Source organism: Pogoniulus pusillus, chromosome 17, assembly GCF_015220805.1.
Source record: "Pogoniulus pusillus isolate bPogPus1 chromosome 17, bPogPus1.pri, whole genome shotgun sequence".
NCBI lineage: Eukaryota > Metazoa > Chordata > Aves > Piciformes > Lybiidae > Pogoniulus > Pogoniulus pusillus.
Genome location: NC_087280.1, coordinates 3,655,774 through 3,790,387, shown reverse-complemented (window position 1 = coordinate 3,790,387; position 134,614 = coordinate 3,655,774). Strand labels below are relative to the sequence as shown.

Genomic DNA, 134,614 nt, shown 5'->3' with positions numbered 1-134,614 from the left:
AGGCTCTGATCCCTGGCAGGAGGCAGAGGAGGACTGCAGCCACACTATGACTTTCCCAGCTCTGCCAGCAGCTGCTGAGAGGGATTAAGAGCTGCTGCCCCAGGGCCAGCTTTGCCGTTTCCACCGAGCCTTGGATTTAATGCTGGAGGAGGCTCAGGGAGCTGTAATCCCCTTTTCTTAGGCTGCTACCCTTCTGCAGACCCAGCCTGGCTGCTGTCTGCACACAGGGTCTGGAAAACAGGCCTTGTGAGGCACAGCTGAGGGAACTGGGGGGGTTCAGCCTGGAGAAAATGAGGCTCAGAGGAGGTCTTCTGGCTCTCTACAACTCCTTGAAAGGAGTGAGATGGGGGCTGATCTCTTCTCCCTAGTAACAAGTGATAGGACAAGAGGAAAGAGCCTCGATCTGCACCAGGGAAGGTTAAGATTGGATAGTAAGAAAACTTTCTTTGCTGCAAGAGTGGTCAGAGATTGGAACAGGATGCCCAGGGAGGTGGTGGAGTCACCATCCCTGAAGGTGTTCAAGAAACCTGTGGCCATGGCATTTCAGGACACAGTTTCATGGCCACAGTGGTGTTAGGTCAGTGGCAGGAGTCAAGGCTCTTAGAGGGCTTTTCCAACCCAAACAGCTCTGTGATCTGGAGCAGATCTCACCCTCCTGCTCCAAGCAAAGCTTTGCTGCCACTTTCCTGCCACACAGAGCCAGGCTTTTGCAGAGCATGACAAAGAGCTTGTTTCTGACTTAACTTTGCCCACCCTGTTGTGCCTGGCCCAATTCTTGGAGGATACTGAGCAAGCTCAGCCCTTCCTCTGAGCCTTGATTCCCCTACTTGCTGGACAGAAACATCCTGACAGAGAGGCACCATGGTGGCTACCATGCCATGGCCGCTGCTGATCCCTGTTTTTCACCTAGTTAGAGCTTGGTTCCTGAAGCTAAGAGCCTTGGATGCACACATTAGCTCTGGCACAGCCTTGCCAGGGTTTTCCCCTGTGCCACAGTGCCCATCACACCAGAGATGAGACAGACCCACCCATCTCCCACGTGGCATCATCCACTTGGGAGCATTTGTCTTTAAGAGAGCTCACTGAGCCTTCTTTACTGTTTTCAGGTGGACAGTGGTTTGATTTTCTACCAGCACAAGATGCCAGAGAAACCCTTCTGGCTCGCCCAAGATGCCATCCGCTTCCGTGTGGTCGCTCCCACAACCATCTCAGATTCCTTCATCCTCCTTGTGCTGATCTCCTTCGAGGCCAAGTGTCCCCAGCGCTCCACTCAGCTATGGAGAAACGGAGGTAAAGGGAGGGAGAAGCGAGGGACAAATAAGCTCCCCTGAAGTCTGCACGATCACCCTGAGTGGGGGAATTGTGCAAACTCCAGGAGAACATTTTGATCCAAAGAAGACACCACAAGGCAATTTCCCACAGCTCTTTCCATTCCCATGCACCCTCCAGAACCAAACTGCCACTGGGGAGGTTTAGACTGGACATTAGGAAACCATTTTTTTACCAGCAAGAGTGGTCAGGCATTGGAATAAGCTTCCCAGGGAGGTAGGTGGTGGAGCCACCAGCCCTGGATGTGTTTAAAAGTCATTTGGAAGTGGTGTTTGGGGATGAACTTTGCAGAGTAGGGATATTGGTTGGACCTGGTGATCCTGAGGGGCTTTTCCAACCTGAGTGTTTCTGTGATTTTGTGACCTTTGGGGTTTCCCTTTTCTCTTCCCAGTTCTCCAACTTGGAAGGGCTCAACGGGCTGAGATTGACACCATGGTGCTGGATGCCTCCAACCTCCTAAGCCAAATCCCAGCCCCTGAGAGGGCTGCACATGATGTTATCTTCCTGCTGACCGAGCTGCCAGCTCGTGGGCAGCTCTTGGTGGCTGATGTGCCCCTGGATCAGTCACGGCCATTCTTCCTGCAGTCAGACCTGTCCACAGGACGCCTGGCTTATGCCCATGGTGGGGCCAGTGTCTCTGAAGACCAATTCAGATTTAAGGCTTGGCTCCAGCCCCGGGCACAGCAGTCCATCCACCCTCCACAGGAAGGAGTGGTCATCTCTGAAGCTTTCAATATCATAGTGACCAGCAGCAGCACCAGCAGCAGCAGCAACAACCCACCACAGGTGGTGAGGCGGCGAGAAGTGCTGCGGGTCCCAGCAGGCTCCGTGGTGACCTTGTCCCAGGAATACCTGGATGTAGCAGACCCATCAGGTGATTCCCTAGAGGAGATGGTGTACAGTGTCCTCCAGAGACCTCTTGCTGGCCACCTGGCCAACGCCCACAACCCACAGGAGCCCATCAACCGCTTCACCCAAGCAGATGTCAACAAAGGCCATGTGGTGTTTGTTGCCACCGGGAGCCGTGCCAAAGGGTCCTTAGCCCTGAGCCTCTCCAATGGCCAACACCCACCCACCCTGACCTCACTGGAGGTTGAGGTGCTGCCTGCAGCCAGCACTGCTGCCAGCCCGGTGCTGCTAGAGGTGCCCCAAGACCTGAACAGGGCCTCCATGTCCCCCCATCACCTCCTGGGGGCCGCACAGCTGAGGGGTGCAGGCAATGCACAGTACAGGATCATCAGGGAGCCAAGGTTCGGCCAAGTGCAGGTCAACCGCAGGCCAGCGCGGGGCTTCTCGCAGAAGCAGCTGGACCGTGGGGAGGTGACCTTCATCTTCACTGACCTCACCTCTCCTCAGGATGACTTCCAGTTCCTTGTTACGTCACGGGCAGCAAACAGGACTGGGGTGGTGAACGTGACCGTCCGTGCCTTGGTGAAGGCCCAGCCGGGCAGCGTGTGGCCCAGGGGTACCACAGCCCTCCTGGACACCAGCATCCTCGATGCCAGTGAGCTGGCCAACTGCACCAAGAGCGTTCCGGTCTTCAGGATACGCAGGGCGCCCCGCAGCAGCCGCCTCGTGAGGGTCTCCAGGGACCCAGGGCAACCCACAACCCCAATTGAGACCTTCAGCCAGAGGGAGCTGGAACAAGGGCTGGTCGGACTGGAGGTGCTGGACTCTGGGGAGACCAACCAGCACCTGCAGAGTGACAGCTTCGTCTTCGAGCTGGCAGCTGCTGGTGTGCCACCAGCGCTGGCATCCCTGGGCTACAGCACCGAGCCCTACAATGCCTCAAAAGCCTACAGTGTCACACTCCTCACAGCCCCCGTGGCACCCTCGCCCCTTGTGCCCCAGCCTCGTGGCACAGCACAGAGCAGCTCCAATGCCAGCGAGCTGGGCACATCCCCCACTGCTTGGCCAGGCCACGGTGCCACCACCAGCCCCAGCCCTGTGGAGGGAGGCACTTTCCTCAGCTTCATTGAGGCCAACATGTTCAGCATCATCATCCCCATCTGCCTCATCTTCCTCCTGCTAGCCCTCATCCTGCCCCTGCTCTTCTACCTGCACAAGCGCAACAAGACAGGGAAGCACCACGTTCAGGGCACCTCCTCCTCCAAGGTCAAGAACGGAGCTGTGCCAGACCAGGAGACCTTCCGGAGGATGGACTCCAACCAGGGCATCCCCCTAAAGACTGTCAACACCCTGGAGGGCAAGAGCCCAGGTGCCCCACCCCAGGGCAAGGGTTCTGGGGCACCGCCAGACCCTGAGCTCCTCCAGTACTGCCGGACTTCCAACCCCCCCTTGAAGAACAACCAGTACTGGGTGTGAAGTGCTCAGGCACAGGGGCACAAGACCACCTGGTGGTCCGGACCCTCCCAGAGCACTGCCAGCCGCCCCCTCCCGGCTCTCCTCCTCCTCCTGGGAGCTGGCATCCCACAGATGCAGGAGGGCCATGGCAATATGGGGGCTGCTGGGTGCCCCAAATCTCTGTGTGGCTTTGGGCAGGGGAGGGGGGCACTGCAAAAGTAAGCAGAGGCAGGCAAAATGCCTGAGCATCCTGGGGGAATGCTGACTTCAGGTGCTCATTTGGGCCACTCAACGGTGGCCACAGTGCTGGAGGGGACCTGATGGCACCAGGGCCCACCGAGCCACCCCGGCAGGTCTGGTGGTGTGGTTCCTTCATGACCAGCACTGACTACTACGGGGAATAGGGGGATGAGGAGCAGCTTGTGCTGAGTCAGGCTGAGGATGAAGCTGTCCAAATCCCCCAGGGCTAGGCAGGCTGAGACACTGGAGCAGAGGCTCGGAAAAAAACTCTGTGGCCAATGCCAGGGGAATTTAAGGAGTTCCCACCCACTTGGGGGAGAAAAAGAAATCCAAACCGACACAGCCTCCTCCCCCTGGCTCTTTCTCTGCGTGCTTGCTGCCTGGTTCATCAAGCAGGTCGTTTGGAGCCCCGCGGGAGGTGGGTTGCACAACAGGTAGGATGCCCTCTTGGCTGGGAGGGATGGCAGGAGCTCAGCTGGGCAGCGTGAAACCGGAGAGGAGAGCGGAGAAGCCGAGCCAGCCAGGTTTTCCACTCTATACTCCCGTGGGGCAGAAGTCAAGAGAATAAAGAGCCTTCTCCGAGGTGCATCATGGTGTTTGGCAGCCCTCTCCTTTGCCAGGCCTGCTTTAAGCCCAGCCAGCTGCCGACTGACATTTGGAGGTGGTGGGGCCAAATTCTAGGCGTTTTGTGCTCAGTTTTTCCCCGGTCTGGAGTCCTAAAAACCGAAATAGAAACAGTCTGAGGAAGAGCAGGGGAAAAACTGAGCGCTGAGCTCAGGATGGGACCCAACAATAACAGCCTGCACTGCTGCAGCTGGGAAGCTTGTCACAGGGCACAGCCTGCTCTCACAGCACCCACGGAAGCCAAAATGAGCCCTCAGGGCCCACGGGGGATGTTTGACATTTAGAATCATAGAGTCAGCCAGGTTGGAAGAGACCTCCAAGATCATCCAGTCCAACTTAGCACCCAACCCTATCCAGTCATCTAGACCATGGCACCATTTGCACCCCCCACCTCATCACCCAGGGTATAATCCATCCTATGACCCCTTCAAACCAGCACCTCGCCTGGGCTGGGGCAGAGCTGTTTGCTGGGACCATGCCAGCCGCTTTCCTGCCCGCATTTAAAGTGCCAGACGCTTGCTGAGCAGTAAATCGCACCTGCCCTGCTCCAGCTGGCAAGTGCCAGCATGTCCTGCCAGGCACTCACAGCCATCAGGGAGGAGAGAGCCACCCCCACACCCCAGACTCAACCTGCCCCATGGCACGGGTGAGACAGGGCACGATGGAGGCAGCCCTGACCACCTCCAAGCTTTCTTGGCCCAAGTCAGCCCATGCCGATAGGTGCCAAGCAGGCACAGTGCCTCCTTCCCTGATGCAACCTCTCCATCTCCAGAGCCTACTCTGGAGGGGGAAAGAATGAGGCTTCATTTTGCTCAGAGGCAAATCACACCCTCTGACCTCTGTGAAACGGGGACAGTCCAAGCAGGCTGCCCACGTCATGGCTCACAGCTTGCCAGGGCGGAGCTGCTCCCAAAAGGTTGAGCCATCTCCTTCCTTCTCCTTCCAGATCACAGCTCTGTGCCTTCACCACCACTTTCAAAACAGCTCATTTTTCCTTTTTTCTTAAGTAGATCACCCCAGGGAGGGAGGGAGGTTTGCAGGGAAGCTGGTGACACCCCCCCAAAGGTCCCCTTGGAAGCAGCCGCCGTGTTTTCCTGCCGACTGCTTTTCGCCTCGCACCCAGGGACTAAATGGAAGGAACGTGGCCTATTTTGCAAGGAGCACTGAAAGAGAAGCAGGTTATTTTTAAGGCTTGTGGTTGTATTCCTGCTGCTGGGAAACATCCACTTCCCAAGGTCAGGGGAGGACAAACAGTAACCTGGAAAATGCCAGCACAGATTGTGATTCTCTGGGGCCAAGCTCTGCTGGCAGGGTTTAAAGCCCAAGCAAAGCTGGTGGCTGTGCTGTGGCTATTTGGGATTTGCAACGGGATGGGCTTGAGCAAGACTGGATCCAGCCTCAGTGCTGCCCACGCCACTCATCCAGGCAAGGGCTGAGGGTCCAAGCAGGCTCCAGTCTGGCCATGAAACAGATAAACCACAGCTCCAAATGTGGCCAGCCAAGCCCTTGGGCTTCCAGCAGTGCATCCCTACCTGCCCCAGAGCCCTTTGCCTTCCAGCAGAGCATCCCTACCTGCCCCAGAGCCCTTTGGCTTCCAGCAGACCATCCCTACCTGCCCCAGAGCCCTTTGGCTTCCAGCTGAGAATCCCTACCTGCCCCAGAGCCCTTTGCCTTCCAGCTGAGCATCCCTACCTGCCCCAGAGCCCTTTGACTTCCACCAGAGCATCCCTACCTGCCCCAGAGCCCCTCCTCCTCACCATAGTTTGCCCCAGAACCACTCTGATCTGAGAGATCTGGGAGGTGACAGGAGCTGGGCTGTGTCTTTCCAAGGTTGTAAAGCTTGCAGAGGTTTAGGGAAGATGCTTACAGCTGCTCTGCCAGATGTGCTGTTCCCTCCCAAGGCAGGCCAGATGTGCACAGCTGGCTGACAGGAGACAGCCATGCCCGTGAAGAAGCACCACTCTGCCCAGCCTGTGAGAGCAGAGAAATGCAGGGTTGGGGTGGAGTGGGATCATCAGGCATGAGAACATCAGGAAGAGCTGAAAGGGGCTGGGAGAAGGTGCTCGATAAACAGAGCAAGACCTCCACACATCAGCATGCAGCTCTTGAGGACACTTGGGTCAGGGAATAAAAAGAAGGAGAAGAGGAAAACCAGCTCACAGCAAAGACTCAAGTCACTAAGGGGAACGTGGTGGGATAGAAAGCAGGGCAGGAACACCCAGGTACAAAGGGCAATGAGCAAGTTCCAGTGACTCAGAGCTGTGAAAGGCTGGCGATGACAAACCATACCTGCCACCAGCCCCTAAATAGCAGGGAGAAGCATGTCAAAAGCAAGGATATCACCAAGTAAAGCCAGCTAGGAGGTGTGGGGAAGACCCAGTGCCTTGTCCTTGTCCTCTGTACCACCTCCAGACACCCTGAGGTGATTACCAGAGTACTCAAGCAGTGACACAGGGGCTCACAAGTGGGAAAATGCCAGTGAGTCCATTTCTGGTTTGTTCTTAAGTTACCCTTGCAGGGTTTCTCCTTCTGCACTGGGAACCCCCTACAGCTGGATCCTAGGGCAGGATACAGCCTGGGCTGGATCCTTTGGGAAGTCCCTTCAGCTTTTCAGCCCAGCTCTGGGGTTAATGCCCTGAACTGAGCTCCAACCAGCTCAGGCAGGAGGAATAGCCCTATTGCATGGCTCAGGGAGAAGGCAGCCCCTTCTGGTTCACCATTTCCTTGGCAGTCATACAGCAGCTTTAAAGCAGCCAGGAAAACTCCTCTTGAACTACTCAATGTCTCCCAGTAGCAGGGTCCTGTCCTGTACTGGGCATGGGTCCAAGCACCATGGCAAGGCAAAGCTTCCCCAGACCACACAACTGCCTTGGGGAGAGAGATGGAGAACATAATCCCACAGTCAACTCCCAGGCTTTGCATCTGTGACAGGCTGGATCTGACACCTCTCCTGGATTAATAATGACACCAGCATCATGGTAGCTGCACTTGGAAGGAACTGGAGACATCAGGTCTCAGAGGTGGGAATGGACACAGAGCAGGAGGGGAGTCTGCCACAGCTCTGGTGACACCAACCCGTTTCCATGCAACTATTCAAATGCAAACAAGCCATAGGCCAAACCGGTTTCTTTGGGCATCCACCCAGGGCAGATAGGATTATTTGGCTTCCCAACCCTCGCCATGCAAATGCAGGAGTTCGATAAATGAAGGACTTTATCCTCAGCCAGGCTCGAGGCCAGCACAGCCAAGACCTGCACACAGGGCTGGGACCCAGCCTCCAAGCTCCTCCACTGCTGTGGACCCCCACATGCTGCAGGGTCTTGTGACAGCGACCTCCTCCTTTCTGCTGGGAGCAGAGGCACAAGCAAGAGCACGAACCCCACTGACCTAACACAGCCAGCCCCTCTCTGTTTCAGGGAGGCCAAGCATGGTGCCAGAGCTCTTGCCTCCCTGTCCCCATCCCCAAACCTCCCCAGCAACTCTCCTTAGCTCCAGGAGATGCTCTGGATTTTACTGGGAGCCAGGAAGACCACGCTGGGGGCTCTGCAGTGGACACAGGTCTTGCTCTCAGATGACAGGCAATGACAAAGCCAGGAGGATGGCAGGAGGACATCCCTACTTCCAAGGCAGGTGAAGGACCTGGCCAGATCCTTCTGGGAGCTGCCTTATGGGGGAAACTTGAGGCCGGACCTCAGGCTGGCTGCTGCATGGTGTGAGGAGGCTCAGCACCTCTGCTGAGGTACAAGCCAAGCCCAGCATCCTGGGATGTGGGACTCTCCCTCCCTGTACATGCCTGCCTGCAGCAGCAGCCCATGGCTACAACCTGCAGAACAGGCTTAGCTGGCAGCCAACCCAGCAGGATGGGACAGAGTCTGGGGGGAAGAGCAGGCTGCAGGAACCTCACCCTGGCAGCACCTCACAAGAAGCTCCTGTGGGGACACCGCTGTCCCTAGGGGTCAGGCAACGTCTCCTCCACTTGGCCTATCTGAGCAAAAACACACGAATTTAATCTGCAGGGCCAGAGGACCTCCCCAGACCCTGGCAAGATGAGGAAAGGATGAAGAGGTGAGGAGATGGACATCCGACAGCGTCCCCCAGGCAGCTGCTGCCTGCCATGGCTCTCCACCCCTGCTGCCCGTTTAAATGTCAGACAGGCTGAGCCCAACCTCCCTTTCCACACCCAGCAACGACGGAGGAAAGGCCACATCCCAGAGCCTGAGCTCTCCACCCCTCCTGCAACAACAGCACACCCAAAGTCACAGCTCCCTGAGTGTGCAGCACCTACCTCTCCAGGCTCAGCACCCACCTCCCCAGCCTCAGCACCTTCCCAGGGACTGGAAAAAGGTTATCCATCCCATCCCAGCTTGGAGGGGACACAGGCTGCCTCAAACATCACACCAGCTCTGGCTGGAGTAGAACAGCCCCTTGCAGAGCTCCAGGGATGCTCCTACCCTGGTCTGGGGCAGCAGAGAGCATTTTCAGGCGCAGCCAAGGAAACCAAGTGGTGCTCCTTGCCTTGCCTGGAGGAGCCAAGTCACGATCATGCTTTGGAGCTGTTTGAGAGGGGCAGTGATGAAAAGACTTGAGCTGGCAGTCTGAGCTCTCTCCCTCTGCCTCTAGTTTGCTGCCACCCAGCACTGGTGCCCTCCCATCTGCACCTGCCTGGTCTTGCTCCTCCACACATGCACACACTCACCCAGCTCCCACCGTGCCAGGGCTGGGACCATCCCCGTTGGCAGCTGTGCCTCTCCAACACGTTGCTAACTGTGCTGGCAGCATGACGTGCCCGGCAGGCCTGATCCTGCCCGGCCACCCCGCCGGGACCTGCACCCTGCACTCTTTGCCATGGGGAGGAACTGGGCTGGGTTACTGGGCTGCCTTGGTGTCTGCTCCCGAGTTATGGAGCATAAGTCACATCTGTGGGGGTGACAAGCACGTCCCACATGCTGGGATAGGAAGCACCCAGCACATCCCCAGCCTCCAGAGTAGCTGGTTCCCACAGGTCTCTGGATGCTTCTGCACCCAGGAGGGAGTCCTAGACGGGGACCCCCAGGATGGGTTTGGAGGACACACTGCAAGAAGTCACCTTCATGGGGGAGCAGGGTTTTGGTTTAGCTGTGGAGGTGTCTTGTCCCACCAAGCTGAGCCTTGCTGAGGATACATGGCCATGGGCTGGGTATAGGCCTGCTGGCCTGCACATAGATCCCAGTCTCCCAGAGGTCAAACTGAGGATGCTGAATGAACTTTCCACGATGAGAAGAGGTCCAAAGGAAAGAGGCAAGACAGGAGCTCCTGGAAAGCAGCAATAAGCTCTGGTGCCAGCTGTGCTGCTCCCAGGGGAGGGTGTGCTGGCCACCACCACCACTGCCACCTCCCCACACCACTGTTGAGCCGACAGGGATCATGCTGGTGCCTCAGCTCTGGCTTTCCCATGCAAAAGCAGCCTTGGGAAGCAGGAGGAGGAAAAGGACCTGCCCCGTGTTCCCGGCGTTTCCTCTCGGCCCTTCTTGCCATGACCCTGAGCAGGGAACAGCGTGTCCCAGATAAGGGCAGCAACTGAAACCACCGGGGCACGGGAAGCACGGTGTGCACCCCCTGACCTGCCTCCCCCACCATCACCCTGCACACTGGCATGCCCACGAAGCACCAGGGCAGCTGCAGGGATGCTCAGAGCTGGTTCCAATCTCCCAAACCTCATTGCTTTTACAGGACACCACTGGAGGTGTGTGGGGCAGCAGGAGGATGCTTGAACCCCCCACCCAGCCAACACAGACCCCAAAACGCCCACCAGTGTGTGAGGAGAGTCTCAGCCATGCACTGCCAGGCAGCAGGAGAAGAGGCAGGAATGTTAATGGGAAGCAGGTTCTCCTGGCTGAGGAGTCTGCCACGCAGAGCCAGCCCTGGGAACACGGTGCAGACATGTGGGTACCCGGCAAGGTGGCTGGTGTGGCTGAGGGACATTTGTGGGTGCTGAAAGACAGCAGAGACCACAGGTCCATCCTTGGGGAAGCTAAAGCGTGCAGTCCACATGGACCCTGTCCTGCTCCTGTCACCACGCCAGGACTCGGGAGCAGAGGAGGAGCTCCTGAGCTGCTGGGACATTTCCCTGCTCCAGTCTGCGAGAGGCAGCTTTTTGCAGCCCTCAGCCTTCACCGAGGGTGTGACCAGCCTGGGTTTGGGGCCCAAATCTGCAAGTGTTTATCAGGGTGGCTCCGAGGAGGATTAACTCCTTCACCCAGGTTGCACACACCCTCCCAACACTGCTACAGGCTCCCCTACCCTCCCAGGTCCTTATCCTCCACCCCACACCCAGATTCGTCAAAATAAGTCTCTGGGACATCTCAGGGACACCGAGAAGGGAATTCTCTTGGTCAAGTCAGGTCCGAGAGAGCTGGGATGTCACAGTTGGGTGCTGGCACAGCTCTGGAAGCTGCTTGCAGTGCTGGATGCTGGCTGCCCAGCCGTGGACAGCGGTGGCAGGCTCAAACCCAATGCCCATTGTGCTGCAGAGGGAGAGCAGGCAGCATCGGGCTAGGGGTGGGGGACAACCCACTCCACATCTGGCCTCAACATGGGGCCAAGGCAACTGCAGCCACCAGGGCTGGGACAAGGTGTTAACCCCTGCGGGGTTAGCATGAGTTAGCCACCCTGTTCACTTGGTGTCTGATGCTGCAAGAGCTGGAGTGGGATGGGGCCAGGGTGGGATGGAGGCAAGGCAGGATAGGATTGGGATGGATCTACAGAGAGATGGGGCTGGGCTGGGCTGGTGCCAGGTGGAATGGGCCTCGGGTAGGATGGGGCTGGGCTAGGATGGGGTTGGTGTAGGATGGGGCTGGGGTAGGATGGGAGAGAGGTGAGATGAGGCTAGTGTAGGATAGGGGCAGAGTGGGAAGGAGCCAGGATAGGACAGGGCCAGAGTGGCATAGGATCAAGGTAGATAGGACTGGGGTGGGGCCAAGGCTAGGATAGAGCTGGGGTAAAATGGGGTTGGGGTGGGGCAAGGGTGGGATGGGATCAGGGTAGGATAGGAATGGAAAGCGATGATGCTGCAGAAGGATATGGCCAGCATAGGATGGAGCTGAGGTTAAGATGGAGATAAGATAGGACGGGAATGAAGCAGGATGGGGTTGAGATGAGGCCGTGGTGAAGGAGACTGCCCTGACTGTGGGATGCAGGAGGAAACCAGTCCTGCCTGGAAGGAGGCTGCGCGATGCCTCCGGCTGTATTTGGCTGTGCCAGGGAGGGCTCCGGGAGGCTGGAGCAGCGCCGCCGCCTTCCCAGCGCCGCTGTTATTTTAACAATACCCCGCTGGCCCGCATGCCGGGGCTAATTTTAACCCTGGAGCCACGCCAAGCCGGCCCTAACTTTCCTCGCTGTGATTTATCCCAGCCATTTCCCTTCAAAAACAAGGCACCCGTGCCAGCCCAGCCGTCTCCCCAGCCTGTGGCACACTGCCCTGGGTCTGGCCTCGCTGGGCAGGATGAAGCAGCGCAGGATTTGCCTCTGGAGGGGTCGTTTCAGAAAGCAGGAGGGTGGCCAGTGTGGGACCCCTCCCACACCCCCCCTTCTCCAGAGCTCAGCCTCCCTCCACCCAAGGCAGGGGGAGGGTTTTAGAAGCTGGCTAGGAGCCAAGGGATGCTCCGAGTCTTCCCCAGGATCCTGGAGCAGCTCTGTTTTCCACAGACATCTCTGGGAAGGAGGTGGGTGTTGGGGTTTGTTTTTTTTTTCTACCAACATTATTTATTGAAATGCTGTGGGGCTTATCCCCCCTTTTTTTCCCCTCCTTTTTCTTTTTTAATATTTTCTTTTCCTTTTCCTTTCCTCTTTCCTCTTTCCTCTTTCCCCTTTCCTTTCCTTTCCTTTCCTTTCCTTTCCTTTCCTTTCCTTTCCTTTCCTTTCCTTTCCTTTCCTTTCCTTTCCTTTCCTTTCCTTTCCTTTCCTTTCCTTTCCTTTCCTTTCCTTTCCTTTCCTTTCCTTTCCTTTCCTTTCCTTTCCCTTCCTCTTTTCTTCTTTCTTCTTTCCTTTTCCTTTCCTTTCCTCTTTTCTTTTTCTTTCTCCTTTCCTTTTAATTTCCTTTTCTTTTTCTTTTTCTTTTTCTTTCCTTTTCTCTTCCTTTCCTTTCCTTTCCTTTCCTTTCCTTTCCTTTCCTTTCCTTTCCTTTCCTTTCCTTTCCTTTCCTTTCCTTTCCTTTCCTTTCCTTTCCTTTCCTTTCCTTTCCTTTCCTTTCCTTTCCTTTCCTTTCCTTTCCTTTCCTTTCCTTTCCTTTCCTTTCCTTTCCTTTCCTTTCCTTTCCTTTCCTTTCCTCTTTCCTGTTTTTCTTTTCTTTTCTTTTCTTTTCTTTTCTTTTCTTTTCTTTTCTTTTCTTTTCTTTTCTTTTCTTTTCTTTTCTTTTCTTTTCTTTTCTTTTCTTTTCTTTTCTTTTCTTTTCTCTTTTCCTTTTCTTTTCTTTTCTTTTCTTTTCTTTTCTCTTTTCTTTTCTTTTCTTTTCTTTTCTTTTCTTTTCTTTTCTTTTCTTTTCTTTTCTTTTCTTTTCTTTTCTTTTCTTTTCTTTTCTTTTCTTTTCTTTTCTTTTCTTTTCTTTTTTCTTTTCTTTTCTTTTCTTTTCTTTTCCTTTCCTTTTCCTTTCCTTTTCCTTTCCTTTCCTTTCCTCTCTTTCCCTGAGCCAACAGCCACACTCAAGAAAGAGGATTTCCCTTTGCCCCTCTGCGTCTGTTTTTAAAAAATGATCAGTAAAAATGCTGCAGAAAAACATCTGCCAAAAAAAAGGAAGTATTGAAAATATCTTGAGATGAGGAAGGGAAAACAAAAATCATTATCTTCCAAATAAAGATCTTTTGCTTTTCTCTCTTCCCCACTCCCACCCCAAGTCAGAAAAAGCTTGTAGTGTGCAAAATGTTGACTGCTTGGATTTCTTCTCCCAGCGGGCTGGGATGCACCCACCCTCTCTGCTCCAGGAGGATGGGTTTTCAGAAAGCTTAAAAACCACTGCGCAGAGAGACCAGCACCGCCACCTCCATGCCCGTCCTCCCATCAGCCTGCCCTGTGCCCCTGCCAGACCCGCGGCAGGGTGGGAGGTCACCAGGGAAAGAGGTGTCATGGGCAGCCCATGGACAAGCCCTTCCCCGCAGGACCGCAGCCTGCCCGCCTGGTGGGAAGGGGGAAGAAAGCCCGAAGGTGTTTATTTGGTCACTAGCGTCACGAGTTCATGCTTGCTCTCAAGCCCACGGCAAACGGAGAGGGTCTGCGAGGCTGGAGCGGAGCAGCGCCTGGCTGCGGCGGGGCAGCAAGCGGAGGAGGCCTCAGAGGTTGTCGTACATGCGTAAGGTCTTCTCCAGCTGCTGGCTGACACGCTGGTAGAACATGATCTGCTGCTTCAAGTAGGACTGCATCATCCTCTTGAAGTCGGCCACGCGCCGCTCGTGGAAGTGGTTCATCTCGGCCTGCAGGGCGAAGCCCACCACGCGGCAGCGCTTGCGGATGCCGTCGGCCTCCTCCTGGTCCATCCTGCCCTCGTCGCTCATCCGCTGGCTCTCCTTCACCTTCGCGAAGGCGCCTGGCGAGGCAGGAGCGAGGGTGAGAGACTGATGGATGCGTGCAACTCTCTGTCCCCCTTTCCCTGGCACAAGCACGCCCAGCTGGCATCGATGGTTCCCATCCCGCAACCGGAGTCACAGAGCTTGCCCATAAGTTGTCTCACTTTTCCCTGCACCCACTCATCCTCAACCCTCTCCTCCAGGTGGGAAAGACCAAGAATCTTTGCCCTCTGAACTCTGATCTCCTCAACACATTTTCCACTCCATCCTAGGCTCTCAGCCTCCTATTTAGCAAGAGGTTTAGGGGGGCTGGGCTGCTAAAGGGATGCAACTCAAACCTCAGGGTGTCAGGCTAACATGAGGCAATGTTATCACAGCCAAGCACCCTGGTCGAGCCTGTCCTGTAAGTGTTCTGTGTCACTCCATGGAACGGGGTCAGGAGCAGCCCTGGGAGATCTCAGACCAGGAGGTCTGGCAGATTTGGCATTCAGGAAGGGCTGGAGCTGAGCTGGGAGACCCCCGCCAAGGAGGAGATGAATTGGGGTGTCGGAAGGGCAAGAGGAAATGGCTTGAAGTTGCATCAGGGAAGGTTTAGGTTGCACACCACAATTTCTTCCCTAAAAAGGTTGTTGAGCCCTGGAACAGGCTGCCCAGGGCAGTGGTGGAGATTGGATCCCTGGAGGGGTTTCAAAGCCGTGTAGATGTGGTGCTGAGGGTGATGGTTCAGTGGCGAGCAGGCAGTGGCTGCGTTAACAGCTGGACTCAGTGATCCGAAAGGTCTCTTCCGATCTAAACGACTCTGTGATTCTAAGGGCCAGAGCCGGGCTGTGAAAGCATCTCCCTCTCCCAGCAGCAGCTGATGCTCTGCCACCAGCTTTTCCCCTTCTTTCCATTTATTTTTACAGCTTGGTTTCGAAAGAATCCTGCCTGGCTCCAGCCCTGCATTCCTCCCCCTCATTAGCACAGAGGCTGTTTGCCTCAAAACAGGATCTGGCCTGCAGCTCCGCAGGCTCTTTTTCCTTCTCCTGCCCTTTGCTGGGAGCATCAGCCCCGAGGTTACGGTGCTCCCATCGCTCCAGCCCTGTTCCCAGGAGGAGGAGGAGGAGGAGGAGGAAGCAAAGGTTAGAGGTCAAATCCTGCCTTCCGCTCTGCCCACGCAGCTTTGCTTCCGGGCGGGATCCAGCCCCTCTTTGCTGCGGGTGTAAACAGCGAGGGCAGGAATGGCGAGGAAGTGGCCAGGCCCAGATCCCATCATCCCCTTCCCGCTTCACCATTCCCGCTGCCCTCGGGGATGCGAAGCACAGACACCTCTGGACGATGAGACACAAACGTTCCGGGCTTCATCCTGGGAAAGCCTCCCCCCTTCCCAAAATCCCGGGATACCAGCACGGAACGCCAGGCTGGGAGGAGCGTGTGGGCTTCAGCCCCGCTCCCACACCCAGTCCCTGCCTGCATCACACACGCCGTCTGGCTGCGATGTGGCACCGAGCCCTGCCTGCCCACCTCTCACCCCCTCTCCTCCCTGACCCACTCAATGCCCAGGGGACTGGCAAGCACAAGGGGACTAAAGGGACACGAGGAACCCCTGGACTCACAGGAGCAAGGATGTACTCTTGAAGAGCTTGACCCTGATTGCCCCCAGAAGGCCCAGAATATGTCCACTGGCCACAAGAGCGCAGTTAGGCTGGTGGGAAGAAGGGACATGTCCACATTCCCCCAGCTCTGCACACCCTCCAGCCCCTCCAGCCAAACCAAGGCCAGGTCCCACTGTGTCCCTGATGGCCACCCAACTGCTGCCTTGGCTGAGGCAGGAGGATGAGGAGGGACCAGCAGTGGTGGGTGGGGGATGCTCAGAGGTTGCTGGGCAGGCGATCCTGGAGCCAACAGCAATGGTGCCAGCGTGGTGGGAGCAATCCTGTGCTGACAGCATTTTGGGCAGCAGTCATGGAGCCCACAGTGTCACTTGAGGCAAAAGCTGATCCTGGGCCCAACAGCCTCATCAGTCTCTCCTAGGCTAGGGCAACCAGGAAGCCATGCCAGCAAGGACCATGATGCTCCCCTGGGAGCCATAGGCAATGGTGTCCATCCTCATCCCTATTGCCATCCTCATCCCCGTCACTGCACAGCACAGAATTTCCTCATCACATCCCCATCCTCCTCCTCACGTTGCTCCCACCTATGAAATGCCATCATGCAAGCAAGGTCATCACCAAGGGAGAAGAAGCCACTCTTACCTTTCTGGAGGTGGATGATGTCTGGGAAGTTGGAGAGGAGCCCTTGGTACAAAGAGAGAGTGTCCAGCATGAGGAATAGGTCATTCTTGGGCTGCTCGGCGAACATCTCCCCCACGGTCTCATACGTCTTGCCAGTGTGGGAGATGGCATTGTTGAGGGCATCCAAGCTGTATGGAGGGTCCATGTGGAAGGAGTGGCTGATGGCTTGGAAGGCATTGCCCAGCTTCTGGAACTCCTTCCGAAAGCCTCCCACGTGCTTGCGCACCAGCTCCGAAGCCACATTGGTCAGCTGCAGGACGCTGTCGTCCATCTTCTTGCTGAAGGCCTTGAAGGCATCCACGCGGTCCTCCACGTCCTGCAGGTCCTGGTGCTCTGTGGGGATCTGGATGGTGAGGAGGAAGCTGGCACCCACCATCTCATCCTTCTCCGCCCGGCGTTTGCCCAGCTTCCACTGCTTCTCGTCGCGGCAGCAGAGGAAGTGCTGGAAGCCTTCGTACTGGGAGAGGACAGGGTGGCTGGTCATATGGTCCATCCAGAGGATGAGCCGCCGCTTGCGCTTCTCGATGAAGTCCTCCTCGAAGCGCCCCGTGGCCTGCTTCTCGGGCAGGTGGGGCACCGAGATGACGTTGAACTTGTGCAGCAGGCGGTTGTAGAGCCAGTCAAAGTGCTTGTACCGCCGGTAGACAGGAGAGTTGATGCTGCTGGGGGTCAGCTTGTAGGAGATGTAGCTTTTGATGCCCTTGAACTTCGTTTGCTTGGTCGGGTCCTCCACAGAGCAGATGAAGGGGTGGGGGTTTGGCTTCCACTGGGGACCTTTGGAGCCCATCTCAATGCAGTAGGTCTCGGCAATCTTGGACATCAGGGGTACATCGCCCAGGATGAAGGCTTCCACCCCTGAACGGACAAAGCAGGAGAAGCGGTTAAGGTTCCTCCCCACCACGCTGCCCCTCTTGGAGGAGCTCATGCTGTCCTGCCTCTCCAGTGCCGGCTTGGGACGGTAACCAGCATGCTGGTGGTGGTCATAGGCTGCTGGGTACTGAAGGCTGGGTGAAGGGTGCCCATTGGTGCCCGGCGCACTCCGAGGTTCCTCCACCACTGTGCAAGCATCATCCCAGTCATCCCAATCATCATCATCATCATCCTCGAAACTACCCTGGTAGGAGATGCTGGGGTTGGCGGGCGCTGTGTAGAAGTCGTGCCCGGGGGAGCCAGCCGGGCTGCTGGAATAGTCCGTGTAGCTGGAGCCTGACCGGGAGCGGAGGATTTCGACGTAGGAAGCAGGGAAGAGGCCGGTCTCCCCGCGGCTGTTTTGGCCCTGTAACCACCCATCCAGGGAGTTCTCGCTGAAGATGACCAGCTCTTCGTTCTCCTGGATGCTGATCTCCTCTTTGTTTTCACTCTGGAAGCTGTAAAGCGCTCTGGCTTTCAACGCCATGGCCGATCCCGAGGCTGGCTGGGGGACCACGGCGTACAGCAATCCCGGAACAAATCCCCCGGGAGCGAGCTCAGCAGCGGGGCCACCACGCAGGGCAGGTGGGCAAGGGGCAGGACTCCCGGGGCAAGAAAAAGCGGTGCAGAAGAAATCCCTTAAGAGCCGACGCCAAGGTCCCTATGGCCAAGTGACCCCCCCCAATCCCAGTGCCCTGCTTATAAACAACATTCCCCAGTTAAAAACAACATTCCCCACTTTAAAAACAACATTTCCCGGTCAAGCCAGCGGCATTTCCCTCGTTCCTACGGGATCGAAGCCCCAGCTGGAGCCAGAGCTGGGCTCTGCCATGTCCACGCAGGTTTCTCTCTGGCTGGGACGCTGATCCCTCCGTCCCACTTCCCGGGAGGAAAAGAACTGGTTGCCAGCAAGGAAATAAATCCAAAGTCACTTCTCTCGGGGTCCCTATGGCCAAAATAGCCCAGCCTCCTCCCCGCCAGTCGGTAGGCGCCGGGAAGGCACTGGGAAGCGACCCCAAACCAGCTCAACCTCCCGTGATCCCGGCCCGGGGATTTTGCAATTCCTTTCCGGGCCGCCTTTCCCGGGATTCGGTGCCTTGTTTTTGTTGTTCTTCGCGGGTTTTCCGGCTGGAAAGCAGCAAATCTCACGCAGGACGGAGAAGAATGGCCCTGCTGGCGGGACAGCACAGGCACCGGTACCGAGAGCTGCCTCCGCCGCAACTCCCCGGTCTGGGGGCGAGCTGGCGGCTGCTGGTGCAGGCGGCGGCGCAGGGTGGGGGCAGCCTGGCCTGCCGCGCCGCTGCCGTTACCAGGGCCGGAGAACCGAGCGCCTCCCGTCGCCCCGCGGAGCCGCCGGGCCGCTCCTCACCGCATGGCCGGGCCGGGGGCCGTTAGGGGGTCGTCACTCGCTGCTGATGCCTGCCCGCGCTCGTGTGCCCGGGGCTGCTGTCGGTGCCGCCGTCCGGTTCCGGTGTCGACGCCCGCTGCTTCTCCCCAGTGTCGGTGCCGGTACCCGGTGCCGCTGGCGGTGGCGATGCCGGTGGCGGGGCTGGCCGCCAGCCTCCCGTGACGCACGGTTCGCAGCCCGGGAGCGGCGGCGAGCGGCGCGGCAGGTCACACGCTGCCCTCTGCAGGCAGCCGGCCCCTGGGGCACGGAGTCCGCCCACGGCCACGGAGCGGAACGGCCCGCGGGGGCACGGCTCCGCGCTGGCTGTTCGCGTGCCTCTAACCGGGAATGGTCCCGAGCACCCTTGCCCGGGGTGCCCCCTCCATCCTTGCCCAAAGTGGTCCACTCCGTCCCTGCCATGTCCTCTCTGTCCTTACCCGCGGTGTTCCCTCGGTCCCTATCCGCGATGTCTCTTCCATCACACTGCCCGAGATGTCCCCTCCATCTCTGTCCTAGTTATCCCCTCTATCTTTGCCCTAGATGTTCCCGCTCTCCCTTCCCCGAATGTCCCCTCCATCTCTACCTAAAGTGGTCCCTTACCTCCCTGCTCAGGTTGTCCTCCCCATCCCTGCCCAAAGTGGTCCCTTCCATTCCTGCCCTCCACTCCTCTCTGTCCCTAACCTCAGTGTTTCCTCCATCCCCGCCCGGGATGTTCCCTCTATCACTGGCTTGAGCTGTCCCTTCCATTCTTGCCCTTGATGTCTTCTCTGTCCTTTACCAGGATCACTGAATCACAGAAGGTTAGGGGCTGGGAGACCTCTAAAGCTCACCCAGTCCAACACCCCTGACAGAGCAGGATCACCCATACCGGATCCCACAGGAAGGCATCCAGGCGGGTCTTGAATATCTCCACAGGCGATGTCCCCTCCATCCCTGCCCAGGTTGTCCCTATCATCCCCACCCGCCGTGTTCCCTATACCCCCGCTCGGGATGGTCCTCTCTGTCCCCGGCCACGATGTCCCCTCTGTCCCTGCTCGCAGTGTCTCTTCCACCCCTGCTCGGGGTGTCCCCTCTATCCCTGCCCAAAGCGGTCCTCCCCATGCCTGCCTGGGTTGCCCCCTCCACCCTTGCTCTGGGTGTCCCCACACTCGTGCCCGGTCCCCTTCTCATTCCCGGCGGGAGGAAAACTGAGCCAAGACGAGGGGGAGGCGGCTGCTGGGCAGGGGGACGGAGCAAGGAGCCTCCGCGCCGCCAGGGGGTGCTGCCGACCCACCCGCGGCCGCCGGCCGGAAGTGCGTCATGACGCGCGGCCGTCGGGCGGGCGTTGCCATGGAGGAGCTGAGCGCGGCGCTGGCAGCCGGCGTGGCCTTGTCGGGGCCGAACAGCCCCGCGGCTCCGCACCCTCGCCTCGCCGCTTACAAGGCCCGCGGCGGCCCGGGGCAGGCCGAGCGCCGTCAGCGCCTCCTCTGCCTACAGAAAGAGTGAGTAAGCGAGTTCCGCTCGGGAGCCGGGAAAGGGGAGGCCTGGGCAGGGGGCGCCTCTGGTGGCGGGCAGGCCCGGGCTGTGGAGACGCGGCCTTGGGAGCGGGGAGCAGAGGGGGTGTGCTGCCTCCCACAGAAGGCAAGCTGGGCTGTGTTCTTCAACCCAGGAGGCGGCTGGACTACGTGAACCATGCGAGGAGGCTGGCAGAGGACGACTGGGCAGGGATGGAAAGCGAGGGCGAGGAGAAGGAGGGGGAGGATGAGGAGATGGACGTGGAGACTGGCAAGAAGTTGCCCAAGCGCTACGCTAATCAGGTAAGGAGCTGCTTGTCTCTGCCTGTCTCCTAGCGATGAATTGCAGGTGTGAAATCAGGGTGGGACAGGGTGAGGGATGGGGGGTGATGAGAATGGGCTGAGTGTGGGAAGCTGGGTGTAGTGAGCAGCCATGGCAGGGCTAAAAATACCCTGTCCTGCCTGGCTTGGTGCCCAGAGAGGAACTATGCCTTGCTTCAGTCTCTGAATCGGGCAATGTTTTTAGGGGGGACAGGTGGAGGTGGGTTGCCTTTGTGCTTTGGGAGATTTCAGCTCAGTTAGCAGCATTTGTATCCCATTGTGGAGCACTTGGAGATTTCTTTCTCTCCTCCAGCCTGGGACACTGGGAAGGAAGGGAAATCTCAGCCGATGGGTTTTGTCAGCCTTGGTGCTATGCTGGTCTTAAAAGACGCAGAGCCTCCTTGGTGATCAGAGCCAGGCAATCTCAGAACAGGTCAGTTTGCCCTGCCTCTTTACTCCAGATGTGTGGGAATTTTAAGTCCTGCTGTGTATTTAAAAACAGACACAAAAAATAAATCGGAATTGCTGGACTAAGGCACAGAAGTGCCCAAGTGAGGACTGTGAGCCCTGCGCTTCTGTCTGAACCTTAGCACCCAAGAAGCAAGGGAAAGACCTGGGGGAGAGTCTGGTTATGACAGTAGGGAGGGAGGAGCCCTTTTGGAGCTGTAATGCAGGGTCACAAGCAATACTAGCTGCCTCTGAAGCACCCCAGTGTAAGCCAGTTGAAGCCAAGCCTTGCTTTGTCTCTGAGCTGTGAGTTTTTCATAGCCTCAGGAAAGTTCTGCTAACATGATTTTTTTTTTTCTGGGTTTCCCTGTAGCTGATGCTGTCAGAGTGGCTGGTTGATGTCCCCCTGGACCTGGAGAAGGAGTGGGTTGTAGTGGTGTGTCCCGTTGGGAAAAGGGCACTGGTTGTGGCCTCCAGGGTAAGCAGCAGCAGCAATGTCTTATCGTGTGGTAAAGGACCTGCACCTGCTCCCCAGCCAGCAGAAGACCAGGAGCAGTGTCTGGCTTGACTTTCTTGTTAATCTCTTGTTTCCTCACAGGGCACCACAGCAGCTTACACCAAGAGTGGCTTCTGTGTCAACAAGTTCCCATCCCTGCTGCCAGGGGGGAACCGGCACAGTTCAGCGAACGAGAAAGGTAACAGTGTGAGGAGTCTGGAGTGGAGCGAGGAGAGCTCACTGCTGCCCCCTAGGAGGCTATATGCTGCCAGACTTGCTGCTGCTCCTCCAGCTTCCCTGGGCTGCTTTCTGTTGCTGGGGGTGGTTAGCTTCAGGCCCGTTCCTGTATCACTGGGGTAATTAGATGTGAATGCTATCAGACATCTTTATGCTAGATAAGAGGATCTTTTAATTAGCTACCTGGTTAACTGATGCTCTTAAGCCTCTTCTGACAGAGAACAGTGTACTGAGTGGTCTTTCTTAATACTTTCTGTAGTTGCTTTCTTGCCCTGAGGAGGAGGGGCTGCTGTTTGGTAAATGCCATCTTCTGGCATGTGCCTCTGGTTGCTACTTCTGTATGTTGCTTGCATTCCAAGCCAAAGGCTTTGTGTGGTCGCTCCTTCTGCTAGCAGATAGGATCCTGCAGCACCTCACAGCCTCACATCTGGGCAGGCTTAAGGCAGGGAAGGTTTGCCCTGACAGCTGCCTGCTGGGTTAGCATGTCAACCTCCCTGTGTTTTTGCGTGCAGTGTACTGCATCTTGGACTGCATCTACAGTGAGGCCAAGCAGACCTACTACATCCTGGATGTGATGTGCTGGAGAGGACACCCCGTTTATGACTGCCAGGTACCCAGTCCTCCCCCCTCCGCTGTGCTGCTGGGTGATGGGCACAGAGCCTAGCTCTGCAGCACCAGCATCTTTACACTTTATGGGCTGCAGGAGTAAAGAAGGACATCTTTTGGGGGTATCTGGGGGAGCAGCAGAGTCGAGGGTGCTGGCTGGATCTGCGGGTGAAGCTGAGGTTGTGATCTCTCCCAGGGAAGCACAGAGGAAGGCAGCCCCTCAGCAGGTGCTGATCAGTGATGTGTGCTGGAGCATTGTCAAGTCTCTGCTTCCTTTCACAGACTGACTTCAGATTCTTCTGGCTTTTCTCAAAGATCCAAGAGGAGGAAGGGCTGGGAGAGAAAAGCAGGATTAATCCAGTAAGTTCTTTTGTACTGAGAGGAGGAGGATGGGGATGGGGGTGGGGGTGGTAAGCTCTCCTGTTTAGCAGCCTTCAGCACTTTGTTTCACCAGCAGAAGCTTTTCTCTTTTTTTTTTTTTTTTCCTTCCTCATAGATCAGGCTTGAGAGTGCCCTGACAAAGTGGGATGCCTTGCTCAGGATGTAAATAGAACCACTGAGTATTGTCAGTGAGGGTGGGTTGTTTTTTTTCCTATCCAGCCAAAGAGCTGAGGGAGATCAGCCTGCAGGGTATCAGCTAACTTCCAGGCCATTTTTAGCTTTCCCTGGAAACAGAATGGAAAACCAGTGTGGTGTCTGCAGGGCCAGTGTGGGTCAACAGCCTGGTTACAATGGGATTTAGGTTTGTGTAGTCTGAACGGTTCACAATTTGAGGGTGAAGTTTCTTAAAGCTTCAGCCTTAAACTAATGATGGAAGTTGTTGAGATGGATCCTGGCTGCACAAGGATAAAAAGTCCTCTTTTGAGGACTTACACACAGAGATCAGACCTAGAACCCACAGCAGCTTGGAAAATGATTTTTTGGGGGGACAGACAGAAGAGATTTGGCAGCCTGTCTTATGGAGCATAGTTGGCACAGCGGGAGCAGATTGCAGTACAGCCTCTATGCGTGCTTCGACACAATGAAATGCAGCAGCTCCTGTGGACTGAGCTGATCAGTCCTGATGGGGGTTGACCACGCCTGTGCCAGCACTGAAGAGATCTGTATTTGGAGAACATCCTGTTCTGACTCCAGTGGGAATATCCAGGAGACAAGTACCTAATGAAAGGGGGGTGGGGTGGTGTTTCAGCTTTCATTTCCTGGGTGGAAAGATGTGTTTGAATGAGCCAGCAGCCTGGAGCAGACATCTGTCTGCTCTGCATCCTGCCCAGAGGTCATCATTTTCTATTTTGGTTAGAAGAGTATTGCAGGGGCACCTCTCCTGAAAAGTCCTTCCTGCAGTCTTGGATGCTTGGCAAAAAAGTATCAGGAGCTGTGTGCTGACTCTCTGCCATCATCAGCATCTTTCCTTAAATGCCAGAGAGGGAATCATTTGGAACTGGGATGGTAAAACACCTGAGATAGATCATTCTGGGCACTCTAGATTTCATGCTGTCTGGGCATCATGGTGGCAAACCATGGATCATCTTTTGAAAGTCACCTTCTGCCTATGGAATGAGATTTGTGAAGTTGCCTTAGCCAGGGCTGCTGGAGAGATGTGGAGGGTGTTCTCCACTTGCCTGATGGCTGGGGTGGGGGTTGTAGTTTTTCATGCAAGCACTCCCAGTTAGTCTAGAAGGATATGAATGGCATTGCTGGACAGCTTGGTCCTGTTGGTTTGTCCCTAGATCTGGGATTTGCTTATGAATTGTTGTTGTGAATCACATCAGAGGTCCCAATAACCCACAGTGATTGCAGGGGTAGTGGGAAGAGTAAGAAATTGCAGAGACCTTTTGTGTTCCCTCTGACTTTCATCAGCCAGTAGTTCTGCCTAGATTATGGAGTAAGTGGCCACTGAGGGATCTGCCTTTCAGGAGCTGATCTGACCCTTCAACCTGTTGCTTCAGGAAAGCCAACAGTTTTAAGGACATGGTCCCTGCTTGAGTTGTCCTCTCCTAATTACTTGATCTGACACCTGTCCCTCACCCTTTCAGGCTGGATTTTGCACTGGAGGAAGTCCTTCCTTAGCTGCCTCCACATCAGTGCTCAGTTCAGTGACTTGTTCAGCTTGAGGCTGTGCAATTGGTCTTTTCTAACTCTCTTTTACTCTTTCAGTTCAAATTTGTGGGCCTGCAGAACTTCCCCTGCTCCTCAGACAGCCTATGTAAGGTGCTGGCTATGGACTTCCCTTTTGAGGTGAGAACCCACAGGTGGGGGCCTGCAGCTCAGCTTGGAAGACAGCCTTGCTGCACTTCTGCCAGTGCTTGGCGAGAGCTGCATCCCCTTTGTTCAGGAGCTGTGCTCTCCTGAGGCCTGCAGGTCGCTTGCTGAGCTGTGCTGCTGTTTCACTGTGTGGGGGTGGATGCCTTTTGTGCATGTGGATGAGCTGCTACCCTGTCAACAGGGACCTTCAGCAGGGCCAGGGCTGCTGCCTGCTGCCCCTGGGTGGGCTTGCATGGGTACAGACATGAGAATCTCTCTGAGGTGGTGGTGGTCTGGGTAAGGTGGTTCTTTTCTCTGACCTCTGTCACAGGCTGTGCTTTCTTAGTCTAGCTACATCCATAGAATCACAGGATACTTTTCGTTGGAAGAGACCTTTCAAGATCAAGTCCAACCATTAACCGAGCACTGCCAGGTCACCTCTAAATCATGTCCCTCAGCACCACATCTACACAACTCTTAAATCCCTCCAGTGTTGGGGATTCCACCACTGCCCTGCACAGCCTGTTCCAGAGACTGATAATCCTTTTGAGGAAGAAACTGTTCCTTGTGTCCAACCTAAACCTCCACTGGTGCAATTTGAGGACATTTCTTCTCATTCTGTCACTCGTTATCAAGGAGAAGAGACCAACACACACTGGTCTCCATCCTGCATTGAGGGAACTGTAGAGAGCCAGAAGCTCTCCTCTCAGCCTCTTTTTCTCCAGGCTAAACAACCTCAGCTCCCTCAGTTGCTCCTCACAGGAGACTTGTTCTCCAGACCTTCACCAGCTTCATTGCCCTTCTTTGGACTCAATGATTTCTGAGGGGTTTGGGTGTTAGAAGTGGGTGTCTGAGACACGCTGGAGCTGGGGTCAGATGGCTGTTGACAGAAGTGACTGGGAAGGGCTCAAAGGAGCCTGTACTACTGTATACCACTGCTAAATTTTGTGGAGGGGATAATGCAAGTTCAGCTTCTTGCTTTGGTGTAGAATTGGCAGCTTCCCATCTTCATCTTCTGCTACTTTTGGCTTTCTCTGAGGTGGCCATTACCCCAGAAAGGGTGGCCAAGCAGGACACCTGCACTTGCTTCGTCAGCTTTAGAAGCAGCTGTTGTGCTGCTCAGGCATTTCTGCTGACTTGTGGGAAAAGGGCAAGACAGGCAAGTGAACCTGCCACTCTGTTCAGCTCTGCATGGCTGGGAGCAGCACGTTGGAGACCCTTCTGAAAACAGCTCAGGCTCTTTTGGCTGCCCTGGCTGTGGTGGGAGAGGACGGAGGAAGCTATGGTATCCGGCAGTGTCAGTCACAAACATCTGGGAGCCAGAAGTTCCTCTGGTGGCTGAAGCAGTCCATGTGGAGTGCCCAGTCTCAGGCCTAGATCAGAAACAGCCTCTGCAGAGGTCACTTATCCTGCTAATCCAAAAGCCACATTGATTTGAGTGTGTCTCTTCTGCTCTCCTAGCCCAAGTTAGCTATTAACATAAGCACAGGGACACTTACTTGGCTGAAGGATGACTTTGTCTTCTGCTCTTCAAAGCCAGGACAATGGTTTGAGTTGGAAAGTCCCAATGCCTTGCTGGTCTTGACAGACCACGCCTTTAACCCAGACTGAGAAGCTGAGAAGGTATCCCAGGGTTTCTGCAGCTCAATTACAAATGCTTTGAGTGCCTCTGTAGGAGCAGGCATTCCCCTCTTTACTGAAACAAGCTTCATTCCTTCCTGAGGCATCTGCTTCCAAGAGGAAAGGTCGAGGGGTGTTGGTGTGGTCAGAGCAGAAGACCTGGGGCCTGCGAAAGGAGATGGTTGCGAAACGGCAGGGGGAGGGAGGTGGAGTGGCTCAGCCTGTCCCTTGTAATCCAGCTGTGATTTGCCCCCCGAGCTTCTCTAATCAGACCCCAATGAGTGAAGCACGGTGCAGTTTGGTTGCAAGCAAGCCCAGGGAAACCGTGGTGCCACCTGGAGGAGTGGAGGGCCGGTGGGTAGGTCTGCGGGGGATGTGCCACAAGAGGGAGCCCAGGAAACCCCCACGAAAGTTTCCTGCCAGCTGCACCTGACCAAATTAAAGCTTGGCTTTGCTGCCGATAGTGCTCTGTAATAGAGGGCTTCTGGTGCCTGGGCACAGACCCTCGTGATCCTCACCAAGGTCTGGTGCGTGTGGTAGCAGCAGAGGTGGTCAGTTCCTTCAGATCTGGGCCTTCAGAGTTAATCTGTAACCTGAGAGTTAGGACCTGCTCCAATATATTCAGCAGAAATGAGCTCTACTGAATTCAGTGGACTTTGGATCAGTTGGCTGGCACTGAATTGGAAGTGGGTTTTGGAATGGATTCTGAGAGCTACTGTCCTCCTCCCAGATCCAAGTGAAACAAGGTTCATGTTTCCATAAAGGCAGGGTGGGGACCAGCACCAGGTTTCTGAGAAACTCTGATGTGAAGGAGTGGGACTACTCTTAAGTACCTAAAATCTGAAAAGCATGAAACGTGAGATCCTGCCAGACCAGTTTCTCGTAGGGTTCAAGTCGTTCAGGGACAATGTCATCCCCTAAGTCTGATGTAGCTGGTGTCAGGGTGGTGACTCAGGGTGGAAACCTGGCCAACAGATGAAATAAACTGGAAGGAATATGGGAGTAACAGAAGAGAAATCAGAAGGAATAACATGACCTAACTCTCCACCAGGCTGAACTCCTTTGAATTCTCCAGCCTGGGGAAGATCTTTTGGAGTTATCTGGAAGGCAGAAACTTTTCCAGGTTTTGATTTGTACCAAAATATCCCTGTAAGTGCCAAAGAATCACTGCTGCTTATCAAATGTCATGTACCCACAGAAATAGGCTGGATGTGCAGGCATGGTGCTTGGGGTTGGGGGGGCTGCAGGATCTGGCTCTTCCCAGGAGGCAAAAGCTTTCCTACTTTCAGCTATCCAGAGGGTTGCACAAGCTCTTTGTGATGTTTACTGTTCTGGTCTTACATTGTCCTAGCACAGGAATCCCCCTTTTTCTGGCATTGTTTTGCAAAGTCTTAACAGTGACTGAAAACTTGGGACAGGGTAGTGCTAAGGAGCTCTGCTGGAGGTTGGCATCTGTGGTGCAGAGGAGGACTCTTGTTGGTCTTTGTTCAGCCTGGGCCTTAGTCCAGAAATCCCCTTGGTCTGCTTCATTCAGTGATACCTCAGCTCACTGCTGATGCACATTCGGTTCTGTGTATATTTAAGGGGCCGTAGGCTCAGGGAGGGGCCTGAGCTGAGTTCTTTCTCTCATCTCCTCTGCCCATTCAGCTGCTCTCGCAGCCAAATGGCCTTTTAGGAGCTCAGGAGACAGTGCTGAGAGAGGAACAGCACCTCCAGCGTTAGCCAGCCTGGCAGCAGGATCTAACCTGGCAGAGTGCTCCCCTGGGTAGTGCAGGAAGAGGGGGAGGGGTTGAAGATCCCCAAGCATGGTGAATAAGCAGGGAAAACATCATCTGGCTGCAGCATTGCCGTGTGGAGATAGCAGTGCAAGAGTTAGGGCCTAAACCTTCAAAGTCCTGAGTACCCTTAACTGTCATTGATTGCTGGAGAAGCTCTCTCCTGGGAAGCATGAGGGGATTTATTTTGCACAAGGCAGCCGAAAGAGCTGTGCAGCTCGGGGCTCCTTGGCGTCATCTGCTTCCACTAATTACTCTCCAAATGTATTATTCAAAATAACCTTAATCCGGTAGAGTGGCCTCCTCCTGCAACCTGATGGCTTTTCTGCAGAGCAGGGAGACGGCAGCCAGAGGAGCAGCGCTGCTCTGCGCCCACACCGGGCTGCAGTTGTTTGCCACTGACGATTCCAAGCTGTCTGGCAGTCGCTGGGCTGCTTGTGGTCTTCCAGAGCAGGAGCTCTGCAGGTTTCTCTCTTCCCTTCATAGCATCACAGAATGTCAGGGGCTGGGAGGCACTTTGAAAGATCATCTGGTCCCCCCCGCCTGCCAGAGCAGGATCTCCTAGAGCTGATCACACTGGAATGCATGCAGAAGGTTCTTGAGTATCTCCAGAGAGGGAGACTCCACAACCTCCCTGGGCAGCCTGTTCCAGTGCTCTGTCACCCTCACAGTGAAAAAATTCTTCCTCAGGTTCACATGGAACCTCCTATGCCTCAACTTCCGCCCATTGCCCCTTGTCCTGTCACTGGGCATCACCAAGAAGAGGCTGGCTCCATCCTTCTGGCACTTGCTCCTTACATATTTATAAACATTAGTGAGGTCACCCCTCTAAGCTAAACAGCCCCAGCTCCCTCAGGCTCTCCTCAACTTCAGGAAGGCTGGAGAGGAACTCTTTACAAGGTCTTGTAATGACAGGACAAGGGGTAATGGGTTTAAACTTGAAGATGGGAGATTTAAACTAGATGTTAGGAAGAAGTTCTTTACAGTGAGGGTGGTGAAACACCAGAATAGGTTGCCCAGGGAGGTTGTGGATGCTCCCTCCCTGGAGGTATTCGAGGCCAGTTTGGATGAGGCCTTGAGCAACCTGTCCTAGTGGGAGGTGTCCCTGCCATAGGCATAGGTTTGGAACTGGATGATCCTTGAGGTCCCTTCCAACCTAAACCATTCTATAATTCTATCCCTGGAGGTGTTTAAGAAGAGGCTGCATGAGGCACTTAGTTAATTAGAAGGTGATAGGTTGGACTCAATGATCCTAGAGGTCTTTTCCAACTTGGTTGATTCTGTGATTCCTTAATCATTTTTGTGGCTCTGGGCTCATTTTGTATTTCGTGGGCTGCTGGAGGAAAAATGACCCAGCTGGCAGCTTTGGCCTGTCGATGGAGAGCAGTGCTGTCATGTGGCACTGTCACCTGCCTCCAAGACCTCCAGCTCTACTCTTTCATTCTCTGTCTGTCTCCTCCTCACAGGTTGATGGGCTTCTCTTCTACCACAAGCAAACCCACTATACCCCTGGCAGCACCCCGCTGGTGGGCTGGCTCCGGCCTTACATGGTACCTGACATCCTGGGGCTGGCCGTGCCCGCCACTGCGCTCACTGCCAAACCGGACTATGCTGGGCGCCAGCTCCAGCAGATCATTGAGAGCAAGAGGAGTAAAAAGCTGGCAGCAGAGGAGGGTGACTCGGGCAGCACGGTGGCTGCGATCAATGGACACTACGAGCTGGAACACTTGTCCACCCCTCAGCCAGCAAACTCTCAGGAGGGCCAGGGTGAAGCAGTGAGCCAGATGGAGAATTAGGCTGCTGCGACAGACTGGTTGGGTGAGGAGCAAGCGAGAGGTTCCCAGCTTCTTGCTGTCAGTCGTGCTCCCTCAGAGGGGGGCAAAGGTAATAATAGGATGATCCCACTGAAAGGGCAGGAAAGTGGAATATCTTGCTTCAAGTGCTGCTGAATTCTTGCCTTTTTTTGGGGGGGTTGTTTTGTTTTGTTTTGTTTTGTTTTGCCAAGGCTTCTGTGAGGCCTTAACAGGATCATCTAGTCCTTTGCTAAGCCAGTCGCGCGTTGGGAAATGAAACGAGCTGTCCCCACACCGCAGGGTTCCCGGTTCAGCTCCTTGACCCTGCTTCTGTGAAAGCCCCTGGCAAAGCTCCAGCATAGGAACAGTGCTCAGACCTCCAAGGTGCAGCAGCTGCTCGGAAGCCCAGCAGCAGCCCCACCTCCCCAGCCCTGGAAACTGGGCTGTTTCACCCTTCTTTGATCCAGCTGTTTACCGTAGCCTTCCCACTAAAAGGGTGGGTTGTTTTTTTTTTTGTTGTTGTTGTTTTGCTCCCCCCCCTTTTTTTTTTCCTGTGGTCAGTCCACTTCTAGTAAAACAAAGTTTGCAACAGGCTGCTGTAAATCCAGAGGCTGGGCTCCCCACACCCACATGTCGCTGAGAAAACCCAAATTCCCTTGCATGGCACAGCAGGCCTTGCCTGCGAGCGCAGCTTTGTCCAGCAAGCAGCCTGTTACTCAAGGCTTTTCTCAGTAGGGGGAGGAAGGAATGGTTTCACTCTGGGAAAAAAAAAAAAAACAGCATTGATTGTGCCAAATAAAAGGTTTCTCAGAAAGACAAATTCTTGAGCGTCTTCCTGCTACCTAAGGCTGGATGCGTGCTGTGCCTCCCAAACAGGGGCTGAAAAATGGCTCGCGGCGCTCACTGGAGTGGAGGAAATGCTGCTGCGGGTTGGATTCTCCTCCCTGCTGCTCTCCTCCTCATCCCAGGCTTTCTGAGCACCCGCTGCTGCCTTTCTCTGGTCTCGGTGTAGGAGTGAAACCATCATACTCACCGACACCAGGTTGCTTTGCAGAGGGAAGTTAAAAGGCTGGGGTGGGACCTCTGGCCAGGCATGAAATTCAGGCTAACCCTGCCGCTGGGGAGTCTCCTCCCGGCCGTCTGTGAACTGCCCCCAGTGAGGGCCTCTCTGCAGAAGGGGGTGGCTGCCTGCAGATAGCGGGGGCACTTGTATCCTGCCCTCACATCCCCCATTTTTCCCAGAAAAGCCCTTGTGTCTGTGCCAGCCCTGCGGGCTGCTTGTGCTCAGCTGACTGCAGCCGCTATTGATTAGACCAGCGGGCAGCCCGAACTGCCCTAACTGCTGCTTGTGGGAGGGGGCCGGCCTCAGCTCCCCCTTCCCAGGAGGCCAGGGAGCAGAATCTCTGCTCTGCAACATTCACATTCTTCAAACGGCTGTTTAATTGATGTTGATGGTTATTATTGGAGGGTTTTTTAGTATGCAAAGTAACTGGGATGGGGGAAAGGACCAAACACTTGGACTGCATTGTCATCCCTGTCCCTTGAATGTTCTGGGCGCCTCTGTCTCTGGGCCCCCCTGTGCTTTGGCCTCACTGGATTGCAGAGGACACAGGAAGAGCCCTAGTTGGGAGACCTCATCCAGCCTCTATCGGTGTAGCTTTTCCTTCCTCAGGCAATTAAAACCCAGAGGTGGATGCAAGATTTGTGCGTCCCTCGGGGGTGGGGCTCGGGTTGCTCTCTCTCTGCTGCCCTTCAACAACCCCTCAGGGTCCTCCAGCCGAGGTGAGAGAGTGGGCAGGAGAGGAAAATGCAGCCCGAGAGTGGCTCCCTTCAGCTGCTGGCTCTGATGGATGGAGGAGAGCAATAGGGAAGCAACTGGAGCTTCCAGCCGGCTGCAGATGATGTCACATAGTTTCCCCTTTAAAAGCATGAGCTGGACTGGAGAAATAAATATTTGTGTTACAATTCCTGTTGGAAACCAAAGGCTGTGTTTGGAGAGAGGGTGTCAAACGGAAGCCACCCGGGCCAGCGCAGTTTGTTGCTGTGACTGTTTCGTTTGCTGGGTGCGATCCCGTTCCCAGCTGTTCTCTGCCCTGCTCCCAGCTGGAACAGGCAGCAGCTTCAGCAGACACTGAGGAGGGGTCACCTCCTCTCAGAGGCTTAGTCTGGGGCAGGAGAGCTGGGCAGCTCAACCTCTAGACATAACCTGGGGCTCTGGAGGACGGTCAGCCCTCAAGCCTGCATCCAGCTTGGGGCTCAGTCCCTTCCCCCTGCCCTTTCTTCCATTTTCTCCCAGTTAGGTGCAAAGGCTCTGGCTGCAGGCACGTTGCCAACGCAGTCCTCCTCGGCTGAACAAAATGTCCCCCTTGTCCCGAGGCCGGGCTGCCTGCTCTGCCCCTGCTCCCCAGAGTCCCAGCTCCCTGCCGGAGGGGTGTCTCCATATCCAGCCAAGGCATGCGATTTAGGGGCTGTAGAGGGAGGAGAGTGAGGAAGGGGCTGGAAATGACGGAAGCCTGTTTGCTCATCCCGCAAGACAAGGCTGCGGGGCAGAAGCAGGGGAGGACGAGGGCTGGAGCTGGAGCTCGGGGCAGGCTGAGTGCTCGCTCTCGGCCCGCGGCTGCAGCTCAGGCAAGTTGGAGGCGCAGCACAGCCAGAACAAAACACGAAGGCGCTGCCCACGGGCCGCGGGGGAGCGTTGCTCGGCGATGGGATCACACAAAAATAGCACGAAGCGGGGGGATCCTCGAAGGGTCCTCTAAGCCCGGGTGCGAAGATGGCCGAGGCTGGAAGGCAGGCAGACCTCCAGAGATCTTTGGGTACCGTTCCCCAGCGCTCACCCATTAGCGGTGCCGGGCAGGGCCGTTCGCCACCATCTTAGCGGCGGCAGCGGTGCCACCGCCTGTCACCGAAGCTTGGTGTCGGGGGGGAGGTATGCTGGGGCACGCAGAGCCGGGGCGGGCAGAGGCAGGGCTCCGCCAGCTCCTCCATTCCCACCCCGTCCACTGCCGCCCCTCCGCCGTGGAGAGCTTCCCGTCCCCCGCCTTCCCCTGGCCGCCGGCCCGCCCGCCCGCTCCCTCCCGCCGGGGCCGAAGCCGAGAGCCAAGGGGAGGGGGCTGCGGGCGCTTCCTGCCGCCGCCCCCGCCGGGGCAGAGCGGAGCGGAGCGGAGCGGGGCGGGGAGGGCAGCACGGCCCGGCCCGGCCCAGCCGAGCGGCGCTTCCTGGCCCGAGCCAAACTTACCGGCAGGCTGCCAAAAAGACATTGTACGGTTTATTATTTTTAAATTTTTAAAAATTTGCACATTTTAATCTTTTTTTTCGGCACTTTCGGCGGAGACCTCGGGGCGGAGCCGCCCTCACCGATTCTGCTGCGGTCGGGAAGAGCCGGTACCGGTACCCGCAGCGCTGCCGGTCCCCGGGAATGGGCTCCGGCGGAGTGCCTGCCGCTTAGTTCGGCTCGGTACAGCCTGGCCCGGCCCGGCCCGCCGGGAGCACCGGGGCCGCGCCGCACAGCATGGCCGCGGAGCTCAGCGCCGAGGAGGAGCAGGTAGGTCTCTGCCGGGCATCTCTGACCCGGGCTGGGCTGGGCAGCTCCCTTCCTCAGCCCCCTCTGTTTCCCCCCCCCCCCCCCCGCCCCGCTCTATCTTTTAGACCACCCTGATTTGCACCATTTCTCCCAAGCGTGGTGGTGTTCCCCAAGGAGGAGAGCCCCATCTGCAAAGCTCCCCTTCTCCAATCTGGGCAGCCCCCCCCATCAGCCTTGCCTCCCATCAGCCCAGCCCCACCATCAGCGCAGCCCCCCACCCTCTTGCACTGCCCACCCAGTGGCAACGCCCCAAAGACCTTTGCAGGGTCTGAGCGCTTGGGTGCTAGGGCAGGGAGGGGTGCTGCAGTCTGGGGTTGGAGTCGCCCCCCCAAAGCGGCGTGGTGTCCCCCCTCCTGGCAAGCCTCCCCCGCAGGCAGGCTGCCGTGGGGATGCGTGTGCATGCTCTTCCCCACGCCCCAGGCCTCCCCGTGACGTCCCGGCTTCCCTCCGCCGGCCTTGCGTCACCGCGGGAGGATGTTGCTGGGCTCAGGGAACAGGGATGATAATCCAGCCAGGCACGTTGGATGGTGAGAGCAGCATCAGGCTCTCACCTTCCTCATGCCCAGGGGTGCTCACCCATCTCTGTATGTGCCCCCTGAGACGCATCCCACAGAGGCTGCCTCGAAGCAGGGGCTCCCAGGCACCCCGTAGTGGTGTGATAATTGGGCTGGCCAAGGGCTCGGTACTGCATTGGCACCGAGGGTTGGTATGGAGACCTTGAGTTCTCCAAACCCCCATGACCTTCAGGGATGGGCTTGCTCAGAGCTGGAGGAATCCATCCTGCACCCTGTGCTGGAAATGCAGCACTTTCAGGCTTTATACTTCCACCACACCTTCCTCTTATCAGTGCTGCCGCTGGAGCGGTGCTGCTATTTTCAGGGGTCTCAGATCTCAAGGATTGGGGCTGTATGTGCCCTGTGTCCCTGCAGGTGGACAGCGCTTTGTGTTTCCCCTGTGTTTTGAGGGAGCCAAAACTTCCATGAAACAGGTTTGGGGAAGACCCTGCTCTGGCAAGGAGGTTTTATTTGCAGCCAGAGCCGTGTCTGGGTTCCCTCAGTTGGCGTCTAAGGATCCAAAGGGATCCAAGAGGGATCCAAGATGTTTGGTTTGTCTGGGAATATTGGATGGAGAAGATGAAGGGCTACTTGCAATAACAGCTCAACATTTGGAATGTCAGGCTGGCGAAGTGGAAGGCTGCCTTCTGTGCTGCCCTTGGAAGCCAAATAATGGAAGTTTCTCTCTTTTCATGGCTGGTGGGGGCTGGGGCATCCCCTTCCTGCTACCTCTTCATCATCCTCAGGACCACATCAGGATTTCCTCTGTTCGCTCTGCTCTCCCTCATTACTGACAGCAAGCCAGGGTTGAGGGAATTGACCCTCTCCTCTCCTTGCCAAGCCTGAGACATCTCCTGCTCCCAGGGTTGGGGGAATTCACCTTCTCCTCTCCCTGCCAGGCCTGAGACATCTTCTGCTCCATAGGATCTCTGCATCTATCCAAGAGGAGCCAAACCAATTTTCCTTAGAGGCTTTCATCCCAGCTGCGATTTCCACAGGCCTTCTGCCACCTGAAGGAGGAGTGTGGGTTTGCCGCCTGCACAGTCCAGAGGTGGAGGGCTTGAAGAGCCCCCGTGTTCCCATGGCGGTGTCTTTGTCACCACCCTGCCCTGGCGCAGCGGAGCGGGGCAGTGGATGACGCCAGCGCTCCAAAGCCTGGCATTGTTCGGAGTGCCCGGACGCAGACAATTTCACTCTGATCGCTGCCGTGGCTGGTGGAAACAGGGCTACTTCTGCAGTTCTGGGTCAGGGGCTTCACCTTCGGTGTGTGGAGTGATCCTGCTTGATGCTGGGATAAATCCATGTAGGATCCAGGCAAGAAAATGGTGACCAGACCCCATGGAGCGTGCCCAGCAGGCAGAGCTGCGGTCAGCAGTGGCACTCAGCTCAGTAACTCCTGGCTCAGTTGAATGATGGCATTGGTAAGTTTGGGATCTTGTTTTGCTGATGGAGAAAGCAAAAAGCTGAGCCACCCTGCAAAGTCATCTCTTGTTCTGCTGGGTCTTCCCCCTTGGGAAAACACACAGCATCCCTCCTGGTGGATGCTGGAAATGAGGCTGTGTGAGGTGTGATGGGTTAGATGTTGTGGAAGGAGACCTGAGCCATGCATTACTGTGCCACTCAGGGCATCCTTTCCATCACTTTGGAGCATCCTTCCCATGATCTCAGACCATCTTTCCCATCCCAAGCTACCTTGCTGGCTCTAGTCTCTCTCTGAGAGCAGTGGAACTGTGCCTGTTGCTCTCCCCCATCCCTGTGCCATCCTGCTGGGAAAGGAACATTTTGAGCTTGTGTGTCCAGGCCAACCCTATCTTTTGGGCTGCCAGGGCTCAGAGGGCTCCCTGGAGAAGCTGGTGATGTTGATGGCCACTGGGTTCCTCTCTCTTAGTTTATGGTTCTGTGAGTGTGCTCTCTGTGTACTGCCATTTATTTTCTTACTGCTCTTCAGTAGAGGAGAAACGGTTGCAAATTAGGCTACAAAAGGCTTGCTTTGGGAGGCAGCTGGAGATTCCGTTGGGATGGAGGTGTCTACTAAGTACAGCTCCCAGCAAAAGCTCCCTCTGGCTGCGGGCTGGGAAGTGAGAATGCAAGGCAGGGGCGGGGGTGTATGCCACCTTGGCGCCTTTGCCTGCTGCCCTACAGCTCCGTGCCCCCAGCAGTCGCGCAGATGAGGCGACCGACCGATCAGGCTGCCGAGCCACGCCAGCTGAGCATGGCACAGTGCTGTGCCAGGAGGGCTCATGATGCTTAAAGGGGATTTTTGCAAGGGATTGGTGCTGGGCTATCGAAATCCACTTTCTGAGTCCTCCCGGTGCTGCTGATAGCAGATCCAGCCCTCTTCCATGAGTTCTCTCCCGGCCGCTCTGACAGACTCCACTACTGCGTTAGGGAGCTTCTGGCTGCCTTGTGCTGGGATCTGGGCTGGCCCTTACCATCTGCCAGCAGCTGGATAAGCCAGTATCTCTTCCCAAAAAGCCTGCAGGGATGCCAGGCGGCCTGTGGAGATCCCCCTAGGACAAGCTAGGCTCCTGCTCTATGCCACAAGCAAAGCTGGTTGCCCCCGCCAAGCCCCGCGCCGCCGATAAACCCCGGCCCTTGGCTTCCTCCCGTCGGAAGTCATTCACGCCGACGAGCTGCTCTGGCTGAATGACTCCCAGCCGCTCGGTGACATCCAACACCGCCGCCTGCCTGCGCTCCCTGCTCCAGGAGCCGGCCTTCAGCACTCAGCATCCCTCCTCCTCCTCCTTGCGACGTCATCGCCATCCTCCGCTCTTGTGAGGGCGGAAACGTCTCCGTTTGGGGTTTTTCCCAGAGTGGTAACGGGGAGTTCAAGGGACCCCCTCTATCCTTTGAGTGATACGTGGAGGAAGGCTGGGCCGTGCTGTCCCCTCTCCCTTGGGGCTTGCAGTATGGGACAGCAGGTTGCCCAGGGAGGTTGTGGATGTCCCCTTCCCTGGAGGTATTCAGGCCAGGTTGGACAAGGCCTTGGTGTCCCTGCCCATTGGCAGCAGGGTTGGAACCAGATGACCTTTAAGGCTCCTTCCAACCCAATGCAGCAAACAGCAAAACATCTCCATCAGTGCTGGCATTCAGAAACCCTGAGCCTACCTGGCAAACACAGCCTGTAAAAACAATACATTTGGGGGTTATTCTGCTTGCCCTCAGGGCTTTAGGCCCCCTGGCAGGCTGCAGATAGGATCTTGCCACTCTGCTGTGCCAGCACTAGGGTTGAAAAAGTTTCTTTGCTTTGAGTGCGTGTGGTACTGGTGCTTTGGGAGGGGAGCATGCTCGTATGGGATGACCTCAGTGTCTTATGGGTGAGGGGACCCTCCTGGACTGAGCCCTTCTTGTTGGGTTGTCTGTGGCTGTATGAAAGTGGCCCTGTTGGGTGAGCTGGTCCATGTCCTGTAACACATCAAAGCACCAGCCCTCGATGCTGGTCACACTTGTTACCTGTGCTCACACATCTGGGTTCTCTGCTCCACGGCAGAGCTGCAGCACCAGGGGGCTGCTGCCATCTGATGGGTTCCTGCTGCGCTGGGGCTGCTGTGTCTGAATTAGAGTTTGCCACCTGTAAAATCTTCCTGTTACTCCTCCTGTCCCTCCCATGAGTCTTCCCAGCCATCTTTCCCTTCCTCATGCTGGTGTTGTCTCCATTTCTATCCTCACCCCCAATGCCCTTAATCTCCTTTCCTGGTAGCTTCACCCCCGCAGCCGCTGGATTTGCCGAGCTGTGCTGAGCCACTGCTCACACACCAAGGACCTTGTAGCTCCCACCGTGGTCAGGGATGCTACTTAGGCCCTCTTACTCCTCCTCCTCCTCCCACCACATCTCTCTGCACACTCCTCATCTCTCTTGCAGGCGACCAAGCAGTTCCTGGAGGAGATCAACAAGTGGACAGGGCAGTACAATGTGTCCCCGCTCTCCTGGAACGTGGCTGTCAAGTTCCTCATGGCCCGCAAGTTCGACGTCCTGCGGGCCATCGAGCTCTTTCACTCCTACCGGGTGAGTGAGTGGGGCTGGGAGCCTCCAGCCAGGGCCTTCCTGCTCTGAGAGTTCTCTGGTCCCAAGGATGACCCTCCCCTTGCTTTATTCCTTTTCCTCACTCCTTCTGAGTTTTATCCAACTGGAAAATCCTTTTCCAGCCAAGGCGAGTCACCATGGAGATCCCCCCGACTCCAGTCCCCTCCCTGTCGCTGAGAGCTGTAGCAGTTTTGCTTGCAAGGTGCCCTCTCGGCTGGCCCAGAGGCATCTCCTCTATACATAAAGGATCTATCTGCATAGAGTTCCCATCCTGGCTTTGTGGAGCTGCTCCTCACCATGCTGGGAGCTGTGCTGCTGCAGCCAGTTGCAGTTCCCTGCTGGAAAATGGGGCCGTGGAGCAGAGGTTTCCCTGCTGTGGTTTCCCTTGGAGGGGTGGGTACCCTTCAGGGACAAGCTGGTGGCTGGAGGGCTGAGGTGCCCATGCCAGTGGTCACACCAGCTCGGTGCCTGCAGGAGACGCGGCTGAAGGAGGGCATCGTGAAGCTGAAGCCGCACGAGGAGCCGCTGCGCTCGGAGCTGCTCAGTGGCAAGTTCACCATTCTGGTAGGTGGAGCTGAACCTTCCTGACCTGCCCCAAATGGCTGGCTTATCCTGGCTCCACACAGGTGCCTGAGGGAGCATGACCCTTTTCCTTCACCAGAGTGTGCGGGACCCCTCAGGAGCCTCCATCGCCCTCTTCACAGCCAAGCTGCACCACCCCAGCAAGAGCGTGCAGCATGTGGTGCTCCAGGCACTCTTCTACCTGCTGGACCGAGCAGTAGAGAGGTGAGTCTGCTTCCAGGGACCCACCCTGGCTTGCAGCCGCTAGGGAGCCCCTTCCCATCCCAGGGGCTGCTGCTGCCTGAGGTTTTGATGAAATGCCTGCAGAGGACTATGTGGGGTAAAGCTGTGCCACCTCTGCTCCGAGTGTGAATTCCTGAAGGTGATCACAGCTCCCCGAGGCCTGAGATTCTCTGCCTTCCCCTGGTCTGAACTCAAGCTGCTCAGCCCCCATGGAGGAATAATATTCCTCCAAGCCCCGGAGCAGGCTCTCCACAGCCTTTCTGTGTCTGCATCCATGTCTCAGTTTAGCAGAGCCCCTGATTCCTGCAGGCTTTGGCCAGGGAGGAAGCAGCTCTGCTACTGGAGGGGCGAAATATGACCCCTGCCAAAAATACACAGAGCCTGGGTGTTGCATTTGTCCTGCTGGGCTTTTTCTGGAGTTGAACTTGCCCATCATGGGCAGCGTGGCTGAGATGGGTTTAAAACACAAACCAGGCTTTAATAAGAGGTTTTGGAAATGGTACTGGAGCAGCTGGGGAATGCAGAGGGGAGCATTGGGTCCTTCTGGGAGCAGAAGGGGACTTTCTGGGGTCAGCAAGCTGGAGGTGAGGTTAGTGTGGCACAGAACTGCTCATGCAAGAGCTGACGAGTTGGGCATTCTGGGATCGATGTTGCTCTTTCCTTCCCCCAGCTTTGAAACACAAAGGAATGGGCTGGTGTTCATCTATGACATGGCAGGCTCGCAGTACACCAACTTCGAGCTGGACCTCAGCAAGAAGATCCTCAACCTGCTGAAGGTAACGGACAAGGGTGACCTGGTGTCTGGGGACAGCAGGTAGGGCCACTCGCTCACCAGGTACATGAAGCACCACGGGTTTGGACCATGCCGAGCACATCTCGGCTCCAGCCCCACAGGATCCTGGGAAGAGGCTGGGAGCCTGCCAGGCTGGACCCGTCTGAGGCTGTGGTGTCCTGTGGGTGGGAGGGGATCAGCTGTCCCCGTGCTGGATTCCTCTGGCAGCTGCTGGCAGCACTTTTGGGAAAACAGATGCAAATTACTTTTTAATCACGCTGGCATTTGCTGCCTCCTCCCTTCTCCGGAAAGAAGAAGTAACAGTAAATATTGGCCGGGCTGTCGTCTCCGCCCCAGTCCTGACTCCCAGGCTTCACCTCTCCCCTGCCCAGCCGAGCCCTCTGCCTACCTAATTCCAAGGAAACCATTTGTTTCCATGTTGGAGCATGAAAGTAAGCGTGGCCGTGGGCTGCCAGCTGCGCGCGAGGCACGCTTCTCATGTGGCATCACCAACCCGAGCTCCCTCCTTTCCTGGTTGTCTCCTCTTGCTGGGACATGCCCCCTTTGCTCCGGCAGAGCGTGGAGAGGGGCTGGCAGCCTGGATCTGACCCCACTCCTGCCTGCAGGGTGCCTTTCCAGCTCGGTTGAAGAAGGTTTTCATCGTGGGAGCGCCCATGTGGTTCCGTGTGCCCTACTCCATCATCAGCCTGCTGCTGAAGGAGAAGCTGCGGGAGCGGGTGAGCGCTGGGGGGGCATCCCCCTGGCATGGGACCCTCAGTGGGGATCGCTGGGGCTGGTTTCCCTCTGGCACAGGCAGCTCGTGCCCCATAGCCCTGTCGGCTAGAAGCTGCTGAGCACAGGTCTGTGAGAGAGGGAGGCTTTCTCTGCCCATGTTGTGAGGTCAGCCTGCTCTGGTATTGTCAGCAGATATCTTCAACCCCTTTTGAAATTGCCCTTGAGGTTTTTTTTTCCCCTCTGTGATGAGGCTGCCAGAAGCAGCAAGTGGAGGCAGTGGTCAGTGATTAAAGGGAGAGGAAATTTTTGCTGAGCACACAGGAAAAGAGAGAAGCTTAAATACCTGCACTCAGGCTCTGTCTGGTGTTGCCTAAAATACCTAAACCAGCATCTTTGGCATCAGTGGTGCTGCTGATGGAGCCTTTTTCCAGCCTGATGTCTCCCTGGACTGGGCTTTGCCTCTCAGCTTTCCGTACATCTGTGGAAAGCTTGCAGATTTGGAGCTGGGTGTCAATGTGAACTCCCATAATGGATAACGTGGGGTGGTCAGCCCTTGTCCCACTAGCAGTGTTCCCTTGGGTGCCCTGCTGGGGTGGGAAAGGAAAGCAGAAGACCCAAATGATGTCAGGTGAAGTCTTGGGGCTCCATAAGGACCACATGAGACTATTGCCATCCCTGCCTCCAGCAAACCTTTGTATCCTTCAAGGAGTAACCCCTGCCCCTCCTTTATGTCCAACAGGTGCAGATGGTGAAGATGTCAGAGCTGAAGGAGCACCTGCCCCGGGAGTGCCTCCCTGAGTACCTTGGGGGTTCTCTCAAACTCGACCCTCTGAGCTGGAACTGCCGGTTCCTGCCCCAGCAGAACGGGCACCCTGACCCCCTGGATGAGCTCATCCTGGTGCCGCTGGTGGCCCCCAAAGATAATGGCTCCATCCATGTCCCCGGGCCCAAGTCTGTCACCCTCCAGGAGCTGCTGGACCACGTCAGCCACAAGCAGAAACGGGGCATCTACGAAGAGTACGAAGACATTCGGCGCAGGAGCCCAGCTGGCACCTTCGTCTGCTCCTTGTGAGTTGGGGAGGAGCTGGGTGCAGGGCAGGCACAGAGATTCCCCTCCCTTGCTCCTAAAACGTCTGGGTCTGTCCCTCCCCATGCTACTTCTGCTTCGTGATGACCTTTCTGGGGTGCGGTGCTTTGGCTTAGCAGCGGAGACCCCCAGCCAGGTGACGCTGCAAGCTCCCTCTGCAGCTCCCCGGAGCTAAGCAGGGGACCGCAGGGACCAGGACCTGGCTGGGACTCCGCTTGTCGAGGCTTTGGCCAGGTGATGGCAGCAGAGCCCAGGCTATGGGCGCCGGAGGCTTGTGCAGAGACGCTGCTGCCTTTTGCTTCCCTGCCTGGAAAACATCTCTGCTTCCCTCTCGCCCTCACCCCTTCCTCCCAGGGCACCCTACAACCAGGAGAAGAACCGGTACGGGGACGTGCCCTGCCTGGACCAAACCCGCGTCAAGCTGGCGAAGCCATACAGCCGGCCAGAGGTGAGGCAGCCTGGGATGGAAGCTCCTGCCACAGCTGTCCCAGGTGTGGGGCTCTGGAGGACTCATGCTGTGCCTGTTTTTCTCCTCCCCAGCTGACCGACTACATCAATGCAAGCTTCATGGATGGCTACAAGCAGAGGAACGCTTACATTGGCACTCAGGGTATGGCCTGAGACACCTTATTTTGCTCCTGGTGCATGTGTGGGGTCACCTCTCTGCCTAGTGTCAACCTCCAGTCATAGTAGGGGACATCCCAGGAGCATGTCTCCCTCCTCTGTTGGACTAGTTACTCCTCTCTGTGGGTATTCACTCCATTTCGGTCCCCAGCCCAGAGACAGCAGAATTTGTCCTGGGAGAGAGCTCCCTGGGGTCCATCCTCCTTCAGGCAGCAATTTCTGCCCCTAACCCAGCCCCTGGCTTTGCCCACTCTGCCCGGGCATGAAGCAGCAGGGAACAGAAAGAGGGGGTCTCTGCTGAGCCGGAGGGAGTTGGTGCTGGAGGGAGCAGTGGGTGGCAGCTGCATCTGCTGCTGGTAGATTCACTTTGGGTCTAGGCCCTATCAGAAGGGGCTGTGGTCCCCCGAGGAGAACAGCGAGGAACTGGCAGAGGCTTCTGGGTGAAGATTGTTGCCCAAATCCACCAGCTGTTGGGTTGACATGCAGGTTGTGCCCACAGGGCCTCTGGAAAATACCTATGGTGACTTCTGGCGCATGGTGTGGGAGCAGAATGTGCTTGTGATCGTGATGACAACCCGGTGAGTGCTCCTGGAGGAGTCCCAGGGCAGCACCCAGCCCTGTTTCCCTTTGCCAAATGAGTGTTTTTACTGTTGGATGCTTGGCTCTGTGCCCCCTGCAATCACCCTGCAGCCACTGTGCCAGCTAGAGCCCAGCAAGGTGGGGGCATCACATCACAGATGGACTGTTTGGTCCCTGTGGGATCCCCAAGGGACCAAAGCTGGGTGGCATGACACATGACCCTGTTAGAAGGAGGACATCACCAGCTCATCTTTCTCCTGCTTCCAGGCTGGAGGAGGGAGGCAGGAGAAAGTGTGGCCAGTACTGGCCTCTGGAGAAGGACTTCCAGGTGTGCTATGGGGCCTTGACCATCACCAACTTAGGCGTGGAGAACCTCAACCATTACAAGAAAACCATCCTGGAGATCCACAGCTCAGAGGTGTGTGGCCACAGCTGCCTAGCTGGGGACAGCATAGCGATGCTGGGTGCCCTCCGTGTCCAGGGGCAGAGGAAGGGACAGGGTCTGACCCCTCTGTTTTCCCTCAGACCAAGGAGCGTCGGCTGGTGTCCCATTTCCAGTACCTGAGCTGGCCGGACTACGGTGTCCCCTCCTCTGCAGCCACCCTCATCGACTTCTTAGGGGCTGTGAAGCAGCAGCAGAGGGTGGCAGTCAGTGCCCTGGGACCTCGCTTCAAAGGCCACCCTGGGGGACCCCCAATTGTGGTGCACTGCAGCGCCGGCATCGGCAGGACAGGTACTGGGGTGAGCCTGCTGCTGGGGTGGGGGCCTTGGCTGGGGGAGGGCAGTCCAGCTCCTCCAGCCCAGGGTGTGTTTGGGAGCTGGGTGACCTGGGACATGTCCCCAGGACTCTCTGCAGCCATCAGACCTGGGGAAAGCTCTCTGCCCTGTTTTGCTAAGGTCCTTTGCTAAAGTCTCACGTAGGAGGCTAGTGACAGTACAAGAGGGCATAGTCTGAAGCTGCACCAGGGGTGGTTTAGGCTGGATATTAGGAAGCACTTTCTGATGGAAAGGCGATTAGGCACTGGAATGAACTGCCCAGGGAGGCGGTGAAGTCACCATCCTTGGAGGTCTTTGAGAAAAGATTGGTTGTGGCACTTGGTGGCATGGGTTAAGTGGTGTCCTGATGTTAGCTCATAGGCTGGCCTCGATGACCTCAGAGGTCTTTCCCAGCATCAGGGATTCTGGGATTCTGTGGTGGGGGCAGCTGAGGACCACCACTGCCCTGCTCGTGGCTCTGGCTGTCGGTGGCTCACAGCACCCTCGTCGTGGCTGTCCCCAGGTACCTTCTGCGCGCTGGACATCTGCCTGTCGCAGCTGCAGGACGTGGGCACGCTGAACATCTACCAGACGGTGCTGCGCATGCGGAGCCAGCGAGCCTTCAGCATCCAGACCCCCGAGCAGTATCACTTCTGCTACGCCGCCGTCCTGGAGCACGCCCAGCGCCAGGGCCTCCTGCTCGCCGACCGCGGTGCCCACCGGCCCACCCACGACCAGAGCTCACCGGGACACTGAGAGCCGCCGCCGCCTCCCCGCAGAGCCCTCCTTCCCGTCCTCCGCGGGGCTGTCTCTGCCACCTCTGCACCCACCCGAGGTTCAGCGGCGCCCGATGCTGGGGCAGGGTGGGGAACGGCTGCCCGCCTGCACCTGCTGGCAGTGCTGTCGAACTGTGCCTTATTCAAACCCAGCGCAGGAGGGCAGCGTGGGGTGAGGCTCCCACTCCTCCCCGACGTGTTTCTGCTGGGGGAGGTGGTTTTTAGTTTCAGTTGGTTTTGGTTTGGTTTGGTATTTTTGTTTTGGTTTGGTTTTGTTGGGACCAGCTTAAAAGAAAACCTGTACCTAGAGAAGGGGCAAGCCCTGGGAAATGTATTTCCAGCCCTGCCCTGGCCTGGGGCATAGGAAGAGGTGCCCACAGTCAGCCTTACCTGCCACTCAGCCTGTGTATCTGTACCTATGTGTGTCTCTGATAGCCCCTGCTGTGTCCTGACCCTGCTGTTCTGTAGATACATAGAGATGAGCACCCACTGTAGCAGTCCCTGCGGGCGCCTGCCCTCCTGCTGTCTCACTGCTGTCATCCCCAGAGCGGTGAGTTTGGTCCTGCCTCTGTCTTGTCTTTTTTCCCCCCAGCTCCCCTCCTTTTTTTCCTCTTTGTTCCTCCTCACGGGCAGTGCTGGGACCCGGTACCCACACCCATGCCTATCCCATGGGATGCATGAGGATGCCCGTTGGTGTCTTCCTCATCCGTAGCTGCTGGGACATGGTCGCTTTGTCCCTGGGAGGCAGAGCTGAAGGACTTTGGCCATGGCAGGCAGGTTGGCAGGGATTGAGGATCCCAACAGCGTCCTCTGCCCTTTGGGATGCAGCCACGGGCATCACTAGGTACGAGGTGACAGGGACAGATGGAGACCAACCGGCTCTCCAAGTTGCCCAGCTTTCCCAAGCCGGCAGTGGGAACCCACGGACCCATCCCTGCGGTGAGTCACAGGGCTGGAAAAGTGCTGAGCTAAAGGGGCCCAAACCCTGGAGAGAGGCAGGGAGCTGACCTCTGGGGCAGCAGCACCTGAGAGACAGCCAGCCCTGACGCCCTGGCCACCACCCTGTCCCCCTGCCCCTCCCAGAGCCAGGCGTGGCAGTGCCTGGACCTCAGTAACTTTATACTGTAATAAGCTCTCTGAATGTGTATATTCTTATTTTTTTATAATCTTGGCCAGGACTTTTTGTTGTTGTTGTTTGGTTGTTTTTTGTGGTATTATTTTTGTTTGGTTTTTTTTTAAATTCCTTTTGTTTTTTTTTTAATTTAACATTGACTTGATCCAAGCCAGAGCCAGAAGTATTTGTAAATGTTCCTATTTTGCTCTTGTTCAGAGAAACGTTTTTGTTGTTGTTACTTTCTTTTTTCGGGGGGGAGGGGTGAGGGGTGGGGGTCGTTTTGATTTTATTTGTATTGACATAAAAATACATGATTGGTGCCCAGCTCCTCATAGCTCTCGTGGTGGAGTTGCTCAGGGGGCAGGAGAGGGAGGGAGCTTAGGCCTTTCACACCCCACAGTCCCCAGAAGCAAGCTGGCTCTGTCCCTGGGGACACACAGACCTGCTGCAGCCCTCCCACTCTGCCCCAGCACTTTGTGGGGCACCAGGCTGTATTTGAGGCTGTGCTGGGGAGCATGGGGTAGGACTTGCTCAGGGCAGCAGCCCAAAGAGCTGACCAGCCTAGCTTGCTCCTGTCCTGGGTGGTTATCTCTGTCCCACCAGAGATAACCAGGCTGCAGGCAGCATTCCCTGGGGTAGCAGGATAATGGCAGGAGAGAAGGCAGTGAGATTAGCGGGGAGCAGGTCTGAGCTTCTGCCTCGCTGAGCCACAGAGCATCAATCTCCCATCCTGCTTCAAGCAGTGGACTCTTCAGGGCCTCTTCTTTGCCCGGTCCCTGGTGTCTGAAGGTGTGTCCCCTGTCTTTTCGCATTTGGGAGCTCTGGGAAAAGGCATCTGGCTGCTGGATTTGAGGGTGAGGGCGTTGCTATGGTACTGCCAGACCTGCTCAGAGTGGGCATGTGGGGCACAAAATCATGCGGGCATGGCTGGGGCGGAAGGTGGCCTGGTTGTCTTCTGGCTCCCAGGCTGGCAGTCAGCCCCAGCGCCTTCAGCTGCAAGTAATGCCTGTCCCAGAGAGGCAGCCACAGGCCAAGGCTGCAGGGTGAAGGAGGAAATGTGATGGAGCCAGTCGTGCCCCAGACAGGGAATGCTGTGGGTGGGAAGAGCAGCACCTGTGTTTGCTCAGCTGGAGTCAGAAACCTGAGAAGGCTGCCTCTGTCTAGGACTGGCAGAGGGAGAACCTTCCCCTGCACTCAAGGCGTGGGCAGGCTTGGCCATGCCAAACCAGGACCCAGCACACGGGCTGGATCCAGCACTGTGAGAGGTAGGTTGGGAGCATCCTTGGAGATATGCATGTTCTGCCTGTGGAGTGTTTTTGTTCCAGATGGAGCATCCTTCAAGGTAGCATTTTCTGTCCTGCTATGCTCCTCAACTCCTCAGCCTGGCCTTGAGTTTCTCTGCCAGTGTCCATTGAAGGGTGACTCCAGCATCCAAAGGAGCTCCAAAGGAGCTCTGGGACCCCTGGAGCATTCTCTCCTTGCTGCCACACATGTTCTTCACACCAGCTGGGCTCTCTTGTTGGCAGATATGCACAAGGGAGGTATTTGCAGCTTGTCTTCAAGCTCATGCCCGTGACAGTGCCTCTCAAACTTGAGGTTTGGGGCTTTTTAACCAGTTTGGTGACCTTTGACAGACAAATGATAGCAGAAGCCAGGGCAGAGGATTTCTTTGGCTGCTGCCACCCGCTCAGCTCACCCCAGGGAAGAGTTAACCTGGAGAAAACTGCTTAGGTGGAGAGAGATCACTAATGAAGTCTCTAAACAGGAGCTGTTGGAATACATTGCTGTCACAGACCTTGGCAACTCCTTTCAAGGAGGGATAAGTATCCCACCTGTGCCCGAGGCAGAGGAAAGGGTTTTAAGTCTTTTCCACAGGAAAACAACCCAAACACTCCCTGACTATTTCCAGGACTGCATTTCTGATCAAAAGCAGTGTTTCCAGTCCTCTCACCCTACACAAGGTTTTGTTCCATCCACTCTTCCCTGCCCTGTGCCAGCTGGTTCTGCTGGACAGCAGAAAGAGGGATTTCTGTGGATATGGTCACTTCACACCAAGCCAAGTGTCACTGAAAAGTGAAACTCTGCATTGTTTTGAGAGCAGTGGAAGAAATGAACTATTGAGTGTAGGCAGCATGTTTGCCTTGCCCTGCCTGCAGTATCTTCCCTTCTCCAGAGCACCCCAGGGATGGGGATCAATCCCCAGGGACAAAAATCACAGCAGACACATCCTGGGCCAAAGCAAGCCTAAGAATGGAATCCAAAGTGCTGTCTGAGGCTGGAAACAGGATTTAAAGCCACTGCAGGGAAACCCTGAAGTGTCAGTGCCATTCCCGTGCCCACCTGTCTTGTGATGTGGCTTTCTGGATTGCTTGGCTGCATGCACACCACCTTGCTAATTATGACTGCTTTAGTGCTTGTGATTTGCCTGGCATGTACTGAGCCCTGGGAGTTTGGAAACAGCCTGGCTCCAGAGCCAGCACTCCTGTGCCACCAGCTTCCTAGGCTTATGTTGGATCCCCAGCAGCACGGCAGGTTCAAGCACCCCAGAGAGAGACCTTTGGGGAGCTAAAGCAAGCTCCCAGACAAAGGGGTGAGAGAGATCCTCTGCTGTCTCTGCAGGTCCTTGCCTCCTGGCAGCACCCCGGGGGACCTCCTGTTAGAACTGAGTCAAACAGCTGGACAGAAATAAAGAACAAACACAAGCGGTTTAGACCTTGTTTGAGCGAAGATGCTCAAATATGTATTTTAATAGAAGTTTACAGCAAGTGAGTGTTCCTTTTTCACCCTCCCGAGGGCACTATGACCAGATGAGCAGCTCACCCTGAGGCCAGGCCTGGTTCCTCCAGCCTTGAGGGGTCCTGCCAGGCTTTAAGGCAGGCACAGGGCCGGTGACTGCAGCAGAGGATAAGCCAACAACTCCACAACTTCCCAAAGCCAGTGAGAGCGAAAAAAACACCATAATAATAGATGTTCAGCACCCGCAGCCGATGCCTGATCCTGACACCATCCGAGTGGCCCGGGGAGAACTGCCCCCCCCCCCACGCCGCCAACCTTAACAGCAGAAGTACTCAATCCCCTCCTGCCTTCCCAGGGAGGCCTCTCCCTCAGCAACCCACCAGGACACACACACGCACACACCCGCACGCCCCTCTCCGGTGGGCGGTACGGCCATGACGATGGGTAGCCGCGGGGCCAATCCGCCCCGGGGGGAGTTCCCCCTCCATTCAGGGCTCCTCGCCTGCGCGCTGAGGGTATGTAACAGCTGCTTCCCCCCCCCCTTATCTTCTCCCCTCACAACACAGCAGGGTTTGCGCTTCCCTCCCTGTCGGTCTGGGTGTGTTGCGGGGTGGGGGGTGCGGAGGGAGAGCCTTAGCTCCAGGCGGGAAAGGAGCGCGGCGGGACGCGCGCGGCGGCGGCGCCGCGAGGGGCGGGAAAACGGAGCCGGGAGGTGGGGGGGGGGAGAAGGAGACAGAGTTAATGGGGGGGGGGGGGAAGTAGAGTGGCCCGCGCACTGAGGGGGCGTGGCTACCCTCACCTTCAGCCAATAGCGATGAGGGGCGGGCCCGACGCGGCCACCGCATCTCTGCCTTTCGCCTCCCCCCCCCGGCCCCTTAGTGCGTGCGTGCGCGCGTGTGTGTCCCCCCCGCACGTGTAACCGACCCGCTGCCATCCCGGAAGTGCAGCGGCTAGGGACAAAAGGCAGCGTCGACCCCTTTGCCACACTCCCGGGCCCCGGCGCCAGCTCCCTCGGCCGCCGGTGGGCGGCAGGGTTGTTGCTGTTGGTAGAGTGAACGGCGGGGCCCGGAGGAAGGGGTGCGGGCTGGGGGGCACACGGCAGCGGCGCCGTGAGCGCGCAATCGGGCGCGCCCCCATGTAAACATGCCACAAAAGGGCTCCCCAGAGAGGGGGCGTGGCTTTGGTGCTGGAGGGGGCGGGGCTAATCCCCTGCCGCCTGGGCGGGGCTCTCCCCCCTGCTGCGTGACGGTGGAGCCTGAAGCGGCCCGCTGGTTGGTTGGTGGATTTGGGGCGCAACCAATAGCGTAACGGAGGAGGCGGGAAGGGGGCGGGGCGCGTTGCTTATACGGACATTTTTCTTCGGCGGTCGCTTGCTCGCTGCCCCCCCTCCTTCTACCTCCTCCCTTCCTCTCCACATCCCCTTCCTGGGGGCCGCGGCCAATAAGGGAGGGTGAGGTGGGCGGGACCAATGTGGTAACTGGCTTTTCGGTTGATAGGCGTCCGGTACGCCCAATGAGCGGTTGGGACTCCCCCCCTGCGCGGGGAGGGGCGGGATTTCCCGGGGAACAGAGAAGCGGGCAGCGCTCCGCCGCGGCGGCCGAGAGACGGTTACTCCATTTTACCCCCCTCCCCCGCCGAGCCTTCCCCCCCCCCCCCTTCCTCAGCCCGCGGTACCGGCGCCGCCCCCGCCTGCCCCCCCCTCCGGGAGGAGGGGCGCGGGGACACCCCCCCCTCCCCGCCACACACACAGAGACCTCACCGGGGACAGCTCGTCGCCCGCCCGGGAGGGGCCCGCCGCGGCTCCGCCGCTCCCCGACCCTGGGAGAGACTCGGCCGCTGCTAGGGCCTGCTTCGAGGTACGGGACCGCGGAGGTGGAGGTGGGGGGGGGTCGCGAAGAGGGGTCGCCAGGCCCGGTACTGGCCCCCTCCGGCGATCCGTAGGGGGCGGGGCCTGGCGCCGGTGCCGCGCGCTCTGGCGGGGGGGATGGGGGCGGGAGGAGAATGGAGACGGCGGAGGGATTAGAGGGGAGAGGCGGGGGTCGCTCCCTGGGGAGTCCCGGCCCGCACAGGCGGTCGTGCGTCCTCCTGTCCCGCCCCGCCCCGCCGGGGGGTGTCCCGGCCCCGGCATGGCGGGAGCTGCGGGCGGAGCGTGTGGCGGCCGCTGGGCGCGCTGCGGGGCGGGCGCCTCCCGCCCTCCTTCCCTCCTTTCCTCGCTCCTCCTCCCACTCTCCGCCCGGTGCCGCTCCCGGGCTGCGGCGGGACCGCCCCCCGCCAGCGCTCGCTCTCTCCCGCATTGCACGCCCCCGGTACCGGCCGCAGTGCGCGCTGGGTCCTCCGCCGGGGCTTCCTACTGGAGCTCCTCCTCCCCACGCTGCCCGGCCACAGGGTGGGGGGGTGTAGGGCTCTCCCGGCCCGGCTGCCCGCCCCAACTTCCCGGTGAAGTTGCCATTAAAAGCATTTTACCGTGCCACAGCGGCCGCCGGGATCTGCTCCGCCGCGGATCGCGGGCAGCCGCTGCCGAGGATTCCCTGGGAGAATCCCTCTGGCTCGCTTCCGCAGCCATCCGTAGGGACCTGTTGGAGCGGCGTATGGATCTATGGAAACCCGAGAGCTCCTCCTGCACGCAGGAATTTCTGAAGCGTGCGTAGCCTCCGGCCCGCATCCTTTTGTAGGGGTCCCCTTGGCGCGGCGTTGTGCCTTCAGCTTCGCTGTTTCAGCCCTGGCTTTTCAGTCTTCAAAAACAGAATCCGTCTGCAAAAACTACTTCTCATCCCCCCCCCCCCCCCCTTTTTTTTTTTTTTTTCCCACTGGGATCGCAGGAGCCTGGCTCTGGGATTCTGATTAAAACGCTTGATGCCTGCTTAACCAGATAGTCATTATTTGTGCAAATAACGCTGGGAAGGGGCATCCCAGAAGGCGCAGGCATTTATTTGGACCACTAAAACGGTAGAAACAGAAAATAGCTTCTTCCAGAGATGTTTTAAGCACGTTATCAGGAGCCTCTTGGGCTGCACATGAGTTGTAGATTCTCCAGAGGCATCAAAGCCAGGTTTGGGTGCTAAAGCCTAGCTTAAGGGTGACCTGAGACCTTACTTTTCTTCTCTGACTTGTTGCTTTTGTGTTCCTCAGCTGTGCTAAAAGGTGGGGGCGGGTCGGTAAACGAGTGGGAAATGCTCAGCTTGTTTCAGTACGGCTCCGTCTGCCTTCAGTCTTCGGGTCCTAACTTCTACGTTATTGTAATGCAGAGTTTCACAGAGATCGGCGTTGTCCTAAAGCTATTTGCTGTTGGTGCTGGCTGATAAAATGGCTCCTTGTGCTCGCACGGTAATGTTAAAGCACCTGCAAAATGCCTTCAGCACATAAAGGCACTTCAGCAGCCTAGTGTTAGCCAGGGATGGATCTCCAGGCTCAGAAGGACCCTTTTTAGGGTCCTTTCTTCCCTGCTTGGGCGGAGTTAGAAGGTTTTCACGCTCTTTGCAAAAGGAAGCTGCACTTTCTCACCCCGAAGTAGCTCATCTCTTCCACCCACTGCTGCTGGTCTCGGTGTGAAGTTGCTTGAAAAGCTTAAACGTGGTGGTTCGCCCAGGAAAATAGCAGTGGTCTGGGAGGGAAACTGGGTGATTTTGCAAGCAGTTGGGGAAAGGGAGACTCTGTTCCCCCTAGTCAGATTGCCAGAGGCGCCCTCCCCTCCACGCAGCCTCCTGGCACGTGTGGGGCTTGGAGCTGGGAGCACCGCTATGGAATTGGCAGGCGGATCGTTTGCGTTTCCAGGACTTGTGAACCGGTTTGTGTCCAGATTGCTGCTCTGCTCCTCTCCAGCACTGCGAAACTTTTATGGCTGCTAAAGCTGGAACAGAAAAGAGAGTCCTCTAATAGCTGTTGTTTCAGTCTGGTAGGCGGGGGGTGAGCTTTTTGGGGACGGGCTGCTTTTATTTCAGCTCCCGCGGGCTCTTCTCTCTTTAACAAAAAAAAGTACTCTCCGAGAGGGGGATTGGACTAAAGAGACTGGGCAAAATGCTGCTGACCTCTGTGTTGAGTGTAAAGCCCAGTCTGGATCATCAGTTTGGGCCGGGGTTAAGCACCTTGGCTCTTTGCTGCCTTGGTGAAGCACGGATCAGTGCCCTAGCCAACTTGTTACCTGTCTGGATGGAGACAACCAGGCTTCGTTTGTGTCCTGTCAAGCCTCGTAGTGGGTGCTGGCACATAATCCACAGGCTAGTGCCATGTCACACTGCTGAAAACTCTCCTAAGTGCTCCAAAAGCTTTGCCTAGTGCTTTTGCAGCCCCTGTTTCTTTGGGATATGTCTCTTCTCATTTTGGAATGACTCTCAGGTCACAAGTGTGCCTCTCTGCACGGCACACCTCTGTAATGAGTCCGGGGCTTATTCCCAGGGGAGAGATCCAGGCTGTGTGGCACTAGACAAAAAGCTCCACCAGCAATTGCTGAACAATCTGGGTCATGTTCTGGAAGTTGTGTGGCTGGGTTAGCATGCGGACCGCAGTGCTGCCCAAAGCAAAGTCTGGGGAGGGGGGATTTGACCCACAGGACATCAGCAGTGGGGCTGGAGCAGCCTTTCCAAGGTCCAGAGCTGTAGCTGTTGCTCCTGAGGTTTGAGTCCTTTCTCCCACAAAAGGAGGCCCCCACATGCATTAAGCACGTCCTCTGAAGCTCTGTGATTTTCATGTCCTTGCTCTGCAAGGACCAAAATGCTTTCTAGTGGCACTTCCATAACTTGTCCTTGAAGCCAGGTTTTACCAACAGCCATAGTGTGGTCCCAACAGGTGCCAAGGCAGCAGACCACCCCAGTTTGCTTTCTTGCTTTTCTCCGTTTGCCCTTTTGGTTTTAACACCTATTTAGAATCATAGAATGGTTTAGGTTGGAAGGGACCTCAAAGCTTATCCAGTTCCAACCCTCCACCCCCCACCACAGGCAGGGACACCTCCTGCTAGAACAGGTCGCTAAAGGCTTCATTCAGCCTGGCCTTGAACACCTCCAGGGAGGGAGCAGCCACAGCCTCCCTGGGCAACCTGTGCCAGTGTCTCACCACCCTCACTGTAAAGAATTTCTTCCTAACATCTAGTTTGAATCTCCCCTCTGCCGGTTCAAACCCATTCCTCCTTGCCCCGTCATTACAAGACCTTGTCAGGAGTCCCTCCTCCGCCTTCCTGTAGCCCCCTTCAGATACTGGAAGGCCACTATAAGATCTTCTCGAAGCCTTTTCTTCTCCAGGCTGCACAGCCCCAACTCTCTCAGCCTGTCCTCATAGCAGAGCTGCTGCAGTCCTCTGAACATCTTGATGGCCTCTTCTGGACAGGCTCCAACAGTTCCATGTGCTTCTTGTGCTGGAGTCTCCAGAACTGCACCCAGGACTGCAGGTGGGGTCTGAGGAGAGCACAGCCAAGGGGCAGAATCCCCTCCCTTGCCCTGCTGCCCACACTGCTCTTGCAGCAGCCCAGCACAGGGTTGCTGTCTGGGTTGCACTCACACTGCAGGCTCATGTTCAGCTTTTCATCACCCCAGGGCCTTTTCCTCAGGGCTGCTCTCAGCAGTTCCCCACGCAGCCTGGAGCTGTGCTTGCGATTGCACCGACCCAGGTGCAGGACCTTACACTTGGCCTTGTTGAATGTCATGAGGTTAGCCTGGGCTCGCCTCTTCAGCCTGTACAGATCCCTCTGGATGGTTCCTTGCCCTCCAGCAAGTCACCTGTGCCACACAGTTTGGTGCCATCTGCAAAGTTGCTGAGGGTGCACTCGTTTTTAGAGCTGATCTCTAAAACCAGCAGACCTTGCTTGTGTGATTAGAAAACCTGAGATAAAATATCAATATCTGTTTCTAGCAATGCAGATTTTATGTGGTGAGAAGCTGAAGAGTGGAGCTGCCATTGGAGAGACAGTTCTGTGAGGTAAGAAGACAGCACCAGGGCTCCTGTGCCTCTGTTAACTCCTGAGGAGGAGGGAGCAGGAGAGGCAGCTAGCTTCACGTGTGAGGCAGATAGGTGGAGAAATCCTCAACTGAAGTTAGTCAGGTAGAATTTCATAATTCTGGTGGTGTTCCTGAGATGCAACCTACCTTTTATCCATTGTTTTCTTGCTTTACCATCTGTATGTTTATGGCAGGTCTGTCTGATGAACCTTGCCTGTAGCACTGGGCAGAGCTAGTGAGCTGGGAGGGGGTGGGGGAGTCAGATATGTTCCTACCTAGTGTCCTGTCTCCAAGAAGGGGAGCACCAAAAAAAAACCCTCATAAAAGCAGAAATCAAGACTGTTTTCATCCTCCTGTAGGCAGAATGTAGTGTAACTGTAGTGGAAAGATAGTGTGGGTAGGGCAAATGCTGGAGAAGGGGAATGTGATGCTCCCTGGATTGCGCAGAGCAGGACTTGGTCTGCTCGGTCATTGCCAAGCTCTCCGTGCCTTGGGTTAGTGCTTTTAACAAAGGAAAACATCTGAAATCTGTGACTGACTTCCTGTTTTGTACCATCCTTGATGTAGTTTGGGGGCTTTTCACCCCCAAAATGAAGGATACAGGTGATGGGGCTTTCCAGATCAAAGTATAGAAGGGGGTGTCAGAGGTGTGTGCTATGTTCCTGAGGGGACAACCTGAAATAAGTGTGGTGCTGCTTGTGGTGTTGCTGCAGTGGAGGGCAAATAGCTGCTAAAAGTCTTTGACACCACTGATTGTGATTGTAGATCTGTCCTCAAAAGACCTTTCCACCTCAGCAGGGCTTTGCCATCAGCAAATCAGAAACCCCACGTCTCCCAAATGCTCTTTGGGACCGTTCAGAATCTGTTTCTGCTGTGGTGTTTGATCCTTGGTGCTTTTCCCCTCTCAGTAGAGTTTTGGTGGTGGAGAATGCACAGAATTAGCGCTGCTACTCTTTGTTTAGGCACAGCAGAGCCTCAAGATCACCTCTGCTAGGATTAGAAAAGCCTGTGAATTAGTAATCTTTGCCAAGTGGTGGTTTGCTGCGAGCCACTCGTGCACAACAGATGCAGACCCCGAGTAGGAGTTCAGCAAGGTGAAGACTGACTGTCGCCTGTGGTGTTGACTCTGTACCTTTATCTGGACTTCTAAAGTTGAAGCAAGTCCAGTGTTTGAATAAAAGCAGAGTCCAAATGAAGGCAAAGGGAATTCAGAGGGAGAAAACACCTCCAGGAGCTTTAATTCTCACCGAACAGAAGCTTTCATGATGCTCGTACAGCAAACCAGGTGTCCGGATGGCAGCTTGCTTGGTTTGCAAGAATCAGGAGCTTCCAAAACAGATGCTTCAGCTGCTAGGCTGGGAAATGTATCTTTGGTGCTACCGCGGTTCCCACAGCCTCACGGGGCCGTGATGTTGGGTGGCTCCACAGGGAAAGGCTTTTCAGTCAGCCTAAGGTGGCATTTTAATCCTGGTAAGGACACGTGAGCCTTCCAGCCATCTTCTGTCCTCAAACAGCCTCTGCTTTAAAGGTTGGGTAGTCCACACAGAGCGACGAGTGCGGAGCCTTGCTTTGGGAAGTGAGCCACCAGGCTGGGACACTTCACAGCCACCACGCCACATGCACACCACGTATGCATTATATTTATCTGTACACACCCCGCTCACTGCAGGCAGGCTGCTAAGCCTGCTCACGCTGTTTTGCCTCTACATGGCAAATCAAAGCTTGGAGAACCTTCCTGCTTGGTGGATATTGTGTGTATGTGTCTGCAGACCGGCTGCTCTTGGAGGGAAGGGAAGCTGATGGCACCCAGGGTGAGGGGACAGCCAGCCTGGGAGATTCAGAAGGAAGTGGAAGGACCTGTTGGGATAGCAGCGTTTGGAGCAGAAGGGTGTCCAAGTGGGTGAGTGGGTTATAAATAGATGCCACCAAAGCTTTGCCCAGGCTTTTACTCCTGCGGTCAGCCATTGTTGTGCAGAGTCCTGTCTAGCTGTGTGTAGGGGTGGTGGTGCTGGGTCAGATCTGCCAGCACTGCTCCCTTTAGTCCCACCCCTACAAGCGTCAAACTCCAGCTTCACAAAGCTGAACACAGGCTGCACTTGAGGGGAGCAGCTCCCTGCTAACCAGCCCGACTCTTTATTTGTCAGCAGAGAGCAGCTCTGAATGAAAAGACAACCAGTGCAGGCACATTAGCAAAATGAGCTCTTGGAGTGTGCTCCTCTGCTTTCAGAGGGTGTGCTGGAGGTCAGACCTGCTGAGGATTTGTAACTTGTAAATGAGATGCAGTTAAAGAAGCTTTCTTCTTTCCTTGGGTTGAGGAATCCTCCTCTGCCAGCTGTCCTCTACCTGCTGAGTACTTTGCAGACCTGATAAAGGACTGTTCTGAGAGGTTAAACTTGAAGAGCAACTCCAGAAAGAAAGGATCTTCCTTTCTTGTCCTACCCCACTCCAAGTGGAAGGAGAGGCTAGTAAGGAGGGGCAGGGAGAGGAGAACACTTTTTTGTTGCACAAAGCCTGTGTTTTCAAGCCCACACTGATCCTACTGAACCTTTGTGCTGCTGGTCTCTGTTTATGTATTTGATGTGTGCTGAGATATTGGGAAGTGATCTTTGGGTTCTGTGGTTAATGATGGATTTGGACTGTGAAGAGCTGTCGTGACTCAGTAGGTGAGAGCTGGCTTGGTTGACTGTTGTACCATTATTCTGGGGGAACTTTGTTCCCCTTTGTTTGTCCATCTGTCCACCTTAGCAGTGAATGTGTTTAACTGCTCTGGAACAGGAAAGGACTGGCTTTGGAGAGGTCCTGATGAGTTGGAGGGTGAATTTCACTCCAGACTCTGTCCACTGAACACCTTAACAGGCTGCATATGCTCTTGAGCACCCAGTGGTTTGAACAGCAGAGACCATCTCAAGGCTGTCAATAGCTACCAGTGCATAGGAAACAGCACTGGAATTTCCTTGCAGGAGTGAGCAGAGGTGAGTGCTTCAGCCTGAGTGAAGAATTCATGGCTCATTTAGAGGTGGGACAGTGCTAAAATGACCTGTCAGATTTGAAGTGACAATGAAGACAACTTGGAGTAGTGCAGGATTGTGTCTGCATGTCGGAGAAGCAGCGGGAAGTAAGTGGGAGAGCTGCTGGTCCATGCTTGCTGACATCCCTGGCAGGCTCTCAGAGGAGGCTTAGGCTGGACATTAGGGGAAAAAAAATTCACAGCAAGAGTGGTCAGATCTTGGAAGAGGCTGATCAGAGAGGTGGTGGAGTCACCAACTCTGGATGTGTTTAAAGGTCATTTGGATGTGGTGCTGGGGGATATGGTCTAGGGGCAAACTTGCAAAGCAGGGTTAATTGTTGCCCTTGACGATCTCAAGGGTCTCTTCCAATCCGAATGATTCTGTGATACTCCCATTTGCATTTGTTAGCTTGTGCTGGTGAGTGGGGCCAGGATGCTGGGAGGGCCGTGACTGTGTGGTACATGGTATCCAAAACACAGCGTCCTATTTCCTGCAGCCAACTGCTGGCCCTTGGTTCCACTTTGCTGTTTGGGGCTATCGATAAACCTGTGTGAATGGAGAGAAACTTGCCCTACCTGCTGCTGGCTGAGCAATGGTGCCAGCAGGGGGCAAGGAGACCTTATCGTGACCTTCCTGTATATGAAAGGGCCTGCAAGAAAACTGGGGAGGGACTTTTTAGGGTGTCAGGTATTGATAGGACTGGGGGGAATGGATCCAAGCTAGAGAAGGGGAGATTTACATTAGATGTTAGGAAGAAGTGCTTCACCATAAGAGCAGTGAGACATTGGCACAGGTTGCCCAGGGGAGGTGGTAGAAGCCTCATCCCTGGATGCTTTTAAGGCCAGGCTGGATGTGTCTCTGGGCAACCTGATGTAGCGTGAGGCGTCTCTGCCCATGGCAGGGGGATTGGAACTGGCTGACCCTTGAGGAACCTGCCAGTGCCGGTGGCGTGTGTTAAGGTGTGTGCTTCGGTGCGCAGGTGTCGTGGTGCTTGCCGAGCATGAGCGCAGAATGAAGCGGCGGCTGGACGAGCAGGAGTCACCTGTGTACGCGTCGCAGCAGAGGCGGATCACCGGCAGCACCGAAGCCTTCCAGCACCAGCACCGCGTGCTCGCCCCGGCGCCGCCGGTCTATGAGGCCGTTTCAGACACCATGCAGTCTGCCACAGGGATTCAGTACTCAGTAACTCCCAGCTACCAGGTGAGTGTCCTCAACCAGGTCTCAGCCTAGGCAGGGTTCTCTGTTTGAGGCCAGGCTTTTGCTTTAGCAGCCAGGGTTGCCTATGGAAAAGCCGTGGCCGGACAGCCTGCTCACCTCATTTTGCACGCTTGCTCTTGGACTCCGGGCTTCAGGAGTGGTCAGGGCCACCTCACAACACAGAGTGCAATCTGTCTTTCCTAATGGCTCTCTGAATCCTTGAGGCATGCTTCTGGAAAGGCTTTTTCCTCCGTTGTTTTGCCTTTATTCCCCAGGAAAAGGTTCGTTCTTACGGTTGCTCTGCCACCCACAGGCATTATGAAATCTTAGGTGATCTTAAGCTTAACAGCCTGGCTTAGATCAGCATTTAGATTGAAGGCTTTCAGGAAAATTGAGATGTTGCAGAAAACATGACCCCAGAGTCATTAGGTGGCACTCTTGCCTCGCTTGCCTCCTTTGCAAGGAGCTCTCATCTGGGGAGGGGGGGGGGGAAGAAGAAATAAGTGCTTTAAGAGTGCACTGGAGATGCTTCCCAGTGAAAGACCAGGAAAAGGCTGTTCCTGTGTTACTTTTCTCTGCTGTGTGTTGCATCTTCCACGCTTGTGTTGCTGGTGAGCTGCTGTCCTTGTCTGGTGCCTAGTTTTGCTTTCTTCTTGCTGCAGAAGGGATGTTCATGCTGATAGTAGCAGCCTCAGCAGGCAAGGGCCTGGGAGAGAAGAGTGTGTCTAGGCTGGCAGTGCTGCCTGAGAAGAACTGAGTTGGACCAACAAGCAAATCATTTGTTGTTCATGAAAAGGATTCCAAAGAGTAGTGTCTGAACCTAGAGGTTTGAATGGAAAACTGGGAAATGAAAAGGAAATGACTTCTCAAACACTATTTTAAAGGCTCTTTTCGTGGATCTTTCCAGTCTGAAACTTCTCTGGGTTTATGCATGAAGGGATCCCCAAAAGTGCAACCTTCTTTTCCTTTCCCCTGCTTTTCTAGAGGAGAAAAAAAAAGCTGAGTTTTCTCTTGAGCCTGCCTGTTGCCAGAGAGCCACAATCTGATTTCCATCACCCGAAGCGGACAAGCTCATAAAGATTCATTCATTCAGATCATTGCTTGTGACACCGAAGTGTCAAGAGAGAACCTTGAGTCTGTCAGGCTGAAAAACTCCCTTTTTGTGAGTCTTTTTGTTGGTGTCTAGAGAGGCAGTGAGGCTGCAGGCTGGAGAGAACCTGCAGTTGTAATGTGTAGGATGAGAGTTGGCTTGTTGTGTTTTCAGGCCTCTCTGGGCCGTTGCTGGAGAAAACAGAAGATATTTTTGGAGTAAGATGGTTAGCAGCCACGATTAAAGGTCAAACTGACTGCCTTCTGCTTCCTTCAAGTCATCCTTGTGTTCCTGGGGCTGGGAATGCCGGGGGTGCCCTCTGCCTGTGCCGCGGGTGACATCCTCTTTGCCTTGGCAGGTGTCGGCCGTGCCGCAGAGCTCGGGCAGCCACGGGCCAGCCATCGCAGCCGTCCACAGCGGCCACCACCACCCCGCGCCGGTGCAGCCTCACGGGAGCCAGGTGGTGCAGAGCCACACGCACCCCACCCCGCCAGCCGTGCCTGTGCAGGGCCAGCAGCAGTTCCAAAGGCTCAAGGTAACGCTGGGCATCGCTGCCTGAAGTAACCCAACCCTAGCCTGAACCCTCGAGTGACCTTTTTCTGTTGGGTGTGTGGGGAAGGCCTCACTGAGAAAGCCACCTGGTGGCCTCCTGAAAGCTTTCTTGACAAGGCTTAGAATCATAGAATCAGTCAGGGTTGGAGGGGACCACAAAAGGTGGCTTTGGTGGGAGGAGAGGTGCAGGGAAGCGCTGTCACAAGTGAATCACAAAGGTTAATCAGTAGCAGGGCACTCCCAGTATTTTTAATACACTGTTGCATCCTTTCCTGCAGCTGGGTGCTTCAAACGGCCATCAGTTGGAGCATCTTATTTTGCCAACTAGCTGGCAAAATCACCCAAATATGTCTGCCTTTTTTTAACCCCCCAGCCCCCAGTCACTCACCCAGTTAATCACAGAATCAGTCAGGATTGGAAGGAGCCGTAAGAATCATCCAGTTCCAACCCCTCTGCCAAGGGCAGGGACACCCTACCCTAGATCAGGCTGCCCACAGCCTCATCCAGCCTGGCCTTAAACACCCCCAGGGATGGGGCCTCAACCACCTCTCTGGGCAACCTGTTCCAGTCTCTCACCTGTTTCATGGTGAAGAACTTTCTCCTCACATCCAGACTGAAGACCAGTCTCCTGCCTGGAAGACTGGTGAATACTGGCCTGAATCAGGAATAGTGTGGCCAGCAGGACCAGGGAAGTCATTCTTCCCCTGTACTCAGCACTGGTTAGCACCTTGAGTGCTGTATCCAGTTCTGGGCTCCTCCATTCAAGAGAGATGCTGAGGTGCTGGAAGGTGTCCAGAGAAGGGCAGCAAGGCTGGGGAGAGGCCTGGAGCACAGCCCTGTGAGGAGAGGTTGAAGGAGCTGGGGGTGTGCAGCCTGCAGCAGAGGAGGCTCAGGGCAGAGCTCATTGCTGTCTGCAGCTGCCTGCAGGGAGGCTGTAGCCAGCTGGGGTTGGGCTCTGCTGCCAGGCAGGCAGCAACAGAAGAAGGGGACACAGGCGCAAGTTGTTCCAGAGGAGGTCTAGGCTGGATGTTGTTAGGAAGTTGTTGTCAGAGAGAGTGATTGACATTGGAATGGGCTGTCCAGGGAGGTGGTGGAGTCACCATCTCTGAAGATGTTTAGAAGATGACTGAATGAGGCACTTGGTGCCATGGGTTAGTTCATTAGAAGGTGTTAGGTGATAGGTTGGACTCGATGGTCTTGAAAGTCTTTTCCAACCTGCTTAAATCTGTGATCCTGTGAATGCAGGAGGAGACTTCTCTGTCTGCTGGATTTCAAATGCCATTGTGAAAAATCGATGTGCTAGGAAAAGATCAGTGGCAGGAAGAAAAAGGGAGAAATGTCAGTCAGGGGACTCAGACAATTACTCTGTCTGGAAAACATCATCTAGTCCAACTATCACCCCGAGACCACCGTGGCCATTAAACCATATCCCAGGGTGCCATGTCCACGTGTTTCTTGACCACCCTCAGGGATGGTGACTCCACCTCCCTGGGTGAAAACTATTCCAGTTCCTTTGGATGGCTTAAACTGCCAAAACATTTGATGCTTCTCTGAACACATGGCTTCTGTGGGTGGTTGTGTGGGAGTAATTTGGGAGTAAGGAAGGCTCTATTCTTGGACTGTGTGCTGTAAAATCCTGGGGAAAAAGAGAAAACTCCACCAAAAATAACCCATTTCAGTAGCTACATTTGGTTCTGCTCTAGCAAGAAGGCCACGTGTCTATGAGTTGATGCCTCTTTCTTTGTCTCTTCAAAATACCCTGCAGGTCTCTATCAATTTTGGTAGAAGCAAAACTTTGGAAGTATTCAAAGCCAGGCTGGATGAGGCCTTGACCAGCCTGGGGTAGCAGGAGGTGTCCATGCCCATGGCAAGGGAATTGGAACTGAAGTCAGTCTTTAAGGTCCCTTCCAACCCAAACCATCCTGTGATTCTGTGAACCCATTGTGTTGCTGGGTGAGAGGCCCTTTCCTTTGGCCAGGTGAAGGCCATTTCATTTTCTGAAACCTCTGAAAATGGTTTCATGGACCATGGTTCTTTCTCCCAGGGAAATCAACCACAGGTCCTCTACTCCTGCAAGATTTGGACAGTATGCAATAATCTTTCTTCCTTTGCCATCATTTAATTTCAGAGAGGGAGGTCCTGCGTGAGTGTGCAGCCTGGTGGCAGGGACCAAGAGCTCTTTGCTTCATAGATTGATTGATTAACAGAATGGTCTGGGCCAAAAGGGACCATGAAGCTCACCTAGTCCCACTCCCCCTGGGGTTAGCAGGGACACCTCCCACTAGCCCAGGTTGCTCAAGGCTGCATTCAACCCGACCTTGAACACCTCCAGGGAGGGGGCATCCATGACTTCCCTGGGCAACCTGTTCCTTTGTCTCCCCACCCTCACTGCCAAGAATTTCCTCTTAATCACAGAATGATTTGCCATTGGAATGGGCTGCCCAGGGAGGTGGTTGAGTCGCCGTCCCTGGAGGTGTTCAAGTAAAGACTGGATGAGGCACTTAGTTCCATGATCTAGGTGACTGGATAGGACTGGGTGATAGGTTGGACTGGATGATCTTGGAGGTCTCTTCCAGCCTGGTTGATTCTTTGATTCTATGAATTAACCAGGTTGGAAAAGACCTCTAGGATCATCAAGTTCAACCTGTCACCTGACCCTTCTGATTAACTAAGTGCCTCATCCAGCCTCCTTTTAAACATCTCCGGGGATGGTGAGTCCACCGCCTTCTCAGGCAGCCCATTCCAATGGGCAATCACTCTTGCAGTGAAGAATTTCTTCCTAATGTCCAGGCTGAAACTGCCCTGGTAGAGTTTGAGGCTGTGTCCTCTTATCCTGTCACTGGGTGCCTGGGAGAAGAGACCAACCCCTGCCTGACTACAACCTTTCAGGTAGTTGTAGACAGCGATGAGGTCCCCCCTGAGCCTCCTATTCTCCAGGCTAAAGAACCCCTCAGCTGCTCCTTGTAGGGCTGTGCTCCAGCCTCCTCGCCAGCCTTGTTGCCAGGCCCCTCACCAGCCCTTGCTGCCTTCTCCAGTCTCAATCTCCCCTGTGCTTTCAGTACATCTGCAGACCAGATGTCGATACATGACTAACCTTGCGTGTTGTCGGAGGTGTAAAACAATTTGCCTCCCACAGCTGCCACTTTCGGAGCCCTGGCACGTGGAACTGAAATGCCTGGCTTCTAGAAGAGCAGTGCAAGCATGTACCTGGCAGCCATCTACTATCCTGGAGATGTCATTTCCATTTTTTGCTTATTCTTAGACTTCCATAATAATTTCCACATATGAATGCAGGAAAAATGCTCAGCCTAGTTCTGTTGATCCTAGCAGTGTCTTCACTGATGGTAAATTCAGAGTATGTTTGGTTGCTGGGTTGTGGGTTTTTTTTTCCTCCCCTCTGCTGATCTGTCTTGCCTTTTTTCTTTTTCTTTCCTCCTTTTTGTTTCTTTTTGGTACAGTTTTCTCTTGTGAGCCAGAAGTGGGGAGTGAGTATCTCTCATTCAGGCAGTGCTGGTGATGCACTAACCAGGCTCATGATAGTTTTGCTCTTTAATTCCCTGCCCAGGCTCAAGGCTAACAGCTGTGTTTTCAAATAATGTGTGTTTTGCAGAAGAATAGAGCTGGAAGAAAAATCTTCTCTGTTAATATCACCCTGTCTGTTCTGTCTCCAGGTGGAGGATGCATTGTCTTACCTCGACCAGGTGAAGCTGCAGTTTGGTAGCCAGCCACAGGTCTACAATGACTTCTTGGATATTATGAAGGAATTTAAATCTCAAAGGTAATGAGATGTGTTTTGCTTCTTCCTTCCAGGTGAGGGCATGGGATCTGAATTCTGTCTTTCCATCCGCAGAGTAGCACAGCAATAAGCCAAGGAGCAACAGATACAAACTGAAACAGAGAAGGTTTCACCTCCACCTGAGGGGAAACTTCTTTACAGGGTGACAGAGCCCTGGATCAGGCTGTCCAGAGAGGTTGTGGAATCTTCCTTTTCCAGACATTTTCAAAACCCACCTGGATGCTTTCCTGTGTGAAGTACCCTAAGGAATCCTTCTTTGACAGGGGGGTTGATCTCTGGAGGTCCCTTCCAACTTCTAAGATTGTGTGTTTCTGTAAGTAACACCTCTAGTAGGAGAGTAAAAGCAACTCACAGAATCATGAAATGTTAGGGGTTGGGTGAGACCTCCACAGATCATCCAGTCCAGTTCCACTGCCAAAAGCAGGATCACCCAAGGCAGGTCACACAGGAATGTATCCAGGCAGGTTTTGAAAGTCTTCATAGATGGAGACTCCACAACCTCTCTGAGCAGCCTCCTCCAGGGCTCCAGCACCCTCACCATGAAGAAGCTTCTCCTTGGGTTAAGGTGGAACCTGCTGTGTTCCAGCTTGTTCCTTGTCCTATCACTGGGCACCACCGAAAAGAGCCTGGCACCTTCATCCTGACACCCACCTCTCAGATGTTTATAGACATTGATCAGATCCCCTCTCAGCCTTCTCTTCTCAAGACTAAACAGTCTCAGGTCTCTCAGTCTTTCCTCAGGGGAGGGATGTTCCAGTCCCCCAATCATCCTTGCAGTTCTAGCCAGGCAGTGGTGTGCTTTCTCTTCCCAGAAGTGAAATGCATCACTTGATTGCTAGTAAATCTCTACTTAGAGTGGCAGTTCAGAAGTTCATCCTTGGTAGCTGATTCATCTGGTTGTGTGCCCATTAATAATGGTCAGACTGAGATCTCACAGGTACAGACCCCTGCCTGGGCTGATGGGATCATTCTAGCACCATTCTCTAGCAACGTGTGAATCAGTTCTGCTTTGTTTCAGACGTTAGAGGTGATGAGAGGAAAACTTCTGCTGGCAAATTGTTGTGGGGGAGAGCTCAGCATGCCACTGAAAGGGCCTTAGAAGATGGTGGCACCTTGCTTCTTGTCTTAGAGGCCGTTTCCAACCGAAACCATTCACTGCTCCTGCGCTCTTTGTTCCTCCTTCAGCATCGACACTCCAGGAGTGATCAGCCGCGTGTCACAGCTCTTCAAGGGCCACCCAGACTTGATCATGGGCTTCAACACCTTCTTGCCGCCTGGCTACAAGATCGAGGTGCAGACCAATGACATGGTGAACGTGACGACGCCGGGGCAGGTGCACCAGATCCCCACGCACGGCTTGCAGCCGCAGCCACAGCCGCAGCACCAATCGCAGCCTTCAGCTCAGTCAACCCCGACCCCAGCACAGCCGGCGCCGCAGCCTCCGCCTGCCAAAATCAGCAAGGTGAGAGCTCGCTAGCGCAGGGGTCCTGAGCACAGGATGTTAAGGGTTGGGAGGGACCTCTGGAGCATCCAGTCCAACCTTCCTGCCAGAGCAGGACCATAGAATCTAGCTCAGGCCTCTGTAACGGGCTCCATTCTTCATGTTCCTGGAGCTTTGCATGTGATAAGAGGAGTTGGACAGAGGCAGTGTTTCAGACTAATGAATTCTTCAGGAGACTTTTCTCTCTGAGCAGGTGAACTTGGATGTTGCAGGCAAAGGCTTCCTCCTAATGTAGTCTGGGGAGGCAGCACTGAAGTGAGTGCTCAGCACTCAAACCTTTTGCTGTGTAGCTGCAGAATCACTTTTCACTTTCTCCTTGCTGCTTTTCGACAGGAGAAGTCCATTTGAAGGTTAAGAACGTTGGCAAACAATTAAAAATCTGGCCTGAGTTCAGAAATGGGCTTGGTTTGGAAGAGCCAAGTGTGACCCTGCCACAAGTGCAGCCATAGACTCATAGAATTGTTGGCGTTGTTCTAAGAGCATCAAGTCCAAACATCAACCCAATGCCACAATGATCTTTAAACCGTGTCCCAAAGTGCCATGGCCACACATTTCTTGATCACCTCCTGGGGTGGTGACTCCACCACCTCCCTGGGCAACCTTTTCAAGGATCACAGGATGTCAGGGGTTGGAATAGACCTCTATAGAGGTGGGGTGCTGATGGATGAGAAGCTGGGCATAAGCAGACAGTGTGAGCTTGCAGCACAGAAGGCCAATGGCAGCCTGGGCTGCATCCAAAGCAGTATTGCCAGCAGATCCAGAGAGGGAATTCTGCCACTCTGCTCTGTGAGGCCTCACCTGGAGAATTGTGTCCATCTCTGGCGTCCTCTGTGCAGGAAGGACGTGGGCCTGATGGAGCAGGTCCAGAGGAGGGCCACAAAAATGGTCAGAGGGTTGGAACACCTTTGCTGTGAGGACAGGCTGAGTGAGCTGGGGGTGTTCAGCTTGGAGAAGAGGAGGCTCTGGGGACACCTAATGGTAGCCTGCCGGTACCTAAAGGGGGCTGCAAGAAGGCTGGAGAGACACTGTTTGCAAAGGCCTGCAGAGACAGGACGAGAGCAATGGCTTCAGACTAGAGAAGAGCAGATGTAGATTGGATGTGAGGAACAAGTTCTGCACCACCAGGGTGGTGGAACACTGCAGCAGGTTGCCCAGGGAGGTGGTTGAGGCCAAATCCCTGAAGATATTCAAGGTGAAGCTTGACAGGGCTCTGGGCAACCTGATCTAGTTGAGGATGTCCCTGCTGACTGCAGAGGAGCTTGGACTAGATGACCTTTAGAGGTCTCTTCCAACCCAGACCACTCTGTGATTCCATGATCTTAGAGGTCTTTTCCATCCAAGATGGTTCTATGATGTGCCAATATTCCAAAGGGCTTGGGAAACCCTTGTTGCTTCCAGTGGGGAGCTGAAAGATGCTCAGAGCAGCTGGTAAAATGACCATGCTTTGTTCAGGGAGTAATCCAGCAGCCCTAGGAGACAGCTTTATGGAAGCTTTGACTTTGCAAGAAAGGCTTCTTTGGTTAGGCACTGGGCACATGTTGAACTGCCTGATTTTTGTGTCTGTTGTTTTCTGAATCACTGGAGTCCCAAAAAACTCCCCAGAAAACAAACTCTGCTAAAGATGTTCTTGGTGTGAAGGGTGTGTGTGTGCATTCAAAGAGCAGGGGCAATCCAGCCTCTAGAAGGTCTTGGTTAGGTAGATTCTGCATTGCTTGAAGTCTTTCAGACTGGACACTTCATGGAAGAGCTTAGCTCAGCTGCCAGCTGGAATGGTGCAGGAGTTACTGTCAGAATGTGAAGTGCAGGAATTCAGGCAGGATCACCATGATGTTGCCTTTAGGTGTTGGGTTTGTGTGCTTGACACTGAGCCCTTTTGACAACAAAGGGAATCTTTTTCTTGTTTTAGATGTGATCCAGATGCTGCTGGCCCACAGATGTGTGTTAGGTGATTGGAAACACAAAAGGATAACAGACGTGAGGGGAGCTCACTCTGGAGAAAATAGGATGTATCTTAGCCTCAAAAAGTGGAAAGACTTGAGAGGCTTAGGGAGGGAAAGAATTCCCAAAGTTTCAAGGGTTAATGTTTTCCACTGTGCAGTTAGCTAGTTGGGGCTGGAAAAGGGAGGTGTTAGAGCCAGGATTTAAAATGTGGCCAGTAGATGCCTGCTAGGCAAGCACTGGTGGGATTTGCAACCTCCTGTTTAGCAATGGCAAACAAACACGCTGGGAGATGAGCAAAGCTGAGAACTGCCAAGCTAAGACGTTCCAGAATTGACTTACCTGGGCCAGATTTCAAGCAAGGGGTTCTGCAGGAGCTGTGCATGCTCTTGGGGAAGAGGTTTCAGTCTCTTCACCGTGGCCTAAGTGGTTTTCACTCCACTGACCTGCCAAAAGTTGAACTGCTTTTGTTGACACTGTAAAGTGAACCTGAGGGCCCAGCTGGGGAATGGGGTGAGATTTCCTTACCAGGCAGGTAGAGCTGGATGTAAACAAGGTGGGATCTTCTGACCCCCTCCCCCCCAATCCCAAGGCAGTTATCTACATTGAAATAGCAGGTTTGAAGTTTGGGAGGTGAGAGGAATGGCTGCTTCCATTTCATTTTGCCACCTCAAAACTGCTGCTGAATGAATCTTCCCTTGGCCCTTGGGTGTCTGTCAAGAGCATTCAGAATAATTCCTCTGACAACTTTATCTGCCTGCTGTGTCTCAATCTGGAAAGAAAACTCCATTTTTTCCCTTGCTGGTGCCTTTAGGCATCCCAGAATTCTTCAGTAGGGAAAAAATGACTTGCAGAGTTGGAGCAAGCCATAGCTCTGCATTTTGACCTCTGTGTTGAGACAGGATGTGTCTCCTGTCAGATTGTCCCCTGTGCTCATCCCTGGTGAGACCATGCCTTGAGTCTTGGGGTCAGTTTTGGGCCCTTCACTCCAAGAAGGACATTGAGGGGCTGGAGCAGGTTCAGAGAAGGACAGCACAACTGGCAGAGGGTCTGGAGAACAGGGCTGGTGAGGAATAGCTGAAGGATATGGGATTGTTTAGCCTGGACAAAAGGAGGCTGAGAGTAGACCTCATTGCTTTCTACAACTCCCTGAGAGGAGGTTGGAGTGAGGTAGGGGTTGGTCTCCTCTCCCGAGTAACAGGATAAGAGGAAACGGTCTCAAGTTGTACCAGAGGAGGTTTAGGTTGGACATTAGATGAAAATGGAACAGGCTGCCCAGGGAGGCAGTGGAATCCCTATCCCTGGAGGTGTTTAAAATACCATGGAGATGTGGTGCTGAGGGCCCATGCTTTAGCACCAGAGTTCGCAGAGTCAGAGAATGATTGGACTGGATGATCTTAATGGTCTTTTCCAGCCCAAGCAATTCTGGATTCAGCCAAAAGCAGTTAGCAGGGAAGAACAACTGTCAGTAACAGCAGCCTGACTGGCCTGGCTCTTTTGTCTTCCTGATGAAGTGTAGCTTCTGCTGACCTCCTAAATATTTCTCTCTTTATTTGCTTTGGAGAATGGTTCTCTCCTGCTTGATCTACCTGTATCTGTGCTTCTGTTAGTCTTTCAAACCCAATGCTGACTGTGAAGTTGTGCTTCTCAGTGCTGACCCTTAACAGCAGTTTGTGCTGGGAAATGTTCAGTTTAAGGCCAAACTGTTGTTAAAATCCTTTCAACCTGCAAAGACAATAACTGTTTAGTAGCAGTTTAAAAATTCCTTTCTGCTAAGGAGTTACAGAATGGGTTGGGTTGAAAGGGACATTAAAGATCATCTGGTTCCAAGCCACTGCCAATGGCAGGAACACCTTCCACTAGATCAAGTTGCTCATAGCCTCATCCACCCTGGTCTTAACCACTTTACAGGGATGAGGTGTCCACAGCTTTTCTGTTTCAGTGTCTCACCACCTTCATGGTGAAGAACTTCTTCCTAATGTCCAATCTCAATGCCCTCTGCTGTAGTTTCAAACCACTGCCCCTTGTCCTTTCATCACCACACCCTTTATAAAGTGTCCCTCTCCAGCTTTCCTGTAGGCTCCCTCAGGTACTGGAGTGCAGCAAAAGTCATGCAGGGCCAGTGTGTGGAGTGAGGTTGGTTAGCTCTGTGTGGTAGCAGGAAATTTCATCTTCTTGATGTATTCCAGCCCAGAGGTGTCTGTGTTGAATCCCTGTTATCACAGAATTCATCTGGTTGGAAGAGACCTCAAAGCTGATTCAGTCCAACCCTAGACCCAGCACTGAAGGGTCAACACTCAACCATGTTCCTAAGCGCCAGGTATACACACTGCTTAAACGCCTTCAGGGATAACAACTCCACCACTGCCCTGGGCAGACCTTTCCAACATTTGATAACCCTCTCTGTGAAGAAATATTTCCTAACATCCAGCCCAAACCTCCCCTGGCCCAGCTTGAAGCCATTTCCTCTGATCCTGTCGCTTGTTTTCCGTAAGATAAAGTTCACTGCTGGGTATTTTCCTCTGGAGGTGGTCCAGAAACAGAGTAAAAGTGCCTTGAATCCAAACCTAAAAGAACCTGCTCCTTTCTAACACAGCTTCTTCCCTTCCTAGCCATCCCAGTTGCAGGCTCATACTCCTGCCAGCCAGCAAACCCCCCCGATTCCACCATACGCATCGCCGCGCTCGCCGCCGGTCCAGCCCCACACGCCTGTGACAATCTCCCTGGGAACCACACCATCCCTGCAGAACAATCAGCCTGTTGAGTTCAATCATGCCATCAACTATGTCAACAAGATCAAGAATCGCTTCCAGGGACAGCCAGACATCTACAAAGCCTTCTTGGAGATCCTCCATACCTATCAGGTGAGTGTCCGCAGGGCATCTGTTGAGTATATGGAGTTGGAGAGCTTGGAAAGGGCTTCCAAGATTGAGTCCAAGCATCAATGCATCACTGCCAAGTCCACCTCTAAGCCATGTCCCTCAGTGCTACATCTGCATAGGTTTTTTTTGACACTTCCAGGGATGGGAACTCCATCACTTCCCCGGGCAGTCTGTTTCAGGGCTTAACCACTCCTTCAGTGAAGAAATAGTTGCTAATGTCCAGCCTTAAACCTCCTCTGATGCAGCTTGAGGCCATTTCATCTCATTCTGTTCTTTGTTAGCTGGGAGATTGAGCCCCACCTCACTCCAGCCTCCTTTTCAGTCAGCTGGGGAGAGAGAGAAGGTCTCCTCTCAGCCTCCTTTTCTCCAAGCTGCAAAATCTCAGTTCCCTCAGCTGACTTGAGCTCTAGACCCTCCACCAGCTTTGTTCGTCTTCTGGATCTGCTCCAGAACCTCAGTGCTCCTCTTGAAGTGAGGGCCTCAAACCTGAACCCTGTACTGAAGGTAAAGCTACCTGTGTGGTTATTGCTTTCTGTGCCACAAGAAGCAAACTCTGTCTCTCCAAGGCTTGCATTTAGGTCTTCTGCTGGAACAGGTTTGGCCAGCAAGCTAAGCAGAAGTCTGCAGTACATATAGCTTCTGTAAGTGTTTGGTATATGCAGCATCATAATAGAGTATTGCCAAGGCTCAGGACTGGGCTGACCACTAGATGAGTGACAAAAGCTCTCTGTGAACCCTCCCTCGCCATCGACTTCCCAATGGGAAGACAGAAGAGAGACTGATGGGACTGGGAGAGAAACCAAACCAGCTGGGCTGGAAATGAGAGCAATTCAATGAAAGAGATACAAACCAGTAAGGAACCCAGCCCCTGACAGCAGTGTTGCCACCATTGTCACCACTGATGCTGGGGGCAGGCAATGAGGAGGTCACACGTTGGAGTCTACAGTAAATGGGAGCTGAACTCTGGAACTGGATTCAGTAACACACAGATAGAGAAGAAAAGAAGCAGCAAAAGAGTCCTTAGACACTGGGCAGTGAGGAAGCAGCTTGACCCTGCTGGTCCCTTAGCTTTCTCCTAAGGATGCTGTTCATGAGTTGCAATTTGTTGGTCAGTTTAGGGTCACTTGTCCTGTCTGCAGGTGCCAGCTCTGACTCCCTGCTCTCCAGGCCTTGGCAGTAACTCTCCTTATCGGTGTTATCACTGCCAGGAGCAGCCCCTGGCTGTGCAAAGCTGCCCTCAACTTCAGAAAGTGCCATGACTGAGCAGAGCCTGAGCACTGGGCAGAATCACTTCTGCTCTAATTCAAACCAGGACAAGTATGTTCCACTGTATAATCATAGAATCACAGAGTGGTTGGAAGTGACCTCAGTTCCATCTCCCTGCCATAGGCAGGACACCTCCCACTAGAACAGGTCGCTCAAGGCCTCCTCCAAGCTGGCCTTGAACACCTCCAGGGAGGTTATGGAGCACAGAATCACAGAATGTGATCAAGGTGTCTCACCACCCTCAATGTCAAGAACATCTTCCTAGCATCCAGTTTCTGTCTCCCCTCTGCCAGTTCAATCCCATTCCTCCTCGTCCTGTCACTGATCTTGTCAATAGTCCCTCCCCAGCCTTCTTGCAGCCCCCTTCAGATACTGGAAGGCCACTCCAAGGTCTTCTTGCAGCCTTCTCCAGGCTACAGAGCCCCAACTCTGTCTGCTTGTCCTCACAGCAGCCTTCCTGCAGCCCCCTTCAGATACTGGATAGCTACTACAGGGTCTTCTTGAAGCCTTTTCCTCTCCAAGCTGGGAACTTTGCTGGCTTACTCCTTGTATCACTGAAGGGGTTTTCATTTGTGGTGGTGGTGTTGTTCTCTGTCCCTTAAATGTGTGTCCCTCTGCTGACTGTGCTCCCCTTTGCTATGGCAGAAGGAGCAGCGGAATGCCAAGGAGGCAGGAGGGAACTACACGCCGGCCCTGACGGAGCAGGAGGTGTACGCGCAGGTGGCTCGCCTCTTCAAGAACCAGGAGGATCTGCTCTCAGAGTTTGGGCAGTTCCTGCCTGATGCCAACAGTTCGGTGGTGAGTCCTCTTGGAGACAGACTGGAAGTGAAATAACCTAGCAGAAAGCTGCTCTCTGTGTAGCCAGAGATCAGGAAGATGTGCTTTTGCTGTTCGCTGCTTTGTGGTTTAGCTTGAGCAGCCTTTTCCTGAGCGTGGGAATGGGATTAAGGTACCTGGGGGTGCTGGTAGATAGTAGCTGAAGATGAGGCAGCAGTGTACCCAGGTGGGCAGCAGAGCCAGTGACATCCTGTCCTGGCTCAGGAGCAGTGTGGCCAGCAGGACAAGGGAGGTTCTTCTGCCCCTGTGCTCAACACTGCTCAGGCCACCCCTGCAGTGCTGTGTCCAGCTCTGGGCTCCTCCATTGCAGAGAGATGTTGAGGTGCTGGAAGGTGTTAGGAGAAGGGCAGCAAGGCTGGGGAGGGGCCTGGAGCACAGCCCTGTGAGGAGAGGCTGAGGGAGCTGGGAGTGTGCAGCCTGCAGAAGAGGAGGCTCAGGGCAGAGCTCATTGCTGCCTGCAGCTTCCTGAAGGGAGGCTGTGGCCAGGTGGGGTTGGGCTCTGCTGCCAGGCAAGCAGCAACAGAAGGGGACACAGCCTCAAGCTGTGCCAGGGCAGGTCTAGGCTGGATGTTAGGAGGAAGTTGTTGTCAGAGAGAGTGATTGGCATTGGAATGGGCTGCCCAGGGAGGTGGTGGAGTGGCTGTGCCTGGAGGTGTTGAAGCCAAGCCTGGCTGGGGCACTTAGTGCCATGGTCTGGTTGGTTGGGCAGGGCTGGGTGCTAGGTTGGACTGGATGAGCTTGGAGGTCTCTTCCAACCTGCTTGATTCTGTGATAGGTTGGGTTTCTGACCATGACTTACCTCTTTCAAATACACTTCCCATTGGCTAAAAAAGGTTGCTCTAAGGCTGCAGTCACTGCAGCAAAATACATCTGTAGAATGCAAAGTTGGAAGGGACCTCCAAGGATCATCTGGTCCAACCTTTCTAGGTTCATTGTTAAATGAGCTGTCCCAGCAAGCTGAGTCTTAAAACTGTCCAGTGTGGGAGAATCCACTGCTGCCCTCTGGAGATGATTCCCATCTCTAACTCTTCTCATAGTGGAAAAATTGCCTTTTGGAGTCCATTAGGAATGTCCCCAGCAGTAACTTGTCCTTGTCACCCCTTGTCTTTTCCATGGAGCTCCTTGTAAAAAGGGAGTCTCCATCCTCCTGGTAGCCACCCTTTATCTACTGGTATGTGGTGGTGAGGCCTCCCCTAAGCTTTCTCCTCTCAAGACTGAGCAAAGCTAGGAGGAGCAGGAGGGGTTTACTTCTTTGCCTGGATGTGTGGAACTCATTTCTGATGGTCTTGTGGGTTTGTCTCTAAGCTGTTAAGTAAGACAACTGCAGAGAAAGTGGAGTCAGTGAGAAATGATCATGGTGGCACAGTGAAGAAGCCACAGCTCAACAACAAGCAGCAGAGACCCAACCAGAATGGCTGCCAGATCCGACGGCACTCGGGAGCTGGAGCAACCCCTCCGGTGAAGGTAAGAGCCTCTGCTGCTGGCTCAGCGGCCCTGATGCCCCCAAGAGGCTGTGACTGAGCAGGATGCTGCTCTTGAGCCTGTGGTACAGGTTTGCAGCCTGAGGACACGGGTTCACACAAGTACAGAAAGGGTTGGGTTGGAAGGGACCGTAAAGATTATCTAGCTACAACCCCCACAACCCTGGGCAGGGACACCTCCCAATAGACCATGCTGCTGAAAGCCTCATCCAGCCTGGCCTGAAACCTTGCAGAGAGTGTACATCCACAGTTCCCCTGCTCAGTGTGTTCCAGTGTCTCACCACCCTCACTGTGAAGAATTTCTTCCTAATCTCCAGTCTAAATCTGCCCCTTTCCAGAGTCAATCCATTCCCCTTCGTCCTGTCTCTACAAGCCCTGGTGAAATGTTCCTTCCCAACTCTCCTATAGCCCCTTTCAGGTACTGGAAGGCTGCTCTAAGGTATCTCTTCTCCAGGCTGAACAGCCCCAACTCTCTCAACCTGTCCCCATGAGAGAGGTGCCTCAGCCCTTTGAACGCCTTTATGGCCTTCTCTTGACCTGCTCCATGCCCTCCTTGTCTTGCAGGCCCTAGAACTGGAGGCAGTGCTGCAGGTGTGGTCTCAGCAGAGCAGAGGGGCAGAATCCCCTCCCTGTGCTGCTGCTCTCCCTGCTGTGGCTGCAGCCAGCACAGAGCTGCCTGCTAGGCTGCCAGCGACCAGTGCTGGCTCCTGGGGAGTTTGGCACCAACTGGCACCCCTGAGTCCTTCTCCAGGCTGCTCTCAAGCACCTCCTCACCCAGCCTGGATTTGTGCTTGGGGCCACACGCAGTGCAGTCCTGTTTGCTCACCTTCCCTGTGATAAACCTTCTAGCTCAGTGCTGAAAGATTATTCTCCTAGCAGAGTTTGCACGTTTTGAGACAGGGAGGCTTTGTGGAGCAGTAAAAAACAATCTCATGACCAGGAGCCTTAATGTTTGTGCAGCAGGGACAAGCTCAGCCTGCTTTGTTTGAAGGTGGCCTGTCTTGCTTTGTGATGAAAAGCACTAGCAGACCAATTGGTATCATTTACATCCAGTGATTTGCTTCCCCTTCTGCTCTTTCTCCTCCTCTTCTTCATATAAAGGACAGCAAATCACCTTTCAGAGACAGCTTGCAGCCTTTCTGAGCATGCAGAGCGCAGTGCTGATAGGGGCAAAAGCAAGGCTCTTGCTGTGGGATTCAAGAGAGAGATAGAAATGACCTAATTTTAGGGGGGTGTAAGAATTCAGTTCTGGAGCCCCTATGACAAGAGAGTTGTGCAGATGCTGGAACGTGTCCAGAGCAGGGCCAGGAGGATGCTCAGAGGGCTGCAGCAGCTCTGCTATGAGCACAGCCTGAAAGAGTTGGGGCTGTGCAGGCTGGAGCAGAGGAGGCTCCCAGGTGACCTTCCTGTGGCCTTCCAGGATCTGAAGGGGGCTCCCAAAAAAGCTGGGGAGAGACTTTTTAGGCTCTCAGGTAGTGACAGGATTAGGGGGAATGGAGCAAAGCTGGAGGTGGGGAAGAAGTGGTTGAGCATGAGAGGGGTGAGAGGCTGGAATGGGTTGCCCAGGGAGGGGGTTGAGGCCCCATGGCTGGAGGTGTTTGAGGCCAGGCTGGCTGAGGCTGTGGTCAGGCTGCTCTAGGGTCGGGTGTCCCTGGGCATGGCAGGGGGGTTGGAACTGCCTCATCCTTGTGGTCCCTTCCAACCCTGACTGATTCTGTCATTGACTGGGTGAGTGACTGGGGGCTGGGGGGATTAAAAAAAGGCAGACATCTTTGGGCTATTTTGCCAGCTAGCTGGCAGGATGAGATATGCTCCAACCACCGATCGTTTGAAGCACCCAGCTGCAGGAAAGGGTGCAACAGTGTATTAAAAATACTGGGAGTGCCCTGCTACTGATTAACCTTTGATAGATTCACTTGTGACAGCGCTTCCCTGCACCTCTCCTCCCACCAAAACCACCTTTTGCTTTCTTGGAAAGCCCAGCAGTAGGGTCAGGAAGCTGAAACCTTTCTTTTTGTGATAGGCAATCAAAATCTGGCAACTTCCTCTGCTGAACAGACTTTTTTGTTGTGTTTTTGTTTGTTTGTTTTCCCTTCCTCGCCTTTGTTGTTAACAGAAGAAACCGAAGCTGCTTGGTTTGAAAGACCAGTCCTTGGCAGAAGCCAGCAAGCATGGTGTGGGGACAGAATCTCTCTTCTTTGAGAAGGTGAGAAGCCATTTGGGACAGCCCAGCTTCAGCGTTTGTGCTCTTTGTGTGTGTGGGCATGCAGGTGTTTACCACAGCAACGTCTGTGGTGTGTAGGCCACCCGGAGGAACGTTCCTCAGCCTGACCTCAGATGGATTGTGTGAGCTTTGAGGCAGATCCATTGGAATGCCTTAAAAGACAGGGGGTGGCACATTGGCCACTTGTGACTTTTTTTTCCCTCAGAGGTCCTTCTGCAGCTTTTCACCTGCAGTTTGTGCGTAGGAAGGGGAATTTTCATAGAATTTCCATAGGAATTTTTTCACAGGGAATTTCAGACAATTGTTTTGGTTGGAAATGACCTCTCTAGATTGAGTCCAGCTGCCAAACCAACACCACCATGGCCATTAAACCCACCTCCCAAAGTGCCATGTCCATAGGTTTCTTGAATGCCTCCAGAGACGATGACTCCACCACCATCCTGGGCAGTCTGTTCCAATCCCTGAACATTCTTTCAGTGAAGGATTTTTTCCTAATATCCAACCAAACCTCCCCTGGTGCAGCTTAAGGCCATTAACCTCTTGTTCTGTCACTCATTACTAGGCAGAAGAGACCAACCTGGCTTCAGCCTCCTTTTTGGGAGCTGTAGACAGTTATGAGGTCTCCCTTCAGCCTTCTTTTCTCCAGGCTGAACACCCCCAGTTCTCTCAGCTGCTCCTCCTCAGCCCTGTTCTCCAGGCCCTTCCCCAGCTTTGAGAGGCTGGATCTGGCCCAGAGAAGGGCAACAATGTCCTTCTTGGAGTGCAGTCCCCAAAACTGAACTCAGTCTTTGAGATGTGTCCTCGCCAGTGCTCAGTACAGGGAAATAATCATTTCCCTGCTCCTGCTGGCCACCTTCTTCCTGAGCCAGGCCACCAGGATGCTCTTGGCCTTCTTGGCCACCTGGGCACACTGCTGGCTCATCTTCAGCCAGCTGTCAAACAGCACCCCTGGGTCCTTTTCTGCCAGGCAGCTTTCCAGCCACCCTGCCCCACACCTGGAGCATTCATGGGGTTGTTGTGACCCAAGTGCAGGACCCTAATTTTCTCCTGTAGTATCCACTCTGCATTTTGTCACCTGGGTGAAGTCCCCACGATGACATGTGCCACATCTTGCTGTGCCCATCCCCAGCCAGCTGCCTGCAGCATTGCAGCTCAGGTTGCTCATTTGTGCTGATGCTGAGGTTCATCCTCTCCCCTCAAGAGACGAATCCAGTTAATTGCAGAGTCGTTACCTGTTGCTGGTTTGCCACACACACCAAATGAAGGAGGTGTGGGATGTTTCCAAGTGGTACCTTGGTGTCTTCCCTGAGATGTCCACACATTTCCTTATGGCTCCAAGGAGAGCATATGGTGAACATAAACAAGCCTTTGAAGTAATATTCCTGTGTGGATGGAGGTGTTGGTTGCTCCCTGGTGGTGTGGTGCATCTTTGCAGCATGCTCTAGACCGGCTGAGTGGTGCCTGGGAACCAGTCTGTTGTGCAGAGGTTGTGTAGGTGTTGCCACGAGTGAAGCTGGAAATCCCTGCTGTAGGATCATCACCCTAACAGTGACTATCTTAATGATGACAGATCTCTCTCTGATACCTTGATGCTAATAGTCCTTGTGGGAAAGGCAATGGTGTTGGGGTGAAGAGTTTAGTTCCCTGCTGTGAAGAGAAGGGTTGCAGGAGCTGGCATCTCGGTGATTACTCGCGCTGGAAGGCAGGCAGAGGCTGGAGCAGTGCTACCCAGGACACAGGTCTCTTACCCCTGCTCCCTACTCCCAGTATTCCCTGGTGTTTAAGGGCAGCCTGGGTGGCTTTGTGACAACTGACGTTATCCATGATTCCAGCATTTTGTAATCCAGCTGTTAGGGGCCTCTTTGAGGGATGTAATTCCTCGTTTGCATGCCCAGCACAGGGATGTCTGTTTGTCTGGCCCTGTCTACAGGGGCGAGTCAGCCTCTCCTCGAGATGTGTATCCTCATTCCAAGTGTCAGCAGTGGGAAGCAGAGTGTTGAAGCTGGGTCTGGTGGAGAGCAGTAGCATGCAGAGCTTGACCTCACCCTGACAGCCTCTGTTGTCCCCTTTGCTTCTCTCCGGAAGGTGCGCAAAGCCCTGCGGAGCACAGAGGCCTACGAGAACTTCCTCCGCTGCCTGGTGATCTTCAACCAGGAGGTGATCTCCCGGGCCGAGCTCGTGCAGCTCGTTTCTCCCTTCCTGGGGTAAGTGGAGCTCCTTTCCTTACGGGAGGTGAGGAGGTTGTCATCAGCTGTGAAGCCAGGAAAGAGAGCCTAACCTTTGCGGTGGGCTCAGGGGAATGCACCTCGTGAGAGAGGAGAAGGAACGCCGCTTTGGGAGCTGAGTGGTGGTTTCTTGGGCTACAGAGGTGAAGTCTCCCTGCCTTGCCCACTTGCTCCACTCCCCTTTTATGTGGACAGCCTGCCACTGCTTAAGTGCCCATTAAATGACTTCATGAGTTGCTTCCTTAGCAGCATAGTCTCCTCTTCCCTCCAGCTCAGCCTGAGCATCGCAGATGTACATGGTAAGGTGCCAAGTGCTGCTGGGTGGGCAGGAAGACAAGGCTGATGGATTCTGGAAGCCCTACAGTGGCTTGTACTCTGCAGGTGCCCCATGGTTGAGGCTTTCAGGCTTTTCTTTCACTAGAGCAGGGCAATGAGGGCTCTGCTTCATTTGAATTTCCTGCTTCATGCTCTTCTGCACTGCTCTTTTCCATTCCTTGTCCAAGAGGAGGTGGGAGAGGGGCTCTTAACTATGTCCTGGCAGCAGGCAGCATTCAAGAGCAGTGCTGGTCCTGCTTGCTGAGTTTCTTCCTTTGCCAGAAGAGCAAACAGAATAATTTAACAGCCTTTTACTGCAGTCTCTTGCTCTGGAATCATGGAATAGTTTTAGAGCAGTCAGGCTGTCAAATGATACAGGAACTGTCCCCTAAAAAAAATAAGTGCTGATATCATCTCAATAGAATTTCCTAAAAGCAGCTGAATTCTGTCATGAAGCCAAAACTGATACAGAATACTACAGGAATTATGACTTCCATAAGTATACAGAACAACTCTGTACGAATCAGCTACAACCAACCAATATCCTCTCCTCAATTTCAAGCAACAAGATTAATGCCTCTGGTTCCAAGGGAGAAGGCAATAGCAACATAAATTGGGTTCAGGACCCCATTACCCTGGCTACTGTGCAAAGAAACTGCCCCAAGGAGCATCCATTCTTTCCACTGAAATTAGGCAGCAGCAGGATGCTACCTTTAGGTGGGAAAAGTGAACTACTCAATAGAAGATTCTGAATTTCTGCCATCTCCTGTCTGTGCTCCCAGCTGCAAGAGTGAATATCTGTACTGGAAAAGGTATAATGGAGTTTTCTGACTCTCGAGTTGGAGGTTATCTTCTGTCGTGTAATGAAAAAGCAATGAATGAGCAGTAATTGAATTAGCTTCTGTAACAGGCTCCATTCCTCATGTTCCTGGAGCTTTGCATGTGATAAGAGGAGTTGGACAGAGGCAGTGTTTCAGACTAATGAATTCTTCAGGAGACTTTTCTCTCTGAGCAGGTGAACTTGGATGTTGCAGGCAAAGGCTTCCTCCTAATGTAGTCTGGGGAGGCAGCACTGAAGTGAGTGCTCAGCACTCAAACCTTTTGCTGTGTAGCTGCAGAATCACTTTTCACTTTCTCCTTGCTGCATTTGGACAGGAGAAGTCCATTTGAAGGTTAAGAACATTGGCAAACAACTAAGAATCTGGCCTGAGTTCAGAAATGGGCTTGGTTTGCAAGAGCCAAGTGTGACCCTGCCACAAGTGCAGCCATAGACTCATAGAATTGTTGGCATTGGAGAAGGCCTCTAAGAGAATCAAGTCCAAACATCAACCCAGTGCCACTATGGTCTTTAAACCATGTCCCAGAGTGAGTTCCATGGCCACACATTTCTTGATCACCTCCTGGGGTGGTGACTCCACCACCTCCCTGGGTAGCCTTTTCACAGGAGTCCAGCCCCCCTGCCAGAGCAGGACCATAGAATCTAGCTCAGGTTGCACAGGAACACACCCAGACAGAGCTGGAAAGTCTCCAGAGAAAGAGACTCCCCCTCTGGGCAACCTGTTGCAGTGCTCTGTGACCCTTCACAGTGAAGAAATTCATCCTCGTGTTGAGATGGAACTTCCTGTGCTGTAGTTTTATACCCATTGCCCCTCGTCCTATCACAGGGCACATATGAGCAGAGTTTATCCCCTCCCTCTTGACCCCCAGCCCTCAGATATTTGTAAGCACTGATTAAATCCCTTCCTAAGTCTTCTCTGCTTCACCAAACCAAACAGCCCCAGCCTCTCCTCACAGGGCAGGTGATCCAGATTCCTGACCACTCTTGCAGCAAAGAAATTTTCCCTAGTTTCCAACTTAAATCTCCTCTAACACAGTTTCAGGCCACTTCATTCTATGACCTGATATTAAGAAGAGACCAACCTTCAGACTCCTTTCAGAGAGAGCAGTGAGGTCTCCCCTAAGCCTCCTTTTCTCTAGGCTGAACCACCCCAGTTCCCTCAACTGCTTCTCTCCCGACCCTTGCCCAGCTTGGTTGCCTTTCTCTGGACATGCTCCAGCTCCTCAATGTCCTCTTTGTAGTGAGAGGTTTATAGAATCATTCAGGGTTGGAAGGGACCACAAGGATCATCCAGTTCCAACCACATTGCCATGGGCAGGGACACCCTACCCTACATCAGGCTGCCCACAGCCTCATTCTTAAACATCTCCAGCCATGGGGCCTCAACCACCTCCCTGGTCAGCCCATTCCAGCCTCTCACCACTCTCATGCTGAACAACTTCCTCCTCACCACCATGCTGAACCTACCCATCTCCAGCTTTGCTCCATTCACCCCAATCCTTCCACTACCTGAAAGCTTCAAGCTAAACACAGTATTAGAGGTGCTTGAGATGCAGTGAAAACTTGGGCTGCTCTTCCCTGGTGTGGCCTGTATCCAGAGGGATGTATCAGTGTGTCAGAAAGTGTCTCTGGCAGTGTGAGGGGTTAATCCTAAAGCACCTTTGTTGGACCAAGCCCACCACCTGATCACAAACAGGTACTCACTTCCACTTCCATCAGGCTCTATGGAAGTGAGACTGAGCAGAGAGGGTCCCCCCTCAGCAGCCTGACAGTTCAGAGGATCTTGGAGGCAGTGTGCCTGTGGCAGTGAGTTGCAGCCTCATCAGCACAGCTCAGTGCTGTTTGGTGTCTGCCTTGGCTGGCTCTTCACCTCCTGACTTTTGTTTTGTAGGAAATTCCCAGAGTTGTTCACTTGGTTTAAAAACTTTCTGGGATATAAAGAGTCAGTCCACATGGAGACCTACCCGAAGGAGCGGGCTACTGAGGGGATAGCCATGGAGATAGACTATGCCTCCTGTAAAAGACTGGGCTCCAGCTACCGAGCCTTGCCCAAGAGCTACCAGCAGCCCAAGTGCACGGGGCGGACTCCGCTGTGTAAAGAGGTAAGGTCACAGAATCACAGTGGTTCGGGTTGGAAGGGCCTTCAAAAGTCATCTAATCCAATCCCCCTGCACTGAGCAGGGACATCCTCAACTAGATCAGGATGCCCTGTTGAGCCTCACCTTGGCCCCTCCAAGGATGGGGTCTCAAACTATACCTGCCTGGGCAACCTGTTCCAGTGTTCCACCACCTGCATGGTGCAGAACTTCCTCCTGACATCCAATCTAAATCTACTCTTTTCTAACTTCAAACCCTTGCCCCTTGTCCTATCACTCCAGGCCTTTGGAAATAGTCCCTCTGCAGCATTCTCATAGACCCCCTTCATGCACTGGAAGGCCACTTTTAGGTGTCCTCAGAGCCTTCTCTTCTCCAGGCTGAACAGCCCCGTCCTGTCCTCATAGTAGAGGTGACATAACATAGAACAACCTCAGTTCCCTCAGCCTGTCCTCATAGCAGAGGTCCTCCAACCCCCTGATCGGTTTTGTGGCCCTATTCTGGACCTGATCCATCAGGTCTGTCTTTCCTGTGTTGAGGGCAGTAGAGCTGGATGTGACCTCACTCCAAGTGAGGTCACAGCAGAGCAGAGTAAAATGGCAGAATCCCCTCTCTCCATCTGCTGGAAAATCTCTTGGATGGGAATTGGCTGACACAGGAAGGTTCTTCCCAGCCTTCCTGAAGGGATGGAGCAAGGGCAAACAGAGCAGAAGAGGATGAGAAATTTATTTTGTACCCCTCTGCTATGCTGAGGAGGTCCCTAGGGATATTGGAGCATGTCTGGTCCTGTGGAGAACAGCTGTGCTGCTGTCTGCACATGAAAACTGATGCTGGGCATGAAACTGGGGCCCAGCAGCACTGATCCAGCCCAGAGCTGCACTCTTCCTGCAGCCAGGCGTGTGTGGGCACACCATCCTGGCTTGGGATCATCACAGTGCACGTGGCAGCCCAAGGGATTGCTAGTGGTGAGTGAGCACTTGGCACTGCTGCAGACACCTGGACCGTGTCCAGGAGCTATTGCACAGGGCGAGTCTAGGAGTAGGTTGTGCTGGAAGCTGGCTGGGAGATAGGATGCCCACGTGGCTTTGATGGTTGGCATCAGCCCTTCTCCAGTGGTGCTTATGAAAGAACTGCATGAAGTGGTGGTGGGGACTAGCTGGAGGGAAAGCCCAGCTAGTTCTGATGTTTGAAGTAAAAGGTAGGCTGACTGGATACCTGTGGTTTATGTAGGAGAAGGTGAGAAGTGAGGATGGAGATTGCAAACTTAAACACTCTTGAGTAGGAAATGCAGGAATCATTTTCTGCGTGGCCTTAAAGTGATCCCAGGTGTGGCTTACAGGACAGTACCTATCTCAAGGTCGTTTCTGCCTTCTTACCCCAATTCCCCCTGAGCTGTCTCTAGTCCAGCCTGCAAAGAGAAAATCCTGGGGGGTTTTGAGAGATTCTCCCACATATCCCTCCCATGCTGCTTCTTTTCTACCTGAAATGCCAAGAAGAGTCTTGAGCAATGGAGCTCTGCTTTGGGGAATTGGCTCTCTAGAGGGAACCAGCCTGAGCCAAGAGTCAAAGCTGGTCTCACAACATTGTCTTCCAGGATTAGTCCTCCCTAAGCCCTTTAACGTGTTGTAATGACTTTTTGATTGAAGTGGGAATGGTACTGGCAGATCCTGTTCTTCCCCTGGTGTTAAAGGTGGTGTTTTGGAGGTGAGTGAGCAAGGTGCTTGCTGAAGGCCAGTTGCTAAACCTGCCCCACTAGAGCAGGAGAGGACAGCTCCCGAAATCATAGAATCAAGCAGGTTGGAAGAGAGCTCCAAGCTCACCCAGCCCTGGCCAACCAACCAGACCATGGCACTAAGTGCCCCAGCCAGGCTTGGCTTCAACACCTCCAGCCACAGCCACTCCACCACCTCCCTGGGCAGCCCATTCCAATGCCAATCACTCTCTCTGTGAAGAACTTCTTCCTAACATCCAGCCTGGACCTCCCCTGGCACAACCTGAGGCTGTGTCCCCTTGTTTTGTTGCTGCTTGCCTGGCAGCAGAGCCCAACCCCACCTGGCTACAATCTCCCTTCAGGTAGTTGTAGACAGCAATGAGGTCTGCCCTGAGCCTCTTCCAGGCTGCACACCCCCAGCTCCCTCAGCCTTTCCTCACAGGGCTGTGCTCCAGGCCCCTCACCAGCTTCTCTGGACACGTTCCAGTATCTTAGCATCTCTCTTGAATTGAGGAGCCCAGAGAAATCCCGTCCCTGGGTGACTGCTGTGGCATCTTCACTAAACAGAGAAGTTGCTGTTTGGGAGCATCGCAGTATTTGTGTTCTTTACACTCCTTGAGAGGTGAGGAGGATGAATGTGGGTGGCCAAGTCACACAGCTAGCCAAGGTGCTTGGCTGAAGCAGTAGCCAGGATAGTGAAAGGAACCTGGGAGAAAGAGAATTGCAAGGTCCTGACCTGTCTCTCAAAAGTCTCTTGTGTGATGCATTTACAGACTTCTCTTCCTGTGAGAATCTGATGACTCAGTTGTTCAGGCTTTGGGTTTCTGAAAGCTGGGCCTGACTTTTCAAGGCCCCCTGCCAAAATCCTTCTTCCCTTGCCTTTGGCCTCTCTGAAGGTGTCTTTTTTCTATTCCTGTGTTGGAGGTGGTGGAAGCCGCAGGTGCTTGGCTGCTTTGTCAGGAAAGGTGTCGCTGGGGTCTGGATTTCTGTGCCAAATCAGCCTTATTGTGGAGGTGGGAGCCATGGACAGTCCCAGGATTGCTGTCTGCTGCAGTGACCACCCAGTGTTGTCTGTGGTGAACCACACACACAATGAAACAGCTGCTTGCAGCTGACTAACCCAGAGTAACAGAAAAGCTTCTCTCACCTTTCTTTGTCTCTTCACTTGAGTGTTTCCTCTCACAGCTCCAGCTGATGACTTTTTCAGGCTGCCTGGGTGTTTCAGCTCTGGCTGTTGGGGGTTGTCTGGTGGATGCTGGCTTTGGAAGGGACACACATTTTTTTCAGCTAGGGAATCAGATCCTCCCATTGCATTATGACCACCCTGAAGACTGACTATGACTCCTCTGTTTCCCTCCAAGGTTTTGAATGACACCTGGGTCTCCTTTCCATCCTGGTCTGAGGACTCCACGTTTGTGAGCTCCAAGAAGACACAGTATGAAGAGCACATCTACAGGTGTGAGGATGAGCGTTTCGAGGTAAAGGCTTTTCCTTCATTCATGCTTCTGAAAGCCTGGGGCTGTGTGAACGCTTCATGATCTTGCTATAATTACCCCTTTAATGCTGCTGCTTAGAATGTGTTTTCATTATGTGCCTGTCAGCTGGTGTTTGCATCAGAGCTTTGTGTTCTCTTAATGCAAGAAGCAGCGGCTGCAGAACTGTGTCTTGCTTCAAGCTGCCATCTCTACCCTCCTCAGTTTCCGTGCAGAACTCTCTTGGTTCACGCCACTCCAGCTGGAATGGTTCAGTGGCCAGCATGGAATTGGAGCCCTTTTTGATGTTTTCCCTACCCAGGCAGCGCAGGAGAAGGTGAATTCCCCTGTAATAAGCCGAGAAGGGAACCCTTCAGGATGCTCAAATGATTGACGCCTTGACTGGCAGCGGAAGTTAGCTTGGCAATTACCTGAATCCACTCCGATTCAGCACATCCTTTTGTAGAGTTAACTGTCAATTGTGTTCCCTTCCCAGGTGGAAAATGTAATTTCCCAGCAGTTTCGTTCTGGTATCCTTTAAATTCTGAGGCAGTTTTGTGGGAGGTAGCAGATGAATGTAATTGGCTTTATTTGAGAGCAGCCAGAGGTGGAAAGCACCGCTGGAGAGCGCCTCGTTAGACACGCTTAGGCGCTAGGGCCGCGGTCGAGTGTCGCCTCGGGGCTGCTCGGCCGTGCCTAATGCACCCTTCCCTTCAGCTGGACGTTGTCTTGGAGACCAACCTGGCGACGATCCGCGTCCTCGAGGCCATCCAGAAGAAGCTCTCCCGCTTGTCCGCTGAGGAGCAGGCCAAGTTCCGGCTGGACAACACTCTGGGCGGCACTTCGGAGGTGATCCACCGCAAGGCTCTCCAGAGGATATATGCCGACAAGGCGGCTGACATCATCGATGGCCTTCGCAAGAACCCATCCGTGGCTGTTCCCATTGTCCTCAAAAGGTACTGACTGCTCTGGCACCCTGCCCCAGACTGGAGCCAGGTTGATGGGAAAGACGATTCCAGTCCCTAAAAAGGGGGTGGCCTCCCCAGGGCTGTAAATGGAGAAGCCTGCTTTGTGTCCTTAGTTGCTGTGTTTCCTACCCACCCCTTAGAATCACAGAATCTTAGAGATCGTCCAGTCCAACCCCTCCTCCCAAAACAGGATCACCCAGGGGAGTTCACACAGGAATGCATCCAGGTGGGTTTGGAAAGTCTCCAGAGAAGGAGACTCCACAGCCTCTCTGGGCAGCCTGCTCCAGGGATCTGGCACCTTCACTGTGTTTCTCCTCCTGTTGAGGTGAAACCTCCTCTGTTCCAGTTTGCATCCATTGCACCTTGGCTTATTGCTGAGGACCAGCCAAAAGAGCTTGGACCCATCCACTTGACACCCACCCCTCAGATATTTGTATACACTGATCAGAGCTCCTCTCGGTCTTCTCCAGGCTAAACAACCCCAGGGCTCTGTCTCTCTCCATAGGGGAGATGCTCAAGTCCCTCAGCCATCCTTGTGGTTCCCTGCTGGACTCTTTCCAGCAGGTCCCAGTCTCTCAACTGAGGAGCCCAAAATCAGACAAAGAAAGGGGAATTACCCTTCAGAAACAAATCTTGCAGCTCAGAAGGAGGGATGTAAGTAGAGTTCTTGCTGTCTCCTCTTAAACCTGGTTTGTTCCCTGGTGTCAGCACCGTGTCTAAGACGATGAAACAAGTGAGAGAGACCTAATCACCACCTTCCAGTACCTGAAGGGGGCCTGCAAGAAGGCTGCAGAGGGACTGTTTACAAAGGCTTGCAGTGATAGGACAAAGGGCAATGGCTTGCAACTAGAAAAGAGCAGATTTAGATCAGGTGTCAGGAGCAAGTTCTGCACCATGAAGGTGGTTGAGTACTGAAACAGGTTGCCCAGAGAAGTTGTGGAGTCGCCTTCTCTGGAGACATTCAGAGCCCTCCTGGATGTGTTCCTGTGTGACCTACTCTAGGTGATTCTGCTCTGGCAGGGGGGTTGATGATCTGTTGAGGTCCCTTCCAACCTCTCATGTTCTGTGATTCTTTGATATGGATTCTGTGGTATGAAAGAAGGCTAAAGGTATTTGTTCAGAGGAGCACATGCAGTGTACCCCTCCTGTAAGGCATAGGTGGGACAGCTTTCATTAATCCCTGTTTGATAAGCAGTTCATATCTTCTCCACACTGGCCGAGAACCGTGGGCCTGAGTTTTTCCTTCTGTGCTTGGAGCTGACCTTTTAGCTCCCCCTTGTTTTCTTGCTTCAAGGTTAAAGATGAAAGAGGAAGAGTGGCGAGAAGCTCAGAGAGGCTTTAATAAGGTCTGGCGAGAGCAGAACGAGAAGTATTACCTGAAATCCTTGGACCACCAGGGCATCAACTTCAAGCAGAATGATACCAAGGTCTTGAGGTCAAAGAGCCTCCTCAACGAGATCGAAAGCATCTATGATGAGGTAAGGGGGTCACCAGAGTTTCCTTCCCTCGAGCTTAGGTGCAGTTTCAGTTCCTATCCTTCACCGCTCGGTGACAGAGGAAGTCTGCCACTGACAGAGCCTTCTGAAGGGCTTTGGGGTGGAGGCAGATGTCTGGGACTGATTCCTGTGCTGTGCTTCTCATTTGCAGAGGCAAGAGCAGGCTTCAGAGGACAACGCTGGAGTCCCCACAGGCCCTCACCTATCGCTGGCCTACGAGGACAAGCAGATCCTGGAGGACGCCGCCTCTCTCATCATCCATCACGTGAAGAGGCAGACGGGGATCCAGAAGGAGGACAAGTACAAGATCAAGCAGATCATGTACCACTTCATCCCGGACCTGCTCTTTGCCCAGCGCGGCGAGCTCTCGGATGTGGAAGAGGAGGAAGAGGAGGAGATGGACGTGGACGAAGCTACCGGGGCAGCGAAAAAGCACAACGGCGTCGGGGGAAGTCCTCCCAAAACCAAGCTGATGTTCAACAACACAACAGCCCAGAAGCTACGGGGCATGGACGAGGTCTACAACCTCTTCTACGTCAACAGCAACTGGTACATCTTCATGCGGCTGCACCAGATCCTGTGCCTGCGGCTGCTGCGGATCTGCACCCAGGCCGAGCGGCAGATCGAAGAGGAGACGCGGGAGCGGGAGTGGGAGAGGGAAGTGCTGGGCATCAAGAGAGACAAGAGCGACAGCCCTGCTATCCAGCTGCGGCTGAAGGAGCCCAGTGAGTCACCTCTGCGGGAGAGGCTGGGGGGGCAGAGCTGCATCTGCTCGTCAGGGTGGCTTCAGGCATGTCACAGCGGTGACCTCTAAGGTGTGGGGGGATCTTCTGCTGTCCCTGAGCAGCACTGGATTCAGGCTGGGGATGGGAAGGTGTCATCAGGTGTGTCACAGTGGTGACCTGTAAGGTGCATGGGGATCTTCTGTTGTCCCTGGGCAGCACTGGATTGAGGGTCAGGATAGGAAGGTGTCTTCAGGCATGTCACAGCAGTGACCTGTAAGGTGTGAGTGGATCTTCTGTTTTCCCTGGGCAGCACTGGATTGAGGGTGGAGAAGGGAAGGTGTGTGGAGTACGTGGGACTCAGATAGAAGAGTCCTGTACAGCAGTTATGTCCTAAGAGCTTCCACAGGATGAGGGGAAATGGGTTTGAGCTGAAAGAGGAGGGATTTAGTTTGGAGATTAGGAAGAAATCCTTTACAGCAAGAGAGGTGAGAACAAGTTGCCCAGGGAAGTTCTGGTTATCTCCTCCTGGAGGTGTTCAAGGTCAGGTTGGACAGGGCCTTGAGCAATCTGTTCTAGTGGAAGGTATCCAGGGGAGTTGGAACTGGATGATCTTTAAGGTCTCTTCCAACCCAAACCAGTCTGCGATTTCATACTTGTGTATCTTAAGTATCCTGGAGTTCCTAGGAGCTTTTTAAATAGCCTTTCAGAAATAAAAACCTCATGGAGGAGGCTGGAACCAGAAAGCAAGAGTTGATGACAGTACCCGTGGCCTTAAAGGACTCGGCAAATGCCTACACAAGCCAAATTTAAGCATATTCCAGCAACTTTCCTCTTGATTGGGAAGTCTGAGGAGCAAAATTCAGGATCACAGGGTGTTAGAGGTTGAGATCTTCCAAGTCCAGTCCCCGTGTCAGAGCAGGATCACCCAGGGCAGGGCAAACATCCAGACAGGGCTTGAAAGTCTCTCCAGAGAAGGAGACTCCACAACTTGTCTGGGCAGCCTGTTCCAGTGCTCTGTAATCCTTACATTAAAGAAGTTCTTCCTCATGTTGAGGTGGAACTTCCTGTGCTGTAGTTTCCATCCCTTGCCCCTTGTCCTGTCACAGGGCCCAAGTGAGCAGAGGCTGTCCCTGTCCCTTCCTTCCTGAGCAATAGACATTGCTCAGATCCCCTCTCAGCCATCTCTTCTCTAGATGTAACCAACCCCAGGGCTGTCAGCCTTTCCTCATCAGGCAGTGCAGGGGCTGACCTCATTGCTGTCTACAACTACCTGAAGGGACATTGTAGCCAGGTGGGGGGTGGCCTCTTCTCCCAGGCAACCAGCAATAGAACAAGGGCACACAGTCTCAAGTTGTGCTGGGGTAGGTCTAGGCTGGATGTTAGGAGGAAGTTCTTCACAGAGAGAGTGATTGGCATTGGAATGGGCTGCCCAGGGAAGTGGAGTCACCGTCCCTGGAGGTGTTCAAGAGAAGACTGGATGAGGCATTTGGTGCCATGGTCTAGTTGACTGGATAGGGCTGGGTGCTAGGTTGGACTGGATGATCTTGGAGGTCTCTTCCAACCTGGTTGATTCTATGATCCTTGCAGCCCTCTATTGGACTCTTTCCAGTAGATCCCTGTCCCTCTTAAACCGGGGAGCAATATTCCAGGTGTGGCCTCACTAGGGCAGAATAGAGGAGGAGGAGGAGAGCCTTCCTTGATCTGCTGGCCACACTCTTCTTTAATGCACCCCAAGATCCCTTAGACCTTCGTGGCCAGACAGGCACGTAGCTGTCCCATGTAGAACTCGTTGTCCCCCAGCACTCCCAGGTCCTTCTCCACGGGGTTGCTCTCCAGCAGATCACCTCCTGATGTGTACTGGTGCAGAGCTAACCTCGCCGGAGCGCTGCGTTGAGCTCTGCCACCCTCTCTGGTTGCAGTGGACATCGACGTGGAGGATTACTACCCAGCCTTCCTGGACATGGTGCGCAACCTGCTGGACGGGAACATGGACTCGTCGCAGTACGAGGACTCCCTGCGCGAGATGTTCACCATCCACGCCTACATCGCCTTCACCATGGACAAGCTGATCCAGAGCATCGTGCGGCAGGTGACAGCCAGCACCACCCGCGGGGGCTGGGCCGTTTGCTGCAGCCGGAGCACAGACCCATGCTGGAGGGAGGGGTTGGTATGGCAGGGCTCTTGTGCTGGATTAGGAACTGGCCCTGTCCGCTGTTTGAAAGTTCCCAGGCTAACTCAGGGGGTTTGGAAGTAAGATGAAGCTGGTGAGATGTCAGTGCGGTAAGATGAAGCTGGTGAGATGTCAGTGCGGTAAGATGAAGCTGGTGAGATGTCAGTGCGGTAAGATGAAGCTGGTGAGATGTCAGTGCGGTAAGATGAAGCTGGTGAGATGTCAGTGCGGTAAGATGAAGCTGGTGAGATGTCAGTGCGGTAAGATGAAGCTGGTGAGATGTCAGTGCGGTAAGATGAGGCTGGTGAGATGTCAGTGCGGTAAGATGAGGCTTGGTGTAGATGTCAGTGCGGTAAGATGAGGCTTGGTGTAGATGTCAGTGCGGTAAGATGAGGCTTGGTGTAGATGTCAGTGCGGTAAGATGAGGCTTGGTGTAGATGTCAGTGCGGTAAGATGAGGCTTGGTGTAGATGTCAGTGCGGTAAGATGAGGCTTGGTGTAGATGTCAGTGCGGTAAGATGAGGCTTGGTGTAGATGTCAGTGCGGTAAGATGAGGCTTGGTGTAGATGTCAGTGCGGTAAGATGAGGCTTGGTGTAGATGTCAGTGCGGTAAGATGAGGCTTGGTGTAGATGTCAGTGCGGTAAGATGAGGCTTGGTGTAGATGTCAGTGCGGTAAGATGAGGCTTGGTGTAGATGTCAGTGCGGTAAGATGAGGCTTGGTGTAGATGTCAGTGCGGTAAGATGAGGCTTGGTGTAGATGTCAGTGCGGTAAGATGAGGCTTGGTGTAGATGTCAGTGCAGTGACATGAAGCTGGTGAGATGTCACTGCAGTAAGATGAAGCTGGTGAGATGTCAGTGCAGTGACATGAAGCTGGTGAGATGTCACTGCAGTAAGATGAGGCTTGGTGTAGATGCCAGTGTAGTGAGATGAAGCTGGTGAGATGCCAGTGCAGTAAGATCAAGCTGGTGAGATGTCACGGCAGTGAGATGAGGCTTGGTGTAGATGTCACTGCATCCACTAGACCATGTCATTACCAGCTCCCTTCCAGCCCAGACCATTCTATGATTCCTTACAGTTGGGGTAGTGAGGCAGTGGAACAGGTTGCCCAAGGAGGTTGTGGATGCTCCCTCCCTGGAGGTATTCAAGCCCTTGAGCAGCCTGGTCTAGTGGGAGATGTCTTTGCCCACGGTTGAGAGAGGACGGAACTAGATGATCTTTAAGGTCCCTTTCCAGTCCAAACCCGTTCTATGAATGTGATTTCTAAATAGGGAGCTTGAGGCCTAAGCAAGTAAATTCTGCCTGCTTCTAACCCAGCTCCAACACTGATGTAAAGAGACCTATCTTGGTAAAAGGTAATTTGTGATGTATTTCATTCTTGAGAGCATCCTCTCTGAGCAGAGTTCTCCCTTTGTGTCCCACAAGTTGTAGGATATTCAAAGCATCTCCAGAGCTAATCTTGTCCTGACTTTGAAAAAGAAAGCAATGGCATTTCAATTCTTCCTTTCCTTTTCAGCAGTGCTGCAGCAGCACTCTGTGCCTTTTCTAAACAGCTTTGTCTCTTTTCTCTGCCTGTTTGAGCAGCTCGTTTTGGCTGTTGAACTCTTGCCCTTTCACTGGGCTGGCAGGAGGAAGTGTGTGAACCAAGGGAAAAATTCTTCCTGTGCCTTTTTGTAGCGTGAAGAACAAAACCCAGACACAAGGGGCTGGGAGTGGAATGGCTTGAAAAGCTTTTCCTCTTTCAGAAGGGTAGAGCTGCTTTTCAGAAGGCCTTTGCTTCAGTTCAGAGATTAACTGATTTCAAAAGGCAGTTGGGTGATTCTTGGTTTTGGAACTTGGACAAAATAAGGATTTGATCCTAAATCTCCCACCCATCTCCTCAGACACAGCAGCAGCCCTTTGCTGAGGAGGAGTTAGACTGTGTCATGGTGCTTAAGCCCTTGTTTCTCTGCAGCAGGTCAGCCTGTAGTTTTCCTCTGAGCAGCTGTATGTGGTCACCTGCTAATCTGTGTAAAGGTACTGTGGTATTTTACAGAGCAGCAGAGGTCACCTTTGTCCTAGTTGAGCCCTAACCCATGGCAATCTGCATCTGGAAAGTTGCTAAAAACATAGCTTGAAATTCTTGGTTTTTTTTTTTCACAGATTCATAGGGGTTGGAAGGGACTTCTGGAGATGAAGTCCAACCTCTCTGCCAGAGGAGGTCCACCTAGAGCAGGCTGCCCAGGCAGACTTGGAGTGACTCCAGAGATGGAGATTCCATCACCTCTCTGGGCAGCCTGTTCCAGTGCTCTACCATCCTCCAAGTAAAGAAGTTCCTTCTCATGTTTAGATGGATCTTCCTATGCTTTTTTTGGGGCATAAACCCATGGTTTGTTTCTCTGTGGGCACGTAGTTGAGTCCCTGAGGAACACCTTCTCTGTGCCCTTCCTTTTTGCAGCTCCAGCACATAGTGAGTGACGAGATCTGTGTGCAGGTAACAGACCTCTACCTGTCTGAGAACAACAACGGAGCAACAGGAGGGCTCCTGGCGTCCCAATCCTCTCGTACTCTCCTGGAGGCCGCCTACCAGCGCAAAGCTGAGCAGCTGATGTCAGAGGAGAACTGTTTCAAGGTAAAGCTGGGCTGTGAATCAACGTGGAGAGGCAGCAAGCAGCAAAAGAGAATGCCTTTTGAACAGAGGGAGACACCAGTCCCTGAAAAGAGGCACCCAAGAGCCCTGAGGACTCCTGGCACCTCTGAAAATGGGAAGTTTTGGTGGCATGGCCCCAGCTGTTGGCCCCTAGGTTATGTAAGGGCCCCTCAGAAAGAAGGTTTCAAGGAGAATTGCATTTCCTGGGACAGCAGTGAATGTCCCTCGTGCTTCTCAGCATGACAGCCATTTCTTTGCTGTCAGCAATTCTAATTTGCTAGCTCAAAGCCTCTCATTTCTCTTCTGTCTCAATCCTTGTGGGGAGATCTGTTACTGGCTGGGCATTAAATGACTGCTGGCTAAACCTGCTGCATGATGCTAATCAAACCCATCCTTCCTTCTGAAGACACAGGAAGTGGGCAGGCCCTTTCTAGTCAGTAAACTGCTTTGGATAACAGCCCCTGTGTAGAATTTCTCTTCTCTTGCTCTCAAACTTATTTGGGAGGCTCAAGAAGGATCCACAGCACTCTACAAAGCACCCATAACAAAATTTCCTCCCTCCCCCAAATAAACCTAAAAGCTTTGGAGTTTTCCTGTCCCTCAAAGCCTGAGCAGTTTGGTGGCTTCCCTCTGTGTCAGGCAAAAGGTTTGTTGTTTTGTTTTCCCTTGAAACCTTGCCAACTTGCTTCACTCTCCCTTTGCCCCAGTGACAGGTGGAGGTTTTCTACCTCTTTGAAGCCTCTTAGCAAAGTCCCTTCTGCCTTTTCCTTACAGCTGATGTTCATTCAGAGCAGAGGTCAAGTTCAGCTAACTATTGAACTGCTGGACACAGAAGAGGAGAACTCTGATGACCCTGTAGAAGCAGAGGTAAGAGCAGCTTGTCCAAGAGATCTGACTGATGGTCAAGGGTACACTGGATGAGGGTGTCCCGTTGGTGGTTGTTGTGGTCCATTAGCACAGCATCAAGGACACACTCTTAAAGCTTTCAGTGATGTGGGTGGACAAATCCTCAACGTCCTTGGAGTGAGGGACCCAAAACTGAACCCAGAATGGGGTTAGGTACATAAATATGATGCATCTCCACATTTGATATATCATGGGACACCAGGGAGTCACAGGCTTTACTGAGCTTCTCCAGTGGCCTCATTGTGTCCCTGCCAAAGGTCCTGTCCAGGCTGTAGGTTCAGAGCTGCCTGTTGACATGACACAAGGCCAGCCTGTTGATTCACAGATTATAGATTGACAGATTGCATCAGGTTGGAAAAAGCCCCCAAAGGTCTTACCCAACTCATCTGCAGTCAGCAGGGACACCTCCAACTAGACCAGACTGCTTATGGCCATAGCAAGTTTGACCTTGAATGTCTCCAGAGATGGGGCCTCAACAAATGCTTTGCTCTCTATTGGAAAACCCTCAAAAACGATGCAGGAAAAGGTTGAGGCTGCCTCTTGGGGGCTGAGAGATGCAAAGAAGTGCAGCTTCCAGCTCAGCCTCCCTAGGCATGCCTTGGTGTGTGTGTGTGGTGGGGAGGCAGAGGCTGACCTGTGCTCTGTGCTCCTTCGCAGCGCTGGTCAGACTACGTGGAGCGCTACGTCAACTCCGACTCCACCTCCCCGGAGCTCCGTGAGCACCTGGCCCAGAAGCCTGTCTTCCTGCCAAGGTTAGTGGCCAGGCTGTGCCACCAGCACTGCCCCAGGGCTGTTAGATACAGTCTGAGCTGTGTTACAATGCCACCACAACCCTGGCACTAAACTCTGACAGCTACCATGCTGCTCTTCTTCCTAAAAGCCTGTGGGTTCACCCCAGGCTCCTGCTCCCAGTGACTTGAGGGACGGTGTGATAGGGGAGAGGGTGAGGGCTGGTGACTCAGTCAAGATTGGCTTTGTGGGGGCCCTGACTTGGCTAACAAGTAACCAAGGTTCAAACAGCAGGCGCCATACCAGGGCTTTTCATGAGCAAAGAGTTCATTGCACAGTAGCTGTAATTAGGATAAACCCAGTGGGGTGATTTGTGGTAGGGGTCTGAGCCTGAGTGATTGCAGCAGGCAGTTGAGCTCCAAACTGTTTGCTTGAAGCCAGCAGAGATCCACCAGCTACCCCCAGCCTAATCCAGCAAGAGGGTGATCACTGATTCCAGAAGGGCTTCTCTGGTTTGCAGGAATCTGAGGCGGATCCGTAAGTGCCAGCGCGGTCGGGAGCAGCAGGAGAAGGAAGGGAAGGAGGGGAACAGCAAGAAGTCCATGGAGAATGTGGAGAGCTTGGACAAACTGGAGTGTAAATTCAAACTGAACTCCTACAAGATGGTGTATGTGATCAAGTCGGAGGATTACATGTACAGGAGGACTGCTCTGCTGCGAGCCCAGCAGGTAGGAGTGAGTAGAAGGCCTGGGGTGGGCTGCTGGGGCTTGCTGGGACCCCTGTCCCCAGAGGTCAGGTGAAACCTTGCTGGGGATCCCCATGGGTAACAGTTAGTGGTGTCGGTGCTGCCAGGAGAGAGTGGTGCACTGGTTTGTCCTCCCAAGGCACTGAAGGTCTTCTGAATGTTCCTAAGGTGTCATCTTTTCCACCTGTAAATCTAATCCTCTCACCTCTCCTCCCTTCTCTCCAGAGAACACTTCTCAGGTAGGACAGTAAGCCTTCAAATTTCTTCCAGTGTGTATTTCCTGTGGGTGATGTTGCCCTTAACTTAGGGAAGATTTATCTTGTGCATGTTCCATAGTGACATGTGGGAGTGCCTCTTCTTCCAGGGATTCCCCGAAGTGGAAGCAGAGCATCAAATGCCTTTTGTCCCTATGGAACCTTTGGGTACCATCTCCTCTCCCCAGAGTCATGGAGAACAGGAGTCCTCAGGTTGCTCCTGCACAGCAGAGCATGGTCAACACGTGGCAGCAGCTCTAGAAACACTGAGTTTGTGGCAAGGATGGGAGCAGCAAGGCCACCCCAACAGAAAAATCCCTGTGGGTGCTTTCCCAGGGTTTGGAAGTCCTGGATCCAAGAGTCTGTGGTATCTCACATCTAGCATTGAGTGCTTGTGATTGCTGATTTGAATTGGAATTCAGCTTTTTGAAGTTGCTCAAGTTTGCTTTAAGCATTCTGTGCCAAAAGTAACTGTGCTGGGGCAAGGATAGGAATGTGTGTGGGATAAGTGGAGATGCAGATGAGTTGGGTGAAGGTTGGGGCGTTGCTTTTGTTCAAGCTGAGGAGTTTGTGACTCCACATTGGTTGAATTCAGGAGGATTTGGCTGGAGAAAGCTCATTTGATCTTCTGAATGCTTTTGGCAGTGAATTTTCTCATCCCAGTGAAACCAGACAGATTCAGGCCAAAGTTACTGGCCTAAGCAGCTAACAGCAGAAGTACCTGAGAGGCTCTGCCAGCAGCAGCTGCAGAGACCATTTGCAGTTTGGTTTTCTGAGCAAACTCCTGACCAGGGAGAAAATTCACTAAGAGGCAAAGGAGTGGGTGAGGTGCTCGCTGCTTCCTGCCTGGTAAATCATCCCTCACAGCTCCCAGATGGACATGTAGTTAGACTTACAAACCAGCTACTTCAGCAGCTGCAAACAGTCTGCTTCTTCCTGATGAAAGGCAAACAGTACTTCTATTTCATCAAGTGTGAATGCAGGTTAGAAAAACATTCAACAGTGACTCTTTAAAAAGGCCCATCCTGAGGAATGGGATTGAATTCCATCTATCCCATTCAGCTGGCACAACCATAAGCAGGGCAGTGTGTGCCAGCATGTCCCAGAGGGCCTGAACACAAGACACAGTATGTAGCAGAGCCACTCGGTTACTGAAGTACACACTGAGCTACAAAGCTGCTGGGTTTAGCACTTAACCCCAAGAAGCCTTTTTGGAGGAGAACAAAACAAAGAGTAGAATGCCTAAATTTTAATCTGGGGGCTTAGTTAGATTTGCTGGTTTCAGACATGGCTGTAAACCATCTGCCCTGGATTTGATTACTCCCAGATGCCTGCAGGCTTTCCTCTCCTGATGTTTCTCCTAAGCCAGCAATTCTCACACCTTTTAGACCTGATGCAGTTCTTTCCTGTACCATTTGGCTCCCTCAATATTTGTAACTTGCCCTCTGCTGGGACTGTGACCTTCCATGGCATGGGGGCTAAAGGCAGACCCTGAGGGCTGGGGAAGAGTAGGGCTTGCCCAGGTCAGGGTCTGCATTAGCTTTTGGCTGCTTGAGGAGGCAGCAGCACACTTTGGGCAATCAGGAGGGACACGATGCTGAGTGTGCAGCTCTTGGGCTCCCACAGGGTGTCTCCAGCCTGGGAGCTGCTGTATTTAACAAAGACAAAAAAAACTCTTGGTTGCCCAGGGAGGGGAGGCTGTGGCTGCTCCCTCCCTGGAGGTGTTCAAGGCCGGCTTGGGTGAGGCCTTGAGTGACCTGTTCTAGTGGGAGGGGTCCTGCCTATGGCAGGGGGGGTTGGAACTGGATGATCTTTGAGGTCCCTTCCAACCTAAACCATTCTATGACCCCTGAGCTCCTTTAGGCCACTGTGCCCACCTCGGAATGGAGAACTGGGGTCCCTTCCAACCTAAACCATTCTGTGATCCCTGAGCTCCTTTAGGCCACTGTGCCCACCTCGGAATGGAGAACTGGGGTCCCTTCCAACCTAAACCATTCTGTGACCCCTGAGCTCCTTTAGGCCACTGTGCCCACCTCGGAATGGAGAACTGGGGTCCCTTCCAACCTAAACCATTCTGTGACCCCTGAGCTCCTTTAGGCCACTGTGCCCACCTCGGAATGGAGAACTGGGGTCCTTTGTTGGAGCTTTTCCTCTGTCACTGGCGGTGTCTTGCCTCGCAAACTCCCTCTGGCTGCTGATGTCCTTGGCCCTGTCAGCCAGCAGCCAGGACTTTGTTCCACACTGCAGCCTCGGGGCCAGAGCTGCCTTTTGCCTCTAACACCTCCTCCCTCTTTCTGCAGTCCCACGAACGGGTGAGCAAGCGACTGCACCAGCGCTTCCAGGCCTGGGTGGACAAATGGACCAAGGAGCACGTGCCCCGCGAAATGGCAGCCGAGACGAGCAAGTGGCTCATGGGCGAAGGGCTGGAGGGCTTGGTGCCCTGCACCACCACCTGTGACACAGAGACCCTGCACTTTGTCAGCATCAACAAGTACCGCGTCAAATACGGCTCCATGTTCAAGGCACCCTAAGGCTCCCGCGGGGCGAGGCCAGCGCCCAGGAGACGTCTGTGTGTGTGTGTGCGTGCATCAAGGACAGGAGGAAGAAGCCTTTCTCCTCCCCTCACTGTGTGTCTCCGTAACATGGCCACTTGACTAGTGCGTGGCTGGGTACAACCTGTCACCAGCGGGACCCCCTCACCCCCACGGCCCCGGAGGGACGCGGCTCTCCGCCAGCAGCCCCTCGACCGGAGGCCAGGAGGGCAGGAAGGGCCCTTCTCTGAACTGAGCCATCCCAGAGAAACACACCGAGCTCGTACACACCAGCAGTGGTGAGGCTTTGACTTGCCCTCAGGCCCCGGGGCAGCGAGGGAAGAGAACCGGAGGCTCTCCACCAGCCGGACCGCTTGGATGTGTCCCCAGATTCCCCCAGGTGCCTGCGGCAGACCAGACGGAGTCTCCTCCTCTCCTCCCTCCCCAGGCTGGACTCACCCCGTGCAGATCGGTCTGTCCTTTCTAGTGCCAGTGGAACTGTTTTGGGTTTATTTTAGTTTTGGGTTTTTTTCTCTCTTTTTAATTATTTTATTTTCTGGGTTTGGTTTGTTTGGTTTGGGTTGGTTGGTTTTGTTTTTGGGTACCTGCTTGTTTACTAGTCTCTCCTAGTGCCATGCACCAGCTTTTCACACACGTGGATGTACTACACACACACAGGGCAAAGAACAACACAATTTTAACATCTTTTCCCCCCCTTCCCCCTCCTCCTCTCTTTTTGTTTTGTTTTTTCTCTCTCCTTTTTTTTTTTTTTTTTTGTAAATAAATGTACAAATTGTCCATTTATTTTTTTTTCTCCTCTTTCTTTTTTGTTTTGTTTGGTTTTCTTTTGGGTTTTGTTTGTTTTTATTAAAGGAAGTATGCTTGATGTGCTAGCATAACTGTACTAGCTTCTTGTGTACCATAGTACCAGGTGGCTTCAGAGTTAGTCCTGACCAGACAGACCGATGGAGACATTTATTACACTTTTTACCAAAGGGAGTTATCATTGTAGTGCTTTTTGTGTGGAAACTTTTTTTCCTTCTTCTTTTTTTTGTAAATAAAAATAATGTCTTTGTTCTTAACTGGAGGAGGAAGACGCTTGGCTCACCACCACCCCCTGGGCTGAGAAGCAGCCTGCGGCAGGCAGTACTTTGGGAGTGGGGAAGGGGTGGGAAGCAAGGTGGAGGGGAGCCCCACGTGGACTATCTGATGGGATTGACCTCACCATCTCAGAGGAAAAAGCAGAGGGAGCAGTGTGTGTGGTTGGTGGTGCGCTCGCCTGAGGTGGTTTTAGGATGTCAGGTCTAGGGGGAGTGGAGCAAAGCTGGAGGTGGGGAGAGTCAGCCCAGAGGTGAGGAGGAAGTTGTTGAGTATGAGAGTGGTGAGAGGCTGGAATAGGTTGCCCAGGGAGGTGGTTGGGGCTCCATGGCTGGAGGTGTTTTAAGGCCAGGCTGAATGAGGCTGTGGCCAGCCTGATGTAGGGTAGGGTGTCCCTGCCCATGGCAGAGGAGTTGGAACTGGCTGATCTTTGTGGTCTCTTCCAACCCTGACTGATTCTGTGGTTGACTTCACAATCTGAGAGGAAAAAGGAGAGGCAGTAGTGTGTGTGGTTGGTGCACTCGTCCAAGGTGATTTAGGCTATCAGGTAGTGACAGGACTAGGGGGAATGGAGCAAAGCTGGAGGGGTGGGTAGGTTCAGCATGGACCTGAAGAGGAAGCTGTTGAGCAGGAGTGGTGAGAGGCTGGAATGGGTTGCCCAGGGAGGTGGTTGAGGCCCCATGGCTGGAGGTGTTTGAGGCCAGGCTGGCTGAGGCTGTGGTCAGGCTGCTCTAGGGTAGGGTGTCCCTGGGCATGGCAGGGGAGTTGGAACTGCCTGATCCTTGTGGTCCCTTCCAACCCTGCCTGATTCTGTGCTTCTATGAGGTGTATATAAATAATCTGTCGTTTACATTTCCTAAATATTCCTGCTGGATATTTTTTTTTCCCAGCTCCAAAGGACCTTCACTTTGAGGGAAGTGGTGTGAGCTTAGCTGGAGCTGACTCTGCTGAGGTGCAGGGTTTCCATTGAAGTCCCAGAGCTCATGGCTGTGGACAGACACCTCCTTCCTCAGCCGCCTGCAGCGAGGTTTTGGGAGGCTTCTGAGGGACAGGGAGGGCAAGAAGGGAGCAGCCTTGCTGTGTCTGAGGGACAGAGATGAGACTCGGGCCTCTGTTCGTGTTCTGGCAGGAGCTGCCTCCAGCAGGCAGCATTTTGCGGCGCCGAAGGCAATAATCGGTCCTTCTCCTCCTGAAGCTGCGAGGCAGGTAACGGGAGGAAGGAGCGAACGGGGACGTTCCTCGGGGCTCGGGCAAGGCACCCGGGGAACGCTCGGTCTCTGCCCCCGGTCAGAGCCGGTGCCCGCCTAGCAGCTGAGCGCTGGAGGCAGCACCGCAGCCAGGACCCGGAGCTCGGCCGGGACCGGAGCAGCGCCGCTCCCGCCCTGCGCATGCCCGGTCCGGGCGGGCCTGGCCGCGCCTGCGCCGCCCTCATGGCCGCCCTCAAGCACCGGCGCACGGCGCTGGAGCGGGTCGAGAAGTTCCTTTCCGACACTTACTTCACCGACTGCAACCTGCGGGGCAGGTAGGCGACGGGGCTGGACTTCCCTTGCCTCCCCCGGTGCCCCCCGGCGCGGTGCCGGCAGCAGGCGGGGCTGGGGCCGGCGGCTCCCGGGCCCGTTCAGCCTGGGTCCGGTTCCGCCGCCGACCCCGCGAGGGGAAGCCGCTCCCCGCGGGTCGCTGCCGGGCTCGGGGGGGAGGTTCGCTGAGCAAAGCACACATCCCTTCGGCCAGCCTGGATCTGCGCCGAGCGGTGCTGCTGGCACGGCTGCCCCCAGCCCTCCTTGGTGGGGATGCTGCTGGCGCCCCCAGCAGAGCCCTGGAGCGGGGCAAGTAAGGGATTGATGTGCAGTGAATGCTGGCGGCGGGGGGGAGCCCTACACCCGGCCCTGGTCCTATCCGCACCCCTCAGGCCGGTCCCCACGGTTCTCGCCTTATTAATCATCTCCTGGGCATCTCCACCCCACCCACAGGCTTTTCGGGGACCGCTGTCCACTGGCGTCACTCTCCTGCTTCCAGACCCCACGGCGCATCCCGTACGATGAAGCTGTCCGGCAGGAATTCCGACCTGCCCAAGTGGGAGACTCCTTCGGGCCCACGTGAGTACCAGGCTCCCGTGGTGCCCTTTGGGATATGGTCTGGGGTGACCCTTATCGGGTAGGGTTCTCCACTGGACTTGGTGATCCTGAGGGTCTTTATCCACCCTGAATGTTTCTGTGATTGTGTGACCTCGGTGGGCATGGAGCTTGTGTCTCAAGAGCTAACCTGTGCGTGTAAATCCTCACCAGCTTTTGGTGGTGAAGAGCTGTGGTCATCGCCCTCTTCCCTGCCCTGTGCTTTAGGTAGGTGTCTGCCCAGGAGCTCTTAGGGATGTTTGGCAAGGAAACAGGCCAAGATGTGTCTGTTGCCAAGGAGAGCTCTGTTTCAAGCCTGGTTTATCCATCTCAGCACTCGTGAGACCACACCTTGAATACTGTGTCCAGTTTTGGTCACCACAGTACAGGAGGGACACTGAGGTGCTGGAGTGGGCGACGAGGCTGGGGAGAGGTCTGGCAAACATGGCCTATAAGGAGCAGCTGAGGGAGCTGGGGTTGTTTAGTCTGTAGAAGGGAAGGCTGAGAGGGGACCTTATTGCCCTCTGCAACTACCTGAAAGGAGGTTGTGGTGAGGCTGGAGCTGGTCTCTTCTGCTGGATTGCTAATGATAGGACGAGAGGAAATGGCCTCAAGTTGCATCAGGGGAGGTTTAGGTTGGATGTTGGGAGGAAGTTCTTTCCTGAGCAGGTGGTCAGGCACTGGAACAGGCTGCCCAAGGAGGTGGTGGAGTCATCATCCCTGGAGGCGTTTAAAAGGAGAGTGGATGTGGCACTTGTGGCTATGGTCTAGTGATGAAGGATGCTGGGATGAAGGTTGGACTGGATGATCCTGGTGGTCCTTTCCTTTCCAACCATAGTGATTCACAGTGATGGGATGTTGTGCTGAGGGATTTGGTTTAGTCAAGGACTTGTCAGTGTGAAACTAATGCTTGGACTCGAGGGGCTTGAAGGGCTTTTCCAATCTAAGAAAGTCTGTGATCCTGCGATCCTTTCTGCAGGGAGCTCCTCATTGTAGTTGTGCTCATGACCCTGATGCTTACTTCTGCTTTGTCAGGCCTGGGAGAAGAATGTTTTGGGTTGGTGGTTGTTGATCTGTTTTTTTAAGCATCGGTGCTCAGGGCCATGGTGCTGCTGGCTGTGTCTGTGGGCTCATAGGAGAGGCTTGGCTGAGGAGGTTTGTGTGCTGCCTTCTGGGCATCTGCTCCCACTGAGGCTGACGTGCCTCCTGCAGCCTGCCTGAGGTGTAAGAGACATGCTAAGAAGGGTCACAGCTCCAGGCATATTGATAAATTGCCCTGTCCTAGGCATCAGTCAGTTCCTAGTACCTCCTGGACTCACTGCCTTCTGGGTTGCTGTAGAGGGTGGAGGAGCAGTTTCCCAGTCCTTGTAAGAGTTTGTCATCCCACTCAGCTTGGCTGTGAGCTGGCTGTCTCATCTCTCACCCTCACCAGGGACTGTGGGTGCTGCAAGTTGGAAGTTTCTCTCAGTCTAAGAGTGACCAGGCAGGACAGCAGCTAAAGGAAAGCCCAGAGTGTTTAAATGGCACAGTCTCAAATTGTGCTGGGGAAAGTATAGGCTGGATGTTAGGAGGTAGCTGTTGGCAGAGAGAGTGATTGGCATTGGAATGGGCTGCCCAGGGAGGTGGTGGAGTCACTGTCTCTGGAGGTGTTCAAGAAAAGCCTGTATGAGGCACTTAGTGCCATGGTCTAGTTGACTGGCAAGAGCTGGGGGATAGGTTGGACTGGATGATCTTGGAGGTCTCTTCCAACCTGCTTGATTCTATGAAAAGGGCATGTCACAGCCAGCCATGCTGGAGGCCGCCTCCAGGTGCCACCATGTCTGGGGGCAGAGATGAAGGCAGGTTTGTGTGGACAGGCAGCGTCACTACATCTAAACCCCATCTACCTCTTGTTGTACCCTCACTCTGCTTTTTCCGTGGAGGCTTGGAGGAAGTGTGGCTTTCCGTGGGAGAAGATTTCGGGGTGGGCTGAGGTTGCTGTCTGCTCTCTTCTAGGTGGCAGACTTGCTGGTTTAAAGTGGAGCTGAGCATCCCCCCGGAGTGGGCAGGGCGGGAAGTGCACTTCGTCTGGGAGAGCGATGGGGAGGGCATGGTGTGGCGAGATGCCCAGCCTATCCAGGTAAGGGAGGAGATGTGTCAGCTGCTCTGCTGCCTCCCTCTGCAGTGGGGCAGCAGAGGAACCCCATGCCTTCCTCTTCACAGGAATGCCTACGCGTGTTGGGGCATGTAGAATAACGTGGGGACCAGCAGGAGAGAACCAAGAACATTTGGAGTTGTAGACATGAAGGTCATGAAGGAAAAGAGCAAACTATGAGAGAATCGTGTCCTGTGTTGTATGATTCTGTGACAGTCTCCTGCTTTCCTTCCTGTCCACACCTCCAAATGTTCTTGGTTCTCTCCTGTTGGTCCCAAGAGCTGGTAGAGTTCTGTAGCCTCAAGTGCTACTCTCTGAGGCAACAGCAGACTTGTCTTTAAACACAGGAGAAACTGCTTGTGTGGAGAAGGGCAGAGTGTGGTGTGTGGAGTGGGAGAGAAGGAACTGTTCTTGTGCTTTCTGTGTTGTGCTGTCAGACCACCAAGGGCCTGGGGACAGAGTTAAAATTCTGGTCTGCAAACCTGTAGCTACTACAGATCCCTGCCTTAGGCATTAGCAGATCTGCCTTGGAAGGAAGGATAAGGAAGTGCTGGGTCTGAGATGTGCATCTCCACTGCTGTCAAGAACTGTGGGACAGGTTCTTGTCACACCTGCCAGTTTCAGTCCTGTTTTGGGGTGATGGAATGGCCCAGGTGACTTTTTGCAGCCCTGTTCCTGCTTTATAGTGGTGTCTGCAGAGTTTGCTGGTTGTTCCTGCAAGATGTGGGACCAGGCCCCCTCATCCAGTGGGATGTGCTTTGTCCTGCCCATCCAGCCCTTTGTCACAGACGACTGAAGACACACACACTAAACATGCTGTCTTCTCCTGCAGGGTTTGACCAAGGAAGGAGAGAAAAACAGTTATATCCTGACAAGGACCCTGAAAAAGTCAGAGCCCCACAGGTGGGTGGTCAGCTTGGTTGGATCCTCCCACCACTGAGAGAGAGCTTGGTGAAGTTTGAAGCCAAGAGGCTGAGCTGAAACATCCTTGTATGTGTCCTGGTGTTCAGGGGCCCTGTTGTTAGGTCAGGCTGGTCACACCACAGGCTGGGGAATAGACTGCCCTACCTCGTTGATGGTTTCTCTTTGCTCTCCAGTCTGACCCTGTACGTGGAGCTGGCCTGCAATGGTCTCTTTGGGGCTGGCAAGGGCAGTATGATCGCTCCTCCAGACCCTGACAGGAGGTTCACCCTGAGCAAGGCTGAGCTGGTGGTCTTCAACAGAGATGTCTACGAACTGCTGGTGGATCTGGAAGTACTGCTGGACATGGCCCGGGTCTGTGAGCAGTTTTACTTCTCTTTGCCCTTTGCACCTCCTTCCGCAACTCCATTTTCTCTTCTCCTCCTGCTGTCCCATGACCTGTCTCCTCCCACCAGCAGGCCCTGGAGGAGCAAAGGTTTGCTCCTGCTGCTTTAGTTCAACTGACATTGTCTAGAATAGGAGAAAGCTGTGCAGGGAGAAGCCACAGGTGGTTTCTTCATCTGCTTTCTGCTCCAAGGCAGGATCTGTTAGACCAGAGCCTCCTGGGGTGGGTGCTTTAGGAAGCACGTGAGCAAAGCCATAAGGCTGTGCCTGTGAAGCAGGGACACTGCTTACCTATAGAGTCAGGTGTTGGAAGGAGGTAGCAGCTTCTCCCAGAGGCAGAGGCCATCCTGCTGGGTACAGAGAGCCGCTCTGTGCCAGATGATGTGCTGAGCTCCAAGTCAAGCTGTTACCGCTCCCACCCCCAGCTCCTCGGGGAGGAAAGCCAGAGGAGTTTCCAGGCACTGTACACTGCCAACCAGATGGTCAACGTGTGTGACGTGGCAGACCCCAGCACCTTCCCTGCTGCCCGCGGCCTGGCTGCCGCCGTCTTCGGCCAGAGGAACGGCGAGAGCCAGCACACCGTCCATGCCCTGGGGCACTGCCACATCGACTCTGGTGAGAGCAGCACAGCCCTCCCTCTCTGCTGGCCTGCAGGCCTGCCTGTGCTCCTGAGGGCAAAGCTGGCTGCCATTGGGCTCTGTGCCCCCAGGGAAGGGAAAGAGACACAGAGGTGCTGCCACTCAGCTGGTTTATCACTGAGGCAGGGATACAGTCTGCCTGGCTGTGCCTTTTGGTACACTGATGGGGCTGGTGCTGAGGGGTGAATGAGAGACTGCTGCCTTGGTCTTCACTCCTCGATTTCCAGTCCTTGGAGGAGTTTCAGTCTCCTCAGAGGCTATAGTGAGAAGTGGAGGCCCCAGGCTGTATCATTGTCACACACTTGTCCAGAGGACAGCATTTTACATGAGTGTTGTCCCTGGAGGATCCCTGAAGGGCAGCACAGACCCATTCCCAAAGGAGTTTGTGCCAGGTGGTAAGCAGGGTGGGGTCACCTGTCTGTCCCTGCAGCCTGGCTGTGGCCATATGAGGAGACCATCCGAAAGTGTGCACGGAGCTGGGCCACGGTGCTGGGCCTGATGGAGTGCAACCCAGAGCTCATCTTTGCCTGCTCCCAGGTGAGTGATCTCCTTCTGCAGAGCTCTTCTACCTGCAGCACGTTGCTTCTCCAGGAATGAGGCAGGGTGACCATAGAAGCATAGGACTGTTCCAGTTGGAAAAGTCCTCTGAGATCTCACCAAGTCTAACTGTTGACCTAACGCCATTAAACCATGTCCCAGAATGCCATGTCCACATGATTTTTGAACATCTCCAGAGGTGGTAGCTCCACCACCTGCCTGGGCAACCTGTTCAAATGTTTGAGAACTCTTTCATAGAATCATAGAATCAAGCAGGTTGGAAGAGACCTCCAAGCTCAGCCAGTCCAACCTACACCCAGCCCTTGCCAGTCAGCCAGACCATGGCACTAAGTGCCACACCCAGCCTTTTCTTGAACACCTCCAGGGATGGTGACTCCACCACCTCCCTGGGCAGCCCATTCCAATGGCAAATCACTCTCCCTGTGAAGAACTTCCTCCTAACATCCAGCCTAGACCTCCCCCAGAAAAGGTTTCTTCTAATCTCTAACTTGAACCTCCTCTGGCACAATTTCAGGCTGTTTCCTCTTGTTCTATCACCTGATACTAGGGAGAAGAGACCAACTCCTATTTGACTGGCTAGGGCTGGGTGCTAGGTTGGCCTGGATGATCTTGGAGGTCTCTTCCAACCTGGTTGATTCTATGATTCTACCTGCCTCCAGTCTCCTTCAAGTGAGCTGTAGAGAGCAATGAGGTCTCCCTTCAGCCTTCTTTTTCCTAGGCTGACCAACCCCAGTTGCCTCAACCACTCCTCACCAGCCCTGTTCCTCAGACCCTTCACCAGCTTGGTTGCCCTTTAGTGCAGCGGCAGAGGGGAGGGACGTGGGTGTGGGAGGATGTGGCTGGGAGCTGAGGCTGCTCTCCTGCAGGCACAGCAGCTGGAGTGGGTGCGCAGCTGGTACCCCGGGCTCTACGCGCGGATTCAGGACTTCGTGGCCAAGGGGCAGTTCGTTCCTGTTGGAGGCACCTGGGTGGAAATGGTGAGGAGCCTTGGTACAAGTTATGCAAAATCAATCATCTGTACTCATTTTGATATCCAGGTGAAGACTGTTAATAAATACAAACAGTTTAGAATCATAGAATCAACCAGGTTGGGAGGGACCTTCAGGCTTATCCAGTCCAACCTAGCACCCAGCCCTGTCCAGTCAACTACACCATGGCACTAAGTGCCTGATCCAGGCTTTGCTTCAACGCCTCCAGGGATGGCAACTCCATCACCTCCCTGGGCAGCCCATTCCAATGCCAATCATTCTGCTAACAACTTCCTCCTAACATCCAGCCTAGACCTCCGCTGGCACAACTTGAAACTGTGTCCTCTTGTTTAGTAACATTAAATCTCGGCAGAAAACTTAGCCACAAGGTTTGAAATGCGGGGTTTGGATGTTTAGCACACACCATTGTTTCCTTTTCACTGCCTATAATCTAATTCTCACTAAAATATCCCAGCTAGGCTCAAACTAGCACACAGCAGAAGCCTTGCAGAGGGGCAGTCAGGCTGCAATGCCATGTGCAGTCTTGGCACAATGTCAGGCTGGCTCTGCAGGCATTTAGAGCCTGTTCCTGATAATCTTGAGGCAGTGGAGTTTCCAGGCAGTTCAGGATGCAATAAGGCAGCAGCAGCAGCACACAGTGCTACCTGCTCATCCCTTTGTATCAATACAGCCTGAGATGAGTGGGCCTTTGGACACAGATTAGCCACTCAGAATGGCACTTTGCCAAGCTTGACCGTACTAGCTGAAGCCAGGGCTTCCATTTTCCTTTCCTGTGTTGCTTCCCCCAGCACAGAAGGAGAGCAGAGGAACATGGCTGGACAAGCCACAGTCCGTAGACTCAGTGGCTCCAGGTTCTTTGTCCTCTTTCCTGCAGTTGTTTCTCCCCATAGCAGGAGGAGGGAGAGCAGAAGAAACATGTCTGGGCAAGGCAGGACACAGATAAGCCTATTTTTGCGCCTCCAAGCCTATCACGACAAGCTTGATGAGCCTGGCTCATTGCTCCCTCTCTGCACCATCCCTCTGGGCCCACTCCTGACACTGAGTGGGCAGAGCAGAGCCTTTACTGAGGTGGTCTGGTTGGTGGTGGCTGCTGGGCCCAGGGAACAGCAGCTGCCTGCAGTGCCCAGCCTTGCAGAAATACTGCCCCTCTCCCAAGAGGTCCTGTTCCTCAGGAGTCCATGCACTGGCTGAGCAATGTGCTCTGCAAGTCAGGATGACAGTGGGTGGGAATGGGCTGCTCACCAGACCTCCTCTTCTCTCCCTCTGCTTTTTCTCCTCCCCAAGGACGGCAACCTGCCCAGCGGGGAGTCCATGGTGCGGCAGTTCCTGCAGGGGCAGCGCTTCTTCCAGCAGCAGTTTGGCCACACCTGCTCCGAGGTACTGCCCCAGCACACCTCCTTGCACACCATCTCCTGCCTCTTGCTCTCTCTGAGGTTTTCCTTCTGGTTCAGCTGCCCCACACCGGCCTGCTCTTTGCAGCTGAAGCCATGAGGAGTTGTCTGCTCCCCTTTGTACCATGGCAGTTAGCACAAGCCCAGTCCTTGCTAATGCTGCTCGTAGCTCCCTGGCAGGTGCCTCAAGTTACTCCTTGTCTAGCATGTCTGTGCTCTTTGCAAGAAGGCCTGAGAGCCTGACTGCCAAGAAGCCTTCCCCAAGCTCAGGCTCATGTGTGTGCCTGTCTGCTGCTGTCGTCTCTGCTCCCAGTTTTGGCTGCCAGACACGTTTGGATACTCAGCCCAGCTGCCCCAGCTGATGCGTGGCTGTGGGATCAGGCGGTTCCTGACACAGAAGCTCAGCTGGAACCTGGTCAACTCCTTCCCGGTGAGCTGCACTTCCCAGGGGATGGACTTGCAGTTGCTGGAGTCGGTCTGCAGGGCTGGGCACACTGGTTTGGTTCAGCTGGCACAAGGTCTTCTTCCAGAAGCCAGCAGTTTATGTGGTGGCAATGTCCTGTCAGGCTTTAAGGGACATGGTTAGAGATGCCAGCTGGGCCCTGACCTACAGATTCCTACTGCTTCCAGAGAGGAAGCTGTAACAAGCGTGTAGGTCTGAACAGAGTGCAAACCCAGGCTCTCCTCTGCCATCCCCTGCCCTTGTGGCATTCCCTGCCCTTGCACAACTGTCTCCTCACACTAATCTCTTGGGGCATCCTGCAGCCCTGTGGAGTCAAAGTGAAAGCCCAGTTTGAATCCAGAGGAGCTCTGAAGTACCTGTCCCTTGTGCACCTCCCTGGTGACAGAGGTGCTGGGCTTTGTGTGTGGGACATGAGTTGCACAGAAGCTTGGGCTTCAGTGTGTGAGTTCTGTGCTCAGGTGTGCCCTCCACACAGACACTTGTGCAGGAGATGAGCTTGGGAGCCTTAGAACACTGAGGAAGCACGAATTGACCCCTTCCTGGTACCAGGATGACCAGGAACATCCTTTTGGGAGCTCCTGGGGGCAATGGGGCTGTGCTTTAGCCTTTTGGCACTGTGTGGTATAGGGGCCCATGGGAGTCACTGTGCTTGCCTTTGGCTCCCCTCCAGCATCACACCTTCTTCTGGGAAGGCATTGATGGTTCCCGAGTCCTCACCCATTTTCCTCCTGGTGACTCCTATGGGATGCAGGGACGAGTGGAGGAGGTGAGTCAGGTTGTCAGGTTGCCAGACCTGCACATAAAGTGCCATGCCAGCCCCTCGGGCTGGATCTGAGCCTCCTAGGAGAGGGAATCTTGCCTGGGAGGGGAGAAGGATAACTGGGTGAAGGCTGTTTGGGTGCCTGGCACTCAGTTGCCCACTTCAGAGGTGTGTCTGTGCCTGATTTTGGCACTTTGAGCTGGGGAAGAGGGGCAGGGCTGGGTTTTGCACCCTAAAGGCTGGCCTGGTTTACATGTGTGTTGCTGTCAGAGCTGGGGCTGGGCACCAGGGGATTGCAGCTGTCCAAAAACTCTTCCAGGTGCTGAAAACAGTGAAGAACAACAAGGACAAAGGACGAGTGAATCACAGTGCTTTCCTCTTTGGCTTTGGAGATGGAGGAGGGGGTCCCACACAGAAGATGCTGGACAGGATGAAGAGAATGAATGACACAGATGGGTTGCCAAGGTGAGAGGAGAACCCTTCCTCTCTCCTTGCAGGAGCACTTGTTTTGAGCCAGGCCTGGCCTCTGGCAGTGCCAAAAGAAAGGCTGTGTGAAGGAGACCAGAGAGCAAGTGGTGTGAGAAGTGGGCTAGGAGGGATGGTCTGGGAAATTAGAGTCTGGCCATCATGAAGAGAGCGTGGCCTTACCCTTGGACTGCTTGTGAGCTCTTTGGTGGGGTGAGTGTCCAGTGCAGCAGCAGTGCCTGGCAGTCAGTCCCTGCCTGGGGAATGTCCAGATCTTGGTGGCAGGCAGCCAGAGCAGTGTGGAGAGGGAGAGGGGCAGGAGGAAGCTGAGGGGAATGCTTGTATGTGGTCAGGTTGGATTTTCCAGGGCCTTGGCAGTGGTGCTGCCAGCTTTCTGGTTGAGATGTCCCACTAGATTGTGGCATAGAATGGTTTAGATTGGAAGGGACCTCAAGGATTATCCAGTTCCACCTGCCTGGCATAGGCAGGGACACCTCCCACTAGAACAGGTTGCTCAAGGCCTCATCTAACCTAGCCTTGAACACTTCCAGGGAGGTCGTGCAGCACTGAATCACCCAATGTGATTACATTGGGTGATTCTGTGCTCCACAACCTCCCTGAGCAGCCTGTGCCAGTGTCTCACCACCCTCACTGCAAAGAACTTCCTCCTAATATCCAGTTTGAATCTCCCCTCTGCCAGTTCAGACCCATTCCCCCTTGTCTGTCATTACAAGACCTTGTCAATAGTCCCTCCCCAGCCTCCCTGTAGGTCCCCTTTAGATACTGGAAAATACTGTCACAGCTCCTGGCTCATCACTGTCTCTGTTGGCTGTCCCACAGGGTACAGATCTCCACTCCTGACCAGCTCTTTTCTGTCCTGGAGCAGGAGTCATCACAGCTGTGCACCTGGGTTGGAGAGCTCTTCCTGGAGCTGCACAATGGCACCTACACAACCCAGGCACAGGTGACTGCATGCATGGAGTGGGAACTGGTCCTCCTGCCCTCTCCCCACCCGGGGAAGGTGACCACTCTCAGTTCTCTTTGCTATTGCTCAGGCAGCTCCAGGCTTTAGACAGTGCCCTTTAGGTCTCCACAGTGGGAGTCACTTTGTAGCCAGGACTCCAGAACTGGCAAACTTCTTTCAAAGGATGAGGAGGAAGCCTGTGGACACAGCAGGGCCTCCCTGATCAATTCTGCCACATCCTTTGCTTGAGCAGATAGTTGCAGAGCTTGAGTGAAGGGTCAGAAGAAGGGGAGGAAGGTGAGAACAGAGGCAGGGGAAGCTGTGTCCTGTGCTTGGAGTTTGTTTGTACAGTGACAGAAAATAACTCACTGGTAGTGGCAAACTCATGAACCAACTTCTTGGGCTGGAGCTGGGCTTTTGCTGCTGCTGCTGCTGTGAGAGATCCACTCCCAGATAGCTACCACTCTCCCAAGCAGCTTCATAGAATCATAGAATCAAGCAGGTTGGAACAGACCTCCAAGATCATCCAGTCCAACCTAGCACCCAGCCCTAGCCAGTCAACTAGACCATGGCACCAAATGCCTCATCCAGTCTTTTCTTGAACACCTCCAGGGACGGTGCCTCCACCACCTCCCTGGGCAGCCCATTCCAGTGCCAATCACTCTCTCTGTGAAGAACTTCCTCCTAACATCCAGCCTAGACTTTCCCTGGCACAACTTGAGGCTGTGTCCCTTTGTTCTACTGCTGGTTGCCTGGCAGAAGAGGCCACCCCCCACCTAGCTACAGTGTCCCTTCAGGTAGTTGTAGACAGCAATGAGGTCACCCCTGAGCCTCCTCTTCTCTAGGCTAAACAGTCCCAGCTTCCTTCCCTCCTTGCTCTGCCACCAGATCAAGAAGGGGAATCGGGAGTGCGAGCGAATCCTGCATGACGTGGAAGTGCTGAGCAGCTTGGCCGTGGCACAGGCCAGCGCCTTCCAGTATCCTGCCAGCCAGCTGCAGCACCTGTGGAGGTGAGGGCCTCTGGGTGGTACCTGGGGTGGGGAGGCTGGGGACTTCAGGATGAGAGGTGCCTGCTCTTGGGGTACTGCTCCTCGTCTCTGCCTGAGCCTGGGTAGAAACCCCTGGTAACAGTGCACCAAAATGAGCCTGGGCCACTTGGGCAGCGCTGGTGTGGGCAGCTCGGTGGGCTGGGGTGAGAGATGGTCACTTATCTCTGAGCCTTGTTCAGCTGGAGCCAGAAGGGTGTCTGACCACAACCTGTCTGGGATTGAGCTGCCTCTTGAGTGAGCAGCAGAGAAGTTAGGGTGCAGGGATCTTTTCAGAGTCAGTTCAGTGTGTACACAGCCCCTTCTGTAAATCATAGGATCATGGAAGGGTTTGGGTTGGAAGGGACCTTAAAGGTCATCTAGTTCCAACCTCCCTGCCATGGGCACTAGACCAGGTTGCTCCCAGACCCTACACCAGCTCCTCCTCTTGAGGCAAGTGGTGTGGTGGTCTAGGGGGTGGCTGCAGCCCCAGGAGGGTCTGTGGAGCACAATCAGCATTGGGCAGACACAACAGTTTGGGATGTAAATGATGGAATCATAGAATGGGTTGGGTTGGAAGGGACCCTCAAGATCATCCAGTTCCAACCCCCTGCCATGACCAGGGACACCTCCCACCAGCCCACGTTGCTCAAAGTCCCATCCCATGGCCTTAAACACCTCCAGGGAGAGGCCATCTGCAACCTCCCTGGGCAAACTGGCACAGTCTCCCCACCCTCCCTGGAAAGAATTTCTTCCTGATCTCCACTCTCAGTCTGCCCTCTTCCAGCTCAAAGCCATTGCTCCTTGTCCTGTCACCACAAGCCCTTGTCAGGAGTACTCCCTGCCCTCCAGCTTTCTTGTGGGGATAAAATTGATCAGGCTTCACCTGGGAAGTGTTTTAGTGCTTTGCTTCATTCTCCCATTGCAAGATGCCTCTCAAACCTCACTACTCCACTGACTGGAAGCTTCACTTCCCACTTCAGCTTATTCCTCACCCATTTTTGACTTGTATGAACTTGTGTAATAATATATCTATTAGCCCTGAGGGTTAAAAAGGTACCTCCTGCTCCCTGTGGTTGTGGTTTATTAAAATAGCAGTTGACAAGCCCCGAAAGAGACTTAAAAGCCCCCAGGAAGAGATTTAAAGGGTGCTACAGAAGCAATGCAGGAAGGGAAGAAACTGTTATGAAGTTTGTCCATCATGCAGACAGGGTTGAGTAAGCCAGAATGGGTCTGGTGCTCTCCCCTCCTTCCTACCTGCTTTCTCTGCTTTAGGTTATTGCTGCTCAACCAGTTCCATGATGTTTTGCCAGGCAGCTGTATCCAGCTGGTGGTCGAGGATGCCCTGCAGTACTACACAGGTGAGCAGGGAGTTTGGCAAGGAGGGCACTTCTCCATTTGTTCCAGCCTGCTGGGGCTGCAGAGGTGCCAGTGCTGGGCTGCCAGGGGCCGTGGTTCAAACCTGTGCAGGCAGCACCTGCAGCAGCAGATACTCCACAAGGAATCGTTAGCCAAAGGGTTCAAATCCACCCCAAATTAGGGAATTCTCTGCTTGCTGCTGAGATGCCAAGAGACCCTAGGCAAGGTTTGCCTCTGCCTGCCCACAGGCACTGGCAGAAGCTTTACTTTATCATAGCACCAGAGTCTTCCAGCTGAGCTGGCAGAGCTCTTTGCAATCTCATGCTAACAAAGTTATGAATAAAGATAAACCTCAGAAGCAGACAAAAATGATCAGTGGTGGTAGCTTGGGAGTAGCTGCAGCCTACACAGGCGTGCCAGAGGCTCAGACAGGAGCTCAGGGGTGCTTTTCTTGTTGCTCAGAGATCCGCAGGGCTGGAGCCAGGCTGCAGGAGGAAGCTGTGCAGGCCTTGTGCAGAGAGCTGCTGCAGCCCCAGGCTGGCAGTGCCCAGAGCAGCCTGGTGCTGAACACTTTGCCCTGGGAACGCACTGAGGTGATCTGCAGGACTGGGCCAGACGGAAGGGACACTTTAGGTATGTCTAACTCGAGGGTAACTGGGGCATCACAACGACTTCCAGGGGCAGAGGCAGCTGGCAAAGAACAGCTTTGCCTCTCTCTGCTCTGGGGAGGGTTTAGTGACTTGTCAAATCGCTCCCTGTGACCCTGTCCCACTTCTTCAAGTTGTCCCTGAACTATGGATGAAGAAGAGGAGGCTGTGAAAGGAGGTGGCAGGTCTGACGTGAGCAGTGGGGCTTAGGGTTAGGTCTAGGGAAGATGTTGGACCAGAACCTCTTTGCTTTCCAGCTCTGGTGACAGTCCCCAGCATGGGCTATGCTCTAGTGAGGGAGCCACTGCTGCCCCCTCAGCCTGTGACAGTGAGGAAGCAGGTAAGCACAGTGGCAGTTGTCCTCACCTTAGTGTCCCCTGCCTCAGCTTGACTGGGAGCAGTCCAGAGAATGCAGCAGGCAGCAGCTAGAGTTGCAACTGGGACACTCGGCTCTTGCAGCTCTGGGTCTGTGCAATCTGTTTCTGTCCTTCCCCCCCAAGGAGGATGGCTCCATCACCATGGAAAACGGGGTGATTTCAGTCTGCCTGGACATGATGGGGCACCTCACCTCGCTTCAGCTGGTGGGCTCCCAGAGGTACATCTGTCATCCAGTTGCTGGAGCTGGGCTCCTCAGCTCTTTCAAGTTGTCTTCTCACTGTACATTCTTCTCCACTGGCAGTTCTTACACTGGTGAAGGGCCTGGAGAACAGGTTTTATGAGGGGGGTGTCTGAGGGAACTGGGGTGGCTTAGTCTGCAGGAAAAGAGGCTGAGGGGAGACCTCATTGCTCTCTCTACAGCTGCCTGAAAGGAGGTTGGAGTGAGGTGGGCATTGGTCTCCTCCCTAGTAGGAGGTGACAGAATGAGGCCTCAGCTTGCACCAGAGAGGTTTAGGCTGGATACTGGGAAAAAATCCTTTACTAATTTACTAAGCTGGGGGTGTGCAGCCTGGAGAAGAGGAGGCTCAGGGCAAACCTCATTGCTGTCTACAAGTACCTGAAGGGAGGCTGTAGCCGGGTGGGGTTGGTCTCTTCTGCCAGGTAAGCAGCAACAGGAGAAGGGGACACAGGCTCAAGTTGTGCCAGGGGAGGTCTGGGCTGGATGCTAGGAGGGAGTTCCTGGCAGAGAGAGTGATTGGCATTGGAATGGGCTGCCCAGGGAGGTGGTGGAGTGGCCGTGGCTGGAGGTGTTGAAGAAACGTGTGGCCATGGGGGCATGGTTTAGTGGCCATGGTGGTGCTGGGTTGATGGTTGGACTTAAGGATTATCAGGGTATTTTGCAAGCAAAACAACTGTGTGATGCTGTGAGTTTTTGTTTCACTTTGTTGCAGAGAGTCAGTCCCAGCTGGCTGCTATGCCAACCAGTTTGCACTCTTTGATGATGTTCCCCTGTACTGGGATGCCTGGGACGTGATGGATTATCACTTGGAAACCAGGTAGAGGAGCAGTGAATGCAGCCCTTGGATTTTGACTTTGAGGCTCCCAAATCCCAGGGAGGCAAGAATCTGGATCTGCTGGGCTGAGACCAGCTCTGTCTTTATCCCTTTAGGAAGCCAGTGAGAAGGCTGCTGAAGCCTCTGGAAGTCAGCCTGGCTGGAGGCCTGCGGGGCAGTGCCAGCTTCTCTCTGCAGGTCGGGGAAGGCAGCAGCTTAACCCAGGAGGTCATCCTGGATGCCTCATGCCCCTACCTCCGCTTCCTGACCCAGGTTTGGCCACACAGGCATCTGTGCCTCCCAGGCAGGGCTTTGGGGAGCTGAACCTCAGGCCTGAATTACATTCCTCTTCCTATTTCCATCGCTGGAGCCTGCTGCTCCCTGTCCTCCTCTGCCTTAGGGGTGGGAGTCCTGAGGGATGAGGCTGGAAGAGAGACCCACAAGTGCACTGTATTTAGGCTCTGGTGTGGTTTCAGTGTACCTGCTCTGGGTGTGAGCTGGCTGCAGCACACTGGGGAAGGAGGACAGCCTCTGCCTTTCAGCCTGACGTGGCCATGTCCTTCTGTTACCACATTTAGTCTTGAGAAGACCGAGAGGGGATCAATGCTTATAAGTATCTGAGGGGTGGGTGCCAAGTGGATGGGGGCAGTCTCTTTTTGGTGGTCAGCAGCAGCAAGCCAAGGAACAATGGATACAAAGTGGAACAGAGAAAGTTTCACCTCAACATGAGGAGAAACTTCTTTACAGTGAGGGTGCCAGAGCCCTGGAGCAGGCTGCCCAGAGAGCTTGTGGAGTCTCCTGCTCTGGAGGGTGATTCCCCTTTCTTTGTCTGATTTTGGGCTCCTCAGTTGAGGAGAGACAGGGACCTGCTGGAAAGAGTCCAGCAAAGAGCCATGAGGATGGCTGAGGGACTTGAGCATCTCGCCTATGGAGAGAGACAGAGCTCTGGGGCTGTTTAGTCTGGAGAAGACCGAGAGGAGCTCTGATCAATGTGTACAAATATCTGAGGGGTGGGTGTCAAGTGGAGGGGTCCAAGCTCTTTTGGCTGGTCCTCAGCAGTAAGCCAAGGAGCAATGGATACAAACTGAAACAGAGAAGGTTTCACCTCAACAGGAAGAGAAACTTCTTTATGGTGAGGGTCCCAGAGCCCTGGAGCAGGCTGCCCAGAGAGGTTGTGGAGTCTCCTGCTCTGGAGACTTTCCAAACCCACCTGGATGCATTCGTGTGTGCACGACCCTGTTTTGGCAGGAGGGTTAGACTCTATGATCCCTGGATCTCCCAACCTCTAATGGTCTGTGGTTCTGTGATTTAGGTTGAGTGGAAGGAAGCTCACAAATTCCTGAAGGTGGAGTTCCCCGTGCGGGTCCGAAGCACCAACGCCACCTACGAGATCCAGTTTGGGCACCTGCAGCGACCAACGCACTGGAACACCTCCTGGGACTGGGCTCGGTTCGAGGTGAGAGGACAGGCTGGTAGCCCCCAGGGCACAGCTGCTCCTGCCACCGTCTGGCAGCCATTGTTCCCTGTAGTGAAGTTGTCCCTCCTGCAGGTGTGGGCTCACAAGTGGGTGGATCTCTCCGAGCACGGCTTTGGGGTGGCGCTGCTGAACGACTGCAAATACGGAGCATCAGCCCATGGGAACGTCCTCAGCCTCTCGCTGTGAGCTGGGCTGGGGACAGGCTGCAGCTGCAGTGGTTGCTTTCCTTCCTAGCAAAATGGGAGTCAATGCCTGGCCTGAAATGATCAGAACTCATAAGGACAGGCTGCATGGGTGGGAAGAGGCCAATGGGATGAGATTGAACAAGGCCAAGGGCAGGGTTCTGCACTTTGGCCACAACAACCCCAAGCAGCACTACAGGCTGGAGCCAGAGTGGCTGAAAGCAGCCAGGCAGAGAGGAAGCTGGGGGTGCTGGGAGAGAGGAGCTGAAGAGGAGGCAGCAGAGTGCCCAGGTGGGCAGCAGAGCCAATGGCATCCTGGGCTGCCTCAGGAGCAGTGTGGGCAGCAGGACAAGGGAGGTTCTTCTTCTCCTGTTCTCAGCACTGCTCAGGCCACCCCTGCAGTGCTGTGTCCAGTTCTGGCCTCCTCCATTGCAGAGAGCTGTTGAGGTGCTGGAAGGTGTTTGGAGCAGGGCAGCAAGGCTGGGGAGGGGCCTGGAGCACAGCCCTGTGAGGAGAGGCTGAGGGAGCTGGGGGGGTGCAGCCTGCAGAAGAGGAGGCTCAGAGCGGAGCTCATTGCTGCCTGCAGCTTCCTGAAGGGAGGCTGTGGCCAGGTGGGGTTGGGCTCTGCTGCCAGGCACCCAGCACCAGACTTGGCAGAGTTAGAGAGTGGTTGGACTCAGTGGTGTTAAAGGTCTTTTCCAACCACAATGACTCCATGATCCCACGTTTCAGTTGGTCTCCATCAGCCACACATTTCACACTCAAACACCCTTTACATGTTTTTGTGTTCAGGCTGCTGTTGCCAGAACCCAGCAGGCCCTGAACTTCCACCTCAGGGCCCAGCCTTGAGGTAGTGGTGGCAGGCAGCTGTCTTGTGACAGTGCTCTGGTGCTCTGCTGGGTGATGGAAGGTGCCACTGAGACACCAGCTTCACCCTCTTGTTGCTGCCTTAGGCTGAGAGCACCCAAGTCCCCTGATGCCACGGCAGACATTGGACACCACCAGTTCACCTACGCTGTGATGCCTCACCTGGGTGAGCGATGGGTACAGTGAGTAGATGCCCTGTGGGGACAGGCAGGGTGGAGGATGCTCCACTAAGCCCTGGCACAAGCATGCCTCTGGCTCTGTGTGTGTATGTAGAGGCTCTCTACAAGTCCTGGTCTGGCAGGTTCCTTCCAGGATGCTGGTGTGATCCAGCGTGCCTACGACTTGAATTTCCCTCTCCATGTGGTGCCAGCAAGCTGTGCCCAGTGCCCGGCCTGGAGTGCCTTTTCTGTCAGCTCCCCTGCCGTCGTGCTGGAGGCTGTCAAGCAGGCAAGTCCCGGGGGCAGGGCAGGGAGGGCAGGTGGCTCAGGCTGTGGCTTGCTTGTGTTGGGCGACAGGCAAGCTCAGCTGGGTGGAAACAGCGATCTCTCTGGTTTGTGTGTCCTGCCAGGCAAGGATAGGGCAGGTGGGCACACCTCTTTGCCTGCCCAGGCAGGGGCTGTGGTGGGATCCATGTCTGTACGTGGGTACTGCGGCACAGTCATTAGGCAGGGCAGGAAGTGGGGGCGGGCAGGCAGCAGTCAGCCACGGCTGTGGCTGGGCTGTACCCCGAGGCGCAGGAGAGGAGGTGCCCATCTCACTGGTGTGTGTGCATGCCCCCAAGGCTGAGGACAGGCCTGGTGCTCTGCTGGTTCGTCTGTACGAGGCTCACGGCAGCACCGTCGACGCCTGGCTCCAGACCTCCTTCTCTGTTCAGGAGGCGATGCTGTAAGTCCACACTGGAGGGCTGGGCACTTGCTGTGATGGAGAGGAGTAGCTTCAGCCTCACCTGCTGCTTTCTTTCCCAGCTGTGACCTCCTGGAGCAGCCAACTGCAGAGGGCCACCTGCCGCTGGAGCAGCAGGGTGTGAGGCTTTCCTTCACACCCTTCCGTGTGCTCTCTGTCCTGCTGGTCTTGAGGCAGTGACAGCATCCATCACCCTTGCTGATGCTCTGGCAGCCTGGACCAACACTGTAAGCTTTTCCCATGCCAAGAGCTGTGCAAGAAAGTGGTCCCAGGGAAGGGCAGAGCCTTCCCCTCACCATCAGAGAGCAGTGCTCAAGAACAACCACATTCTTCAGGAAAGGACTGTTGCCCACTGCCTAAGCAGGGAAGGAGGGCCTGAGTCAGCTCCTAGCTTGCCAAAGCCTGGGTAAGGCTGTGGGACAGGCTGGCTGACCTCACAGAGTCTCTGCTCCAGCTTCAGGGGGCATCTGGGGAGCAGCAGTGTGTCTTGGCCTTCACCTTGTCCAGAGGCAGCAGTGAGTGTAGACACACCATGGTCATTGCCCTGTTCTCTTCACCTGCCTCTTGCTCTGCCCTTGCAGACGAGGGACACAAATAAACAAGAAAATGACAAAAAAACAAGCTCCAGCTGTTTTTTTGTACCTCATTTCCACATATCTGCACTGGTTGTGTGTTTGCAGTGGTGCCCAGTGACAGGTGAAGGGGCAGTGGGCACAAACTTGAGCACAAGGAGTGCAGGAACTTCTTTTAAGGGTGGCAGAGCACTGGAGCAGGCTGCCCAGAGAGATGGTGGAATTTCCATCTCTGGAGACCCCCAAAAGCCACCTGAGCATGGTCCTGTATCTCTAAGTGATCCTGCTTTGTTCAGGGCGCTTGGACTTCATGATCCCTGGAGGTCCCTTCCAACCCCTGTTATTCTGTTATCTGCCTCCTTTTTGGGGCTGTTGTAGCTGCTGCTGTCTTTGTGTCTTCCTCAGCAGGATCTGGCTCCTGGGGCTGGGGCAAACAAAACTTACCTTTATTTTCTGGGGGTGGAAGTGGAGGCCCATGTGGGTTGCCCTTAGCAGGTGTGGGTTGCCCTTAGCAGGTGTGCAGTGATTTCTACACAAAATACTTTATTAGCCAGCTAAAAACAGCCAGGCAGCAAAGGGGAGAGGGGAAGGAAGAGGGAATCCCACTTTTAGGCAGAGGGAGGGTCAGAGTCCAGCACAACATGTGGCCTTTATCCCCCTCAAATGCCTGGGGACAGCAGGAAGGTAGATCAGCCCCATCACCAAGCACAGCTCCTCCCCATGCTGCAGCAGCAGGCAGGTGTGAGCATAGGGATAGAGTGGCCCCATGCCTGCCCAGCAGTAACCCAGGCCCTAGCCCAGGCCCTCCTGAGTTGTTACCATGGGTGCTGAGCACTCAGACGGCAGGAGCTGCACCTGGAAGATGGAGAGGGAAAGGCTAAGTCAGAGGGTGCCTGGTTCTGCCCCACAAAGCTCCTGTCCTGCCTCCTGGCACCCCTGTGGTTCTCCTGGCACAAAGGAGCACTCCCACAGCCCCTGCCTGTGCGTTTGGAAGCCATGGGGGCTGCCAGCCTCACCTCTGCCCCTGCGTGTTGCTGCCCGGAGCCTCCTTTTGGCCTGAGGCTCAGACAAAGCCACAGCAGCAGTCTCTTTCCTCCTGCCACGAGCACGTCCCTTCCTTGGCCCACCAGCCTCCTCTTCCTCCTTCTCCTCCTTCTTGGCTGACTTTGGAGGCTTTGCTGCAGCCCTGGGGTGCCCTTTTGAGGTGCGTCTGGTGACCTTGGTGGACATCAGAGTTGGAGTTTAGCAGCAGCAGTGTGCTTGGACTGCCAGATGATGAGAAACTCCAGGTGGGAGCCCCACTGTGAATTGCTCTGAGCAAGAGGCACAGGACAGGCTCTAGACCCAGCAGGAGCCACAACCACAAAGCTCTTTACCTTGGGGGTCAGAGCCTGGGGATCTGCCTTCAGCTGAGTGCGCTTCTTGTGAGGCTTCTGCCCTGTGGGAGGAGAGGAGCCCAGGTTAGGTGGGGTGAGGAGAGGATGAGGCAGAGCACCTGGAGGCTGCAGCACCTTCAGGGACAATGTCCTAGCAGATGGCTGAGCTGACGGCTGAGGAATTGGCACTGGGCTGGATAAATGGACCCCTCAAGAGGGGGGAGATTCCCTTCCCTGACCAAAAACTGCTCAGTTCAGGCTCTCAACCTGGCCAGCAAGCAAGGGTTGTGAGGCACAAAAGGTGCCCCGGCAGGCAGCTGTGTTGGTGGGAAGCCTTGGGCACAGCAGGCTTTGTCCTTCATTGCCACCAGCCATCACAGGCCCCTCAGCTCTCCAAGGAGAGCAGCTTTGCTCCTGCCTTTGCCCCAGAAAAGCAGGCTGCTCCCCAGGCTGCAGCCCTCCCAGGGCTAGAGCGAGTCACGCAGGGAGGAGAGCAGACACTCACCTTTGGGAGCCATGGGGCCAGGCTCTCCCTGCAAGGAAGGGGACAGAGCATTGGCTGGGGTACAGTCACTCTGCAGGTAGAGGCAGCAGAATCCATCCACCCCACAGCCGAGACAGCCACAGGGACATGGCCACGTTTCCCAGGAAGCCAGGGGGCATTGGGCTGGCTCTGCCTGCCTTGTGCCTCAAGGACTCTCCTGCCAGCCCCTGCTCCTTCTGCACAGCTCCACCACGGGGCTCAGGAGGGAGGAGCAGGGCGGCCAGACCACTCTTCCTTGGCCAGTTGACCACCACGCAGGGGGCCCTTGTCCCATGTCTGGTGGACAGAAAGACCTCCAACAACACAACGTAACGCTGGGGGTTCTTAGGAAGCAGAAAATGGGCTGGTGGCATCTTAGAGGAGCAGCTGGGGGGCACTGAGCCTCAGTGACTCCAGGCTCCTACCTGGAACCACATGGTCCTGCCGTTGTGGTCACGCAGGCAGCTCATGCCAGGCACCAAGTAACACTGCAGCCAGCTCTTGAAGGCTGCGTAGTTGTCTGCGTCATCTGGGTCGAAGAGGTTCTTCTCTGGGAAGGGAGAGAGGAGAAGCAGAGAGGAACCAGTTACCCTGGTGTTAGGAGTGCAAAGCCCAGGCCTCCCACCTCATCCTCAGCCCTTCCGGGCCTGTCGCCTCACCTGCTGCAACGACCTCCATGGGCACAGTGTGGCACAGCTCCAGGAGATCTGGGTTCTCCCGCTTCAGCTTCAGCTTCTTGCTGAGTGTCAGGGAAGAATTCTGCAGCCGTGGAGAAGGGAAGTCATCTGCTAGCCCCCATCCCAGCCTCCTCAGGCTCTCCCCTCCCAAAAAACTCCCTCCTGAGGCTCAGCTGCCACCCTTCCCCGCCACATGCCAGCCCTGAGATCACTCCTTTGTAGACTTCCACTGATACATCTGCACATTCCCCACAGCCACAAAGGCATGAACTGCTGTGAGCGTGTGGCACCACTCCCACTTTGTAAAAGCAGTCCTCAACCTCACGTTTTCTTATCAGCCCTCTTTAAAAAAGCCTCTTCCTCTCCCTCGAGGCTGCGAGCTGGGCCCTGGGCTCTACCCGCAGCCTTCCCCAGAGACGTCCAGCTCACAAGGTCTTTGTTTCCTTCGTTCTCCTTCCTCTTCACCTGCCCCAAACACACCAGGAGACTTCCTGACAGCAGCAGCTGGGTGCAGCCAGCGCGCAGGCCTGTGCCCAGGCAGCTGTCACGGCTCATCACTGCACACCTGAGGTCAGACAGCTGCTCCGCCCCGTTCGCCGCTCCGCTGGCAGGGCAGATGTGCCCAGACAGGGATGTTCGTGGCAAAGGGCAGCAAAATGCTTGAGGAGAAGGAGCCCACACAGCAAGCATTGTGGTTGTGAAAGGAAAATGCCTGCCCTGGGGTTAGGAAAGGCTCAGAGCAGTGAACAGCTGCTGGCAGCAGGGTGAAGAGGGAGGGTGTGAGCACTGCAAAGGCTTGTTGGGGATGTTCTGCCTGATCAGAGCAAGGAACCAAACAAACTGCACAGGCCCTGAGCACTGGGCTGGAAGAAGCCTAAAACAGCAGCCCTAAACCAGAGCTTCACGCCCAGCTAAGCCCGAAGCAGAGCCAAAGCTGGGCAGCTGGCTGAGTCCAGACTGAAGGCTAGAAGCAACTGGCTCAGTGATGCTTCTCAGCTCAGTCCAGCTCCCTGTGCAGAAGGCAAGAGGTTCCAGGGAGCTTCCGAGCTGTCCCAGACAAATCCCTGCCCTGCCACATGGCTGGAAACCTGCCCCTTTCCCAGCCTGCCAAAGCATCAGCTGTTCCCCACCTTCTTCCTCCTCTCCTGCTCCTGCTCCTTCAGGGCCTCCAGCACAGTCCGAGCCTTTTCAAAGGGAGGGATCTTCAACCTGAGAGAGTCCATCCGTTACAAGCCTGCGCTCTCAGTTCTGGTTCTTGCCCCTCTCTGTGAGCTGTCAAACCCCGGGGACCAAACCTCCGCGGCAGGTCAGCAGGTGCTCAACCCCCACCTTTACCTGTACAGGATCTCAGCTCGGAGGTAATTCCCAATTCCATTGAAGAACTTCTGGTTTAAGAGGGCTTCGCAGATGGGCTTGTCGAAAGCCTTGTCGGCCAGGTTCCTCAGCACGTTCTCCCTGCAGCAGCACAGGGGGCACTGCGGGAAATGCTACTGCCGCGCAGCAGAAGCAGCCGGAGCAGAGCCTGGGGGTCCTCCGCCGTGGCCCAGCCGCGGCGGGCAGGGTGCGGGACGCTCACCTGAAGGCCTGGTACTCGGTGAGCACGCAGGGCCCGCGGTCCGGCTGCCAGGCGTCACCCAGCCGCCACGACCCGAAGCGGCGCACATCGACGAAGCAGAGAGCGCGGGGTGGGCTCTCGCCGGTGAGGAAGCGGAGGTGGGCATGGCGGGGGAGCTCGGCGGCGGGGCACAACCGGAACGATCCCGACATGCCGAAGCGGAAGACGAGGTGCAGGGACTCGCCGGGGGCCACTGGGCTCAGCGTCAGCCGCAGCTCCTTGCCCCGGGAAGTGGCGGCGATGCGGTAGGCCTCGCTGGCGAAGGGCACCTCCGGGCCCCTGCCCACCGCCGAGCGCTCTATACCGCCCGAGAACACCAGCCCGCCGCACGCCTCGTTGATGTACCGCCCGGCCAGGTGCAGCTCCGGGCACTCGGGCATCGCTCCGACCGCACCGGGAGCGGCACCGGCAGCGGCACAAGCAGGGGACGGGACGGGACGGGAAGGGACAGCCCAGCCCAGCCCGCACGGGCTCGGCTCAGCTCTGCCCACCGGCTGCGCGGCGCACGCCGGGAGCTGTAGTCCGTCCGCGTTGCCACGGCGACGGCCCCGCCACGGCCCGCAAAGCGCCGCCGAGCCCGGCGCGTCGGCGCTGCGCGGAGAAACGAGCGCGACACAGCTCTGCTCGTTCAGCGTTGCCTTTATTAGACCTTATCCCCGCGGGACGTCTTCACCACGGGTGGGGCGCGCTGCTCCCGCTTTCCCCCTCCTCACTGAGGCCTGCTTCTAGCCCGCAGTGCAGCGTCGGTGGTCGCTCTGTCTCCTCAGAGGAGGGTGTTCATCAGGGCCTGGGCCTGTTTCAGCTCTGAGGAGAGAGGGACGAGGCGGTGAGGCAGCTGCTGCTGCACCGCCCAGGGTCAGGGTCTCTCCTTTGGCCTCACCTGACAGCAGCACACGGAACTTGTCGGCAGAGAGGGTCACGGGCACGGCTGCCGTCCCCCCACGCACCCTGTCCTGCACGTTGAAGGTCAGGTGCACAAGGGGCTCGTTGACATCCTGCAGCTCACTGGAGCTGAGGATGTAATCCACCCGCCAGCACACCGAGCCCAGCCGGCTCACTGCGGTGGGCAGATGGGCAGCATCAGCACCCTGGCACACCAGGGAGGGATGAACAGCCCCAGCTGCCCAACCTCCCCGTGCCACCGCACTCACATCTTAGGCTGCAAGCCTTCAGCCTGTCCTGGAGGGAGCTCTGCTTCTCCTCGTAGGACCGGCATAACCCACTGGCGTGCTCTGCCCAGGAGGAGAGACAAGAAACCCACCTGCTTACACCGGCCCTGACCCAGCTAAACCCTGGTGAAACCCCACGGAGTGTGCAGAGAGTGGTGGCAGAGGACACAAGGGCTGCCAGGCTGTATCTGGGCATGAAGGCAGCAGCACCCGGGGCTGCCAGCTCAGCCCTGCCACATCCTAGCAGGTCTGGCCTGCAGCAACACCCTGATGGTCTCCCCCACCTTTGGGCAGCCCCAGCTGCTGCAGCTCGCTCGACAGGGACTCGCTGTCCACGTTGTGTTTGGCTGCACTGGAGAGGATGAAGCTGAGGACAGCGATGGTTGCCTTCACGTCCCCCGACTCTGTGGGCAGCATAGAAGGCCTGCTGGCTCCTGCCAAATGGCTGCCCACTCCCTGACCTCAGAGGGGTCTGGAGCAGCGGCACTCACCTAACTTGGCATCCGAGGTCAGCTTCAGGATCTTCTCATACTGCGGGAGGGCAGAGTGGGGCCATCAGAGCCAAACAGCCCCTTGAGGCATTCACCACTGACAATGCCGCTAATTATCCCTTTCTTAGTACTAATAATGTTTAACAGCCTAACTGTGCAGCTATGCCCTCCTAACGCCCGGCCCCATCCTGCCGACCCCGAGGGGCTCACTCACCTCGATGGCCTCCCCCAGCAGGTCCCGCAGCACCTGGGCGCAGATCAGCTTCAGCTTCACCGAGGACTGCGTGGGGAGAGGGAGGGTGAGCAGCGCGGCCGGGGCGCGCATGGGGGCCGGGCAGGGGCACGCAGGCGGCGCGGGCACTTAACGATTTTGGCCAGGGTGCTGATCTCGGCTAAGACCCAGTCGGGGCAGTCCAGATCCCCGCAGAAGCGGAACCGCTGCGGCAAGAAGGCGAGGTCAGAGCCCGCAGCGGACTCGCTGCGCCTCACCCCCCTGCCGCCACTTCGCGCCCTACCATGTCGCCGCCGTTCCCCGCGCCTCGGGGCCGCTGCGGAACGCCCTCCCCTTTCCGGGCGAGCGGGAGGGACTCGGGTCGGGCGGAAGGAAGTGGCCGGCAGCGGGAAGGGGCCGGGCCAGGGCCGGGAGCGGGAAGGAGCCGGGTGAAGAGCGGCGTGTAGGTGTTGGGCGGCGGCGGCTGCAGCTGCGGGGCTGGGGCCGGCGAGGAGGCGGGATTGGCCGCCACGAGCACGGGTAAGGGGGAACCGGGGTCTCAGAGGGAATACCGGCTGCGAGAGAGCCGGATGGGTGGAGGAGTGGCGGCTGTGGACTCCGCGGGGGCTCCTTGACGCGATTCCCACCTTCCAGGGGCGGCTGCGGGGTGCGGGCTGGGCCCAGTCTGGGAGCCGCGGTTTGAGCAGCACACTGGGGCCGTATTCTGCTCGTATCTGCCCGACGAGGCAGGCTCTGGCTCAGACCGAGCTCTGACCTTGTTCTGCACTGCCTCTGGCCCGGCCCTAATCGACGTGATTTTGGCTCCAATCTTACAGGTTTTATTTCAGCCCCATCCCCATCCATGCAGAGTTTCACTCCAGCCCCAGGCTCTGAGTTTCAACCCAGTCCTCCACTGTCTATTCCAACTCCAGACCACCAGCTATATTGGAGACACATCTCTACAGTCTTCATTTCTCAGCTCCGTGAACTCTACTGAGGCAGTCCTCAGCACTAGCTCCATCCCTTTTGTTGGTGGTTCTTAGGGATTTCAGCTCTAGCTCTCCATGATTTTAGCTCTAAACCCTGCACTTCAGCCCCAACTCTACAAATTCTACATAAGCCCCAGTTTGCACTCAAGCCCATAGTGATTTCAGCCCAGCCCTCCAATTGATTCCAACCCCAGACCCATCCCTACACTCCATTACTCAGTTTCATGAACTCTCTTGATGCTCTGCTCAGCACCAGCTCCAGACCTACATTTGGTATTTCACCTCTTGCACTTAGTGATTTCAGCTCTTGCCCTCAGTGATTTCAGCTCTTGCCGTTAGTGATTCCAGCTCTTCCCTCAGTGATTTCAGCTCTAAACCCTCTACTTCAGCCCAAACTCCACAGCTCCCAGCTCACCAGTCCTTCCCTTCCAGCCCTACGTTTGTGTTTCAGCACAGCCCTCCACTTTATTCCAACCCCAGGCCCAGCAGCTTTATTGCAGCCCCATCCCCAGTCTTTATTGCTCAGGAACATGTGCTCTGTCGATGCTCAGCTCAAGCATCAGCTCCAGACCTACATTTGGTTTTTCAGCTCTAGCTCACAGTGATTTCAGCTCTAAACCCTACACTTCAGATCCAACTCTACAGCTTTTCAATAAGCCCCAGCCCTGCAGTGTTTCTCAAGCCCCTGTACTCTGCTGATGCTCTCCTCAGCACCAGCTCCAGCCCCACATTTGGTATTTCACCTCTTGCCCTCAGTGATTTCAGCTCTTGCCCACAGTGATTTCAGCTCTAGCCCATAGTGAATTCAGCTGTAGCCCACAGTGATTTCGGCTATCGCCCATAGTGATTTCAGCTCTTGCCCATAGTGATTTCAGCTCTAAACCCTGTGCTTCAGCCCCAGCTCTACAGTTTTTACAATACCTCCACTCCCAGCTCACCAGTCCTTCCCCTCCCGCCCTAGGTTCTGTGTTTCAGCACAGCCCTCCACTTTATTCCAACCCCAGCCCCAGCAGCTTTATTGCAGCCCCATGCCCAGTCTTTATTGCTCAGGAACATGTGCTCTGTTGATGCTCTCCTCAGCAGCAGCTCCCACTCTTCGTGATTTCAGCTCCCGCTCCTCGTGATTTCAGCTGCAGCTCTTCATATCTTCTGCAACTCTTTGTGATTTCAGCTCCTTCCTTTAGTGATTTCAGCTCTAAACCCTACACTTCAGATCTAACTACATCTTTTACGTAAGCCCCAGCTCTCCAGTTACTCAAGGCCTTGTGCTGTTGATACTCTCATCAGCACCACCTCCAACCCTAAATTTAGTATTTCAGCTGTAGCCCACAGTGATTTCAGCTCTTGCCCTTATTTATTTCAGCTCTAGCCCATAGTGATTTCAACTCCTGCCCATAGTGAATTCAGCTGTAGCCCACAGTGATTTCAGCTCTAGCACTCAGTGATTCCAGCTCTCTAAACCCTATGCTTGAGACCCAACTCCACAGCTTTTACAGTACCTCCACTCCCAGCTCACCAGTCCTTCCCCTCCAGCCCTAGGTTCTGTGTTTCTGCACAGCCCTCCACTTCATTCCAACCCCAGCCCCAGCAGCTTTATTGCAGCCCCATCCCCAGTCTTTATTGCTCAGGAACATGTGCTCTGTTGATGCTCTCTTCAGCAGCAGCTCCACTCTTCGTGATTTCAGCTGCAGCTCTTCATATCTTTTCCAACTCTTTGTGGTTTCTGCTCTAAACCCTACACTTCAGCTCTAACTACAGCTTTTACATAAGCCCCAGCACTATTGTTACTCATGACCTTCTGCTCTGTTGATACTCTCCTCAGAACCACCTCCAACCCTAAATTTAGTATTTCATCTCCAGCCCTCAGTGATTTCAGCTCTTGCCCTTAGTGATTTCAGCTCTTGCCTTTAGTGATTTCAGCTCTATCCCACAGTGATTTCAGCTCTTACCCTCAGTGATTTCAGCTCTAGCCCACTGATTTCAGCTCTTTCCCTCAGTGAATCCAGCTCTAAACCCTACACTTCATCTCTAACTCTACAGCTTTTACATAAGCCCCAGCCCACAAGTGTTTCTCAAGCCCCTGTGCTCTGTTGATGCTCTCATCAGCATCACCTCCAGCTCTAAGTTTGGTTTTTCAGCTCTAGCCCACACTGATTTCAGCTCTTGCCGTTAATGATTTCAGCTCTTGCCCTTAGTGATTTCACCTCTTGCCCTTAGGGATTTCAGCTCTTGCCCTTAGTGATTTCAGCTCTATCCCACAGTGATTTCAGCTCTTTCCCTTAGTGATTTCAGCTCTTGCCCATAGTGATTTCAGCTCTTGCCCACAGTGGTTTCAGCCCTAGCCTACAGTGATTTCAGCTCTTGCCCACAGTGGTTTCAGCCCTAGCCTACAGTGATTTCAGCTCTAGCCCACAGTGATTTCAGCTCTTGCCCTTAGTGATTTCAGCTCTTGCCGTTAATGATTTCAGCTCTTGCCCTTAGTGATTTCAGCTCTTGCCCATAGTGGTTTCAGCCCTAGCCTACAGTGATTTCAGCTCTTGCCCTCAGTGATTTCAGCTCTTGCCCTCAGTGATTTCAGCTCTAGCACTCAGTGATTCCAGCTCTAAACCCTATGCTTCAGCCACAACTCTACAGCTTTTACAATACCTCCACTCCCAGCTCACCAGTTCTTCCCCTCCAGCCCTAGGTTCTATGTTTCAGCACTGCCCTCCACTTTATTCCAACCCCATCCCCAGCAGCTTTATTGCAGTCCCATCCCCAGTCTTTATTGCTCAGGAACATGTGCTCTCTTGATGCTCTCTTCAGCAGCAGCTCCAGCTCTTCGTGATTTCAGCTCCAACTCTTCGTGATTTCAGCTCTTAGCCTTTAGTGATTTCAGCTCTAAACCCTACACTTCAGCTCTAACTCTGCAGCTTTTACATAAGCCCCAGCCCTCAAGTGTTTCTCAAGCCCCTGTGCTCTGTTGATGCTCTCATCAGCACCACCTCCAGCTCTAAGTTTGGTTTTTTAGCTCTAGCCCACAGTGATTTCAGCTCTTGCCCACAGTGATTTCAGCTCTTGCCCACAGTGATTTCAGCTCTATCCCACAGTGATTTCAGCTCTTTCCCTTAGTGATTTCAGCTCTAAACCCTATGCCTTCAACCCCAACTTTACAGCATTTGCATATACACCAGGCCTCACTAATTTCCCTTCCTCTTAATGACCTGTGTTTTTCAGCGCAGATTTCCACTTTATTCCAACCCCAGGCCCAGCAGCTTTATTGAAACCCCATCCCCAGTCTTTATTGCTCAGGAACATGTGCTCTCTTGATGCTCTCCTCAGCAGCAGGTCCAGTTCTTCCTGATTTCAGCTCTGTGCATTGTGTTTCTTCTAGCCCCATCCTCACAGGTTTTTATTCTGTCATTGATTTTAGCTTTAGCACTCAGTGACTTCAGCTCTAAACCCTACTGGTTAGCCGCAACTTTATGGCATGTTTAATATCTCCATACCCTGCCCTCCAGTATTTCCCCCCTCAGCTCCTAGGCTCTGTGTTTCAGCCAAGACCCCTTCAGTGTTTATTCCAATTGCAGCCCCACCAGTGTTGTTCGAGCCTCATCCATACACTCTGTTTCTCAGTGTCACGAGCTCTGTTGCTGCTCTCTTCAGCACCAGTTCCAGCCCTTCTGTTGGTAGTGTCTCCCAACTAGTACCCGCGGCCAAGAATTTGCCTGCCTCAGAAGTGACTTGCTGAACCCTCAGGGGTTTCTTCCATGTGCCCCTGGTCACAGCCCAGCACGTGGCTGTGGGATCATGATAGGACTGGCAGCTGCTGGAGCTCTTTCCAACCCTGTCCACAGGCCTGGCTCCTTGATCTGCCATGGGGATGTGGTCTTCCAGAAGCCTGCTCCAACCAGCCAGCAAGTTCTGGAGGTGCTGCTTCTCTCAGTTGGACCAGACAAGGCTTTGGCTGCTTCAAACTTCCAGGTGGACCCCTACTTTCTTGCTGTTGGAGGTGAGCTTCTCTTTGGGGGTCTGGGTACACAAGCTTCACCAGGTTGTGGCTCCTTGCCTGCAGTGTTGAGTAGAGTAGATCCAGATTCTTTGTGCAAAGGGAGGGTGAAGTGTCTTGGCTGGTGAGGTGACCAGCTTGAGATGCTCTGAAAGTACAGTTCTAGGAACAACCATGCCCTCCAACTCTGCCCAGCCTGGGGAACTGTAGACAGGCTGATCTGCTGAAGGTGCAGAGGACAGGGGAGGAGGTTTGTCTGGGAAGGGCATGGAGGCTGTCAAAGATGTCAGTGGTGGAAATGGGTGCTTGGCTGGCTGCCACCTGTGGCGTGTAGAAGACCTGTGTCCTGCAGGCTGGGCTAACACTGCTGTGCTCTGTCGCAGAGGCCACTCTGGAGCCCCCCAAGTCCCAGCCAGGCTTTCCAGAGTACGGAGTGGCCATCATTGTTGTGTGTGGCCTCTGCATCATTGCTGCTCCTGTTGCCATCCTGCTGGTAAGATGACATCTGTTGGGGCAAAGGTGCCCTGATGCCTGGGTGAAGGGAGCATGGAGCAGGGCACTGGTGTGGGGCTAGGCCTGGCTGCAGTGTCTGTGCTCCTCTCCCTAGTATCTGAGAACCAAGAGGCTTGGTCGGTGGGACAGACCAGTCCTCTGGGACAGAAGAGACCTTGAAGTAGGGACTCAGACCATGGAAATGGAAAACCAAGGATTCTGGGCATCCTCTGAGCAGGTAAGGGGGCTTCAGTCCTTGGAACTCATTTCTGTGCCTTGGAGCTGGAGCTCTGGGACACAGCTGGTGCTTGTGCAGGTTGCAGGTCCCTCTTGTAGCTGGTAATGATCCTGAGCAATGCCAGGAGTTGGAGACCTGCCTGGGAGGTGGGTCCAGTGACTTGTCTCACCCACAGGGGCCTGAGGATGTGCATGCCTGCTGTCAGGATGACTCTGTCTGAGAAGATAAGGCTGCTGGAGTGAAGAAATGGAGAGGGGTTTTGGGGAGAGATCTGCTCAGAAGATGCTCCTTGAGCTGCAGCTAAGTGCTCCTGGAGGAGGTGTAATAACTTTGTGTGTTTTGAACTTTTAATAAACTGTTTCTAGACTGCCAATCCCTGATGCAAGTGACCTCTACTTCTGCTCTAGGGGGGGTGCTAAGCTCTCATGCCCAGGGGGGCATCAATGAGCTGAGCTTGGTCTTCTCCAGCTCTTGATTAGCTTTTTGCTAATCAAGAGCGGGACCACATCCCACTCAAAGGGATTGCTCCAGGCCTCATCTAGCCTGGCCTTGAACACTTCCAGGGACAGGGCACATCCACGTCCTCCCTAGAACCCTGTTCCACTGTCTCCCTCCCCACCCTGAGGTCCCTTCCAAACCTGACAACTCTGATTCTCTGCTCTGACCCACCCAGGGCATGGATAAAGCTCTTTGTCCCACCACCAGCATCCTTTCTGGTGGGCAAGCTCAAAAATATTGCCTCTCCTCCTAGATTACATGACCTTATCAGAAGTTTCTTTCAGGCAGGAGTCTCCTGCCTAGGAAGGGTGGTTTTTAACATAACAGGGAGGCCAGTTTAGTCTAAGACAAGCCCACGGGCTCCAGCGCCGGTGCCCCGAGGACTCTCCAATACCCCCACCAAACCGCTGTTCCGGCCCCGCTCGCATTCTCGCCACCGTGCACGCAGCCTGCTGGCCTTCTCCGCCCATGTGGGCCCCTGCTCGGCGCCGCATGAACCTCCAGAACTCAGGACCCTGGCGATCACAGGCATCCTCACCCCGCTCGGGCCTCCCCGAAGGCCCTCTGGTCGCTGCCGCTCCAGCGGCAGAGCGCAGCTCGGGCTTGCCGAGGGCGGATTCTGGCCCCGCCAATCACCGCCCGCCTAGCGCGGCCCCGCCAATCACCGCCCGCCTAGCGCGGCCCCGCCAATCCCGGCCCCACCCCTCAGGCTCCGCCCCGCCCAATCAGGGCCCGACTCCGCGGTCCGCCGCTGCCGCCCTTCTGACAGCGCCACCTTCGTCCCGCTCAGGCCCCGCTCCTTCCGCCGGCAGCTCTCCGGGAGCGGGGGGACACGGAGGGATGGGACTCCCATGGCACGGGCAGCCGTGCTGCCGGAGTGCCGGCGGCAGGATCGGGGAACGTGGCGGGGCGGGCTGAAGAGACCAACTGGGTCTGGGCAGGAACGAGCTTGCTCTGCCGCACTGGGCTGAACCGAGATTGGTGGGGCGCGGCTGCGGGCGGGGATTAGCGGAGACAGCGAAGCCTCAACCTCGCCGGGCGGAAGACAGAACTCCGCCTCAGCTAGAAGCTCATCCCCGGGGCGGGGCTCCCTGGCTAAGCCCAACCCAACTCCTTCTCCCACAGGCGCCCGGCCCGGCCCCTTCTGCCACTTCCTTCCCGCGGTCCCAAACATGCCCTTTCCCGAGCTCCTCCCCAGGTTTAGCCACCGCCCCGTGGGAAGACGGGGACATCGGCTGCGGTAGTGACTGAACGGCTCCCTGTGCTGGAAACGGCACAGGCACGGAACTCGCCAAGTAAAGAGACAGGCCCACGAAGCGGCCAGCCCACGCCTGCAGTGCCTATGGCGGCAGAAGGCAGCCGGCGGCCCGCGGCGCCGCTTCCTCGAGCAGGGAGAGGGGCGGGGCCTCCACCCACCACAATAACGGGGCAGAGGCGGCAGCGCTGGATCAGCCAATGAGAGGCCGCGATTGCTACTGGGAGACGCCTACCGGAAGGGAGAAAGAGGCGCGCGCGCTAGCCACGCCCCTCCCCAGCGCCTATTTAAAGGCGGGCGGCGCGGACGAGCGCCAGTGTGGAGCGGCGCGCAAAGAAGACGGCGGCGGGAGCGCGGCGGTGAAGCCCTGTCAGAAAGGGCTCTGGTCCGCTCGGCCTGAGGCGCTGTCCGTGGTGCTCGGCCTGGAGCTGTGACCGAAGCTGAAGAGCCGACAGCGCCGGGGACTGCAGAAGGTACTGTCCCTGCCTCCGTCCCGTTTGGTCGTTCTGCAGCAGCTTGAGCGGCGTTAGAGCCGCGGGACGGGGGTGGGAAAGCGAAGCGTCCCCCTGGCCGCAGTGGCTGGAATGTGATGGTCTAAAAATAGTTCACGGGTTTAGTAACGCAACTACACAATCACTTTTATTTTGGTTTTGTTTTTGTGTTGTTTTTTATTTCTTTTCTTTTTGTTCTATTTTAAGTTCACTGATTTGTTTTTCTTACGTTATTTATTTTTATTTATGTCATTTACACACTGTTCATTGAAGCCAATACGGAGTAGTAGTGATGTGCAAAGCAGCTTCTGGGTTACCCTGGTGGCTGCTGTCCCACCTTTCCCCAATCACTCCCTGCCGTGTTCCAAGCACACACTTCCCTAGGCAACCATACCTTGCGCCGAATGTTCTGTAGGTAGGGGATATGTTCACAGAAATACTCAAAGGGAGAGGGAGCCGGTGGGCAAAGAGTTGAAATAAATTATAGGGCTGGTCTGAAATATAGACAAAAGAGCTTGAGGGGGAGACACTACCAACAGAAGGGCTGGAACTGGTGCTGAAGAGAGCAGCAACAGAGCTCGTGACACTGAGAAACAGAGTGTATGGATGGGGCTCGAATAACACTGGTGGGGCTGCATTTGGAATAAACACTGAAGGGGTCTTGGCTGAAACACAGAGCCTAGGAGCTGAGGGGGGAAATACTGGAGGGCAGGGTATGGAGCTATTAAACATGCCATAATGTTGTGGCTAACCAGTAGGGTTTAGAGCTGAAGTCACTGAGGGCTAAAGCTAAAATCAATGACAGAATAAAAACCTGTGAGGATGGGGCTAGAAGAAACACAATGCACAGAGCTGAAATCACAAAGAGCTGGAGCTGAAATCACGAAGAACTGGACCTGCTGCTGAGGAGAGCATCAAGAGAGCACATGTTCCTGAGCAATAAAGACTGGGGATGGGGCTGCAATAAAGCTGCTGGGCCTGGGGCTGGAATAAAGTGGAAATATGCACTGAAAAACACAGGTCATTAAGTGGAAAGGAAATTAGTGAGGCCTGGTGTATATGCAAATGCTGTAAAGTTGGGGTTGAAGGCATAGGGTTTAGAGCTGAAATCACTAAGGGCAAGAGCTGAAATCACTGTGTGCAAGAGCTGAAATCACTAAGGGCAAGAGCTGAAATTACTAAGGGCAAGAGCTGAAATCACTGTGGGCTAGAGCTGAAAAACCAAACTTAGAGCTGGAGGTGGTGCTGATGAGAGCATCAACAGAGCACAGGGGCTTGAGAAACACTTGAGGGCTGGGGCTTATGTAAAAGCTGTAGAGTTAGAGATGAAGTGTAGGGTTTAGAGCTGAAATCACTAAAGGCTAACAGCTGAAATCACGAAGAGTTGGAGCTGAAGTGCAGAGCGAGAGCTGAAATCACGAAGAGCTGGAGCTGAAATCATGAAGACCGCGGGAGCTGCTGCTGAGGAGAGCATCAACAGAGCACATGTTCCTGAGCAATAAAGACTGGGGATGGGACTGCAATAAAGCTGCTGGGGCTGGGGTTGGAATAAAGTGGAGGGCTATGCTGAAACACAGAACCTAGGGCTGGAGGGGAAGAACTGGTGAGCTGGGAGTGGAGGTATTGTAAAAGCTGTGGAGTTGGGGCTAAAGCATAGGGTTTAGAGCTGGAATCACTGAGGGCTAGAGCTGAAATCACTGTGGGCAAGAGCTGAAATCACTATGGGCAAGAGCTGAAATCACTAAGGGCAAGAGCTGAAATCACTGTGGGCTAGAGCTGAAATCACTGTGGGCTAGTGCTGAAACCACTATGGGCAAGAGCTGAAATCACTGTGGGCAAGAGCTGAAATCACTGTGGGCAAGAGCTGAAATCAGTATGGGCAAGAGCTGAAATCACTGTAGGCTAGAGCTGAAATCACTGTGGGCTAGAGCTGAAAAACCAAACTTAGAGCTGGAGGTGGTGCTGATGAGAGCATCAACAGAGCACAGG

General features: G+C 54.6%; 8 protein-coding genes across 16 annotated transcripts in view; 5 read left to right on the top strand and 3 right to left on the bottom strand.

Moving 5' to 3' along the window:
• Positions 1-4,461, top strand: part of CSPG4 (chondroitin sulfate proteoglycan 4) — a 17,307-nt gene extending 12,846 nt beyond the window's left edge. The window contains exons 10-11 of the mRNA XM_064158178.1: positions 1,107-1,290; positions 1,721-4,461. Of these exons, the coding sequence (XP_064014248.1) occupies positions 1,107-1,290; positions 1,721-3,654 (2,118 nt within the window). The 3' untranslated portion in view covers positions 3,655-4,461. The remainder of the gene's footprint in view (positions 1-1,106; positions 1,291-1,720) is intronic.
• Positions 4,462-13,246: 8,785 nt separating this feature from the next.
• SNX33 (sorting nexin 33) lies at positions 13,247-18,836 on the bottom strand. The gene is made up of 2 exons (XM_064157291.1): positions 16,265-18,836; positions 13,247-14,050 (listed from the first exon to the last, which is right to left on the bottom strand). Exons 1-2 carry the CDS (start codon positions 17,697-17,699, stop codon positions 13,797-13,799), a joined length of 1,689 nt encoding a protein of 562 aa, XP_064013361.1. The 5' UTR covers positions 17,700-18,836; the 3' UTR covers positions 13,247-13,796.
• Positions 18,837-19,893: 1,057 nt separating this feature from the next.
• On the top strand, positions 19,894-30,138 carry SNUPN (snurportin 1). The gene is made up of 8 exons (XM_064157290.1): positions 19,894-20,080; positions 20,248-20,395; positions 21,234-21,338; positions 21,459-21,555; positions 22,106-22,203; positions 22,482-22,559; positions 24,354-24,434; positions 29,302-30,138. The coding sequence occupies exons 1-8, from the start codon at positions 19,899-19,901 to the stop codon at positions 29,629-29,631; spliced, it is 1,119 nt and encodes a 372-aa protein (XP_064013360.1). The 5' UTR covers positions 19,894-19,898; the 3' UTR covers positions 29,632-30,138.
• A 2,036-nt stretch (positions 30,139-32,174) lies between these two features.
• PTPN9 (protein tyrosine phosphatase non-receptor type 9) lies at positions 32,175-45,257 on the top strand. Its single transcript, XM_064157289.1, has 13 exons — positions 32,175-33,172; positions 37,628-37,771; positions 38,264-38,353; positions 38,451-38,575; positions 39,264-39,369; positions 39,992-40,102; positions 40,840-41,168; positions 41,542-41,635; positions 41,728-41,797; positions 42,311-42,389; positions 42,658-42,808; positions 42,916-43,123; positions 43,670-45,257. The coding sequence occupies exons 1-13, from the start codon at positions 33,140-33,142 to the stop codon at positions 43,900-43,902; spliced, it is 1,773 nt and encodes a 590-aa protein (XP_064013359.1). The 5' UTR covers positions 32,175-33,139; the 3' UTR covers positions 43,903-45,257.
• Positions 45,258-49,237: 3,980 nt separating this feature from the next.
• On the top strand, positions 49,238-98,356 carry SIN3A (SIN3 transcription regulator family member A). 2 transcript variants are annotated; one of them, XM_064157287.1, is made up of 21 exons: positions 49,238-49,628; positions 57,684-57,904; positions 59,350-59,526; positions 63,215-63,321; positions 64,525-64,801; positions 69,391-69,642; positions 71,572-71,724; positions 73,069-73,227; positions 75,361-75,450; positions 77,554-77,672; positions 80,738-80,948; positions 84,013-84,129; positions 84,841-85,079; positions 86,386-86,569; positions 86,739-87,312; positions 89,232-89,401; positions 91,918-92,091; positions 92,884-92,976; positions 93,673-93,767; positions 94,265-94,472; positions 97,044-98,356. In XM_064157287.1, exons 2-21 carry the CDS (start codon positions 57,716-57,718, stop codon positions 97,272-97,274), a joined length of 3,819 nt encoding a protein of 1,272 aa, XP_064013357.1. In that variant the 5' UTR covers positions 49,238-49,628; positions 57,684-57,715; the 3' UTR covers positions 97,275-98,356. The 2 variants fall into 2 exon arrangements, with proteins under 2 accessions (XP_064013357.1, XP_064013358.1); XM_064157288.1 differs by lacking the exon at positions 49,238-49,628 and adding an exon at positions 53,604-53,676.
• A 1,446-nt stretch (positions 98,357-99,802) lies between these two features.
• On the top strand, positions 99,803-118,661 carry MAN2C1 (mannosidase alpha class 2C member 1). 6 transcript variants are annotated; one of them, XM_064157293.1, is made up of 26 exons: positions 99,803-99,894; positions 100,343-100,468; positions 102,479-102,602; positions 103,450-103,520; positions 103,715-103,892; positions 104,348-104,537; positions 104,991-105,097; positions 105,985-106,095; positions 107,392-107,484; positions 107,812-107,928; positions 108,632-108,727; positions 109,041-109,186; positions 110,027-110,150; positions 111,039-111,160; positions 112,451-112,536; positions 112,997-113,167; positions 113,439-113,521; positions 113,682-113,776; positions 114,510-114,614; positions 114,728-114,884; positions 115,924-116,067; positions 116,161-116,270; positions 117,224-117,303; positions 117,439-117,584; positions 117,919-118,022; positions 118,103-118,661. In XM_064157293.1, exons 1-26 carry the CDS (start codon positions 99,803-99,805, stop codon positions 118,218-118,220), a joined length of 3,096 nt encoding a protein of 1,031 aa, XP_064013363.1. In that variant the 3' UTR covers positions 118,221-118,661. The 6 variants fall into 6 exon arrangements, with proteins under 6 accessions (XP_064013363.1, XP_064013362.1, XP_064013365.1 ...); XM_064157292.1 differs by having other exon boundaries at positions 116,146-116,270; XM_064157295.1 differs by lacking the exon at positions 117,919-118,022 and having other exon boundaries at positions 116,146-116,270; positions 117,450-117,584.
• Positions 118,662-118,680: 19 nt separating this feature from the next.
• Positions 118,681-123,354, bottom strand: NEIL1 (nei like DNA glycosylase 1). Its single transcript, XM_064157301.1, has 9 exons — positions 122,765-123,354; positions 122,524-122,643; positions 122,319-122,397; positions 121,171-121,270; positions 120,937-121,061; positions 120,494-120,521; positions 119,989-120,050; positions 119,629-119,830; positions 118,681-119,467 (listed from the first exon to the last, which is right to left on the bottom strand). The coding sequence occupies exons 1-9, from the start codon at positions 123,181-123,183 to the stop codon at positions 119,448-119,450; spliced, it is 1,155 nt and encodes a 384-aa protein (XP_064013371.1). The 5' UTR covers positions 123,184-123,354; the 3' UTR covers positions 118,681-119,447.
• A 70-nt stretch (positions 123,355-123,424) lies between these two features.
• COMMD4 (COMM domain containing 4) lies at positions 123,425-125,230 on the bottom strand. Of its 3 annotated transcripts, XM_064157305.1 has the most exons (8): positions 124,979-125,230; positions 124,830-124,901; positions 124,678-124,743; positions 124,464-124,503; positions 124,257-124,376; positions 123,955-124,035; positions 123,684-123,860; positions 123,425-123,607 (listed from the first exon to the last, which is right to left on the bottom strand). In XM_064157305.1, exons 1-8 carry the CDS (start codon positions 124,979-124,981, stop codon positions 123,567-123,569), a joined length of 600 nt encoding a protein of 199 aa, XP_064013375.1. In that variant the 5' UTR covers positions 124,982-125,230; the 3' UTR covers positions 123,425-123,566. The 3 variants fall into 3 exon arrangements, with proteins under 3 accessions (XP_064013375.1, XP_064013372.1, XP_064013373.1); XM_064157302.1 differs by lacking the exon at positions 123,955-124,035 and having other exon boundaries at positions 124,979-125,082; XM_064157303.1 differs by lacking the exons at positions 123,684-123,860; positions 123,955-124,035 and having other exon boundaries at positions 124,979-125,083.
• Positions 125,231-134,614: the final 9,384 nt, after the last annotated feature.

Bases quoted from the DNA above. Each gene is read 5' to 3' on its own strand.
- MAN2C1 (XM_064157292.1), top strand. From the start codon at position 99,803: ATGGCCGCCCTCAAGCACCGGCGCACGGCGCTGGAGCGGGTCGAGAAG. The intron at 112,537-112,996 runs GTGAGCAGGGAG...CTTGTTGCTCAG, and splicing joins TGCCCTGCAGTACTACACAG to AGATCCGCAGGGCTGGAGCC. The intron at 117,585-117,918 runs GCAAGTCCCGGG...CATGCCCCCAAG, and splicing joins TGCTGGAGGCTGTCAAGCAG to GCTGAGGACAGGCCTGGTGC.
- SIN3A (XM_064157287.1), top strand. From the start codon at position 57,716: ATGAAGCGGCGGCTGGACGAGCAGGAGTCACCTGTGTACGCGTCGCAG. The intron at 69,643-71,571 runs GTGAGTGTCCGC...TTGCTATGGCAG, and splicing joins AGATCCTCCATACCTATCAG to AAGGAGCAGCGGAATGCCAA. The intron at 75,451-77,553 runs GTGAGAAGCCAT...TCTCTCCGGAAG, and splicing joins AATCTCTCTTCTTTGAGAAG to GTGCGCAAAGCCCTGCGGAG.
- SNUPN (XM_064157290.1), top strand. From the start codon at position 19,899: ATGACGCGCGGCCGTCGGGCGGGCGTTGCCATGGAGGAGCTGAGCGCG. The intron at 20,081-20,247 runs GTGAGTAAGCGA...TCTTCAACCCAG, and splicing joins CTCCTCTGCCTACAGAAAGA to GAGGCGGCTGGACTACGTGA. The intron at 20,396-21,233 runs GTAAGGAGCTGC...GTTTCCCTGTAG, and splicing joins CCAAGCGCTACGCTAATCAG to CTGATGCTGTCAGAGTGGCT.
- COMMD4 (XM_064157305.1), bottom strand. The intron at 124,377-124,463 runs GTGAGTGCCGCT...TGCTGCCCACAG, and splicing joins GACCTCGGATGCCAAGTTAG to AGTCGGGGGACGTGAAGGCA. The intron at 123,861-123,954 runs GTGAGTGCGGTG...TGCCCACCGCAG, and splicing joins GAAGGCTTGCAGCCTAAGAT to TGAGCCGGCTGGGCTCGGTG.
- NEIL1 (XM_064157301.1), bottom strand. From the start codon at position 123,183: ATGCCCGAGTGCCCGGAGCTGCACCTGGCCGGGCGGTACATCAACGAG. The intron at 121,271-122,318 runs GTGGGGAACAGC...CCACGGCTGCAG, and splicing joins AGCAGGAGAGGAGGAAGAAG to AATTCTTCCCTGACACTCAG. The intron at 119,831-119,988 runs GTAAAGAGCTTT...ATGTCCACCAAG, and splicing joins CCCAGGCTCTGACCCCCAAG to GTCACCAGACGCACCTCAAA.
- SNX33 (XM_064157291.1), bottom strand. From the start codon at position 17,699: ATGGCGTTGAAAGCCAGAGCGCTTTACAGCTTCCAGAGTGAAAACAAA. The intron at 14,051-16,264 runs GTAAGAGTGGCT...CTGCCTCGCCAG, and splicing joins CATCATCCACCTCCAGAAAG to GCGCCTTCGCGAAGGTGAAG.
- PTPN9 (XM_064157289.1), top strand. From the start codon at position 33,140: ATGGCCGCGGAGCTCAGCGCCGAGGAGGAGCAG. The intron at 37,772-38,263 runs GTGAGTGAGTGG...CGGTGCCTGCAG, and splicing joins AGCTCTTTCACTCCTACCGG to GAGACGCGGCTGAAGGAGGG. The intron at 42,390-42,657 runs GTGAGTGCTCCT...TCCTGCTTCCAG, and splicing joins GTGATCGTGATGACAACCCG to GCTGGAGGAGGGAGGCAGGA.